General features: G+C 38.5%; 2 protein-coding genes across 2 annotated transcripts; both read right to left on the bottom strand.

The window, feature by feature from the left end:
* Positions 1 to 18,531: 18,531 nt before the first annotated feature.
* On the bottom strand, positions 18,532 to 20,747 carry LOC124605685 (protein FAM102A-like). The gene has a single exon (XM_047137541.1). It carries the CDS (start codon positions 20,186 to 20,188, stop codon positions 19,037 to 19,039), a length of 1,152 nt encoding a protein of 383 aa, XP_046993497.1. The 5' UTR covers positions 20,189 to 20,747; the 3' UTR covers positions 18,532 to 19,036.
* A 37,935-nt stretch (positions 20,748 to 58,682) lies between these two features.
* Positions 58,683 to 131,912, bottom strand: LOC124605684 (RNA-binding protein cabeza). Its single transcript, XM_047137540.1, has 11 exons — positions 131,834 to 131,912; positions 110,912 to 111,127; positions 101,082 to 101,381; positions 94,241 to 94,325; positions 83,840 to 83,868; positions 81,022 to 81,140; positions 80,820 to 80,949; positions 80,505 to 80,705; positions 68,548 to 68,676; positions 66,606 to 66,807; positions 58,683 to 58,960 (listed from the first exon to the last, which is right to left on the bottom strand). The coding sequence occupies exons 1-11, from the start codon at positions 131,844 to 131,846 to the stop codon at positions 58,927 to 58,929; spliced, it is 1,458 nt and encodes a 485-aa protein (XP_046993496.1). The 5' UTR covers positions 131,847 to 131,912; the 3' UTR covers positions 58,683 to 58,926.
* Between the last annotated feature and the right edge of the window lie 12,267 nt (positions 131,913 to 144,179).

Genomic DNA, 144,179 nt, shown 5'->3' with positions numbered 1-144,179 from the left:
CCTCAAAGTCTTCAAGAACTGAAGCAGAACATTTTGGATGAGACTGCGGCAATTCCAGCAGTCCAGCTTCGATCTGCCTTTCGCAGCTTGCTGGCCAGGACCCCACAAGTGCCAAGAGGTAACTTGTGGCCACTTTCAACATCTGCTATAGTCAGGTTAGTACTGTGTTTCCCTGTTGTGTTTCTTTGAACCATGGAATTCTGTTCTCTGGGCTACTTTTATTTGCCCCACCCTGTATGCCAGCTGCCCAAGCTGAGTGGGTAAACACAGAACAAGAAATGACAGCTCAAACCTCACCACCTCAGTAGGCCTATTGAAATATGCTGAATTTTAAACTTTTGGAATACTGTTTTATGACTAAGGTGATACCTACAATATTTTTCATTCTGAGTCTAAAATGATTTTGGATTTTCTGCATCATGTCAGATTTTTATACAAATCACACCTCAAGTTTTAGCTGAAATCACTTTTTTTCCTAATGGTGATTTTATGTAACTGCATTAAAAATAAATTATTTGTTTTTTAAAGTCTTATAGAATCACTACGCACTGCATTAGAATAGACAATGGTAGATGTTCACTTAAAATTGCTAATCCACACAAATCACAAAAATACATGTAAGTTTGTTCCACATCTTCTCTAAAGCCACTGGACCAATTTCAACCAAACTTCGTACACATATCATTTACTGGCTGGAAAAAAAATCACTATTGGGCTGAGAACCACTCACCTATCAAAGAGAGAGAGTTGGGGATGAAAAATCATTGTAGCCCATGATGTGAAAATACCCATAATTTAGTTATCCAGTATTTCAGAATAAGAACACTTAAGACCTTTATTCTCCACAAAATGATGAAAGGAAAAAATTTTATCACTCACTACAGTTTCGCCATTCATGCAATAAAACTGCCACATGAAGCACGCCGTTTTAATTTATTACTTCTTTACTACTGGCTGCATTCTTGACACATTTTGCAAACAGTACTGACATATACCACTGAACTTACGAGAAAAATTACATCATTGCAAGACACTTAGTTCAGGAGATTTGACGTGATAAATACTGAGATGTGTGAAAAACTGTTGTATTGTACAAGGTGTTTAAATTTAATACTTGGTTGCTACTAACTCTATTTGCAACATATTTCACGGGCAGTATACAAATGTGCCGCTGAATGTACCAAGAAAAACAGACCATTATACAACACAGAATTCAGGAGGTATGATATCATAAACATTGTGATGCATGAGACATTGTCGCATTGTGTTTTAATTTATTACTTCTTCAAGTCTATTAACAACAAATTTCATGAACAATAGGCTCATATACCACTAGATGTACCTGGAAAATTATATCATTGTACAGCATGTAGTTCAGGAGAAATGACATTATAAACATTGAGATGCGTGAAAATGATACTGCTGGGCAAAATTAGCTATGCATACAGGTGAAATATGTGTACAAATAAGCGTGAAATTTGTTAAAGATGTGTGAAATATATTTGACATGTTTGTAAGTGGACAAAGTACTAGGTAAAAATCCCATCCTAAACCCCCAAATGACTTCAATGAAATTTGGTACACATGTTAGTTACAATCTGGAAAGTAATTTCTCCTATTGGTGTGAGTTTGATAATATGAAGGGAGAAGGGAGGATGAGCAGATGGACAGACAGCAAGGGGGAAGGAGGAAATAGGCACAGATAGGAAGAGGAGGTTGTCAGAGATAGGGGAGAAGGATGGTTAGAGATAGGGGAGGAGGAGATGGTCAGAGAAAGGAAAGAGGAAGAGCTGGACAGAGAAAAGAAAGATGAGGGTACAGACAGAGATAGGGGAGGGGGAGATGAGCAGACAGAAGGGGAGGAGTAGATTAACAAAAAAAAGGGAAGAGGATGAGATGCTCATATATTTCAACATAGCTTTGATGTTATCACATGTCCTTACAGTATTTTTAATAGTCGAAAAGGTACTGAGACAAACAAATTTCCATCATTTAAAACCACATCTTTCTGGCTATGTTTTGATAAGTCTGTAAATAACCTCCACTGACTTGCCTCATGAGTAACATTAAAGAAATTAATAAACCCTCAATATCACAACAAAAAACCATATGGTCATCATCTTTCAAGAATTTTATTAATACGTTTTCTCTGTTCCTGTACCAAGAGAATGATACTCCAAGTAGTAGAAACCTTACTTTCAGTCTTGAACCAAGCAATTCAGTGACATCTTTTGTAAGATCCAAGTCACAAGTTAAATAATTTAATTCCTTTTGCTTAAATAAGACTGGTGCAGAATCTCTGTCCAGCTTCTAATCATCACCACCATTTCATTGATTTTCTGAGCTGCTCTCCTTTTACAAATGCAGAATGGTAGGTGGGACTGTATAGGATGAGATGCACTGTGTGTAACTGGTCATAGGTCCAAAGAAATGTCAGGATATAAAATATCCTTTTTAGGTTCTGTGTTATACCTTCAACATTAACTCTGCAAAAATAGTTATATACATAATTTTGCAGTTCCCTCCAATCACAGGTAACAAACTTCACAGAATACGTTTGGATTATTCAAACACTTGGGGAAACTCATTTCTAAGAGACTGCAAATCTACATTTAACAGCACATATATAAATTCACAACACTATAGCACGTCAACATTCAACTAAGTTTCTGGCCTACTAGCCATATGGTGTGAAAAGTTTGGTCAACTAGGCCACCTTATATTCCTTTCCATTCTAGTGTGGCAGATACGATGACAGTAGATTAATGATTCAAAAGTGAACAGTCTCTGTTGATATTATGCAAGTGTTTTATTAATTCCAATTACATGTTTCACATTGTTAGTGCATCATCTGATGGCTGAACACTGAAAGCATTAAGTACGGTGCCTCCTTGTCACGTAAAATGGTGGTGGAAAGCACCTTTGTCATAAACTACGTTAACTTTCAGTTTATGATATGGGTGTTTTCCACCACCATTTTTATACAACAACTGGGACCTATACTTAATGCTTCCAGCATTCAACCAAGCTGATGATGCCCTAACAATTATATAATTGCAATCAAGGCTGTTCACTCCTATGAATCAGTACTCCATCCCACTAAAATAAATTTTCCCTTACTTGCAATGAAATTTAAATGAAAAATGATTTACTTGTCACGCAAAAAACTGTATATGAGAGGAAAAAACTAATAACAGATGTGAAATCAGTCCAAAAAAAATAATTCAGGAACACTAAAAAATTGTGTTGCATAGTGTTGTCAGTAGAAAATATGGGACTTACATTTTGTAAAGTGTTTTTGTTCATATGTCCAGTGATCAACATAAGTCCTGTGATCAGAACACTTAGGTCTCTAAACACATTTTATTTGCTATTTTACATGTTTTTACATTGCAGATACTTTCTGTGGCATACTACATCATAGTTATCATACTGAAGATTTATCTATACTTATTGTATTAACAGTAGGAAACAGCATATTACTGAATATACTTTTAACCATAGTTATACACATAATTTTGCTAGCATGCATATTAAGAAATAGGACACACTTTATTATTTAAAATTTTTAACAATTACTGTTGTTATTTTAGTTGCTTATTTGGATTATCTTATTTCTAAATTTGATTTTTCCCATAATTTATTTTCTTTGCTTACATTATCTTTTGTTACATTTGCTGGTTCTATATTGATCTCTACCTTTTATTTCAACTAAATTCGTCAGTTATATACCCTTAAAGTTAGGTTATTATTCATCAAAGTCTTTTTATTGTGGTTCCAAGGGTTATATAGCTTATTTGTTTGTTTGATTAATTATATCCAAGGATGATTCTTTTAACCAAATGGTGCCATAAATTTGATTTTTTCCCTATTAAATTTAGTGCCTCGTAAGTTGTTTGATCAACAAATCTTCAGCATTCATTTATAGCACCACATTTTAAAAGTTTCTATTTTCTTCTTCCTTGAACAGCTTGTTGTCCTTGTTTCACTTCCATATGAAGGTACACTCAATACCTTTTGAAAAAGACTTCTTAACACTTAAATTGATTTTACATATTAACAAATTCATCCTTTTTAAGGAACCATTTTCTTGCTATAGCCACCCTGCATTTCATATTCTTTCTGCTTCAGCTGCTGTAAAGTTATTTTTCTGTACAAATAGTAAAACTCGTACAATAATTTTAGTGTCTCATTTCCTTGTCTCATTCCCTCAGTATCCCCTGATTTTAACTTGATTAGATTCCACAGCCCTTGTTTTACTTTTGTTGATGTTCATCTTGTGACTTCTTTTCAAGACACTGTCTACTCCATTCAACTGCTCTTCCAAATTCTCTGCTGTTTGACAGTTACAGTGTCAATGATAAACTTCAAAGTCTTTATTTCTTCTCCCCAGACCTTAATTCTCTTTCCAAATTTGTCCTTGGTTTCCTTTGGTGCTTGCTAAGTATAGAGGCCTATTAACACTATGGATAGGCTACAACCCTGTCTCACTCCTTTCTCAATTACTGCTTCACTTTTAAGTCTTCAACTCTTAACTGCAGGATGGTTTCTAAATATATTGTGAATGAGCTTTCACTCCCATATTTTATCCCTGCTACCCTCAAAATTTCAAATAGTGTACTCCACACAACACTATCAAAATATTTTTCTAAATGTACAAATGCTATAAATGCAGAGTCACATTTCTTCAACCTTCTTCTAAGATTAGACACTGAGTCAGTATTGCTTTCCATTTCTCATATGTCTCTGTTACACAAACTGACCTTCCCAGAGGCTGGTTTCTGCCAGTTTTTCCATTCTTCTGCAAATAATTTGCATCCATGACTAATTAAACTGATGTTTCAGTAGTTTCCACACCTGTTATCATCTCCCTTCTTCCAATCCAGGGATATTATTCCTGTCTTGTATATCTTGCCTGCTCCATTTGCTGCAGGATATTATTCCTGTCTTGTATATCTTGCCTGCTTCATTTTTATATTTTCTTCTCCTGTCAATTAAATTCAGTAAATCCTGTATTATCCAAGTATTTATACTAGGCCTTGTCTTTCTACCTATGTGATCCTCTCTTGCCTTCACTGTTTCATCTCTCAAAGATACCTGTTTGTCTTCTGTGCTCCCTGCCGCCGTTGGATAAGCAGCTGCAGCAGCAAGTCGTATACTCCTAGCTCACTCATTTGGTACTTGCATTGTGTAATTCATAAATTTCGGGCGTGTTATAGTATTTGAGAGTTGTAGCATCGCGTTTTAGTACCTGAATAGTGTAAATTCGCGCAGTCGTTTGTCTACTGTTTTGTTTTGAACGGCCAGTGTCGGTTGGTCGCAGTCAGTGTGCTCCCTGCCGCCGTTGGATAAGCAGCTGCAGCAGCAAGTCGTATACTCCTAGCTCACTCATTTGTTACATAGTTTAATTCTTAATTTCTTTGCGTGTTTTTGGTTCTTGCATTGTTTAATTCGTAAATTTCGGGCGTATTATAGTATTTGAGAGTGTAGCATCGTGTTTTAGTACCTGAATAGTGTAATTTCGCTTAGTCTCCTTCCGCCGCCGAGCAGTGTCAGCAGTGCGCAAGTAGCAGCATTACTGCATTTACTAGGCAATCTTGTATTTTAATAACCGTTTAAATTTTGTCGATTTGTTTGCGCTCTCTGTAGATTAGTTCAGACGTTCTTAGCAAAACAGTTTTTAGCATGGATAGGGACTGCAACTGCTGTGTTCGAATGCAGGCTGAGTTGGCATCCCTTCGCTCCCAGCTTCAGGCAGTGTTGGCTTCGGTCACACAGCTTGAGGCTGTTGCCAATGGGCATCACTGTGGGGGTCGGGATGGGGGTTTGTCGGGGACGGCCAGCTCGTCCCACGCATCCCCTGATCGGACTACGACTGTGGTTGCCCGGGATACTGCCCGCATTGAGGCTGATCCCTCACCTGTGGTAGAGTGGGAGGTCGTTTCAAGGTGTGGCAGGGGGCGAAAGACATTCCGGAGGGCTGAACGGAAAGCCTCTCCAGTTTGTCTGACGAACCGGTTTCAGGCTCTGTCTCAGGCTGATACTGATCTTCGGCCTGACATGGCTGCTTGTCCTGTTCCAGAGGTTGCCCCTCAGTCTGCAAGATCCGGGCAGTCGCAGAGGGTGGGCTTGCTGGTAGTTGGGAGCTCCAACGTCAGGCGCGTAATGGGGCCCCTTAGGGAAATGGCAGCAAGAGAGGGGAAGAAAACCAATGTGCACTCCGTGTGCATACCGGGGGGAGTCATTCCAGATGTGGAAAGGGTCCTTCCGGATGCCATGAAGGGTACAGGGTGCACCCATCTGCAGGTGGTCGCTCATGTCGGCACCAATGATGTGTGTCGCTATGGATCGGAGGAAATCCTCTCTGGCTTCCGGCGGCTATCTGATTTGGTGAAGACTGCCAGTCTCGCTAGCGGGATGAAAGCAGAGCTCACCATCTGCAGCATCGTCGACAGGACTGACTGCGGACCTTTGGTACAGAGCCGAGTGGAGGGTCTGAATCAGAGGCTGAGACGGTTCTGCGACCGTGTGGGCTGCAGATTCCTCGACTTGCGCCATAGGGTGGTGGGGTTTCGGGTTCCGCTGGATAGGTCAGGAGTCCACTACACGCAACAAGCGGCTACACGGGTAGCAGGGGTTGTGTGGCGTGGGCTGGGCGGTTTTTTAGGTTAGATGGACTTGGGCAAGTACAGAAAGGGCAACAGCCTCAACGGGTGCGGGGCAAAGGCAGGACATGCGGGGACCAAGCAGCAATCGGTATTGTAATTGTCAACTGTCGAAGCTGCGTTGGTAAAGTACCGGAACTTCAAGCGCTGATAGAAAGCACCGAAGCTGAAATCGTTATAGGTACAGAAAGCTGGCTTAAGCCAGAGATAAATTCTGCCGAAATTTTTACAAAGGTACAGACGGTGTTTAGAAAGGATAGATTGCATGCAACCGGTGGTGGAGTGTTCATCGCTGTTAGTAGTAGTTTATCCTGTAGTGAAGTAGAAGTGGATAGTTCCTGTGAATTATTATGGGTGGAGGTTACACTAAACAACCGAACTAGGTTAATAATTGGCTCCTTTTACCGACCTCCCGACTCAGCAGCATTAGTGGCAGAACAACTGAGAGAAAATTTGGAATACATTTCACATAAATTTTCTCAGCACGTTATAGTCTTAGGTGGAGATTTCAATTTACCAGATATAGACTGGGACACTCAGATGTTTAGGACGGGTGGTAGGGACAGAGCATCGAGTGACATTATACTGAGTACACTATCCGAAAATTACCTCGAGCAATTAAACAGAGAACCGACTCGTGGAGATAACATATTGGACCTACTGATAACAAACAGACCCGAACTTTTCGAATCTGTATGTACAGAACAGGGAATCAGTGATCATAAGGCCGTTGCAGCATCCCTGAATATGGAAGTTAATAGGAATATAAAAAAAGGGAGGAAGGTTTATCTGTTTAGCAAGAGTAATAGGAGGCAGATTTCAGACTACCTAACAGATCAAAACGAAAATTTCTGTTCCGACACTGACAATGTTGAGTGTTTATGGAAAAAGTGCAAGGCAATCGTAAAATGCGTTTTAGACAGGTACATGCCGAGTAAAACTGTGAGGGACGGGAAAAACCCACCGTGGTACAACAACAAAGTTAGGAAACTACTGCGAAAGCAAAGAGAGCTCCACTCCAAGTTTAAACGCAGCCAAAACCTCTCAGACAAACAGAAGCTAAACGATGTCAAAGTTAGCGTAAGGAGGGCTATGCGTGAAGCGTTCATTGAATTCGAAAGTAAAATTCTATGTACCGACTTGACAGAAAATCCTAGGAAGTTCTGGTCTTACGTTAAATCAGTAAGTGGCTCGAAACAGCATATCCAGACACTACGGGATGATGATGGCATTGAAACAGAGGATGACACGCGTAAAGCTGAAATACTAAACACCTTTTTCCAAAGCTGTTTCACAGAGGAAGACCGCACTGCAGTTCCTTCTCTAAATCCTCGCACAAACGAAAAAATGGCTGACATCGAAATAAGTGTCCAAGGAATAGAAAAGCAACTGGAATCACTCAATAGAGGAAAGTCCACTGGACCTGACGGGATACCAATTCGATTCTACACAGAGTACGCGAAAGAACTTGCCCCCCTTCTAACAGCCGTGTACCGCAAGTCTCTAGAGGAACGGAGGGTTCCAAATGATTGGAAAAGAGCACAGATAGTCCCAGTCTTCAAGAAGGGTCGTCGAGCAGATGCGCAAAACTATAGACCTATATCTCTTACGTCGATCTCTTGTAGAATTTTAGAACATGTTTTTTGCTCGCGTATCATGTCATTTCTGGAAACCCAGAATCTACTATGTAGGAATCAACATGGATTCCGGAAACAGCGATCGTGTGAGACCCTACTCGCCTTATTTGTTCATGAGACCCAGAAAATATTAGATACAGGCTCCCAGGTAGATGCTATTTTTCTTGACTTCCGGAAGGCGTTCGATACAGTTCCGCACTGTCGCCTGATAAACAAAGTAAGAGCCTACGGAATATCAGACCAGCTGTGTGGCTGGATTGAAGAGTTTTTAGCAAACAGAACACAGCATGTTGTTATCAATGGAGAGACGTCTACAGACGTTAAAGTAACCTCTGGCGTGCCACAGGGGAGTGTTATGGGACCATTGCTTTTCACAATATATATAAATGACTTAGTAGATAGTGTCGGAAGTTCCATGCGGCTTTTCGCGGATGATGCTGTAGTATACAGAGAAGTTGCTGCATTAGAAAATTGTAGCGAAATACAGGAAGATCTGCAGCGGATAGGCACTTGGTGCAGGGAGTGGCAACTGACCCTTAACATAGACAAATGTAATGTATTGCGAATACATAGAAAGAAGGATCCTTTATTGTATGATTATATGATAGCGGAACAAACACTGGTAGCAGTTACTTCTGTAAAATATCTGGGAGTATGCGTACGGAACGATTTGAAGTGGAACGATCATATAAAACTAATTGTTGGTAAGGAGGGTACCAGGTTGAGATTCATTGGGAGAGTGCTTAGAAAATGTAGTCCATCAACAAAGGAGGTGGCTTACAAAACACTCGTTCGACCTATACTTGAGTATTGCTCATCAGTGTGGGATCCGTACCAGGTCGGGCTGACGGAGGAGATAGAGAAGATCCAAAGAAGAGCGGCGCGTTTCGTCACTGGGTTATTTGGTAACCGTGATAGCGTTACGGAGATGTTTAATAAACTCAAGTGGCAGACTCTGCAAGAGAGGCGCTCTGCATCGCGGTGTAGCTTGCTCGCCAGGTTTCGAGAGGGTGCGTTTCTGGATGAGGTATCGAATATATTGCTTCCCCCTACTTATACTTCCCGAGGAGATCACGAATGTAAAATTAGAGAGATTAGAGCGCGCACGGAGGCTTTCAGACAGTCGTTCTTCCCGCGAACCATACGCGACTGGAACAGGAAAGGGAGGTAATGACAGTGGCACGTAAAGTGCCCTCCGCCACACACCGTTGGGTGGCTTGCGGAGTATCAATGTAGATGTAGATGTAGATGTAGATTTTATTTCTTTCAAGTCCAAAATTGGCTAATGCTCCTTCTGAAAATCTGAACTACCTGAGCTGCTTTTTTTCAATTTATCCAGGTCCCATCTCATTAATTTCCTATTTTTTTGCAATTTCTTCAGCTTTAATATGCAGTTCACAATCAATAATTTACGGCCGAGTCCATATCTGCACCTAAAAATGTCTTACAACTTTATATTTGCTTTCTAAATCTCTGTCTTACCAATATAACCTATCTGAAACCTTCCAGTGTTCTCGTGTCCCCTCCTAATATACAACATTCTTTCACAGTATTTGAACCAAGTATTAGTGATGTTTAAATTACGTTTGTACAAAATTCTACCAGATGCCTTCCTCTTTCATTCCTTTCCTCCAGTCTATGTACTCCTACTATTTTCCATCTTTTCCTAATATCAAGTTTCAATAACCTATCACAGTTATACTTTCCATCTCCCTTGACTAACAATAATTTAATTTACGTCATCATGCATTAGTTCAATCTCTTCATAATCAGCATAACCACTTAGCATATAAACTTTTAGTACTGTGGTGGATGTTCACTTCATGTATTTTTGCTATGATAATGCTTTCACTATGCTGTTTGTTGTAATTTACTCATATTCCTATTTTCTTTTCATTAGTAGGCCTACTCCTGGACTGTCCCTATTTGATTGTGTGTTGATAACACTATACTGACCTCACCATAAGTCATGTTCTTGCTACCACCACATTTCACTAATTACCGCTATTCTCTAACTTAACTATCAGATTAATGGATCTAATATTCCACACACTGACCCATGAAACATATTGTGTGTTTCCTGATGAAGACATCCTCCTGAGTAGTCTCCACCTAGAGATCCAAATGGAGAACTATTTTACCTCTAGAACATTTCAACCAAGAGGATGGAGTCAACATTAAGCCATGCAGTAGAGCTGCACGACATCAGGGGGAAAAAACAATGGCTTTAGTTTCCCTCTGTTTTCAGCCATTCACAGTACCAGCATAGCCAGACATTTGGTAATGTTACAAGACCAGATTAGTCATCCACTGCACCTACTAAAAGGCTGTTGCCTCTATTCAGGATCCATGGGTTGATGTGGTTTCTTGAGAGATACCTCTTCATTTTGGTTGCACTTAGGTACAGTTATCTGTGTCACTGAGGCATACACGTCACCCCACCTCAAAAGCTACATGGCTAATACAGGCAGTTCCTATCTTAGAGACAAAATTTCACAAAGTTTATCTTATGCAAATTCTTTGACCGCTCTGTAATGTTTACATGTATTATACAAAAAAAATATGTTCTTAACAACACTTTCACTAAAGGAGTTAACATTTCTCAAGTAAATATTCAGAAAGGCTTTTTTTTCCATGTTCTAGAGGATTCAATTATTCAAGTTAAACGGTTTTTGGCTTACAAACAAAAAACCAGTAAGTAATCCTGTAAAACATACAAAATATAGTGATTTTCACCTACTAATATGTTGTTCTACTAAGAAGTGGCGGAAGAGTCAGGTAACATTTTTTATTTGCTTATTTTTCTCCTGTTCCTTCCAAACAATACCAATTAATATGAAGAAAATCACTTCCAATAATCTGAGTTTACAAATACCTTCTAAGCTAAGGAAGTGAAAATCTGGAATTTCATGTTACATCTCATTTGTCACATTCTCAAGGTATGAACAAGTTATTGCTCTAACCAAAACTTCCTTAGTTTCATGTGCTAAATGTGATGCATTCATCTTATTAAAATAAGCTTTCACTCTGTGCAGCACGCAACCAAGTATGAAAGTTCTTTTTTCCCCCCATCAACCTCCATAAATCATCAATTATCACACCAAATGGTCTAAATCATTCCACTTGACTGAAATGGAACATGTTATAGTTTCATCAAACCTTTTAACCCTCTGCTTCTTTTGACCATTAAATTAACTTTGCTTTCACAATTTGCATATCTTCCCAAAAAAACTTTGTTTTCTAATACCTTGTACCAACAGTAGTAATCAGCTTGTATAGATCATACGCCAAGGGTTAAGTTCCTAGTTTTCGAATAAATATTATTTGACCAATTTATTTATACACGGGTAATACAAAACCATGTACTTACATTTTATCACAAGAGGAAGACCCTGTGGTCTCAAATAACTAAAATAAAATAATAAATCAATCTTAATATGGTTTAATATAATGGAAGGAAACATTCCACGTGGGAAAAATTATATATAAAAACAAAGATGAGGTGACTTACCGAACAAAAGCGCTGGCAGGTCGATAGATACACAAACAAACACAAACATACACACAAAATTCAAGCTTTCGCAACAAACTGTTGCCTCATCAGAAAAGAGGGAAGGAGAGGGGAAGACGAAAGGAAGTGGGTTTTAAGGGAGAGGGTAAGGAGTCATTCCAATCCCGGGAGCGGAAAGACTTACCTTTGGGGGAAAAAAGGACAGGTATACACTAGCACACACGCACATATCCATATATGTCTGCTTGTGTCTGTATGTGTGGATGGATATGTGCGTGTGTGCTAGTGTATACCTGTCCTTTTTTCCCCCAAAGGTAAGTCTTTCCGCTCCCGGGATTGGAATGACTCCTTACCCTCTCCCTTAAAACCCACTTCCTTTCGTCTTCCCCTCTCCTTCCCTCTTTTCTGATGAGGCAACAGTTTGTTGCGAAAGCTTGAATTTTGTGTGTATGTTTGTGTTTGTTAATATGGTTTAAGGTAGAAAAGGACTATCTACTTACCTTTTTTTTAGAATATTAACAGCCAGTACCAGTGAAACTTGTTTGCTTCACATACTTTTCTTTCTTGATGTCACATAGGATTATATTTAAGGGCAACTTAGTTCAGATAAAGACTCATTTTAACCTGTAAGCAAACCATCAGGCCCATCTGCACCATCAAATCATGAAGCTCATTACGTGATTTTTGCATTGACATTCCAATACATTCACTTGTTAATGAGATTTGAAGCTGACCAAATTAACTTGTTTAAAAGGGCCAGAAGCATAATTCAGTTAATACAATTCAGAGGAACATTCTTGATATTGCAAGCACTTATAATACTGTCCAAAATAAGATGTTTAACACTCAATAACACTCACTTTCAGTGAGTTTCCACACGAGTTGAAGGCTGTTCAACAAAAACCACACATTTCCAACAACACTCCTATTCCCAATAATTGTACTATGGAAGGGTAATTGATTAAAATAAATGTAAAAAATGTTTGTCTTCTAAGTCTACTTGAATTATGGTAGTTGTAACTTGCTAACATGCTTTGAAAAGTATGAAAATATGTTCACCTATAGAGGACTTAGTCGTAGTATCTAATCCAGCACTAGCCATCCTAAATTAGGTGTCTCATGTAATTCCAGGCAAATGCCATGCTCAAGGGGCTAGATAGTATTAGAAATGAAACAATTATCACTAACACCTTTCCAGCATTCCACAGATCTGTTAATACAAGACTCTGAATAAGCTTCTCTTCCCTCCAGCACCTGAACATGTCTCCTCCTCCTCATGAGCAGCCTTGACAGAAAGGCTATAAATGTTAGATACGAAAACACGTTTTTGCAGGTTACATGTATGTCTTATTTGATACAGTTTCCGTTGTTTCAAAAACTCATAAGCAAATGCTCACGTCCTGTAGTGTGGTTCAGCAATGAAGTGCCAAGCTACAAATCTAAGGGTATGGGGTTTGATACTAGTCAGTCATATGATTTTGTCACATATCAATGTATGCTAATGTGAAAGCTATCAAGTTACACCATAGTTTGGAGTCCATGTTAAGTTCATTCACAGACCTGTTGAGAGCAAGGGCTTACCACTCTAACAGCACCATACCTAATAAAGCTCTGTGGTGTTCACACCAACATTCAAGGTGCTAACAGCTTTACCTTATCATACCATTTACTATATATATATCATTAAATAATGAAATTTCTTCTAATTTTTTGACAAAATACTTAAGAGCTTTTCTAGCCAAAGACTGTTACATTTTAGGAATGGTTCATTGTTATACCACAGAGACTTAAACAAGTAAACTGTAATTCTGATGAAATTTCATTGCATACTGTGCTGTTCATAATACAGCCTTTGGCAGCAGGTGAAAGACTGTTGCCAAATTTTGTGCCACAATGGAACAACAATGACATAAGTGAGCATACAGCTCACCAAAGCATTTTTATACAATGTCTTAATGATCTAGTTTATAAGCAGAGAACAGACCATATAAACGGTAAAAGCTTAAAAGAGAAATGTATTAACTGATCATAGGCTTGTTAGCATTTCTTCCTCTCCAATTATTTCCTCTCTTTTGCAAAGAGGAGCACGTGCTTCTGAAAGTTATCAATTTCACATATTTAAAACGATTTTCATCTTTTTGAAATACCATTCTAATAAGGTAAATAAAGACATAAAAAGCAGAGAAGCTGGTGTAAGTGAAAAGGTAGCAGCTTTGTTTTTAATTCGCATGATTTCATTGAAATAATACTTATGAATAGCATTAAGTAGTATCCTAATGAGTTATTGTCAGTTCACTATACAGATTAGGTTTCTATAATTTTACTGTCTTGTTAATGCATAACTTGGTCATTCCACACCCCTGAAGGTTCTCCACCTTGGTTGGGTCTACAGAAGATGATAGCACTTGTGATTGGTACTCTCTGTACATATTATTAATATTATACTCGGCAGATGATAAACAGCAATTCCTACAGCTGTAGTGATCATCTACATGTACATTTACACTCCACAAGCCATCATATCATGTATGGAATAGTGTACTTAGTGCAACAGCAATTTTCCTTCTTTTTTTGCATGGGAAGAAAGGTTTTCAATTCCATTGTGTATAACTCCAGATTCTTCTAATTTCACAGTCTTGCAAGATTTATGTTGCAAAAGTACTACATTTCTTTATACTGGAATTTGGGTTCTCATAATTTTGAAAGCAAGGTTCTCAATCTGCAGAAACCTATTTGTTGTCTCTTCCACTGGAGGGTGGTGAGCATTTCTGTGATGCTCTATTGTAAATTTTACTATGCCTATGATTGATATTATAAACCGAGAAAAGAGGACCACATCTCATAAAAAGAAACAAGCTATTGATATAATTAACAATATTATAGTAATTGCAGAGTAGTGTGGTTACATTCTTAATAACAGTAATGCAAGTATGAAGCTGTTACATGGCACTCAGACCAGACAACATCTGTAATTGGACCAACATCTTCTATTTTTAAGTATCACGTATATTCGTTAATGATGTATGGCAGTGCCCAGTTGCCATTGCAAGGTAGGTCTACACAATAACTTTATAGAGAATAACTCACTAATTAACTATTAATCATGATCAAAAGCCATATTGATAACGATCTTAAAAATTGAACACACTGTATGCAACTGAACACTCACTGGCTATTGGTAAGGGCATTACATCAGATGCACAGAACCAGAATAAACTGGTCCTCCTTTGAAACTTCCTGCCAGACAAACTGTGTGCCAGACCGAGACTTGAACTCAGGACTTTGCCTTTCACAGGCAAGTGCTCTCCCATCTGAGCTACCCAAGCACGACACCTTGCAGAACTAGCACTTCTGGAGGACAGGATATGATGGAGACATGGCTTAGCCATACCCTGAGGAATGTTTCCAAAATGAAATATTCACTCTGCAATGGAGTGTGTACTGATATCAAACTTCCTAGCAGAGTAAAACTGTGTGCCGGACAGAGACTCGAACTCAAGACCTTTGCCTTTCTGCTAGGTTTGCAAGAGAGATTCTGTGAAATTTGGAAGGTAGGAGACGAGATACTGGCAGAATGAAAGCTGTGAGGACGGGTCATGAGTCATGCTTGGGTAGCTCAGATGGTAGGGCACTTGCCTGCAAAAGGCAAAGGTCCCGAGTTCGAGTCTCGGACTGGCACACAGTTTTAATCTGCCAGGAAGTTTCATATCAGTGCACACTCTGCTGCACAGTGAAATTTTCATTCTAGTCTTCCTTTGATTGTGGATCCTTGTATAATAACACTAAGGGAGACAGTTTTAGACAAACTGAATCTAACTACCCTAAGTATACAACACGCAGAGAAACTAAGGTGGAGAGACATGCCTAGATAGATCAGTCAGAAATAACATTGTGCAGAAAAGCCCAGCTGAAAAGTCTGTGAGAAGGAATTACACAAAGGGGCTCTCTGAAGTAATTAAACTGGCATTCACACTTGGTGGCTTGAGGATATAACACAAACCATCAACATGTATTTCAACAAGAAGTTCTTCATCCACCTTCTATACTTTTCTCAAATCTACTACATTAACTTAGATCCCCTCTCTGCTCCATTAATAGTCTCTAGCCAACAGAATCTTCCATTGCTAACTTTCTCATTCCTTTCCATGCCAAAGAAAATATTTTTATCATATTTTCACTGTTAGTAAGAAAGAACTGTGATATACAGCAACACAAGTTACTGAAGACGATAATACAAGGGTATAAAATACTCTGGTAAACTTGTGCTTATAAAACAGCAAAATGCAGCTCCAATTGGGGCTGAGGAATATGTTCACGCATTTGTTTCACATGCTGTAACCACCAGTGTTTGGAAAAATTTAAGTATTGTTAATACATGTAATTAGTGTTAAATCTTTGGAAGACTGAACCCTTTTGTTTTTACTCTTTGGAAAATTTTTGTTTACCCCTTAGGGGGTATTTAATCCCAGGTTAGTAACTATTTCTCTAGGCTGTAATATCACTGCTGGGTACAATTTATAAGGTGTACAGAATTTACAGGGTAACTATTATTGAATCATATGAAAGAAAACGTAAATTAGTTACTAACTACAGCATGCACACACTTCATTCAACATGTCAATGTCACTACAGATATTCAGATTTAGGTTATGACATGTTTGATATGCCTGCCATAATTGGCGATGATGTGGTGCAGACAAATAGTGAAATTCTGCATGACCCACTGAAGAGTTGGAACATTGATGCTGTCGATGACCTTCTGAATGGTTGTTTTGAGCTCAGCAATGGGTTTGGGGTTATTGCTGTACACCTTCCCCACAAAAAGGAGCCACATGTGTTCATATCTGGAGAGTACAGCAGGCAAACGAGGCCCTTGCCAGTGACCTCTGGGTACCCTAGAGACAGAATGCCGTTCCCAAAGTGCTCCTCCAGGACAAAAACACTCTCCTGCTTTGATGGAGTCAAGCCCAATCTTGCATGAACCACATCTTGTCACTTCGGATAATGGGGATGAAATAATCCAACAAAACTTTCACGTACTATTCGGTAGTCACCGTGCCATCAAGGAATATTGCACCGATTATTCTGTGACAGGAAATCACACACCACACAGCCACGTGTTGAGGGTGAAGAGCCTTCTTGATCATGAGATGCGGATTCTCAGTCCTCCAATTTTTTATTACTGACGAACTCATCCGAATGAAAGTGGGCTTCATTGCTAACCGACCCATACATGCACATACTAATTCCCATCATGCTCCACGGCCAACCGTGCAGTTTGAACATCCTAACGCTAACCATCCATAAGTTATGATTTTATTTCATGTACTTCAATAAGTGTCACCCTATAGATAATTGAAAGCGATATGTCTCATTAGTATTCACCTGTAACAAAGAGAACTTAAGGCTAATGGATTACAACATGAACTACATGGAACTGGAGAGGGAAAAAAATTATGCTGAATTTTATATAAAACTTTACATATACTAGGGTACTTATCAAAGCTGGCAACAGCTACTGTTGGGTACCAAAGGAGAAGCAGTAAAGGATGTTGTCAGAGATAACTGAAGGAAGCACAAAGACAAACACCTCTCGGATCTAACACTATCTGAGAAGCCACACGAAAAATATAAGTGGAAGAAAACGCATTTTTCATTGTTTCCTCACATTCTCTACCATGTATTTTGATTTTATGTGACTTCTCCAAGTTATGTTTTCAGTTTTCCTATATTTACTTTAACTTCTACCAAAAGCTTGAGTTTCAACTGCATGTAGTATTTGTTTCTTCTTTAACTATCATTTAGTTTCTGAAGCTCAAAAGTACGTATGTGTTAAACAATATATAGTGAAAAAAACACAGCTTAAAGGCAATAGCCATTGGAAAATAATTCCTAAAAATGTAATTGTCTGACGATCTAATATGAAACATAACTGTGTACATGAGAGTGACTGACAACTCACCAAACAGGAGTGCTGACCATCAACACAGCAGCATAGGCCATAGAGAAGATCTTCACTCCTTTCATAAATAAGATATTATCACCTTCAAACAGCAGTGCAACCTTCTGTAAGCTTCACAATGACTCACAGCTGAAAAGCGCACTGTCAGTAAATCACAGGCACCAGACACTCCCAAATTCACAAAACAGACATTCAGAAGTTTTGTGGAAATCTTAAAGATTTCCATACATTAACAGGTCTTAAATTCTGGAACTGTAATTAAAGTAATCAATGCAACTGATTACCTGCCCGTGATTTCTTAGGTATGACATGAGTCATTGCACAGTTAGGAAAAACTGAGATGGGGTAGGGTACGGAGCCAAAAATGACAAGTCGCTCATGTGGAAAAATATCCTTCAACTGTCTCTGCTTACCTAGTCATTGTTATAACAACCAAATAGGCTACTGAATATAAAAATAATGAGGGCATAGGTTGGTTCCTACTCCAGACCAGATGATTTTCACAGTTCTACTTAGGTAGCAGTATCACACAAGTATTTAAATCACCGTTGTTTTGTGATCAAATAAGCTTTGTATATGTGCAACCTAGGGCATGTTCACACTTACTGATTTGAGAAATTCACTGACCCAGAAACTCAATTTTTCTCACTTTAAACAAAACAAATATGATGATCCTCTAGATACAAAAACTATAGCTGCAATCTATAAAAAGGTATCTACAAAATACGCCAAAACAAAGTCAAACCAAACTCCTAGTGTATGAAATAGGAACATTTTAATATTTTTCAGCTAAATGAATATTCTGTAACAAAAGTTACTTAATAAAAACAGACCATAAATAATTGATAATACTGCACAGAATTTTGACAATAAATATTTGTTAAAACAGAGTCTGACATTTTAACAGTAAAGTCTAAATGTCTTCATTCCGCTTCAAAACATATCTCCCAGAACATTCTTCATGCTGGGAAAGTACAGGACAGGAATATTTTCTGTTACTGAGACTTACTTAGAACCACAAAATGTAATTTGGTACATTTTCTGGAAGGAAGTACTAACTGTACAAAAAACATTCAACAAAATAACAGCAAAGGCAGAAAACAGCGAAATCACTTTTCATTAAGGAACTATATGACAATATCTACAAGCTGAAATATGGTTCACATTTCCAAAAATACACTTCACATTTGCGAAAATGTGTTGCACACATTATAAGGCACTTAATGAAACACTGTTCAAATACATTTATCAGTTTTTAAGACTAATTTTGATTAGACTTCACTACAACTTCTTTCAAACTTCCTGAAAGTACCTGACTTCTGGTTTTAGGAGTTCCCAGGGTAGTTGAACCATCTTTAGCTATAAAAAGTTGCAACCCCAAATTTTCATCATTTTCATTTGGCTGATCATGTATGGTTGACCTAATAAGTTCATCAATCAAACTATCAGCATCAATTCCACTACCTGAATTACTGTCACGAATAATTCCATGCTCCGCCTTCTTCCGCCTATCTAAAGATGATGTCTCGTCAAGTCCTGAAGTTTCATTGAAACAAAAACCGGTGCTGGAATTTCTTGCATGTCTATATATCTTGGGGCTGCTGTGCCATCGATGATGGCTGTAGCCATTGACAGTATGCAAGTTAGTATTATTGTTCACACTGCTTGATGTTGGACCACTTTCAAGACGAGCTGTAGAGTATTCACCATTTTCAGTGCTCGATACAATCTCTATCTGCCTGTCTCCTTCCTTAACTACAGGCTCAACATTTGGAGCAATTTCACATGAAGTTAATCCCAGTCTTTTTCTGGATAAGCTGCCACTAGCTGGTGTTACACCTGTTACTGACTTAGCTGTGGGGCCACTTGAAAGAGTAGCTCCTCTTTCACAGCTGTCAGCTTCATTGTTGTCTTGTTTTGTAACAGGACTGGGTTTTGCTGATGCAGATGGTACCTTGAACAGAATATCACCTGAAAGCAAATTCATTTTTATGGAAACACCAAGCACTGAATTATCTTGTCTCTGGTGTGTACCATATCCTTCCAGTAGATACCGCCTTGCAATTTCACCACAGCCTGCAAATTCTGCAAGATTTACATTACAAAAACCAAGCTTTTGAAATGAGCGACCACCTTTCACTTCTCTGCGAACAGATATTCGAAGGATACACGGGTTAAGTACGCCAGTAGACGCGTTAGCTGTCATTTTACAGTCAAACTGAAATTTTGCAGCCCACTGCACAGTATGTTCACGTACTTCCTCCCTGCTAGAAGTTTCGGTGAAGCCTCCCCCATTTAGTAGTCTCACTTTAGCAAACAGTACTGCGTTGATGAAAGGTACCGCAGTCAGTTCTTCTACACAGATTTCTACCTGAAACTTGTAATATTTTTTCCTTTGCAGCATAAATGCCATTTCATTGATGTCACCTGGAGTACTATCAGTGCACTGTGATCAGTCAAACTCGAAAAACAGTGGACAACAGCGTACAAAAACACACGTAATACGACGTAACAGGTATAAGAAGCTAACAAAACCGATGACAGGAAACTCCAAACAGCTGATCATATACCTCAAATAACGCAATGACACACGACTAACACATCCGACAGCAGCTCCGCAGAGACTGCCGATCACGCGTATCACGCTTAACGTAATAATTAACACCTTGGCAGCGACGTCACTCAATCTCGAGCTACGTACACACCAGTTTTAACACATTTTATCACAGGCGCTTCTGTAACTTGTGTTTGACATACACCTGTGGCTTCGTAACTTTTTTATGTCTGAGATAACTTCCATTTTAAAGGCCGAAGATATCCTCACTTCAGGTACACGTCACAGAATGTGCTAATTTACGTGAAACACAAAATGTGTATTCAAGAGAATGTATTGTATGTCAATTATTGAATGAAATCTGCACACTAAATTACGAAGTCTCTAATTTTATGAGACATACATTTTTTATCTGCGGCCAAAGATACAACTGTTCACGAAAGGTCTCGAGGAGTTTGCTTGCAACTGCAACAATACATGACAAAAATGCGAAGTACAATGAAAATGTTTATACTTAATATTTTTGCATTCTCTCAGAAGGAGACGTCAGCAACGGCGGCTCGTTTGCGAACAAGTTCATTAAACCGACAGTTCTGTTACCCCATATCTAATAACTTGTGCTCCTTCCACACACACACATACAACATAATCAGGTTACAGATTGCATTAAGCCGCTTAAGCTTGTAGTTCCACCACAAAAAAGAAGGGTTCTCAAAATCTCGTACGCAACGGAAAACATCCATGCAGATTTTTCGTTATCGTAACAATTGCTGTTCCAATTGTCGGGTAGCATATTCTGAAATTACCTGAGATAAATACCACATGTCGCAGAGTCCAACAATAAGGTGCCCACGGTTTGATTATAAGGTTGTATAACACAGCGTCATGATCCAATAAAGGAACTTGCTCGCTTAACACTTGGCGCATCCATTCCATCATGTCTGTAACGTAGCATAAATATCCATTTGCGAAGTTTATATTTACTTATTAATCCATGAAATCATGCGTCATTTACATTACAGTAGTCAACTTGAGAGTTGTTATTATTTAACCACCTTCACAATCGTGGTTAATAGTTGTGGGCAGAATTAATGTTACAAGTGACATAAGTTAGCTTCCATAAATTCATCAAAAGAATAAAAACAGCGCTGCAGCATTGCACGTGTAACATTCTTTCTGAGTTTTTATTATGTTTGACTTAGCAAGGTAATTAGTTATCGAGTATGCAGCATATGTGCCTCATACTGTCACGGTGTTTACTTAGTCTCATATTTGTCAGATGAGTGCTTCAATCACCATTGGTGTTTGGTTTGAAGAGATGTAGAATCTTATTTATAAATAAGAATAACACATTTTATCAGAGGTGGTACATGAATCATGGTCTTGACAATTTGTTTTTGCATAACTAAATTTGCTAGTGTATTGGTCCCCAGAAAACTATGCCATATGAGATGACTGAGTAAACTAGTGCAAAGTACATACTTTTAATGATAGTCAAGTCACACCTTTGACTGAGAACTCTACAGACACAGCAGAGGCCATTGAGTTTACTCAGTAGTTTACCTCTGAGGGTATTCCAGTGTAGTGTGTAGGCTATCCAGAGCCCCAGGAATTTAGTCTCATTGACCTGTTCAATAACTTCCTTGTCAATGACTAACAATTTATTCAATATTAAGGATAAATTTCTGTGAAAGCCAACTGCTCAATGTGGAGGAGATGAGCCTTCCACTGGAACACAGATACAATCTCATTATCTCTACAATACCATAAAGTAAAGTGTAGACTGTCACCAGTGTGACATGATTCACAGGTGTTCACTGCCAGATGACAGTGTAGCACTGTCATCCAGACACTAATACAGTATAATGCAGTATTTTGATACCAAGCTGTCGCTGTTTCTTCTTCATTAATGAAGGCATATGCCGTACCCATTCAATAATGGTTCATGTAGAGGATACTTTGCTAGAAAGTTACGAGTTTTAAGCTAGTTTCTTGGCAGGCAGCAAGAGATATATAAATTTGCTAATTGTATTCATCATAAATAATCCATCACAATTTGAGAATAGTTACATTGACAGAAACAAAACAAGAAAAAAAAATGACCTTTATTACTGAAGCTAACCAATATGATATCACTGAAGATATCCAATATGCAGCTACAAAATCTTTAATTATTTACCAAACAATATAACAAATTTAATTTCAACTTGTTTGTTCTGGACAGCTTCTATCTTACAAACAATTTGTTTTTATAAAAGCAGTCTTTCATGAAAACCATTGGAGTTGGATCCACTATTACACTCAAGCCTGTAAATATCTTGTAAACTGATTGATTCTATACAATTTCAGTAGAAAGTTGAATAAATGATCTATGAAACATGGCGCTGACTAACCCATACCTGCCTCCTCAGAATTTCACTCCCGTGGTGAAATCCACCCAGAATACATATTGGGGAGACCACACAAGTATCTGTCATACAAATCATTCTTGAATAGGCTTTCTGCTCTCCTTTGTAGAATACACGCTGTATAATTCGGCCTTGGTTAATACAATTGGTGATACTAGGCCCATATAAGACAGGTATATTCTTGGAAAAGGCTGAAACAGGTATCATCTGAAGAAATGAAAAATCGAGGATGCAGGTATCCTGATACCTATTCATTCAGAAATCACTGGCAGGACTGAATTCACACATGTTGGTCTGGAAAGCTGTAATTTAAGCACCGTATAAAATTTGTAAAGATAAAGATCCACATGCTCTATAATAATATTCTGACACAACAATCATCTAAGTTCCATTTCCACAGCTAACTGGCACTGTGATTCTTCTTCTTTTTTTTTTTTTATTTTTTTTTTAAAAAAAGCTGTCTTCACTTTAGAAATGTTTCCTGGTGTTTGGACTTACTTTGGATAATTTTATAGTGATCTCTTTGCTGCTTATATTGTGTTGTCATGAATGCCAACAACACTGTGTGGACTGCTTTTGGTTATGCACAACACAAAAGCAGCATCTTCTTACTAGTTACGAATACAAACAACTGCTCCAGAACACAAATTTAAAACATGCACAAATTTCCAGGTTTCATTATTTAAAACTCTTTCATTGATAGAAAGATAGGAAACTTAGAAAATTAAAGGATGAGACATTCTATATACTTTAATAACAAACTTCAAACACTATATGTGTGAAAGACCTATATCTCTATGGAACAGGAAGTAGCCTATCTTACCTTTTCCATGGAACAGGTACTGATGCATAGAAATCAATACATGAAAGTTTCTCTCAATTAAGTTTTTCTGATTATTCCTTCATATAAAGTAAGATATGGTGTTTGCTATTATACAGCCACATAAAGAAAAATCAAAAGAATATGCATTGTGTAAGATTTACAGTGAAGGTATTCCAGTTGCATACATTGCAAAATGACACAATAGGAAACCACCTCTAGTAGTTATGACATTGTTTCTTCGGCCTGGAGATGGCTAATTTGCACAGAAAAAAATAGCTTGTTTTCGAGGTAGTTCAGTAAATTGCCAAGAATTTAAGGGAGTTGTGAAGCTTTATTTACTCTGCTGACCATTAAAACTGCAACGCAATGAAACTGACATGTAATACACATCAAGTCAGAATGATTTGTACTACATGCTTTGATATGTAAATGATTAGATTTCGGCGCAATTCCACCATTTAACATATATGATGTTAGCCTGATTTGTACTACAGGTTTGGATACGTAAAGCGCGCGCGAGCGCACACCCGTGTGTGTGTGTGTGTGTGTGTGTGTGTGTGTGTGTGTGTGTGTGTTTGAGTGTTTTACCATTCCACAGTCCTGCTGTCTGCCTCCTGTGAGAATAGCATCCAAGAGGACAGCCATGTTGTTTGCTCAGCCATACAAGATTGTACAGCCATGTACCTTGAAAAAGAAAATTTGCTATTTGCAGTAAGACAAATATCCACACCAATAGTGTGATGATGTATGAAAAACTGTGGACTCCCAGCATGACAGTGAGTGTTGTAACTCCATTTGACATGACAGCAGAGAGGCTCGCCAACAACAAAACTGGGCACTGGAGTGACATTATGTCATCTTTTTCAATGAGTCCCAGTTTTGCATACAGCATCACGGTGGATATATCCAAGAAAAATGAACATTGTCAGACTGAATTTGTCACCATCATATGGACCCAGCACATGGTGTGATGTGTACTGGGATGCCACTGAGTACACAACACCATCACCTCTGATTCACATAGCTGGACCACAAGCAATACATACAAGGCCAATGGTTGTGGCCCATCTTTGAGGTCTCTGTAGTCTTATTTTTCAACAAGATAATGCGAGACTGCATATTGCCCATGCTATCTGATGTGGCTGTCATGTTTTGTGGTTCCTGGCTGGATGAGGAGAGGCTGGTATGATAGGTGGGTGACTGGTTTCCTCTCACTACAACACAAAATGCACCCATGGTTATAATACATTTTATCACAGAAACCAGTTGAGTACTTAACTTCAAGGATGTTCAATCTGAAGTTCGGTGGTTAACAGCAATCAACTAACGTACTAATTCTTGAATCTTGTCCATGACAATATCACAACTATATACAATCACTAATGTTCCCTCACAGCTAACTAAGGTGTGAGGTGACAACTATCACTAGGTGCAATGCGAACTGAGTCCCAATGTTACGTACTGAGGTACTGAGATTGAGAGACTGACCGAGACAGCTCGGCCGGCAGCAGCAGTCTAAATGCACGCTGCCCAGGGGGTGTTAACAGCGCATAGCCTGGGAGTGTGTCTTGGTCTTGTCTTGTCATAGGTCAGCACATCTTCCGGATCTCTCGTCCATTGAAAATATCTGGCTATGCACTGCCAAGAGCCTGGACATGGTCACTCACCAGCCACTTTGATTGATGAATTGTGACATTGAGCTGAAGCATTGTGTAACGATGTCTCCAAATCCAATATGTGTCATCCAAGTTGGGTTAGAGCCATTGTTTCTACCAGAGCTGGCATCTCTATGTACCAAGTTTCACACTTTATGTTGTGACTTGGCAAGACAGCCAAGTCACAATGAGAGGAAGCCGAAAGGCACGCGTTAAGCTCACGCAGATTAGCGTGAGGTCTGGAACAGTTAAAGGAATTAGTAGTAGCAAATAAAGTACGTAGTTGATGTAATACTTAACTTTAATCCACAATTGTAGAACATCTCTCTTGACGGTACATGTTATAACCACAATATAAAATAATATCAAATGATATGGCACCTTGCTAGGTTGTAGCAAATGACGTAGCTGAAGGCTATGCAAATGAGAGCGTATTTGTCAGTGAACCATTGCTATGAACATCGGCTGTACAACTGGGGCGAGTGCTAGTAAGTCTCTCTAGACCTGCCATGTGGTGACGCTCGGTCTGCAATCACTGACAGTGGCGACACGCGGGTCCGGCGTATACTAATGGACCGCGCCCGATTTAAAGGCTACCACCTAGCAAGTGTGGTGTCTGGCTGTGACACCACACTTTATATACCCAAAAATCATCTACAAATTTCCTCATGTATTTTTCCTACTATATTGTACACACACTGTGTGTAAAATTTTGTTATTTGCTATCCTTGCTGCTGTTGCAATTTTATTGGCCAGCAGCACATAAAGAAATTCAGTTCCATAATTGATAGTTTAAGCTGGTACCTGAGTATAATGAAATTTCTTTGGCATTTTGCAACCACTGAATGTAGAAACTGCAAAAACCAGAAAACTGAAAACAGCAAATGTCTTCTGATGCAGCTACTACAGTCTGTAATTTGTGCCGGATTGTCATGTGTGTAATTGGTTGGGAAAATAGTCTGTTGATAATTTCTTCTTCCTTTCCAACACTCTTATCCTCATAAACAATATGGAACATAAATGCATAACATAACAATAACAGAATGGATACAATAAACAAAAATGAGGAAATCAACCACTCACTTACAGTTGGTCAATGTGTGTTGTAAGAACTCAGACTTAACTAACTTTTGAGCTCTTTTTCCAGTGCAAGTACACACACACACACACACACACACACACAAAAGAACCCATTTGCAATGGCACTAACTGCTTATGAGTGAGGCAATGAAAGGGGGGGGGGGGAGGGCGGAGGGAGGAAAGATGCATGCTAACTGGGAAGAGGGCAAATGTAAAGGACAAGAGAAGAGTCAGTAGGTAATGTGAGCCATTGAGGAGAAGGAGATTTGTGGCTCTCAACAGAAGCAGGAAGCAGCAAAATGAGAACTCAAAAAGTGGCATTCACAAAACAGAGAGAGAGAGAGAGAGAGAGAGTAGAGTGGGGTTTGAGGAGGAAGTGAAGTTTGGGGTTTGGATAGGGAAGGAGTAGTGTGAAAACTGACAGGAGAGCAAAAATGAGAACACAGGTAAGAGACTAACAGAAGTTTACACCAGGGGCACTGTGAGATTGAAAGATATCTGGAGAAACATTCCCTTCTGCATAGTTCAGAGGAGCTGGTACAGGGTAGAGGACGTAGGAGTCAACAGAAATGGCATGGGTGCAGAAGTAGCTACTAATGTCATCAGTGTTGCTGTGTGCATCACGTTCATAACATGGCTGCTTTTATTGTGGTCCTACCTTTTATGGTGTAGGAAATAACTGACTGGGGTAGGAAATGGTAGGAGGGTGCACAGAAGTCTTCCAACTGGGTTGGCCACAGGGTAATTATCTTTGTGGAGCAGAATAGGAATAGTGTTGGCATAGGCTTCAACTAGGACACGGCATAGCTTGTCTCTGTATGTCCATCTTCTCAGAGAAGGTTGTGGGATTTGGCTGTTCGCTACAGGATGTCAAATCAAATACCTTTCAGCCTTTTAATTTCCAAACTTATCTTATTTGCCGACCAGTTTCGGTAATTTACTACCCCATCTTCAGGCCCCTGACTGATGTATAGGAAGACTCCACCTCGGTTATTGTCAAAACAGGGGCCAGCATTCGAATATTGGTATCTGCAGTTTTCTGCTTGGTATAGCGATCACTTCTACCATCATGATGGCTGAAGTAGATTTCTGCTTGCTGTGATGGTTGAAATGATTGCTATAACGAGCAGAAATCTACAAATGCCAGTATTCGAATGCTGGATCCTGTTTTGACAAGAACCGAGGTGGAATCTTCCTGTACATTGGTATGGGGTCTGAAGATGGCTTAGTAAATTGCCGAAACTGATAGCCAAATAAAATAAATTTGGAAATTTGATGGCTGAAAGGTGTTTCCTTTGACATCCTTGCGTAACTCTGCTGGATGACTGAATACTACTCCACCTTGGGTGATTAAGGAAGGGTTTTAGACAGGGCCCCTTTCATTTCATGTCACAATTAGAAGTCATGGCATGGCTGGGACTGTGGTGGAGATTTTCAAGGCCTAAACGATATCAGGTATGAATACTGGTCAGTGACTTGTTCACAGTGGCTACCAATGTGGCGGTGATACAAGGAGAGATAGCAAGGGAAATCTGCACTAACTGGGCAATATATTGTTTGCTTGTGAGAACTCTGGCATGACTATCAAAATTTTTTGTTAATATTTTAGTTGCAGTGTGGTCCATTCCTTGACTGATATCAAATTGTTGTTACTGCCAGGATTTAACATTCCTTTCTTTTTATTTTGTTCACTATTATGTAGTTTCAGCTGTGTAGCTATTCTAAAGTGTAAAACATCCTGTTAAATGCACATACTTGGGTTACAACACACGTACTTTATGTCACACAGTTTTAAAAGCAATGTGTGGTTGGCATGACACAAGCTGTTATGAAACCAGTAGTTACACAACATAGTTATTTACATGTATAAGGGAGTATTGAACTGTGGTAGAAATTGATGGGTCAAAGACTAATTTTTTCAACACAGGTAGGAATATCTGTGCTCATTAGATTATCTTAGCAACAAATTTCAAAAAATTGTGCTCAGAAGAAAGTTACCTGAAATTTAACCTGCGTGAATTAATTTAGCATCTTCTCCCTTTCAGATACCCAGCAAACGGAAGTACATTCATTGATCTGCATTACACTTTTTGACTTGAAGTAGCAACAATCAAGACAACTTTTTAGAAGTGTTTGTTCATGAATCTGGATCAAGGCTGTATTTGGGATCTACAGACCAACTGGCTGAAGCTATTTTGTGGGTCTTAGCAGTGGAAATTTTATGATAAATCGTAAAATATTGCATTTCAGCTATATACCATTTTAGAACATTTCTCAAATTAAAAGCCTAAAACACAAATTTAATATTTAATTGCATTAAATTTTGCTCTATAATTTATGATTAATGAACTGACATGATTTCAAAATGAAGATAATTGAAATCATTGAAATCTTTAATATGATTTATTAATGTCACTGCAGCAAAAAGAAAAGAATATCGGGCCAGGAATTTGAGATTCATGTCAACACAAAACTCAGTCTTCATTATACAGTAATAGGCATACTGACAATTATGTTACCATTAGTACCTCATTAACAAATAAAGTTACCTGAAAATGGTTTACACCAACATCAAGGTCTCAAGAACCCATGTCTGGCAACAGGAACTAAAAAGTGTAATGGACCTGTTTGGGTAAAATGAGGCACATAGGAAATCAGTTTTCCACTAAACAAACTCAAACTGCCAAAATTGTTATTTTGTACAGAATATTATGTTTGTACAGAATATTATGTTTGTACAGAATATTCTGTTTGCTTGCTATGTTTATTCAGAGTAAATACTCAAGCCTTTGTTGATCATCTCCATTTGACTTTCTCAGGAGCAAACACAGAATGTTTCACATGAGAATGTCTATGTTAGAAATTTTGTTCTCATCTTTGTTGTTTTGCCAACTGAAATGCTGTACATTTGGCTAGATGCCACTGGGAATTTGACACAAGGTAGCTGGGAATCTGAGGGGTGAATGTTGTCTTAACTCACATCAGACAGTCACTGAAAAAGTCAGCTAGATAAGCCCTCACAAAATAATGAAGTCTATGTCTTTTACAATTATATGAAAGCCCTCACACCATAGTATGAAACAAATACTTCCTATTTTTACTTTTTGTAGTGTAGGCCTTTTTTCTGGTGTGTACCCTCACATTACAACATCGATGGTTGACATACAAATGCAACCATTATCAGTATCACCCTCAATGAGAACTGTTTGTACACCCAACCAATAACAACTGACTATCCCAAACTGTTTTGATGCAATTGATGGAAAGAATGTGCAGTTCATTAAATTAGTAAACAGTGCACCAGCATTCTTTAACTGTAATAAATGCTTCTCTATCCTTGTAATGGCTGCAGTGCAAACTATAAATTTGTCACTGAAACTGCGGGAACATTTGGTTAATGTGCTGACTCAGTATTTTAATAATCAGTGTTCTGTAACGAAAATCTGTCAAATAACATGGACATTCCTAGAGCCAATCATATTTTAGACATAAACAAAATACCAGTGCCTTATGTATTGTTGTTGATGAAGTATTTTCACAATTTCACAGAATAATTTGTCCATACATTGGTCTATGATTTAGTACAGGGTTGGGGGAACTAATTGTCATTGTTCAGCCAGATGTTTCATAGGTACATATTTGGGATAACTCCAAGTAACTGGAGGATTTTGCAAAGGCCTTTGCATGTAGGCAGATTTTGCTATAACCTTTACAAACCATCCTTTAGCAGCTGCTTGTTCACGACGTATCTGCTAGAAGAAACAGTGCAGCTGCTCTTTCCATTTAAATTTCTGACTTAAATTGACTCCCAAGACTATACACTACATCACTGTTGGCAATGTGTTCTTATACATGGGTTCATATCCTATAAAGCCGAAATTTTCCCCATATCTTCTCAATGCAGGATGAGTCAAATCTGAATTGGTAAGTCATGTGATGTGTCTGAGATAATCTTGAGGTTCTTCAATGGCTCGTTAAATGGTTAACTTTCTCAGTTTTGTAATCTATAATTACAGAAGGAAAAAAATAACAATTGTTCTTAATTGTGTTTGGCAACAGATCGTGATTTTATATGCTCGTCATGTATGACTCTCACTGTGTAAAAGAAAAATCATTTCCGTACACGATTCGTGCACTCCTTGAAGACATTTGACAACTAGTACTGGCAAACATCTGTGTACAAAACCTAGATTGTATACAATTTCTAGATACACTGTATGAATATCCTTCAGTTCATGAGGATATACTACAATTAATATGGATGCCTAGGTTATGTTCACAATACAGAAATGTATTTGAAGATTGGTTTGTAGATGACGGTACTGAATTCTATACACATCTTGTGTTAATTAATTAGAAATAAAGATAAAAAACTTACACAGTGTGTTTTAATTCTACAGTGGTGCAAAAAACATTTGCTGTCAACTGAACATCATAGTCCTTTCCTACTTATTTTCTGTCACACAGAAGGGCTCTCCCTAATTTTTATAATAAATTTCTACATATATAAGTCAATGATAACAGAAAAATACTTCACAGAAACACAAAAACTCACAAATAACAATATGCAACATGATTTGTTGTGTTTGTGTAATTTTCACTCTCCTTGAAGTATTTTTTTGTGCGGGTTTAAGATCTGTTGTTAGTTTTTTTCTATCATGTACAGTTTTCTCACAAGTAAAGTAAACTCAGTTTTCATTTAAACCTTAGTTCCAGAGAGAGAAATTTTACTGCAAGTAAAGGAAATTTTATTTCAGTATGATGGAATACTTGTCCACCCTTGTCACACCATCTGGCTGTTAGGTTGGAAACTTTAGTTCACTGTTGACATGCTACAGATCTGTGAGTTTACATTTGTCCAGTTAAATATAGTTTTGCAATTTCTTAGAAATGATTTCCTGAAGTGTCTGAATAACCCAAATATATTTTGTGATGTTTGTGGTAGCTACATAATTATTAACCAAATACAGAAATTAATAATTCTGTGAAATATCTGCTACACATTCTTTAGTGAAAGACTTGGTGGTCAAGACAAAAGCTGGGCTCTGCATGAAGTATGCCGTACATGTGTTGAGAGACCAAGACCATGGAAAAATGAGAAGAGGAAATCAATGCTACAAGCAATGCTGATTGTTTGGAGGGAGCTGCAAAATCATGTATATGATTGCTGTTTTTGTACAGTTAACATTGCATGTATGATATCCTTGGTCACCCCCGTCGATTCCTTCCCTCAATAGCTCCTTCTGCTATTGTTACAATGATGTTGTTGTGTCGTAGGATGTGCCCTACAAGTTTGTCTCTTCTTGTTTGGATGTGCCTCCACAGAGATCTGGTTTTCTGTACTCTTCTAAGCACCTGTTCGTTTGTTACTTTGTCTCTCCAGTTGATCTTCATCATCCTTCTATAGCAACACATCTCCAGGGCCTCTAGCCGTCTTCTCTCTTCTCTTCCAATCGTCCAAGTTTCACATCCATATAGGGCCACACTCCAAATGAAACATTTCATGATATGTTTCCTTATTTCCAGACTGATGTTGTTGCTGATGAGTAAGTTCCTTCTCTGATTAAATGCAATTTTGGCCTTTTGCATTCTGGTCACAATTTATTTCTGGCTTCTACCATCTCTTGTGATTTTGCTTCCCAGGTAAGTAAATTCCTCTATCACTTCCAGCTCCTCTCTTCCAATTCTCATTCTCAAAGGTTCATATTCTGCTCCTGTACTACATGCCATCACTTTAGTCTTTTTCTTGTTTATTCTCATTCCATACTGATTGCATAGAATTTTTCCCATTGTTCTGAGGACTTCTTCTAGATCTTCTTTTATCTCCGTGACTATAGCAATATCATCTGCATAATGTAGCATATCTATCTTCTGCCCATTAATTTTGATCCCCACCTCAGTAGTTTTTCGAACTTGGTCTATAGCTTCCTGGATGTAACCATTGAATATAAGAGGAGAGAGAGCACATCCTTGCCTTACCCCTTTTCTAATATTTGCTTCTTGTTCATGGTGACAGTTCCTAATCACCGCCACATCATTCTTATAGAAGCTGAGTATCACACGGATGTCTTTGTACTTTATTCCACTTTTTCTCAGCAACATGAACATCTCTTGCCAGATAACGTTATCAAATGCCTTTTCCATGTGTACAACGGAAATATAAGTTGATTTATTTTTCTGTAATTGCTTTTCGACAACGAGTCTCAGTGCCAGAATCGCCTCTCTTGTTCCCAATCCCCTTCTGAAGCCAAACTGATCTTCACTCAGCATATCCTCCACCTTCTCTTCAATTCTCTTCAGAACTATTTTTATGAGAATTTTTGATGCATGTGATATTAGGCTTAGAGTTCGGTACTGTTCGCATTTTGTAGCTGCTGCCTTCTTTGGTATAGGAACAATGATACATTTCTGGAAGTCTGTCGGTATCTCTCCTGTGTTATAGATGGACCTAACAAGTTTAAGCAGCATCATTTTCATGCCGTTGCCAGCATTCTTTATTAGTTCTGCAGAGATGTCATCAATACCCGTTGCTTTGTTGTCCTGTAGTTCTTTTAGAGCTCTGTCAAATTCTTCTTGCACAGTGTTATCTCCCTTGTCATCTTCGTCTACTTGCTCTTCTCTTCCTATTACTTCCTCCGAAAGAGGTGCTCCGGCATACAACTCCTCTATGTATTCTTTCCATCTTTTCTTCATGTCTTCGCCAAACAGCATTTTCCCCTCTTTATTTTCTATTGTGCCTGAGAATGTTGTTTTACGTTTGTTAAAAAATTGATTTGCTGTTCTGTAGACTAAATCGGTTCTTCCATTTTGAATATTTTCTTCCACTTCTCTACACATTTCTTCAAGAAAATTTTCTTTTGCTTTCCTAGCTTCTCTGTTAAATAAATTCCTTAGTCTTCTGCATTCAGCTTTTCCTTGTTCAACAGTTGAATTTTTGTATAATCTCCTGTTTTCTATATCCTCAATAATATCTGCTGTAATCCATTTCCTCTTGTTTTTGGGTTCAGTTCTTCCAACTATCTTTTGTGCTACTTTGTATATACCAGATTTAATTTGATCCCAGTCTTCATTTACTCCACCACGTTGAAAAATCGTGGCTATGTTATCTGTTTCATGAGCATAGCGCTTTGCGAGTACCTCAGTTTTCAGTTTTTCTAGTTCCCATTTAAGTTTTACTGGCTTCTTCTTCACACGTTTGAATCTCAGGGAACTTTTCATCAGGACCAGGTTATGATCACTGCATAAGTCTGCAGATGGATAGCTCCTGCAATCTTTTATCTGGTTCCTAAAATGTGCTTTCACTAGAATGTAATCAATCTGTTGTCTCCTCAAGTCTCCAGGGGCCTTCCATGTGCATCTTCTTCATTTGTGATGTTGGAAAAGTGTGTTTGCAACAACTAATTGGTTCCTCGAGCAGAACTAAATAAGCCAATCTCCTCTTTCATTTCTCCTTCCAAGTCCATATTTGCCAACAATTCCTTCCTCCGGTTCTTCACCCACAATCGCGTTCCACTCCCCCATGGCAATCAGGTTTTCACCTCCCTTAACATTTCTCATCACATTACTTATTTCTTTGTATATTTCGTCAATGACTGCATCTTCTTCTTTGGATGTTGGCATGTATATTTGTACGAGGGCAGTTCAATAAGTAATGCAATACATTTTTTTTCTCGGCCAATTTTGGTTGAAAAAACCGGAAATTTCTTGTGGAATATTTTCAAACATTCCCGCTTCATCTCGTATAGTTTCATTGACTTCCGACAGGTGGCAGCGCTGTACGGAGCTGTTAAAATGGCGTCTGTAATGGATGTGCGTTGCAAACAACGGGCAGTGATCGAGTTTCTTTTGTCGGAAAACCAGGGCATCTCAGATATTCATAGGCGCTTGCAGAATGTCTACGGTGATCTGGCAGTTGACAAAAGCATGGTGAGTCGTTGGGCAAAGCGTGTGTCATCATCGCCGCAAGGTCAAGCAAGACTGTCTGATCTCCCGCATGCGGGCCGTCCGTGCACAGCTGTGACTCCTGCAATGGCGGAGCGTGCGAACACACTCGTTCGAGATGATCGACGGATCACCATCAAACAACTCAGTGCTCAACTTGACATCTCTGTTGGTAGTGCTGTCACAATTGTTCACCAGTTGGGATATTCAAAGGTTTGTTCCCGCTGGGTCCCTCGTTGTCTAACCGAACACCATAAAGAGAAAAGGAGAACCATCTGTGCGGAATTGCTTGCTCGTCATGTGGCTGAGGGTGACAATTTCTTGTCAAAGATTGTTACAGGCAATGAAACATGGGTTCATCACTTCGAACCTGAAACAAAACGGCAATCAATGGAGTGGTGCCACACCCACTCCCCTACCAAGAAAAAGTTTAAAGCCATACCCTCAGCTGGTAAAGTTATGGTTACAGTCTTCTGGGACGCTGAAGGGGTTATTCTGTTCGATGTCCTTCCCCATGGTCAAACAATCAACTCTGAATTGTATTGTGCTACTCTTCAGAAATTGAAGAAACGACGTCAGCGTGTTCGTAGGCACAAAAATCTGAACGAACTTCTCCTTCTTCATGACAACGCAAGACCTCACACAAGTCTTCGCACCTGAGAGGAGCTCACAAAACTTCAGTGGACTGTTCTTCCTCATGCACCCTACAGTCCCAATCTCGCACCGTCGGATTTCCATATGTTTGGCCCAATGAAGGACGCAATCCGTGGGAGGCACTACGCGGATGATGAAGAAGTTATTGATGCAGTACGACGTTGGCTCCGACATCGACCAGTGGAATGGTACCGTGCAGGCATACAGGCCCTCATTTCAAGGTGGCATAAGGCCGTAGCATTGAATGGAGATTACGTTGAAAAATAGTGTTGTGTAGCTAAAAGATTGGGAAATAACCTGGTGTATTTCAATGCTGAATATAACAACCCCTGTTTCAGAAAAAAAATGTGTTGCATTACTTATTGAACTGCCCTCGTATGATAACAGTGTCCTTTGGTTTAGTTTCAAGTTTGACTACTATTATTCGAGAGCTATATTGTACATATCCCTTGACACATGAGCCACAGTTTTTCCTCAAAATTATTGCAATTCCTCCCATTCCTGGTCTATCTTGGTCAGTTCTGGTGTGAATGACTGTATTCTCCAGACCAGAAATCACCCGGCTGGGGCCATCTCATCTCCGATATGCCTAGGATATCGATTTCCAGTCGTTCCATATCAAGTTTTACATTTTCTAGCTTGCTACACTGAAGCAGTGTTCTCACATTCCAAGTGGCTATGTTAAAATTGGGATTGTTTTCCTTCACATTGTCTGTATCCTTTGCAGTCCCCACCTGGAGATCCAATTGGGGGACTATTTTATCTCCGGAAAATTTTACAGAAGATACTGACATGGTTTTTACTGCTGATGCTTGGGATAACCATAGTTCTATATGTTACAAAAGAAATACTTTATTTTTAATGCAATTACAAAACTTCCTGAATGAGATTTTCACTCTACAGTGGAGTGTGTGCTGATATGAAACTGGTGGAATTAGAGCTGTGAGGAAGGGGCGTGAGTCGTGCTTGGGTAGCTCAGTTGGTAGAGCACTTGTCCGCGAAAGGCAGAGGTCCTGAGTTTGAGTCTCGGCCCGGCATACAGTTTTAATCTGCCAGGAAGTTTCACAAAAATTCCTGTTAGAAAAAAAGATTTCAGCTACAACTTCTGACATGATTTGTATGAAAATCTGATGTGATACAGAAGAACCAAACTCAGGTTTCAAGTCAGAATAAAAAATATTGGGTACCAATAAAAGAATGTCCCAGTTATAAATGTTACTAGTATCAACTGTAAGCATTGCAGTGTTGGCTCATCCTCACAATGAAAAAGTAACTGAAACAGTTTTAGATAAATGCATGCACAAGTACTGCTTTGTTGTTTCCCCACTTGCAGTACCACATATGTAAAATGGCGACTCCTGAGCATAAAGAGTTGTGTGTTCTGCAGTCTGCTAAGAGGGAATCTGTAATTTCAGTTTAACATGCATTTTGTTTAAAGTTTGTGCCAATGGTATAGGCAATTTGAAATGACTGGATGTGTGCAAAGCGAAAAGAACAGAACAACCAAAAGGCTCCAAAAAGGATGTTGACCATGTCAGTGCATTTTACCTTCATAGCTCTAAAAAGTCTGTTCGGAAAACAAGTCCTGAATTTTGGCTGCTAAAGACGTCAGTGTGGAAGGTTTTAAGAAAATGTTTACGCATGCATCAACACAGTTTTCAATTGTTACATGCTGTAAAGCCAGATGATTATGATGTATGTTATAACTTTGCAAGCGAATTGTTGCAGTGGGAAAATTACTTTCTTGATCATGTGGTATTCCATAATGAGGCAATTTTTTTATGTAATTGGGAAGGTAAATACTCTTAATGTTTGTCATCTGGTGGTCATATCATCCCCATGAACCTGTACACTATCAAAGAGACTCCCCAAAATTAAATGTTTTCTGCACTGTGTCCCGATGTCAAGTGTATGGAGCATATTTTTCACTGAAGCTACTGTAATAGGAGTGGCTTATCTGGATGTGTTGCAAGAATTGCTCCTTCCCCAATTAGAAGGTGAACCTGAAAAAGATGGTAGCAAGATGGTGCCCCTATGCATTGGCAAACTCTTTGTACGAGAGTGGTTGAATATCAAAGTGACTGTCTATTGGATTGGTCATAATGGTCAATGCGACAGAGCTCTTTTCTGCTGGTCTCCTATGTTCATCTGACCTCATGCTACGTGGTTTTTACCCTTTGGGGTTTTATAAAAGATTGTGTCTATGTTCCGCCATTACTTAATGATTTGTCAGAGCTGAGACACAGAATTAAAGAGGCTATTGCTTCCATTACCCTGGACTTGTTAACCAAAGCATGGGAAGAATTTTAAAATCCAGTATAGTGTGAAAAAAAACAAATCATGTAGCTACAATCACATTGAGAGCTGGCCACACACTACTAGTAGAGCAGCATGCCGTCCTGTCCAGCTGCAAACAACTTTGGCCAGACTGATTTGCTGGGTTGTTAGATCACTGACAGCAGTAACATAGTTGCAGATAAAACTTTGACAGTTTAACAAGAACTTCAAAGAACAAACTGCACAAGCTCACAGATGTTCAACAGAAACAGCAACCCATTATAAAATGTTGGCAGTTTAAAAAGAAATTCATACATATTTCCTTGGTTAGGCTCTAATATAAGAAGTACACTCATTGTGATGGCTGCCAGGAATAGCAAAATAAAAAGAAGTCATAAGACTGTATTAGCCCTGCATACAATGCAGTGAAAACTGCCAACGTTGTCACTTCGCACACAAATGAACACAATATGCTAAAATTCCTTAGTTTAGCTAACAAAGAAAGGCTAGGTTGGCTGTGAGGAAGTTTGTCAGTGCCAGTCCACTATCTACAGTTTTTATTATTTCCCCTAGTCCCTACCAGTCACTGCATCAAGTGTCTTCTAAGAGAACACAAATCATATATGGAAATGTGTGTGCGTTTTCTTTACTTATATAGTACAAGTTGTAGATGAGGAATAATATTCAAGCACCAACTGTTGCTAAGAACAAGTCAAGAAACAGTTATATTTTTTTCCTCCTGTACTTACTGATTACCAAACTAAAAAGATTTTTTCCTCCTGTACTTACTGATTACCAAACTAAAAAGAAACATTTAATGAGACACTGAAGAAACCACATGACACTATTCTCCCAATTTGAATCAGCCTGCAATGAGAAGGTATGGAGAAAAACATTGTATAATATGTGTTGGGAATATAGGGAGACTGCATAGATTATCTTCAATCAGAAAGATTCCCAACAACTAGTAATAAAATAATATTAATTAAATATGAAGAAATACTCAATTGACACTTATTCTTGTGAAATGTCCAGCACTATTAGATGTTTGAAATTATTACAAGTCCTCTAAAATATTAAAGTTCTGCTACTGTGCCTCTGTGTATGCCTATGTAGGAGTTCAGAGCTGGCCTACAATGCCTCTGGAACCTAAGACTTGGAGACAACAGACGAACACTGCACTTGTGGACTTGGCAGTAACTGGAGACCATGCGACTTGGCGCAGCAAAGAGAACTGTCCGCTGTAGCTCAGTGCTCCGGTATTTAACGAGGCATCGACCAATTGCTATCCACACATGTGATGTCCATTGGTTGGCAGCTGCAGCCCCTGGCGGACCTCAGTCTAGTCCGTACTGCCACCCCATACAGCTGCTGCGCTACAGGTGTTACGAGCTGTGGTGCGGTACTCTCTAGAGTTGCGAGTACCATCACCACAACAAGAACACCAACAGAGTGTATAGGCTCATGTCAACTGAAGTCAGAACTGTAAACAGAAAGAGTATATGTGTAGTTCACTTCAGTGTACACACACTGCACCAACAGTTACTTCCATAGCAAATTTCACAAATGAATAGGTCAACATGCACTCCTCTATGTGCTTACATATGGAAGACTGGCAGTTGCAAGACAACCATATCAAGGTACCAAACAGAAGTTATTGCAAACTATTGTGGGGAATTGAAGAATAAGTATGGTACTACATTAAAAGCAACACAAAGCTCTACTATGCAAATAAAACATTTCCATAAATTTCACATGCAGATTGCACAAAGGTTGTTCCCATGAGACTACCAAGAGAGACTGAACTTCATTATGAGTCATCAGACAAACCAGTAACTTTGAAAGAACAGTCCTTTTCATAGACAAAGCCTATTTGAAGAGGAAGGTTATCGAATTTTAATAGTACGTATGAGTAGGCAGTAGAAAATTCCCACAGCACCCAAGTATAAAGGTACCAACAAAAGTATGACTCCAATACCTGATGTCGCACTATCAATTGTTATCTCACCTGTGTAATCACCAAAACTAAAGGGCGAGTGATATTTGCATTTCCAGCATACTTAATGACTGAAATTAATAGACTATCATATAAAATTGTAGTCAACATGTAGTGTCATTTCCATTCACTTGTGCATCACACTGGATACCTACTGAACATTCAAAATACAGTTGATCATGGGGCCCTGTAACACACTGCCAGGCAATTTGCTGTTTTATTTTTAAGGAAGCCATCTAAAATTTCCAGTTTATGGAGGAGAGATTTCTGACATCGACCTTCAACAGATACTACAACATTCCTGTGGAGACTTTATGGGTAATGTTCTAACATGTTGTACCACTACCCTGATGTAAATACACATTGCCTGACAAAAAAGGTGAAGCACTCACAAGACTCAGTTGTACATGTGCACACCATTGACAGGGGTGTAAAGGATAGGTAGTGTGTGCATCAGAGTACATTCGTGTTTTTACTAGGCCTGGTAGGGTAAGTAAGCGACATTTGGTTGTGACAGTGGCCCAATGTTGGACTGCATGGGAATGTGACTGCAAGCATACTTGTTGTCAAGGTTCCAAGCACAAGAGAGGATCAAATAATGTGTACCAAGCATATCATGGCCCCTTCACATCTGCACCTGTCATCCGAGAAAAAGTAATGGACTGCCTGCAATACTGACATGCCGCACCATTGGTCAGAGACTGGCAGCAGCAGAACTGTTTACTGTCCTATGTGGAGGCTGCCATTAACACAACACAAACAACTGTTTTTGGATGGTGCTGTAGCCAAAAACTACAGACTGCTGATGAATGGCATCACATGGTGTTCAGCAATGAATCTCAGTTCTGCGCTACCCCAGATAATCATTATTGGCTAGTAATATGGTGATCTGGGGAGAGCTCCCAGTCTATCAATATTTTGGACACACAGCAGTGTTGCTCATGGCATCACTGTATGGGCACCATCATTTATGATTTCAGATCACAGTTGGCAGTGATCGAGGGAACTCTGACAGTGCAACAGTGTCCCACAGATTGTTTCTGCATCAGGTAGTGTTGTTTTTCAACAGGACAACACTTATCCACACACTGGACGTGTGTCTTTGAAATGTCTGAGCTATTAATTTCTCCTGGTTAGAGTCCACAGTCATCCAAATTTTTTTAAAGATTATCATGTTCAATTCTGACTGCAGAGATTATTCATCACGTGTCATAAATAATCTTTACAGTCAATGGCGAATACAATCTCTAAAAAATGCCAGAGTGATGATGAGGTATTCCCAAGGGCAACATCCCCAGATCTCTCCCAATAGAACATAAACCATAGAATTTAGGATGTTAACTCCGTCCCAGTGGCAGTATATCAATGACCAGTTACAACAGTTGTGGGAGAGCATGCCACAGCAGGGGATACAATGCCTTTATGACACCATTCCTAAACCAATCAGTGGATGCACCCAGACCAGAGGGGGTGCAACATAAACTGGTAAGTGGGCTCATATGGCTAAGTTGTTTGCAAATTTGACTCAACTCTGTAATTAAATGACATCTCATACCCTCCAACACTGTAAAGTTTCATTTCATATCCTCTTCCCCTTCTGGATGCTTCATTTTGTCAGGTTGTGTATATCCAAAAATTAGTAATTTTCAAAATAATTTATTCATCAAGGTGAGTTTTGGCACAAATGAAGGTGATGGGGCAGAAACATAGCAGGTAATTCTGAAATACTTACCTTATGTATCAGAATGTGTTGGTACACAGAATAGCTGTGTAATTTAACCCACTTACTGCTCTGGATGTCACTGCTGCTACTGTCCAGGGGTGTTTTGGTTCCTTTTTTGAGCACCTTTCATTTTTCTGTTAGGTGCTCTAGATGTTTAAACTTATGCTCCATTTCTTGTACCCTTGTGCTCTCTGTGTGTTAATACAAACGGCCACTCGGGTACATGTGTGCTCCGTATGCATTAACATGCAAGCCACTTAGCAGCCAGGTAGCCATGTTTCCATCCTGAGTGCTCAGGAGCTTTCCACCGTTCAGTCTGTGAGCTGTTGCTACTGTAATCTTATTCGTGTTGCCATTTTCAACTTTGTTTTTTACTGAGAAAATGGTTGTGCAGCAGAAGAAATCGTGGAGATGGTGACAGGCAATTAATAATACCTTGTACTTGGTATCACAGGATGAAAGAAGCTGAAGAGTGTCAGACACCTCCATGTAAAGACCACTACAACAGCGTTGTTGGAGAGATTAGTTGGCAAGCTTTTTATCAATACATGTAGGTATAAAGCATTTTAAATGTTGTAAAAATACAAAAGGCTTTGATGGAAACTGAAATAATTAAAACATTTAGTTGCTTAGTGATTGCATATTGTAACATCACAAACACAGGTTTTGATTAAAGTTGAGTATCCCACATAGAATATCATAAATATTAATGTGTGCAATGCCACAGTATTCTTTTTTGACCAGATACTAAATGCTATTACCAAAAGTATATCATTCCATTGAAAAAAATTGGATCCATCTATATTTCAATAGATAAAAGTTTTGAGTATTAGTTATATAGCAATCTACACATCTCTTTGCATGCTTTCATCTGTGAAAAAGCTCGTTTCAATATCTTGAACTGTTTACAGAATGTGAATGTGGTTATGACCACACAATTCATGTTGCGCATGGACAGAACAATGGACGCAGCCCTACCATAGATATAAAACCAGTAGCTGGAGAATAGTAATATATATCACTCTGCTCTCAACTTTAAATACAATTTCAATGTTACCTACATTTCATACGCAGCAATCAAGTGTCCTAAAGCAAACATACACAATGTCTACGCAATGTTTTTTTACCTCTGCAAAAATTTTAAGTCTTGTGCAATGCTTTGTTTAATTGGATGCAGCACAGCAACTAAGACAAAAACAAAGGAGTCCTTTTTCGGGTGTAGATAACAGTGTAAGATGTGAAACAAATTTTATCATCAAACAGTTTTCTTAAAATCTGATGTTGAGTACTTCGTTAGCAGTATCCATTCAACCACTTATGAAAATCTGCGAATGGAATCAATGAACATGGAGCAAAAAAGTATTACTGCGGTTACCAATGACCCTCAATATATCTGAGTGGTATCACTGATAAATTCATTCTTTACTTGAGTTATTATAGTTATGAGTAGGTGTAGGACAGCAGATTTATGGTAGAGTAATTCTGAAGGAACACCAAGTTACCAAGATTAATCTGAAATGACACGTCGATTTTGACATAAGCTTCGAACATCGTAAGTAAAACTCCCAGAATGATGTAATTCTTAATATGTCACAATATCGACATACCTGTGTGTTTGGCTATATAGTGGGTCACTTCTAGAGGAGTTTTAAAGAGAAGAATTTAAGTTGTTAGGGTAAGTGTATTTATAATGTATCATGGGTGGTGAAAACCAGTAGCACACAAAATTGTCACACCCAATGCTCCACGAATATGCAGCACAGTTAAGTCGGATCCTGCAGCAAAACAGTACAAAGGTAGTGGCTGAAGCAAAGGTATATGGTGATGGCAAAGCTGCATTCAACATGAAATGCAGCGGGTATGTCTGTGGCAGTCAAACTTAATCTGCAACGCAACAAATTATAAATTTCCACCACATTAGCCCAAAGTCACAATAGAGTCAATGACATGACAAGAACGATGATGATGACGACGACCAAAAAGACCACATGGCAATGCGACTCTCATATTTACAGTTTCTCAGACGAAGTTCACAGTCTTAAGTTACTATGCACTTTGTTACGATTTGCAGAGGATAGAAGACAAAAATACGGGAACACCACATACACAACATATTACCATCCTTAATACGGTGTAAGAAACTCACTGGCATTCAAAACAGTTCCCAGTTGTCCCTGGATGGATAAATACAGGTCCTATACAGTGTTCAAGGTAATGTCATACCATTCTTCTTGCAAAATAGTGGCACAATGGTGGAGGTGGATAGTCAGCATGCATCCTTCTCTCCAAAGTAGATCACCAAGTTTCAATAATATCGAGTTCTGGCTGCTGTCTTGACCATGGGAGATCCAACAATTCATATTCATGCTGACAAAACTGGTCTTGAATGATGCAAGTTGTGTGAAGAGAGGCTCTGTCGCCTTGAAACATGGCATCAACATTGGTGCAAAACCATTATACTATAGGATGGATCTGATCAGTCAAAATAGTTACATAATCCTCGGTAGTAATGCGACCTTGCAGAGTGACCATGGGGCCCATGGAATATCACGATATTATGGCTGCCTGAATTATCTCCGACTCCCCTCCCCTCCTCCATTTCACCCTTGGGACATAAATTTGGCTAGTAATTGGAAACAGTGTGGAACATGAATGATCAAATGACTCCCATTACCATGCAGCTCAGGTCTTATGGCTTCGGCATCATGTTATCTTGTAATGGGCATTTGCATCATTGATGAGTGGTTTTGGAATTCCTGCCTGCCCTACAGTTGCCTGTTAACACAGTTCTCTTTTTGTTGTTTTTGTGTTGACAGGGTTCGTAACTGCAACATTCAGTTCTGCAGTGATTTGTGCAGCTGTTGTTCTCTTTATGTCTCATCACAATCCTTTTCCATGATTGTGTCATGATCACTCTACAGTCATGATCACTCTACACACTTTTGTCCATGTTGTTACTTAGACTTTCCCTGTATGTAGTATAAATCTTCAATATGGTGCCTCTTTAAACACCTAGCACTTCAGTTCCCTTGGTTATGGAAGCACCCACTATATGAGTACCCAATCTTCCCATGTTTGAATTCACTATCTTTGACATAATGCACTAAGCTACACAGATCACTTTTCTGACCACAGCTAACACTTGCTGTATATTGAGAATATTCCATAGGTGCCACTTGTGGTGAAATACAATGGCACAATCTTTGGGCTTGGCTAGCATTTGCATTAAGTTCCAGCACGCATTTCATGTGGTGTTACCAAATTTTTGTCCAACCTCTGTGTTATTTTACAATATTTTCTGCATAATATATTGCATTAAGCTGTCTTAGATTGGTTATTTTACCTTAGAACACATTTTCCCTAACAAAACAGTCTTAATATGCCAAAATTCAAATTTATTGATTTGTTTTAATAACTAATTTTATGTTTGGTTAGCATTTTTTCAGAGTGAAAACCACCATTTTTATCTTATGTCAGCTGAAAATACCACTAAAATAAGACATCTAATGATGCTACTGCATCTTACTCCTCCTTTCACCCCCCCCCCCCCCCCACCCCCCCTGCCCAGTTTTGCTAATTCCCACATTACAAATACTTTGATAACCAATTATCCACAGCTCCTACATTCAAAGGCTGCTCATACTATGTGATCATGCCCAAAGGCCCTACAGCACACTGCTCTTACAGCCAATCAGCCTTCCAAACCTTGGAACTACTACTTTTCATTCAAATAGCTCCTCAAATGGCACTGTATTCACCTTGTACCACTCCTTCCACTATGAACTCCCATGTTGTTGTTGTGTTGTTGTGGTCTTCAGTCCTGAGACTGGTTTGATGCAGCTCTCCATGCTACTCTATCCTGTGCAAGCTTTTTCATCTCCCAGTACCTACTGCAACCTACATCCTTCTGAATCTGCTTAGTGTATTCATCTCTTGGTCTCCCCCTACGATTTTTACCCTCCACGCTGCCCTCCAGTACTAAATTGGTGATCCCTTGATGCCTCAGAACATGTCCTACCAACCGATCCCTTCTTCTGGTCAAGTTGTGCCACAAACTTCTCTTCTCCCCAATCCTATTCAATACTTCCTCATTAGTTATGTGATCTACCCATCTAATCTTCAGCATTCTTCTGTAGCACCACATTTCGAAAGCTTCTATTCTCTTCTTGTCCAAACTATTTATCGTCCATGTTTCACTTCCATACATGGCTACACTCCATACGAATACTTTCAGAAATGACTTCCTGACACTTAAATCAATACTGGATGTTAACAAATTTCTCTTCTTCAGAAACGCTTTCCTTGCCATTGCCAGCCTACATTTTATATCCTCTCTACTTCGACCATCATCAGTTATTTTGCTCCCCAAATAGCAAAACTCCTTTACTACTTTAAGTGCCTCATTTCCTAATCTAATTCCCTCAGCATCACCCGACTTAATTAGACTACATTCCATTATCCTTGTTTTGCTTTTGTTGATGTTCATCTTATATCCTCCTTTCAAGACACTGTTCATTCCATTCAACTGCTCTTCCAAGTCCTTTGCTGTCTCTGACAGAATTACAATGTCATCGGCGAACCTCAAAGTTTTTATTTCTTCTCCATGAATTTTAATACCTACTCCGAATTTTTCTTTTGTTTCCTTTACTGCTTGCTCAATATACAGATTGAATAACATCGGGGAGAGGCTACAACCCTGTCTCACTCCCTTCCCAACTACTGCTTCCCTTTCGTGCCCTTCGACTCTTACAACTGCCATCTGGTTTCTGTACAAATTGTAAATAGCCTTTCGCTCCCTGTATTTTACCCCTGCCACCTTTAGAATTTGAAAGAGAGTATTCCAGTCAACGTTGTCAAAAGCTTTCTCTAAGTCTACAAAAGCTAGAAACGTAGGTTTGCCTTTCCTTAATCTTTCTTCTAAGAAAAGTCGTAAGGTCAGTATTGCCTCACGTGTTCCAGTGTTTCTACGGAATCCAAACTGATCTTCCCCGAGGTTGGCTTCTACTAGTTTTTCCATTCGTGAAGTCGTTCTCTTATCTCCAAAGTTCTCTTTAATTTTCCTGTAGGCGGTATCTATCTTACCCCTAGTGAGATAGGCCTCTACATCCTTACATTTGTCCTCTAGCCATCCCTGCTTAGCCATTTTGCACTTACTGTCGATCTCATTTTTGAGACGTTTGTATTCCTTTTTGCCTGTTTCACTTACTGCATTTTTATATTTTCTCCTTTCATCAATTAAATTCAATATTTCTTCTGTTACCCAAGGATTTCTACTAGCCCTCGTCTTTTTACCTACTTGATCCTCTGCTGCCTTCACTACTTCATCCCTCAAAGCTACCCATTCTTCTTCTACTGTATTTATTTCCCCCATTCCTGTCAATTGCTCCCTTATGCTCTCCCTGAATCTCTGTACAACCTCTGGTTCTTTTAGTTTATCCAGGTCCCATCTCCTTAAATTCCCACCTTTTTGCAGTTTCTTCAGTTTTAATCTACAGGTCATAACCAATAGATTGTGGTCAGAGTCCACATCTGCCCCTGGAAATGTCTTACAATTTAAAACCTGGTTCCTAAATCTCTGTCTTACCATTATATAATCTATCTAATACCTTTTAGTATCTCCAGGGTTCTTCCATGTATACAACCTTCTTTCATGATTCTTAAACCAAGTGTTAAGTTATGATTATGTTGTGCTCTGTGCAAAATTCTACCAGGCGGCTTCCTCTTTCATTTCTGTCCCCCAATCCATATTCACCTACTATGTTTCCTTCTCTCCCTTTTCCTACACTCGAATTCCAGTCACCCATGACTATTAAATTTTCGTCTCCCTTCACAATCTGAATAATTTCTTTTATTTCATCATACATTTCTTCAATTTCTTCGTCATCTGCAGAGCTAGTTGGCATATAAACTTGTACTACTGTAGTAGGTGTGGGCTTCGTATCTATCTTGGCCACAATAATGTGTTCACTATGCTGTTTGTAGTAGCTTACCCGCATTCCTATTTTCCTATTCATTATTAAACCTAATCCTGCATTACCCCTATTTGATTTTGTGTTTATAACCCTGTAGTCACCTGACCAGAAGTCTTGTTCCTCCTGCCACCGAACTTCACTAATTCCCACTATATCTAACTTCAACCTATCCATTTCCCATACTGGGAATTTAACCTGGGCCTTGTGCATGACAGGCAACAGTGCTGACTGCTTATCTACTGAGGTGGACCACAGTACCGCCAATGACCCAAATAAACATGAATGTATTTAATTCCATTTCTTTGGATCAGCACGTCAGTGTTGCTCTTTCAGTTAACTTCCATTTTATGTGTGTTTAAGAATTACGTTCAGATTAGTGGCAAACATTTCAGCATGTCACAAGAAATAAATATTTAGTATTAACACTAAGAAGCACTAAAACTGGGACTTTCAGATAAAACTAGTTTTACGGAAAGCAGATTGAAGAGTTAAAATGTTAGAAGGGTTTCAAGAAAATGCAATGCACCTGTAATGGAAATCACGTACAAGACACTAGAGTGACCAATTCCGAGTATTGTTCCAATGCGTGGAGTCCTTAACAAGTACGCATAACAAATTCACAACTCGCTGCTAGGATCATAAGAAATCAGTATAGCCTCTACTTATCTCAACAGAAATGCTTGGAGAGCTTCTCACAAAACTGGTTAAGTTTTGAGAACCTCTATTCAAAGGAACTTGTGACTAATATGCTGCCAATTTCATATATGTTGAGTAGGGGGTTCGGGTTGGGTTGTTCTGGGGGAGGAGACCAGACAGCGAGGTCATCGGTCTCATCGGATTAGGGAAAGATGGGGAAGGAAGTTGGCTGTGCTCTTTGAAAAGAAACATCCCGGCATTTGCCTGGAGCAATTTAGGGAAATCACGGAAAACCTAAATCAGGATGGCCGGACGCGGGATTGAACCGTCGTCCTCCCAAATGCGAGTCCAGTGTGCTAACCACTGCACCACCACGCTCGGTGTGTTGAGTAGGGATTACAAGATAAGGGCACATGCAGAGGCATAAGTACCGTCACTTGCATACTTGCTCGAAATATGAACTGAATAGTCAAGAACGTATATAATATGGTATGCAGCACGCTCTGCTGTGTTCTGTACAGTGGCTTGCGGAGTATGTCAATGTTTCTCACAGAACAGTTTTCTGAATCCCATTAACAGTATCTGAAAAACTAATTCTATTTTGACACATCTTGTCTAAAATTACTTCACCTTTGACACAGGTTGATTTCACATCACATCAGATCAGAGATCTCTGCAAGATCTAGTCCACAGAAATTTTTTTTAAAGATTATATTCAAAATCAATGAGCTAATAATACATCAGACATTTAGAACCTGTCTATGCCCACTTTTTCACAATTTGAAATTTTGCAAGTGCTGATGACTGGAACACTTAATACTATACACATAAATATACTCCAATTAACATCAAGCATAAATGTAAGACTATTATCACGAACTTTATACACATTTTTTTCTAATGAACTATACAGAAAGTGTTTAATGGTGTACAACTTAAAGCTTCACTTCATAGGTATTGCTGCAGATACTCGTGTAATGTGAGAGAGCCATTCAAGCTAAAACCACATTCCACAGCTAAACAATCACAGAAACATTTGTCATAAATGAGTTTGACAAATCTAGTCCATTATAAATGCTCTTGATAGATTATTAAGATGATGTTATTCAGGTAATTACAGTTATTTTTGCTGAACAATCAAGATATACAGAAAAAAACTACACTTGTGTCTATGAGCTGCTTCACACATTATTGGCATATATTCTGTTGAGCAATTGTGCGTTAAGACTGCATAGAATATTGTAAGGCCTACTTGTGCAGGAAATGCATTTATCCAGTATCGCATACCATATATACTACTGATATCTAAACCTCTGTATCATTAAGTGTTAAAACAATTGTGTGATTACTCAATAGACATATCTTCTGGGTACTGGTGTGCTGTCAAACTACTTGAGGTCTGACTGATGTAAAAAACGCCTCTCGATATCGCCTTGCAAATCATGAGTGAGCTGTGCGGTGAAGCAACAAGTCGCGTCACGGTGTCAATAGTATTCATCTTTGACCAGAGGGCATGACTGGCAGCCTGACAGGCCACGCCAGCAGCAGCATCACTCTCCAACTTCAGTTGTGGCACTATGAGATTGGTTGAGGTGCAGAGCTGGGCAGTGGGGCTGCAATTTCACCCCATGTTAGTATGAGTGGCCTCATATTCTGGATCATCGCCGAAATTCTTCCTGGTGCCATCCCTGTGTTACTGACTGGTGTAGAGCTAATTTTCTGGGACTGGACACGCAAGCTTTAGATAGTGGAACTAGTAATACAACTCAGCCTCCCTTAGTATTTCTGTCATTTTTTAACCCTTTAATGCCAAAGATGGCCGCAAGGCATGGTCTCGTGGTACGGAGCGCAAAATGAGTAGACGGGAAGAAACAAATAATATGTTTCCCAGCCTCCTTTTGGCCTGGGCTTTGAATCGTCACTGGCTAAGTTAGAAATACACATTGTTTAATTGCAAATTATTACACATCACGGTTTAGGTGAAATATAGAATTAATAATTTCTGAAAACAAACATCCAGCTATGCTCCTCAATAAAAATACTTTTGATTTGACTAATCGCTTTATGTTTTTCCATATTATGTGATGGGTGGTTATTGTGCTTTGTCACCTATATGGGATTACCCTATTGGTCTATCTAAAATAGCTATGATTTCATCATCAATCAACCGTGTAGAAGCAGAAGAGAAAGTTAACAGAAGATGAGCTAAACTGTGCTTTTCAATAGATGAAATAAAAGACTGAAGAAAATGAGGTAGACTGGCAGTGTTGATTGTACTGCATAGTTTAAAAATTTTGTTCCCTGTGGTTTATTTCGAAGCAGGGCTCAATATGCAATCCCACATCACACATTTTACACATGCAACTAGTATCTTTCCTAATTTTTTTTTGCTTCACGCACACAACACATCTGCATTGTTGTTTTCGCCCCCTAAAAGTTTGAACTAGGAAAATGGCATTGCGTTAATCAAAAGGGCGACGCACTTACCGACAGTTTGCTGATGACAGCTTTAGTCTTTTCTTTGCAATACATTTCCAAAACTTCTCTTACGAGGCAACGGTGGAACTGAGCCACTGAACAATTTATTGCAGTTTTAAGTTTGTATATTATGTTAGCATTTAAGACAGACATGTCTAAAATATGAAAAAAGAACTTCTTGTACCATTTAATGGTTTTTCGAATAGATTCTATCGAACTTAGTATCACACCACTATGTCTACAGCTCCCATTGACTCATTGTAGTCAAGAACACACTTCGGTTTCTGGATTTCCTTCCCAGTTTTGTTATCCGTTTTTTTTTGCTATCAACTCCGCTGTGTTGCAGGTTGTTAGGATCCACACTTCTCTCTTATCAAACCATTTCATTGCCAATAAAATGTGAGATGACCTGCACTGCACCTCTCCTTTCTTCAAGTGTGTGTCCATTTTTGGCATGTCATGCCTGTTTTTGCAGACAGTGCCATGAGCTCTTGTACTTCTGTCATGCAACCACGTAAATAATGCAGGGCTTGAGTACCAATTACTCACATACATGGTATGTCCTTTTTGAAGATACGGTTGTAGAAGCGTGGCCACTATATCCCCTGATTTCCCCAGACCATATTCTTTAATGTCACTGGTGGCCCCTTGCACAAACAATGAAATCCAGAACGTAGCATTTGTAATCACATAATACAAACAACTTTATTCCAAATCTAATTTTCTCGGAAGGAATGTATTGCTTGAAGACTAATCTTCCTTTGAACAGAAGCAAACTTTTGTCTATACGTAATTTTTCGTGTGGGGAAAACACACTTCCAAAGGCCTGATGTATTTTATCAACAACGGGTCTTACTTTTCAAAGTCGATCACCAGTATCCATTGTGTTGTCGGCAAAATGAAGTACAATAAGAATCAAACGAAATCGGTCTCTCGACATCACTTCTCTGAAAATAGGTGTTGTTAGCAATGAATCTCTTGACCAATACTCACGTACTGAAAAGCTCTTTACGCGAGGCATAAGGAGGCACAATGCGAGGAAACTATAAAATTCATGCCATGTTATATCTTCCCATATAGTCATATGAGAAAGAACAGGACGTTTTTCCATAGAGTAGTTCTAAACTTATTGGTTTCTTGTACAATAAATTCCACAAACGACAGTGACATAAATAACTGAAAAGAATTCAGGGTTGAACATCCCGCATCTAAATCACAAGTAACTCCTGTATTCGCACCATTGAAAGGATGCACTACTGGATGGAATTTGTTGTGATCAACATGCAGTATGTGGACACTTCGCCGTATTCGTTGAAAGTTTACATTCACTATCACTTTCATCATCATCGGAAGATGACTCCGAAATGTCACGCCTTGGGGTTTCATGTGTAATAACTGTTGAGGTTGACAGTTGAGGCGACATGGGTCTTCGTTCAAAGAAAGCCTCTTCGTCTGACAAATCCTCAGTATCACTTCTGTTAAACATATTCAGTAACTCCTGCTCAGACATGTGAGGTCGTTTCGCAATCCTAAACAGTTGCACATTGTTAATCATGTGTAACATGCAGCGTATCACACATATCGCTAAATGCTCAGTTATTGTCTATACGTCATCCACAGGACGGGCAGCTAGCACGGACAGCAAGAAGTGATGGAGACAACACTATACTGTCTGTTTACGAACTGCTATCAGTGGCCATCACAAGACGGGCCTTGTAGTGGGACCACGCTCACATTCATCCGTCTCATGACGGGCCTCGTAGTCAACACACACTGATGTTGGCCCATCATATGATGGGCCTCGTAGCGAGGGCACATTCTCATTGATCTATCATATGACGGGCCCTGTGCTTAAAGGGCAAAAGAACTATTTTCTTTTAAATTTCTTGGTTCATAAAACAATTCCACAATGCACTCCCCATTTGTGCTTCATCTGAATGGGCTGTCTGATCTAGGCTATTTGTAAGAGAAATTTGTGAATTCATTGTACTCTCTTTTGGTGTGTTGTTGAGAGCTGCCTTTTGCTTGGCACAATAACTTGGGGGTGCAGGAAGTCCAACTATTGTTTATATGGAGGACTGGATTCGCTGCCTGTGACGAGTGTTGGCATTTATCTCACTTGTTAAATGACTATTTTTTACTAAGCTATTAATTTTGATGTTGCTCGAACATGTTTGCTAATTACAGAGATCAAAATTAAGTTTCTTCAGTTCTTGTTTAACTGTGTGGATGTTGTTGAATATGGTCACACCTTGCTGTCAAATTCTGGTGAATGTCCATTTGTACCATCTGATTTTGTTGGTAATTACCTTCATGTGCACACTTTGCTTGCCGTTTCGAACATGCATGTCATGAAAGTTACCAAGAACTGACTATATTCAATTCAAATTTTTTTTTTTTTTTTTTTTTTTTTTTTTTTTTTTTTTTTTTTTTTTAAAAAGAGAGAGAGAGAGAGACAGAGAGAGAGAGAGAGAGAGAGAGAGAGAGAGAGAGAGAGAGAGAGAGAGAGAGAGATATCAGGATGACACAGGACTTTAACGTTATTTTACATCTGTTTTAGAATGAGATGGTGTCTCAGTTCCTTGACCAGTCTAGCATGTCAAGCATCCAAATAGCTGGTAGCATCTGAATCGAAACTTATTCCATTTGCTGTCAGTTGACTTTTGTGCTGTATATGTTTGTCACAAAACTTGGTCATTGTAATAAAGTGTGTTTAAAACTTGTGACACGAACAATGTTAAAGCCCTTTTTGCCTAGTCCTTCCATCCCTAAGGCATCCAAGTAACAAGCCATGTTTCAACAAATAGTGGAGTTTACTTGCAAACATGTGCACCATCTTATGTTTTAGATGAAGTCTGATTAATCTCTTACGTGCAATTCTGGGAACTAATCTACAACTCAAGAAGATTATCTATGCCACATCAGACAACTGCTTCTGTTGTTAGAACAGTTTCTCACATCTGGTGTGGTTACATCTCACCAGAATGCTCACACACTGCAATAAGATTACGCAGCATTAGAATATGCAAAAGAATGATACCTTCAATATCTGACAGTAGTATGTTCTTGAAACTGTTGAAATGCCTGTCCTTAACATGCTTAAGTTTGACAGATAAATTTATCTTGCGGACAATTCATTTCCCCAACCACTCAAAAATTAGCAGCCCTACATGAACTACATAGTACAAGATAATTTTTTTTATTGAGTTTGAAGTAACTGAGTCATTTGTAGCTTGTTCCTTGCTTTTGTCCTTATCCTCAAGTATAAGAACAGTATTTCCTGTTCCTCAGAATAGATATGAAAGTGGAGATGGGGGCCATCAAAAAACTTACAAGTTCATTGTGAACAAGCCTATCCAAATCATTAAGAGAACTGATAGTTCTCATCACTCCAGTAATTCAAACATTTGCTTTAGAAAGATAATGCATGAAGTGTTTGAGCTATGGAGACGTGATACTTTATTTTCCTTGAATCAAATGAAAATTCAATCAAGAAAAATTACAAGACAATGTTTCTGGACAGTATTTTACCATCATGATGCAAAATGTATAGTACTGCACTTAAAACTATACACCGTAGCATGTCACGAAGGATAAAACGTACAGATTGCTTAGACCTCAGGACAAGACCCCCTGCAGTTGAGGGCAAGGGCAGGCTCCCTAGCCTTTTAACACCACAGGCAGATCTCTCATCCTGGGTTCAGAGTCACTTGCCCTTACTTTCTCCTCTACATTCCATCAAACAAAGGCCTCAATTGATGATGATTATTATTATTATTTCAACAATGGCAAGATAGAAATGCTACTTGTGTATGTATTTTCTTGGACTAATTGATATGAATCAGGAATGAGATACAGTAGAATGCCACTTGGACTTGAAAAAATTGGTGTAAATAGCAGGAAATTAAGTTTTACATGTTAAGTATAGTTTCATAGTTTTGCACAATATATATAGGTAACAACTTACTCATCAGGGATTGTTTATTATTTAATAAAGTTATCTGAATTTTATGCTATGTTTAGCAGATGATGTGAGATTTACTGACACATTAGCATAACAAATTGCATTAAAAATAACGCAAGCTAAGCAGTTTTACCATTTATACTTGAAGCCTATGAAAACTGCAGGCCAAGTGTACACAGCATTAAAAATCTCTCCAAACCACATCATTTTTAGTGTAACTTTCCTGCAAAAGTGACATCAGATGATGAGTCTCTGTTGTGCTTATCTGCAACTCGGCATCTCCGCTAAATGGCATGTAGCAACTTTCCTTTTCATAGTATTTTTGTATTTTATTTGGTAAATATAGGTGCGTGAAATACTGTAAAGTGCATTAAATATAGCACTACACTACAGACCAATCTGTCACGCAGCCTTTATTTCACTCACTGGCTTCGTCAGCTTGCAGCCCAACTGTCACCTTCAAATCAACATTGACAACAGTTACGATAGAAATCGGCCAAATTACAGGGAAGGGTACCATACTACACAATCATTTTAACACACATTTACAAAACATTAATAAGCAATTTTTATTTAATATACTGACCTTTAGTTTGGATGGTATATAAATGCGATGTGAACAAATTGGTAGAGTAGATACTACTACTTAGCAAAAAGTCCAAAATTGTTGGTTGTTTCAATTTTCTCTGATGACTTCTTCCAATGTGGTTTTCGAGTTCATAAATAAAATGGAAAACTTCGTCATCAACATCTGCAGCTGAAATATATTTTTTAATTGGCAGTAGTCCATGTAAATTCAGGCAGACTAGGAAAAACCCTCACCTTGATAGTCTCTGATGTTACTGAATTTAGTAATGCTAAAATGAAGGACTAAGTAAGTCCTCCAAAAAAATTTCTGCTCTGAGATACAGCCCTCAAAAGATGACACTGCGCATATCATAATGAAGATGCGAATTTTGGAAAAAATTTTAAAATGCTGTATCTCTTGAACAGTTCTAGATATTTTGTTAGGGTTTTTTATTAGAAAGATAATTGCTTTATGATTACAAAGAAATCCTCCATTCGGACTTATCTGTCAAAGTTCTTTTCTTGTAGCGTTCTGAACTTTATCTAATTTATGGAACTTTTTTTTCCAAAAATGGCAATCCATAAAATTTTGATTTTTTCGTTGATTAGTACCATACAGTTCTACATTCCCTTAAAAGGAGCACTTCCCACTTTTAGGTTGAACAGGTATTATAAACTATTGAAATTTTTGCCATACATAAAAACCTGTTGTATTACCACATTATCACATAACAGGCTCATAAAAATCAAAACCTTGCCTTATTCAACGTAATTTCAGTTTTGAAAGATGAATAAGAGACTCATTTTTCAAGCATTTTAAATACTTCCAAAATGTGTGTGAAAGGTCCAAAGACTTAAAGGTTTCAATTTATACTTCTGTGCACTCTGTTTTGTACTGAAATTAGCCAGTCAATGAACTAAAAATGTTTTCCACTGCTTCAGTATCTTCCTTTGATATAGAGTGATGCCTTCTTGTAGAACCAATAGGAACTGGAGCTCTTACAATCTTCAAAACATTGTGACCAGAAAGTGAGCACTGATAGCACTGTTGCTGTCCTTCAGATGGAAACCTATATCCAGCAGCTGGTCCATGTGGTAGCATGAAGTTCACTACAATTTCATTTAACTCTTAACTGGTGTGTCTAATCTCTGCAATCCACCAGTCACAGTCGTACACACACGCCACAAACATCCCCTTCTCAGGTTGCGAAACTGAATATCATCCTGCTGTTTCTCAGGTGTTGGCCAAACGAACTAAATTTCTTCTTCCTTGCTCTTCAAGTGCATGCAATATGAGTCTGCCCATCACTCCGAGTCCAAAATTGTGTCTTCTGAATTCCTTTCACAGGAGTATTTGTTTGGACCATTCTTTTTTCTGCTCGCAGAATTCTTGGATTTCCTTTTTGGACAAAAGAATAAGGGCTGTGGATGTGTACAATTTCACGACTTGTAAAATCCTCAGCATTCTGAATCACAGCTGTATTTGGTCTGGAAAGATTACGTTTTGTATCATGGTGCTTATGCAGGCCTCTTACACCATCACAAGGCCCCTTCCTGTTACCAGTAGCACTTAATACCTAGTCAGTTGGCACACAATTCAAACTGCTGGTAACGATTTTTGAAATGACTAGGAGCACCATCAGAAATAATAATGATCTTCTCTGCCCCTGTTTGCAGTTGAATTTTGAGCATTGTTAGCAAAGCACGTGCCGAGTAATGTTCTGTGTCATCACTTATAACTGCAACACATGTGGTCTTGTTTTGAAAATATGTCACTCCCGCAAAAATTTAACCTTGTCACTACTCCAATGATCCCCTTGTACTTCTTGTGGGAGAATTACAGACCAGATCTCGGCAAAATCACAGTGAAGCACTAAATGTAGTTCTTCAGCCTGTACACACAGTTTCACTTCTGCGATGTGGTGTTGCGATTTCTTCAGATGCTGGTGTGTTACTGCTTTCACTGACCATCTACCAAGTTTATCAATGAAACTGTCAAAGGTAACAGTTTTCTAATTTATTTTCTTCCCATGTCACATATACAGGGTTATTACAAATGATTGAAGCAATTTCACAGCTCTACAATAACTTTACTATTTGAAATATTTTCACAATGCTTTGCACACACATACAAAAACTCAAAGTTTTTTTAGGCATTCACAAATGTTGGATATGTGCCCCTTTAGTGATTTGGCAGACATCAAGCCGATAATCAAGTTCCTCCCATACTCGGCGCAGCATGACCCCATCAATGAGTTCGAAAGCATCGTTGATGCGACCTCGCAGTTCTGGCACGTTTCTTGGTAGAGGTGGTTTAAACACTGAATCTTTCACATAACCCCACAGAAAGAAATCGCATGGGGTTAAGTCGGGAGAGCGTGGAGGCCATGACACGAATTGCTGATCATGATCTCCACCACAACCGATCCATCGGTTCTCCAATCTCCTGTTTAAGAAATGCCGAAAATCATGATGGAAGTGCGGTGGAGCACCATCCTGTTGAAAGATTAAGCCGGCGCTGTAGGTCTCCAGTTGTGGCATGAGCCAATTTTCCAGCATGTCCAGATACACGTGTCCTATAACGTTTTTTTCGCAGAAGAAAAAGGGGCCGTAAACTTTGAACAGAAAGTGATAAGAAATAACTGCAACAAAGACAATAGAAATAAACACTTTAGCAAGGAAATTAGTAAGAAACAACTTCAGTGAAGACATAAATCACCTTGAAAGTTTAAAAAATATTTTTAAAAATAAAACCTGTCTACCTTAAAAAGTGGAAGCTCTCCTTCACAGATAATATAGTACTACATGATACTAATCAACAGAAAAATCTAACTTTTCTGGATTTGCATTTTATAAAAAAATTTCTGGAAATTATAAAAAATTCAAAAGGCGACAGTAAAAGAACTGATATGTCCAAACAGAGGATACCACTGTAATCATAAAGCAACTATCTTTCAAATTAAAAAAAAAAAAAAAAAAAAAGAAAACAAAACAACAAAAACTATTATAGAGATCCAGAATTTAAAAAAAATTCTGAACTTTGCATCTTCAAAATGGTGTTTGCAGTGTCATCTTTCGAGGCCTGTGTCTCAGGGCAAGAATTTTTTAGGAGAACACAAAAAAATACATATTTCTTATTTACTCCTGAATTTTACCATATGCTAAATTCAATTACATCCGAGACTATGAAGGTAACACCCCTGCCTGAAGTGATATAGATTATGCCAATTGTTTTCACTGGTGCATTTACAACTGTAATTGAGGGAACCTCACTGTCATCACTACAACTTTCAGTGTTTTCTTGTGTGTGAAAGTTGATCATATCATCAACAGAAACACTTTCCACAGTGACATTGTCGTCAATGTGCACGAAATCGTAAACCTGTTGCTGCAGCTGCAGATTTTCCCACAATGATCCAAGCAGTTTTTCACAATCGTCATTAACCCTCAGGCCTGGTGTGTCAGATCTATTCCCTTCGTCGGATTCAATCAGTCTCGCTTTTCAGAAGCGATTGGTGATGGTGGCCACTGTAGCTTCTGTCCATGCCTTCACAATATAACGCAAAAGGAGGCTGGGTCTTTCCCAGCCTCCATCAAAGTTAATGCCTTCTGCACAATAGTCTTCCTGTAGTATGGCCTGGAGGCATAGATAATACCCAAATCCAAAGGCTATAATTTGCTTGTGCAGTTTCGTGGCAGAAAACTAATTGAACGTTATGTAAACTTATGTTTCTGGGATGTGCAGGGCAACAATCCATTAACAAGAGAATTTTCTGACACTATATTCACACGGTTTTCTTTGCCACAGACAGTTTTATACACTACATCGTACCGCTTCTTCAGAGTCATTTTGGGTCAATCAAACCAGTATTTTTCCCATGAACATTGTTCCATACAATCTTAATTGCAGAAAAATTACTGTTATGTTGACGTAAGTGTGGGTACAAAAGTAACATTGTGAACATAAGAAATTTGACAGGAGCAATAAAAAAATGTCGAACTGCAGGAAAACTACTTCCGGGAACGTAAAAGTGGGGGGTTGGGTTATACTGTAATCCTGCAAATCCTTTATGATTTTTGTTATGCTGTATCAGTCAAGTCTCACGAGTAAGGATATACATAAGTGCATAATTTTACTTATAGGAAGATAGGGGAGGGAGGAGAGTAATGAGACAGAAATAAAGACATATCACACATTTATTTCATCCACAGACATCCTTTCTCAGGGGATACAGAAACAGGTTCCCTACATCAATACAAATGTCAAAAAATTAAGAGTCGACAACTTAATTTTCTCTGAAAGACAGTAAAAGAGTTGAATAGCAACTCAGTGATATTTAATAAAAAATGAACATTGTTACACAGACACACACAATTGAAGTAACTTATATGAACTGTATTATCTGTAGTTTCATGCAGCACCTCAGTATGGCTTTGGGCGGTCACGTCCTCTGTCCCTGAAAGCATAATTTGACCTTTTCATAAGACAATTTTCACATTTTCCCCTCTGGGTTCTCTCTCTCTTTCATTACCGTCAACTAAATTCAACATCAAAAAGTCTGAAAAGCATTAAATAGAGGACTACCTGACTAACTATAATCACACACACACACACACACACACACACACACACACACACACACACACACACACACAGAGAGAGAGAGAGAGAGAGAGAGAGAGAGAGAGAGAGATTGTTTCTAAAGGAAACATTTATACATAGTGTAATTGGTAGGTTACAATTAGCCTGAAGGGCCACAAGTGTGAGAATAAAACGGATGATACATATAACACAAAATGGAAAGAAAGGAAAAACCACAAGTACGAAGGAAAGGCAACAAACACTAAAAGGAACAAAAGAGGACAAGAATACAACAGAGACATGCTAGAAACAGAAGAGAGTAACAAGAAAGCAGATTACAGTGGCTGGCCAACATGAGAATAAAAAGGAAAAGACAGTCACTCTGCAACACATTAAAACATCCACCCAAAAAGCACTAGGGTGGAGGACACGGAGGGACAAAGAACATGTGCTAAAACCTACATAGAAGTATAAAACCCACACTCGCATATGAAATGACACACTAAACCTGCTGCTGAGGCATCACCCAACACCGAATGTAGGAAGCTGGTAAAGTTAAAAGTCCACCGAAGAGCGGCTAAAGGTGGGCAGTCTAGCAAGAGGTAGACAACTGACATTTGGGAGCCACAGCAACACAGAGGAGGGTCCTCACGATGGAGTAGGTAACCATGTGATAGCCATGTATGGCCTATGCGGAGCCGGCAGAGGACAACTGATTCCCTGCAAGAGGGCGGCATGCAATAATTCCACTGATTTGTAATCACCTTAATGACACAGCTTGTTGTGCATTCTTTTATGCCATTCCGTCTCCCAACGCCTGAAAACCCTACAGCGAAGACAGAACATAGGTCAGCTTCGGAGATGCCCATCTGCAGAAGCGGTTTCTGCATCACCTGTTTGGCCAACCTGTCGGCAAGTTCGTGATTCTGACGTGTCCTGGGGTCCACACAAACACCACTGAAAGACGGGACCGTTCCAGGGCATACATGGACTCCTGGATGTTAGCTACCAGAGGATGGCGAGGGTAGCACTGGTCGATAGCTTGTAGACTGCTCAACGAATTAGTACACAGGAGAAATGATGCACCAGCGCATGAGTGGATGTGCTCAAGAGCACGAGATATGGCCGCCAGCTCTGCAGTGGAAACACTGCAGCCATCTGGCGAGAAGTGCTGTTCAATACGTCCTCCACGAAAAAACTCAAAGCCTATGTGACCATCAGCCATTGGTGTAAACCATGTCAAGAATCGAGAGGAAGTGACAGCGGAGAGTGGCGGGGTTAACCAAGTCCTTAGGGCCATGCAAAAGGTCCAGACGAAGCTGCGGCCGAATGCATACACCATGGAGGTGTTCGTGAACGGACCGCATGTACAGGTGGTAAAGGGACGGACTCCAGTTCTGACAGAAGGGACTGCACGGGAATGGCAATCGTTAGCCCCAGACCTGGGCCTCTGATGCGGGAGATGGACCGCCACAGGCAGGAAAAGGAGACAGTAATTCCGATGCTCAGGAGAACTACAAATGTGTGCAGCATCACTGGTGAGCAGTTGCGTACGTCTGATCTGCAGTGGAGTTACCCCAGCCTCCACCAGTAGGCTGGTCACCGGACTCGTCCTTAACTCCTGTCGCAAGTCCAACCCTGCAGTGGAGCACAGAGCCGAGTAAATACAACGCTGAGGGTGCTGCCGAACCATAAACCACACTCCCACAGTCAATTTCTGATTGGACAAGGGCTTTGTACAGCTGCAGCAGCGTAGAGCGATCTGCACCCCAACTGGTGTTGCTAGGGTAACAAGAGCATTGAGGTGCTGCCAGCACTACCGCTTAAGCTGACGAAGATGAGGAAGCCACATCAATCGAGCGTCGAAAACCAGACCTAAGAATCGATATGTCTCCACTACAGTGAGTGGATGATCTTGAAGGTAAAGTTCTGGGTCCGAATGAATGGTACGACACCGACAGAAGTGCATGATACATGACTTTTCGGCTGAAAACTGGAAGCCGTGGGCTAGAGCCCATGACTGTGCCTTGTTGATGGCTCCCTGTAGGTGCCGCTCAGCAACACCAGTACTGGAGCAGCAGTACGAAACGCAGAAGTCGTCTGCATACAGAGAAGGTGAGACCGAGGGCATTACAGCTGCTGCTAGACTTAATGGCCACTGAAAATAGACACACACACAATACAGAGCCCCGTGGGACTCCATTCTCCTGGATATGGATGGAACTATGGGAGGCACCAACTTGGACATGGAAAGTATGGAGCGACAGGAAGTTTTGGATAAAAATCGGGAGCGGGCCCCCGGAGACCCCACTCATACAATGTGGCAAGGATATGATGTCGCCAGGTCATGTAGTATGCTTTACGTAAGTAAAAAAAAAAGACTGCAACCAGATGTTGGCATCAGGAGAAGGCTGTTCGGATGGCAGACTCTAGGGACACAAGATCTTATCAGTGGTAGAGTGACCCTGGCAGAAGCCGCCCAGACATGGAGCCAGTAAGCCACGTGACTCCAGGACACAACCCAACCACCGAAACACCATTCGCTCCAGAAGCTTACAAAGAACATTGGTGAGGCTGATGGGCCGATAGCTGTCCACATCAAGTGGGTTTTTACTGGGTTTGAGCACCAGAATGGTGGTGCTCTCCCACCATTGCGATGGAAGGACACTATTGCACCGGGTTCTATTGAAAATGAGATGTCGCTTTTAGTCAGGTGATAGATGTTTCATCACACGTGGCTGTGGATCTGATTAGTCCCAGGAGCTGTGTCGGGACAATGTGCAAGGGCGCTGAGGAGCTCCCACTCTGTAAATGAGAGGCTCGAGCAAACTGCTCGGCAATCACGTTTACGTAGGTAGATAACATGCCATTTATGGTAACATCGGGAACACCTGTTGGGGTCTGGTACCTGAGAAGATGTTTGATCTTTGCCCAGACTTGGGAAGGTGACATATGGCAGCCAATGGTCAAGACATATATCACTTCCAACACTCCTGCTTCCGTTGTTTGGTAAGAGTTGGCAAATGCGGGCACGGAGCCGTTCAAGGGCGAGCCATTCAAAGGCTATGAGGTGCTCCAGGGACGTGTGCCGCTTATGCCGCTGTAGAGCTCGCTGATGCTCCTTAATTGCTTCAGCGACTTCCGGCAACCACCAAGGGACTGTTTTACGCTGGGGGCACCCTGAAGAGCGAGGGATCACGTTTCCTGCTGAAGAAACAATTGCTCTGAGCACCTGCTCAACCATGACATTGATGTTACCGTGTTGGGGAGATTCAACGGTGACAGCAGAGGTGAAAGTTTCCCAGTCCGTATTGTTTAAAGGCCACCTGGGCACACATTCGTGGGCCTGATGCCAGGGCAGTGACAGGAAGATGGTGAAATGGTCACTACCACACAGGTTATCATGTGCTCTTCAGTAGATAGACGGGAGAAGTCCTGGGCTGCAAATTGATAAATCAATGGCCGCGGAACTACCATGAGCCATACTGAAATGTGTGGTGGCTCCAGTGTTTAAGAGGCAGAGGTCGAACTAAGACAGTAAAGTTTCGACATCTCTGTCTCAGCCAGTAAGCATGTTACCAACCCACAAGGGGTTATGGATGTTAAAATCTCCAAGAAGTAAGAAAGGTTTAGGGAGTTGATCAATCAGTGCAGCCAATATGTTCAGGGGTACTGCACTATCTGGAGGGAGATTTAAGTTGCAGACAGTTATTTCCAGCATCGTCCGTATCCTGACAGCCACAGCTTCGAGAAGAGTTTGATGGGGTACAGTTTCACTACAGACAGAGTTAAGACAAACACGAACTCCGCCTGACATGATTATAGTCACTATGCTTCCTGTAATATCCCTTATAGGGCAGGGGTCCGCATTGCTGGGAACCAGGTTTCCTGGAGGGCAATGCAGATAGCACGTGTAAAGCTTAACAGTTGCCGTAGTTCAGCAAGAAAAAACCATCACAATTCCATTGGAGGATGACGTCATCGTGAGACTGGGAAAGCATGGAACATTCAATGAGGTAGTTTATGACTCAGTCACCTGCTGCCATCGAATTATTGCCTGTAACCATTGTGTCTGAGGGTCTGGCGAGATCTAGGTCCACAGTGGATGCCAGAATCTGCACCCCATCCTCAGACGCAGAGCTTGTAAGAAGTGGTGGTGTGGATGACACCTCAAGTTTCCTTTGTCTTAGGGGTGGTCTTTTTGGATTTCTCTTGCTGCTCCTTGGGTTTCCCTTGCTGGGAGGGCTTCACTGGCTCAGTCTCCGGGACTGAGGATGAGCATGAAGCCCTCCGACCAGCTGCTTTTGAGCTCTTCAGCCACTGGTGGGTGTCATCTTTCCCATAAGCAGAAACCTGGGAAGGGATTGACCCAAGGAACACCTTCCGAGCGAGAGAAGCCGAAGTAGACTTATTCTTCTCAGGCTTAGAAGTGGGGATGGTTGTCCCCGACGGTTGGGAGGTGTTGCTCCTAAAGTAGGTGGTGCAGGAGCAACAGGGAGGGAAATGCCCACAACCATCAAGGGGGCAGGTGTAGTCTTCCGGCTCTGAAAGGTGATTGGGGTTGGCAGAGCTGATGGTACCAGAACTGTTGTTGCAGCGGCGTAAGATGATGTCATACATACAGGATGCAGGAGTTCAAATTTTCTCTTGGCCCCAGTGTAGGTCAGTCAGTTCAGGGTCTTTTACTCCAGGATTTTCCATTCTTTCAGGAGAATCCTACACTCTGGCAAGCAAGGCGAATGGTGCTCTCCGTGGTTGACACACATGAGAGGCGGGGCACAAAGAATATTGGGATGTAATGGATGTCCACAATCATGTCAAGTGATGCTGGAAGTACAGCAGGAATACATATGGCCGAACTTCCAGCACTTAAAGCACCGCATCAGGGGAGGGATATAGGGCTTTACATCAAAGCAGTAGACATTCACCTTGACCACCTTGGGCAATGTATCACCCTCGAAGGCCAAGGTGAAGGCACCAGTGGCAACCTGACTATCCCTCGGACCCTGGTGGACACGCCGGACAAAATGTACACCTTGCCGATCTAAATTTGTGCGCAGCTCATCATCAGACTGCAAAAGAAGGTCCCTGTGAAATATGATACCCTGCACCATATTTAAGCTCTTGTGGGGCGTGATAGTTATAGAAACATTGCCCCGGTTTCACAAGCGAGTAATATCCGTGACTGGGCAGAGGATGCCGTTTTGATGAAGACTGACCCAGATCTCATTTTGGACAAACCATCCATCTCCCCAAACTTGTCCCCTAAATGTTCAACAAGAAACTGAGGCTTCATCATGATGAAAGATTCCCCATCAGCTCTCTAACATACAAGGTACTGGGGAGAGTAAGATCCGCTGCCATCCTTAGCCTGATGTTCCTACCATGGTGTGGCCACGGAGGGTAACGATTTGGGGTTGTACTTCTGTGCGTTGAATTGACCCCATGAACACTTAAGATGCTGCTAATGTTTCACCACAAGCAAGAGATGATGGACTACGCTTAATCGCATGTCATCCACCCTGGTGCCACCCACTCCAACAAGGGGCCCTCCCCACAGGCACCACCCAGCCGCAGCAAAGGCCACCTGGCAGGATGGCCATTGCCGGGCGGCCCGACGCTCCAGGGGGATGGCATCTACCCCTTGGCATATGTGGAAGTTAATGGTGCAGGCATCAGAAGAGTGATCCCTGTGTGGTCAGGGGGCTACAACTAACAGGGTACCTGGCAGCCTCACCACGACAGACTGGCTGGCTATCAGGTGCAAAGAAGTCCATGGCCATCATCGATGCACATAGCGACACCGCATAGTGCATGGTGGAAAACATACCCAGGAAGGTGCCCTTGCACAAGAAATGGAGAATGAGAGGGACTGAAATGGGACGACGAGAAAGTGGGCTAAAGATCTCAATACACGATGACACAATGCACCATGTAAGGCACCCTTCCCCAAAATTTTAAAAAATGGATGTCAAACCCTACAGGAGACCATCACACAAAAGCCGAAATGTGTGGGACTCCTTTCAGTTGCTTCTTATGACAATATCTCTCTCACCTCTATCAATGATTTGTTAATGTGAAAACTGCTAAGTTGCATAATGGTTTGGGATCCCTATTTAGCTATTAGTCTTCGTGTAGTTGGCTGGGTAAGTTAGTTCAAATGTCAACAGAAGGCAACTGTATACCACCTCTAACAAAAAATGTGACTAGTACATTAATAAGGCGTCCAAACCAACATTCAGGTTAAGGATAGCTTTACTAACTGTGCTTTAAGAAACAATACTCAGCTCTATAGAATTTAGACTTTTTTGAATTCCCAATAGTAATTGACACTGTAACAGCATATTAAACAAAAATGGGAATATATACAAGCACAGACGTGGGAAAAACCTAGAGGAGATACTTGGACAGAGAAACTGTATGTATATACACCAGAGATAAAAGGATAGCACAGCACGAAGACAGGTGGAGAACCATGTAATGGAAGGAAATATTAACAGGAATATTCCACATGGACCAGAGGTATCATAGGTGCAGGTTTGTACAAGGAAATCAACTGATTACAAAGGAACACAGAGTGAAGTGGAGAAAAAACTGTCGACCAATCTTCAGATTTAGAATACATAAGAGATTTCTGACGATGTATTAATAAATTTTGTAACTGTAGGATCAACAATTACTTGTGACAAATACTGATTTTTTGATGTTCAGTTCTTACTCTTGCATTTCTCAGCAATAATAAACTTAACAGCAGGACAAGCACAGCAAAATGAACAATCAATTAAATTGGAGGTTCTATTGAAGCAGTTGCAAAAATGTGACAATCTTAAGATCAGAGAAGTAACTTTATCCCTGTCCTACACACTGTATCTACCCAAAAGATCTAAGTAAATGGTGTAAATGAATGATAGTTGAAACCAGGAACTTGTTAACTAACACAGCTTACATGTTCATGTCGTGAAAGAACTAAAGACAGCATAAAAAAGGTCCCGATTAGCAGAATCAATGTTTATGGAAAAATCAAGGACATGGGTTACACAATAAGCAATACCATACATTCACATTCTTCACTGTGCCTGTTATAGAAAAGCAAAAGCTACATAACTGGGGGAGGGGGGGGGGGGGGGGGGTTTAAAGGGGGGTAGGGACAGGCTGGACATAATCTAGAGGAATGCCACAAAGAAAATTCTGGAATCCATTCATTTCTTATCACTTGCTTCATAAGAAGCAAATTACAGAAATAAAGTGTCCATAGTTCACAAGAAAAGCTAGGCAACAAAAAGCCAAAGAACTAGTTCAGAGATACTAAAGGTTAATCAGAGAATCCTTTATATGGCAGTAAAACACTTTGACCCAGGTTTCATTTATTAAAAAGGAAGGGATATAATAAAACATTTCATTTCACATACCTCTAACTGACAAGACACTATTTAACTGGATACACAGAAAAACGTCACTTCACTGACAATAAAAGAAATAAAACTGAATTACATAATATTAGCATTTTGACGAATACTCACCCACCACCTCTCATTGGTCCACCTCTTCCACGTCCTCCACGATCCATACCTCCACCTCTACCACCACTGTAACTTCCACGGCTACCGCCACCACCACGGTAGTCGCCACCACCCCTGCTTCCTCTGAAACCACCACCACCGCCACCACGGTAGTCGCCACCACCTCTTCCACCACCTCCACCTCTAGGACCACCTCGGCCTCCTGAAAAGCGCACCAAATTCAGAGAAATGTGAAGTTTTCACCTGGACTCCAATAATTTGTGTGTTCAGCATTAACAGATTTACCAAATTAATGGTAACTTAAATAAGGGACAAAATAATCTGACTGATTTAAACCAATCACTTACAATAATAATAAAAGCTGTCAGCAAATTTACCAATTACTACACTTTGCAGCTGTACTGCGATTTAGTAACTGCAAAGCCTGCGATAAAATTACCTTATGAGTAAGGGATGGAATAGTTAACGTTCTGCGATAAATTTGACCGATCGGTATTCTGCTTTAAATTTTTAAAAAAAAGAAGGGGGGAGGGCAATATTACTTAATAGATGCTATTTCACAATGAATTGTATCAAAATGAACTACATATAAAAAATGTGTCCAATTTTCAGTTATTGGTATAGGACATTGTCTGCCAAAATGTCATTTGGAAAACAATGTGCATAAGGACCTGTTTACAAAATAAAAAGTGTACGAACATAATGATGCAGTCAATGATCTGGCACCATGCCAAATGGGGGCGGCTGAATGGTCTATTTAAGATACATGCTGCATAATGCAATGTACTACTCAGCTGTCGGACCTAGAATTTATAACGAAGCGAAGTGTACATTTGTTTGTTAGCTAAAGCTCAAAAGATGGTTTAATGTGGACGCTTTCAAGATGGCAAATTAGGTCTCAAGTCCTGAACCGTGCTTGCAGTGAATACCATTAGAGGCCGAGCTTGAACTATGTCATTAACAATAACCCCCTAACATCAATAGAAAATTGTGCAGTAGCCATTCCCGACTGCATTCTGTTGTGCATTGCTCGTTGCTTTCATTTCTTATTTTGAAGTAATTGAAGCGACCAATCCTGGTCCACCATGAACTTCAATTATGACACTCACTGTACCAAAAGAGATTGACGATCTCTAACGAAGTGTCAGTTCTCCTGTAGGCTGCTGCCCTGTGAAAGCGAGGCAGGGCTGTTTTGTTGCACAGCTCCTGTCACCTCTGGCAATTAAAATTCTAGTTTGTTTATGCTTGTGGCCATCCACAACAATATCCCGTAGTGCCTGGCCTATGGTAATAGTGCCCTGGCTATGCTACAGCAATTGGGAAACAAAATAACTTTTTCAACTGGACTGAAGTTCTTTCCCTAACACTAAACCGGAGTTGCTGTATGTCAGTCCTATCTGTAGTGTTCTCAGGCATGGGTTGCAGAACTATGGATTCCCAAGAAATGTCTAAATTAACCGTGTGCAGTATTCTTAACCACTGGGCAGGAAAGACAAATACCGTCCAAAATCACCTTAAATCTGACACATTCAGAACCATTTTTGGAAGCTTAAATACAGCCAAACAAAGTTGATTTCGAAAGAAAACATTTTGCAAAAACAAACCTTACAGTCAAAAAGTTTCAGTTTATAATCAGCACTTTTTTTAACAATCAGTTTGAAAGCAATAAGGTTTTGTCTAAACATGTAGCGTAACAACATTTTAAATTAGTGCATCTAAAAAAATAATAAAATAGAAAAGAAAATTACAATAAAAATAGATAAATTTTTCTAAAAATTAGACATGAATTTTGCCGAAAATAGTTGCTACATTTTCTGGTCTCTACTATGAATAACCTTGTATTACGAGTGGTCTCACTTTTCTTTAATTTTGCATGCAGAAACTAATCAATGAATATAAACATGTGAAATCACAATGCTGAATGAAAATTTCCAATATTTACCTGGTGGCTCACCCCCACCAACCCCTTCGGGTCTTGGCTGATGGCAACGATTGCATCCTGTGCGCCATGAGAAGTTGGTGTTCCCACAATCAGGGTTGGGGCATTTCCAGTCACCATCACGGCCGAAGCCTTGAACATAAGAACAAATTTCAAAACTAAAGCTTGACAAAGATGTCTTTACACCTGCACTCATTCCATTCAATTGATTTCTCAGGCTGTGTTTGAACAATGTTCTGAATTAACAAGCAAAATTCCAGATACATTCTCTTTTAATTATCAGTCTATTCAGAGAAAAATTTTAAATATTTATTTATAGAATGTGTTGTTCTCCAATTTCATTCCATTAAAAATGTGTGTTTAAGGCATATTAAAGGTTTATATTCTTTTGCACATAAGCCACTGAACTTTATGAGTACCATTTTATTTTCGTTAGTGCAGAAAAGCCGCCTTTCTCACTTTCCATTGCTTTACTATAATAAGTATAAAATGCTGATATGAAGTGAACTGTGAACCTTTAACACTAAGAGGAACTGAGTATTTAGCAACCTGAAATCTTCAAGCAACTATATAATGACAGTCATTGAACAAAAAAAAAAAAAAAAATATTTAAGAAAGTAAGTTTCATTGACTTCAAATCTGGAGTGCAACACTTCATACTGCCTGAATACAATAGCGTAAAATACTAATACTCAAAGAGGGTGACCTGAACTTTTAATCTTAAATTTGTTATCTCCTCATTTCCTGACAATTCTTAATCTGTGCAGAAATCAAAACATGGCTAATTCTTCTATACCAGTGACATGTATTAAAAAAGACTTGTCAATCTTTCAGTATATACCTGGACACCCAAGAGAGGTAGCCTTTTATTTAACCTTGTGTATAAAAAGGAATCAGGGATAGGCAACCAGGAACATCGTAATCTACTATTTCATACCAACTTACCTAAGTAATCTACTCGTTTTAAATATGCAATAATTTTTCATCTTCAAATACTGTAAAACAACTGTTTAATAATAAAAGCTTAACATCTTCAGTATTTGTTCAAAACAATTTTAGAAATATATTCATAACCCAAGAATTGTCTCACATCTGATGTGAAACTTGAGTTGATGTTCTGTTGAAGAACTTGGTATCTGATGTATTATTTGTCACACATAGACAGGTGTCCAACTGTTCACCAGTCAGCCTTGTGCTGTGGTTGTTATCAATAAAATTCATATTTGAAAACAGTGACTAACAGAGGCAAGGGGGCAGCAAACATGGTCTTTAGTGCAAGTAAAACATTAAGTACAGTAAAACCCCAAATTAATGAACCCTCATTTAACAGGAAATGGAATGAAAATGTTTTGTTCCTTCCTCTGAACTGCACTAAATCAGCTGCAGCTCCAGAACGTAGGCATAATACACTCCGATGAAGCCAAACACAAAGAAGTAATTGTGGAAAACTCAATTTCATTCCCTGAGAGGAAGGAAGTGACGAGACTCAGTATTGTACAGACTACGCATGTTTGCTGCCATCTGAAATTCTGTAATATGACAGACTGTGTTAAACTGTTGCTGTTGAAAATAGCATAGTTCCAGAAGAAGAAGAAAGGAGTAGGATCACTGATAATTCTGAAAAAGTGACATCCTTTTACTTTGTTGTGAGGCTGAAAACCTGCCTTCCACACATTAAACCAATGCACGTGAAATGTGTAAAATGCTTGTGTAGGAAGACTGCTGCAAAAGGGGGGTGGGGAGAGGAGCAGCAGCTGCAGGACAGCATATTGGAAATTTTGTAAATAAATAGTACCTGTGTCACCTACACACGCTTGATTATGATTCTGCATCACTCCTACTCTGGCAAAACACCTATTTAAGGAAATCCCCTTAATAAGGGAAGAAATATTTAGGTCCCCCAGAGATTTGCTGAAAAGAGATTTCACTGTAATATAGGGTATTTCTCCTGAAACATCAGAGGTCAACAGTTTTTGCATTCTGCAACACTAAAGCCACAAACCATTTTTTCTGTAAAGGATATGATTTCAAGTTCAACAACAGCTCCATCCAGCAAAAACAGTTTCAATGGAACAATTTTATTTTATTATAAATCCAGCTGTGGCGAACCAAAGATTATTAATCACTTAACTAATTTTAGTCAATGATCATCGTCAGTCTTAAAAATAATAAACATACAGAGAGAGTCTGATTTACTGTATTGCTATGTTTCCAAATTACATAAAATACACAATCCAAAATTTGCAGTTTTCTACTGAAGTAAAGCAAAGATTTTATAGCGGACTGGTTCTGCCTGCACAATCTCTCTCTCCCCCCCCCCCCCCCCCCACACACACTCTTACTGTAATATACAACAAAATAGAAAAATAAATGTCACTGGACTAGTCAGCACTAATATCATCTTATCATCCAACTGTATGAGCCACAGATGCAAGAGTAAGTATAAATGGTGGCTTTATTCACTGGTGGACTTCAGACCGGGTGTTTTTATTATCAACTGCAGTGCATAACTATACCATCAATTACTTAATGTAGTAGGTGTTTCAATACTCTCCTTCCTTATAACAATTCATTCATTCATCTGTAGCTCATATGAAAAAATGTTAGGTGTAACAAATACACTGATTATGTCCAATGACAATTCTTTTACATTTTGTTGCATGTAATTAATTGTGAGCCGGCATATGTGCTCCCACTGGTGGGTGGATTCTCCAGACAGTTTCAATCTTTCAAAATATTTGTTCTGTTTTATTGGTGAGCTGCATACATGTTGTTTAATGACGACTGCACTGTGAACAGTACTGCATACTTTTGTGACAGTATTACATTATTAATAAATTCTCTTTTATCATCACTCTTAACTATAACAGGTGAGTAAAGGCTGTGGGACAATAGTGCTGATTATGTCCAGTGATGTTTTGTTGGTTTCTTTGCATGTGTTAGAGACTGTGGGAACTATTAACTTTTCCCTTACTGAACTTACATACTTCAGAGTGGAGATGTGAATCCCCACATTGCAGTTCCAGTTCATCAGTCACATCTTTGGAAGTCTTTCAAGACATTCTAATTCTGTTGACATCTTCAGAAAATTTTTGATATTTGCATTCAAATTTAAAAACTTTCTAGACAGACAGCTGACATAAAACAATGTAATATGTTAAAAACTGTGGAAACTCAACTCTTCAGCCCTGAGCAAGACAACCATTTTCAGAATGACTTAAGCCTGGAGCTTCATTTGTGCTGAAGCTTAGTTTATGGAAAAGTACTTTCTCCTATAGGAGGTGCTGCTTCACAGCAATAAATTTATCTTCTCCTCTTGCATGGCCTTTCAAAGAAATTACTTTCAAAAGTTCTTCATATTATTAATAGACTTCCTTACAAAATCTGGCAACTGAACAGTGCCTGTTGCATCACTGGACTCATAATTGAATTGAAAACTCAGTTGTGCAGCAATTGACTGAACTAATGAAAGAAACATGAACAGGTACAACAAACACAGTTTTAGATGTTCAAGACATGTTGGTACCACTTCTACATGCTAGATGACAAATAGAAGAAACTTTTGACTAACTGAGAAAACATTTTCAGTGCTACAAAAAATATTTTGTCATTTTTTGCAACAATTTTTTTACACTCTGAGTACTCACACAAACTACCAAATAATCACTCACAACCTACCAAAAGATCACGATCAAAGTGTTGCTGGCACCTGACTTGAAATAAATGGGTAGAAGGGATGAAACCACTGAATATGGAGTGACACTTTTGTAGTTCTACCATACAGGTACTCAAACTCTTTATTTCTTGCTTACTGTGGGCAGTAGTTTTACACATTTAGCTATATGAGCATGCCTTCTAGCCTGATACAAACTTTCAATGTGATGTTTCATAATAATTACTTTCCAGTTTCAGCACATCTAAACAGTTCGTAGTTCATTTCATTGATTCACTCCCACTGACCCATTAATTTCATTTACTGCATAGAAGATAATCAGGTTACTGGGGAGGGGCTCAATGGCCAATTTCCATATTTCTTGAGACAGCTCTTTAATTAGGTTATGCTCCAGTTGATTTGCTGTTTGTATGTGACATAGGATTCACTTCCAGTGGCAGGTCCAAAAAGCTGACTACTATACCCAGGGTAGCAACTTCTGCTATCAGCCCACCTCAATGTGATGGCTCTGATGTGGACTTTGGTTAGGTGACGATGGCTGTTCTTGTCTTCAGTTCCAAGACCAGTTTGATGCAACTCTCCACATTAGTTTATTCTCTGCAAGTCTTTGTAACTACTGCAATTTACATCTATCTGAAAGTGTTTACAGCACTCACATAAAATTTTCACTGCCCCCCCCCCCCCCAAATATCCCACCATAACCAAATCAACTACTCCTTGATGACTGACTCAGATTATCCTGTCAACCTATCACTAATTGTGCCATAAAGTTTTTATCTCCATCTGATTCAGTGCTTATTTAAATATACAATCTACCTACAGTATACTTTTGTAACAACAATGCAAAAGCTTCCATCTGTTTCTGTATATACTGTTAAGCATCTACATATGTTACACTCCAGACAAACTGTCTCAGAAAGGACTTCCCAGCACAAATTTATATTTAATGTCAACAAATTTAACTTTTTCAAATGTGGTTAATACTGCTACTTTCAGCCAACGTTTTGTATCCTCTGTACTTTAGCCACTATCAGTTGCTTTGCTGGCCAAACACCAAAGTTTCTACATTAGCACCATTTCCAAAGAATTCTCTCAGAATCACATTAGGCTACACTTTATTAGACTTCTTTCTGTTCATCTTATAACCCCTTTCAGGACCCAAACCACCTTAATGGTATGGATAAACAAGAATGCCGATGTGAGTGAAATGGCCAACTCAATACCAAGAATCTGTGATTCAAAGGCACCAATAAATGCCATTTCAACTACAGCACTTAGTATAAAGAATCCTTAAGGTAATGTTGGGAAAGGGTAAGAGCCCCAGTTAGGCAAAATTTTCAACTGCCAAATATTTTTAAAACATTCAAATCAAATCTGAATTTTTCTGAAACTGTCTCTAAAGGAAATCACATATTAAAATACTGTATTTACCAAACTGTGAGATAAGATTTTCTCCAAATCCGTCACTTGAAAAATACAGGGTCCTCTTACATTTGCAGATTAAACAATTGTTCCTCTAGCTAATATTTTTACATTGCGTTTCTGAGGAGTGGGATGGCTACAGTGTTAATCAGAAGTGTTACAATTTCTATTGGTTCAGCTGTTAAGTAGCCAAGAGGATAAGTTACTGCCATGGTCAGTTTGTGTGCGCTGTAAGCAACGTAAATGAAAGCAATCAATAATGGGTTCAATTTACAACCATGACTTAAGAAATTTGGAGCTAAGAGTTCATAGTCTGCAATTAGTTCACACAGACAATATGACACTAATTTTAAGTTAGCAATGATGCGAGAAGCAGAGGCCACAAACAACTATGCCGCAGGAAGAAATTTTGGTGTAATAGAAGTGAATGTTCAAAGGCGACATTATATACATATATATATATATATATATATATATATATATATATATATATACACACACTTCTGGAAATTGAAATAAGAACACCGTGAATTCATTGTCCCAGGAAGGGGAAACTTTATTGACACATTCCTGGGGTCAGATACATCACATGATCACACTGACAGAACCACAGGCACATAGACACAGGCAACAGAGCATGCACAATGTCGGCACTAGTACAGTGTATATCCACCTTTCGCAGCAATGCAGGCTGCTATTCTCCCATGGAGACGATCGTAGAGATGCTGGATGTAGTCCTGTGGAACAGCTTGTCATGCCATTTCCACCTGGCGCCTCAGTTGGACCAGCGTTCGTGCTGGACGTGCAGACCGCGTGAGACGACGCTTCATCCAGTCCCAAACATGCTCAATGGGGGACAGATCCGGAGATCTTGCTGGCCAGGGTAGTTGACTTACACCTTCTAGAGCACGTTGGGTGGCACGGGATACATGCAGACGTGCATTGTCCTGTTGGAACAGCAAGTTCCCTTGCCGGTCTAGGAATGGTAGAACGATGGGTTCGATGACGGTTTGGATGTACCGTGCACTATTCAGTGTCCCCTCGACGATCACCAGTGGTGTACGGCCAGTGTAGGAGATCGCTCCCCACACCATGATGCCGGGTGTTGGCCCTGTGTGCCTCGGTCGTATGCAGTCCTGATTGTGGCGCTCACCTGCACGGCGCCAAACACGCATACGACCATCATTGGCACCAAGGCAGAAGCGACTCTCATCGCTGAAGACGACACGTCTCCATTCGTCCCTCCATCCACGCCTGTCGCGACACCACTGGAGGCGGGCTGCACGATGTTGGGGCGTGAGCGGAAGACGGCCTAACGGTGTGCGGGACCGTAGCCCAGCTTCATGGAGACGGTTGCGAATGGTCCTCGCCGATACCCCAGGAGCAACAGTGTCCCTAATTTGCTGGGAAGTGGCGGTGCGGTCCCCTACGGCACTGCGTAGGATCCTACGGTCTTGGCGTGCATCCGTGCGTCGCTGCGGTCCGGTTCCAGGTCGACGGGCACGTGCACCTTCCGCCGACCAGTGGCGACAACATCGATGTACTGTGGAGACCTCACGCCCCACGTGTTGAGCAATTCGGCGGTACGTCCACCCAGCCTCCTGCATGCCCACTATACGCCCTCGCTCAAAGTCTGTCAACTGCACATACAGTTCACGTCCACGCTGTCGCGGCATGCTACCAGTGTTAAAGACTGCGATGGAGCTCCGTATGCCACGGCAAACTGGCTGACACTGACGGCGGCGGTGCACAAATGCTGCGCAGCTAGCGCCATTCGACGGCCAACACCGCGGTTCCTGGTGTGTCCGCTGTGCCGTGCGTGTGATCATTGCTTGTACAGCCCTCTCGCAGTGTCCGGAGCAAGTATGGTGGGTCTGACACACCGGTTTCAATGTGTTCTTTTTTCCATTTCCAGGAGTGTATATATATATATATATATATGTGTCTGTATGTGTGGATGGATATGTGCGTGTGTGCGAGTGTATACCTGTCCTTTTTTCCCCCTAAGGTAAGTCTTTCCGCTCCCGGGATTGGAATGACTCCTTACCCTCTCCCTTAAAACCCACTTCCTTTCGTCTTCCCCTCTCGTTCCCTCTTTCCTGATGAGGCAACAGTTTGTTGCGAAAGCTTGAATTTTGTGTGTGTGTTTGTGTTTGTTTGTGTGTCTATCGACCTGCCAGGGCTTTTGTTCGGTAAGTCACCTCATCTTTGTTTTATATATATATATATATATATATATATATATATATATATATATATATATATATATATATATATATATATATATATATATATATATAATGGAAGGAAACATTCCACGTGGGAAAAATTATATGTTTGTGTGTCTATCGACCTGCCAGCGCCTTTGTTCGGTAAGTCACCTCATCTTTTTATATATATATATATATATATATATATATATATATATATATAGAGGGAAACATTCCACGTGGGAAAAATATATCTAAAAAGAAAGATGATGAAACTTACTAAACAAAAGCGCTGGCAGGTCGATAGACACACAAACAAACACAAACATACACACAAAATTCAAGCTTTCGCAACAAACTGTTGCCTCATCAGGAAAGAGGGAAGGAGAGGGGAAGACGAAAGGAAGTGGGTTTTAAGGGAGAGGGTAAGGAGTCATTCCAATCCCGGGAGCGGAAAGACTTACCTTAGGGGGAAAAAAGGACAGGTATACACTTGCACACACGCACATATCCATATATGTCTGCTTGTGTCTGTATGTGTGGATGGATATGTGCGTGTGTGTGAGTGTATACCTGTCCTTTTTTCCCCCTAAGGTAAGTCTTTCCGCTCCCGGGATTGGAATGACTCCTTACCCTCTCCCTTAAAACCCACTTCCTTTCGTCTTCCCCTCTCCTTCCCTCTTTCCTGATGAGGCAACAGTTTGTTGCGAAAGCTTGAATTTTGTGTGTATGTTTGTGTGTCTATCGACCTGCCAGCGCTTTTGTTCGGTAAGTCACCTCCTCTTTGTTTTTATATATAATTTTTCCCACGTGGAATGTTTCCTTCCATTATATTGATATATATATAAAATGTCGCCTATATACAGAATGCCAGTTCTATACACCTAATATTCAGGGGAACCAGGCAGGGAAAATTGCTCACTACACACAACTGAAACACAATGACAGCTTCTCGATTACTCAAGAAATTATCCGAATAAAGATGCTGAAGTTAAAGAGGAATTTTCCAACTTCATGTACTCTGGAAATCTTACACAGAACACTGTTAGCTAAGAGACTTCCTGTGGCATTTGACAAAAAACTACTTGCATATCAATGTAATATAATGAACCCAAGAAAATGGCACAATTTGCTACACCACACGGGCAACACTGATCATATGCCTCCAATCTGATATGCAATCAAATGTTAACCGTTGACAAGACAGGTGTTAAAAGTGTTCATGTAAGAAACTCTGGCTATGAGAAGGCCAGAGAAGAGTAATGCTGCCTGCTGTAGTACATGAAAGGAAGCTCCTCAAACGAAATTCTTCGCAAGTAAGACCATACCAAAATAAAAACTGCCTGCATGGGTTTTCTTTGGACATCAAGAAAAAAGGGTGGATGACAAACAATGGTTGATGGCTGTTTGGAACATAATGCCAGGCTCTTTCCATAAGGGGACTTTTACATGAATAACTGCCAAAAAATTTATTTTTTAATTTTTTTCTTAAATTCCCTGTAGTTTCCTGAGCAAAAAATTTTACTTCCCGGAAAATGAGCCACAGACAGTACCAAAATTAGAGGAATTCAAAAGTGGCTGCACGCACCACGACATCCTCATGGCACGCAGACAGCTCTGTTAAAAAAAGTTTTGCTCTCATTTGTTTCGTTTTTATGGCTTTGTAGTCCCGTAAGTTGGCTAACCTGCGAAAGCTTTACAGTCGCTTATCTATTGTTTATACAGAGAATTTAGTCATTGTTTGCTGTTGTTTTGGCGCAAATATTGTGTTTACAGTGAAATAATTGTGTGTGCGAGTTTCTTATTCCACTTGAAAGCAATGGGAAGAATTAAGAAGTTCGGTATTAAACTATGTAAATTTTATGATTGAAATCTGTTCATCAAACGGATGAACTCCGCTAATACTGAAATATTTGAACAACAGGCTTGACATTATTAATGCTGATAACACAGATGCCAACTATTGATTCAAGTTGTGTTAGTGTTGAACTCTCTGCTCTATCTGAACTAATAAAGCTTTGCAGTGTAAGGAATGTGGCAATAGTGGCGTTAACATAGTTGAGGAGATACATCCTAGAAGAGGTTGTGCATCAAAATTAAGAATTTTTTACAATTTCTGTGAATTAATTGAATGTGGTTATACTTGTTGCGTAACTAAACAGAGAGAGTTTAGCAAATATGAAACTTGCTTACGCTATGAGGTGATAGGCCAAAGGTACAGAACTGCTTGCATTTTCGGTGCTATTATGGACTTACCTCCCTCCACAAGGTTTGACAGGTACAATAAAATTATTATGCTGATTTAGAAGAAGCAGCAAATGATAGTACAAAAAACGCTGTTCAGGAAAGTGTAGACATGAATGACAGGAATACACGTTTGTCTGCAGGCCTGGATGCATCATGGCAATGAAGAGGCCATAGTTCCCTTAACGGTGTAGTGACAACTACCTCCTTGGACAATGGTCAAGTCACTGTGTATGTATTACCAAGTACTGTCATGGCTGCACTAGTGGAGCTGAAAATCATAAATTAATCGAACCTTTTAGTGTTTGTAGTGGAGGAAGAATCTGAAGGTGGTGTGAAGATATTTCACAGGTCAGTGGAGATATCTGGTGTGATTTATAAATCTCACCTAAGAGATGGAGACTCAATAGGGTATCAAATCTTTGCAACTCCAAACCTTACACTGACAGAAAAATTGAAAAAATGGTACGTGTTGGACACATGCAGAAAAGGTTACGTACAAGACTGAACTTTAAGAGGAATTTAAAGGGAAAGAAATTAACTGGTGGTAAGTGCATTAGTGGACGTGTTCGGCTTGCAGACGAAGAAAGACAGGTTGAAGTATTATTACGGACAAACCATAAGACAGAAATGACCTTGAGGGAATGAAAAAGGCTGTATGGGCTATCTTCTTTCATAAATCTTCCACAGATGACCCTATGTCACACTCCGCAATGATTCACTGTGTGGCTACCAGAGGGCTGTTACTCAAGGTGAGACCTACAACCATGAACATTCTTTGCCACTTACTATAATTGAAGTTGTAAAACTTGCACAAAAAACTGTTCTAGTAGGACTAAATACTTTGACAATTTGTGTGCTAGATGCTGTTCTACGTTTCAATGACAGTTCGATGTCAGGGCTTATTGTTATGAGACTGATGGGAGTGCCTACGGGACCAAATACGAATAGAGCTCTAATAGTCACTGACCGAAGGACACTCTGAAGCAGAAAAATCAACATTGGAAGCCACCAAAGAAGCAAGAATAAGAAGCAGTAGTGTGAAAAAGAAGGAAAACCAACACAGGAAACAAAATGAATATGGACTTGGGATGCATTCGTGCCATGCAAGTTTAATAGAAGAAGCAAGTTTTAATTTCCTGAAAGTTAAATTATTTCATGTTCTGGTGCACTTTGGCTAAAAACTATTAAAGATAGAGAGCTGAAATTTTGTACAGTATCTTAAAATGTGCTTAACTAAAAGTAGACTACACTTTTAACTTTGAAAATAAAATGCTTTTTGAAGAAAAGCCCTGAATTCATTTCCAAAATTTTTGAAAATTATATTTAAAATTTTTTTATACCACAATTTGTGACAGCATTTTTTCAATAGTCTGCTTTAAAGATATTAGTGTAAAGAACTTACAGGATAAAAATAAACCACCTTCTTTGTTTGTATTTTGAGTAATGTATACCTATCATGTACATAATCAGCATGGTTTATTTCACTTGCAACAAAAAAATACAATTTAAAGAAAGTGTGGTTGATTCACAAAAATGTTCTTAGAATATGGTAAGCATAATACGGGCTTACAAATCTTATTCCTTATTCTCAAGTTGCACTGTTTAGAAAACTGACAGTTTTTTTCTTTTCTTTTTTTTTTTTCTTCTTCAAGGTTTCCCGTGGTATTCATAGACTAGTCCCCTTAACAGAAAGAAAATGTTGAGGCTGGATTCTTTCAGGGACAGCTCACGCAGAAAGTGAAGGATACAATATCAAACAATACATCCCTGGAAATAATTCCTTCTGGGATGACCTAAGCTTCAAGTAATGGATGTTGTGAATATAATTCTTGCGATACATCTATGACAGTGAATTCTTCAAGAAGACAAAGCTCCTATTCCAGAGGTAACTTAACGAAACCCTTAAAGTATCTGCACTGGGCCACTGAAGGCTTATTGCCTGGGGCAAAATCTCAACTGAATCTCTAATGACAGGATTGAAAAACTGCTGCATATCCAATGCTACAGTTGGCTCAGAAGATGACATCATTACATCATCTTCACAGTTGGGAGGTGCTCCAGGAAGAAGGATAAGGCTTAAGAATGAAGATACATATAACAATTAAAAATAGTAGTGCTGCTGACTGCTCACTTAGATAAGCAGCAAAATATGAACTGATGAAAAAAAAATTGAAGTAAACCATTTCTTTTTTATTTCTGCTTTAGTCACCAAAATTCATATTTTTTGAGTAAGTATGGCTATTTCTTTAAGCAGGTACTTTGTATCAATAAAATAGTTTGTAATTTGGATTATTCATAATACATTAAAAACATCTCAAATAACCTCTTAAGAAAGGGGGAAACTGTCTTTTAGTTAGGTAATACATTAATTGCAAAGCAAGAATATCTAGATCTGACAATAACAGTACCTCCTCCACCTCCACCTCGCGGTGGTCCATCACGAGAACCGCCACCACCGCCACCACCACCGCCATCACCACCACGTGGTCCACGGTCCATGCCACCTCCACGACTTGAACCACCACCGCCACCGCGCCCACGCCCACCAGCATAGTTGTTTTTGTGCTGTGCCATCTGCACCTTAATGGTGGTTCCTTTCATGTCCTTTCCTGTGATTAAGAAAAATATTTACGTCACGGTGCAAAATGTAAAATATATGTATTTACAATATAAATTTAAACTGTCAGAGATTATGAAAACCAGTTGCAATGAAGAACACACACCGTCAAACCAGCTTATGGCTGATCTAGCAGCATTTGAATCATCATAGGTTACAGTTGCTTCTCCTTTCGACTTTCCAGTGAGTTTGTCCTTGTACATCCATATTTTTGGCTTCCCAGTTTTCCTGTCAATCTGTAATAATCAGAACATTACCACATGGAATGCTATATGGCATATACAAATTAACATCTTGTAGATAGTTACCTTTATGACTCCAATTGAACCAAAATGCTCCTCTATATCAATCTCTGTCAATGCAGGGCTCATTCCAGACACAAATATTGTGTCCTCTTGTACAATCATATCACCACGGTCACCGTAGCCTGTAATTCAAAATTTATTAGGACTTTTCTCTCATTAAGATACTATAAAATTTTGTAACATCACTATTCTACAGATGATTAACTACACATGAACACTTATAAACAGGGATAGCTGAAGTTTCTGTGAGCCTAGAGATGGGACGAACCTGGGATGTTTCAGTGGTTCCTACAAGCATCACCTGCAATAGTCGTTATCCAGACTTTCAAAATGCAAGCCGATGACACCATTGATACAGTCGTGCCATACCACTGGCAAGATGATGATGCATATGTTGTTCTTCCGTAGATACTTTGTAGTCAATGAAACCGATTTCTTAATGTAAATACAGCTATATTACAGTACTCTTTACCAGTCCCATGAACCATGTGGCAATTACAGTCGAATGGCATATTACACACTTTTTGTAAACTATACACCAAACTCCTTGAGAATGTACCATGCATGTGATACTACTCATTTAATCACATTTCACCATACACAAGACGATGAATAAAAGACCTGGTAGTCTACAGACACTAAGTTCAGCTGCTTCTGCTTCCACTGTATCATAACCAATACCAAAGTAGTTTACTTCCAATGCCAGTACTTAGGCTTCTTTCAAGGTTTTATTTTACCACCACTGGTATTCAATGCAACCAACCGACAGTCGATAACCAGAAATCTATGTCATCACATCTCTTGGTAATTTTCTTTCACACACAGTTTACTCATAAATGCCAATAATACTATAAACTAAATTTTTCAGAAGTTCAATAACAATACCTCAGTGTGGGAGTGCACTTCAACCAATATCTGTAAAGAACCACACCATAAGAAATTAAATTCTCAAACCATGATAGGACATCCTATAATGTTGCGAAAATCTGTCACCACTATCACCACCTCGTGCAAACCACGTATTACACATAATTTTGTCAGCATTAATTTTGCTGGTTTTGTCATGTTTGACACCCAACACAGAAAAGCTAGAAACATCTGCATTGTGCCACTGACCTACATCAGTACAGACTACAGCACTGAAGAAGACAAGAAAACATGCTATCAAAGCGTTTCAGAATCATCGTCCCATCCCTAACATAGGGTAGCAAATATCAATTTATACACATGTTGCATCAATAAAAATTTCAGAAGCTTAACTATTTCAGTTAATTACTGTCTTACTGTAAACACATCTTACACAGATAAATTATTAGAGAAACTCATTTCAGCACTGCACTCTGAACAATGTAATAAACATTACCACATATGAAAGACTGTCACCCAAGCCCCTTAGTGGAAGTTTAATTTATACATCATACACCACATTCACTGTTTCTTTATCTCTTTCTTTTTAGAATAAAAGAACATCCAAATCATACCAAGATTTATTTCACGCCCAATCAATAATGACCAAAACACATCGCAGAACACACTTATGCGATGTTTGTAGGCACTTTCAAAAGAAGAATATAATAATTAATTATGATGACCTTCAGGCATTCTGTACGCTTCCCTCAACAGTGTGTGCCCAGTTTGACAGTTTAAGATACTACCTGCAGCACCAATAGAATCCAATACAGTAAAAATCCTGCCAGATTTGCATACGACACATCGTTTCATTACTGAAATGAGTTTCCTCTGTTGATTTGCTAAAAATCTACTATCATGCAAATACTATGCTATAAACAAATCCACCAAAAGGCCAGACAACCTAGCACTTTGAAACGTCTTTTAAACACTGACCATGTCACCAAAGATGTAAAATAACCCTTGACAATGCAGTAAAGAGAACAATTCACTTTCTTCAGTTCTTCGCAGGCAGCTTTTCTTGTATAACAAAGTTTACCATGGCAACAAAACAAATAGTCCATTCCATCTGAACCACATAGCCGCTGGTAACACAAGTTTTAAATGCCACATGTCATTTGACATACCAATGAGCATTTTAAGACCAACCTCTGCGCTATACAACAAATAGCACATCTACTCATAATACATTATCAGGCCAAAAACCTTTAACTATTTGTCATATGTGCAATACAACCACGCCTACGAACTTAAACGTAAAGAGTATTTGGAAGAAGGGCTACCAGTCTCTAGAGCTTCATCCATAGGCAATATAAAATACCAGATGTATGAGCATGTGCAAGTTTAAAGCCTTTGAACCATAATTTTAAGACCCACATACACTTTACATGTTGTAAAACTTTAAGATAACCATATACATAGCATTATAATGTGAAATGCATCACCATTTTAATACAGTATTTTGAACGGAACCAGTGCCTGATGGCTGATTAGAGGCAATGTACGAAGTATCATGGTACCACAATGCAACATCCCTCACAGTGAAAGAAATACTGTGTACGGGTCTGGTTAGCTGCTGTGAGAATGGGCTAATGGTGGTTTGACAAACACACAAATTAAGTAAGAAAATATGAAATGGCTGCAAAAACCAATATCAGTGCAACTGTAGCACTATCAATATTACTTAAGCAGCCTTTCCATATTAAGTTATACCTTACTGGTGCTTGGTTCTACTTTTTAAGAAAGAAAATACGTGTCTGACAATGCAGGACGGAGATTCGCTCTTTATGCCAAAACACACTTATAACCATTTTAAATATCAAGTAACCAAACACCAGCAACCAATTAATACGTACTCAATAACAAAATAAAACAAATGAATAGCACCAGGTTGATGTCCTGGTGCTTTTACCTTTGATAAAACCACCCCTGCCGCCACTGCTATAACAGAAGCATAAAGACTGTATCAGTACGAGTTGCGATCACTTGCTTCAAGCGTAGAGGAGGGCCAACATCCAATTGCTTGCACTCCAAGGTAATACCTGTTTTACTATGTCCAGCTTGTATATTCATAATATAAATGTCTGTTAGGTACTGAGCCATCACAAAACAATTAACTTTACTCATCACACAAAACCATGTAAAAGGATCATTTCCAGATATACATTTTAATAACAAGCATCAGTACAGTTTTGTTTTTAATACCTGTGTAATATTATAATCAGTATTACCAGGAACCAAAAACAATGAAAGCCATTTTAATAAAGCTGCCTGCTTGTTTGTGTGGCTCAGCTCCTGTAAGTCAGTGAGTCTGTCAGTCAGTTATGTACATCATATCTGGTAAACACCCAACAAAAAATTTACAGTTGTCACCATTATATGAATTACAATTCCTTTCAAAAAATACCAGAGATATTACAACCATCACATTTTTACCTTCTAATTTAGTACATAATGTAAGTTATTGAAACATTCAACCTCATTTTAGAACTTTACTTGCTTTATATGTAAACTGAGCTCAACAATCATAGTTATTCCATTATTTAGAATTTTATTTGCTTTCAGTTGAAAGAAATTATACTCATAAATACACATCCTGAAATTACCCTGCATGTGCATCAACACCAAATACACTATGGTATGGATTCTCAAACTCTGGTCTTTCGTCTTTAGATTGAAAGATTACGTAGACAACCTGTAGACTCAGGAAACACCATTTAGTATTAATAACTACAACAACAAGAAAAGGCAATTTTAAATACCACTTACAATTTAAGACAGATTTAGTTGGGTTGCAGTATAATAAGTATTATATTTAACACTTAAAAGTACTATCGGAATTGCAAATAATCGGTCTTACTTCAAAACCGATCAATCTAATGCTCAAATGAGTTACCTTATGTAAACTTAAAGTTATAAAAAGCACACAGAACAGACGTGTGTAAGTCGCAATGAAGAAATTTCCATGGTGCATATCTGACAATTTTCAGACAAACTGGGACAAAATTCCTTATGTAGCACAACTCTCCACAACCATTCTTACTATACAACACAAAGGAATGAAAGAACAGAAGCAATATACACTGAACTCAGCAGAATGCAGTTTAGTATTTGTCTTCAGAACATATACACCTATTTTATTTCTCAGGGGTTCAAATAGAATAAATGCTAACAGCAGAGTACATTCCAAAAACTTACAGCTGAGAATCACACCAAACAACTGTCACAAACATTCCGCACACAGCTAAATGAAGTTAGCTAACACAACAGACATGTGGATTACTCAGTCATATAACTATATAGCTGTGTGTAATTAGAATCACACCTATCACAAGCCCAGGTCAACAATAAATTCATTATATATTTTCCTCTTAAAAGAGTGGAGAACAAAAAACAGCTTGAGTAATTGGATGGTATGATCCACAGTAACAAAAGGAAATTTACAACATGAAGCCAATATAATCAATATGCTGATTCTATGCCATAAAAGTTTAAATGTGTGAAATTTACAGTTAATGCCTATGTGTGCATAAATGCATGCATGCACACACATGTCCACATGTATCGTGTGGTACCACCTATTATGCCCCAAATACTTAATCACACAATTTATCTTCACCCCTCTGTTATCTGTGGAAGTCTGCTGACAGCATCCATGTCATTCCATAACATTTATGCACTTTGCCAACCTCAGCTATGTAACATTGTTGTGCACCATAACATTAGGTTGCCATTGTCAATACAGTGTTGATCCATGTGCAGTGTCATGCACAGTGAGTGCAGCGAATGTACTATGAACCGATCGTGAGCTTCTGCTCCCAGCTTGTTCTGCTCAGGGGCCAAGTGAAAGTGTAGGATCAGTATTAGTTAAAGTGAAAAAGATAACTATAGAGTCAACACATCTACAGAGTGATACCAATTCATGTACTAAATTTTTCAAGAATCAAAGTGTCCTTTATGGATAATGCTCAGAACTGTCAGTTACCTAACAAAATAAAGCATGCACATATGGCGTGAGCAGAGAAACAAAATACACTAGTTACAAATGATTGCATCTCACGCAATGCAATTGTTTTGTGTAAGTATTTTCAGATTTACAAAAAATACAGTTACTTATTAACTTAATGCTAATGAGAACTTCACTTAAAGGTGGTCAGGCTCATTGGCAGATAAACTGACAAAATTTGTCATTTCACTTTTACAGTTTTCCATGTCAAGGACGTTATTTAAAATTTCAATCTACACACAAACTGTTTAGGTTTATCAGACAGTTTCTCTGTGTTATATCTTCATCCCATTTTACAAGGTTGCCCCAGTGAACTGAACCTCTGAAAAAGATTTTACTCCTCGAGTAATTCCAGCATTTTCTTAACAATTGACATACATCGCAGATGTAAAAACAACCACTATGGATCGCACAGATACTTTTTAAACAGGTTGATCACACAACAGACTCCTCTCACACAATAAAGGAGACTACGGCAGAAAGCTACATACTTCCATCACATTTTAAATTTTTAAGCAAACATATGTGCATAAAACCTGTATTCCTTTAGTTATTAACAGTACAGGTGTATGCACAAAGCTGCATACTAACCCCCCCTCACACACACACACACACTGTACAGACACATTCAACAAAAGCTGAGTACACTCAGCAGGTCAATCAAGACCGCAGATGAGAGGGAGCCACATGTTATGACCACAAAGTGGCAAAATATGAAGAGTGAGTGAGGTATCAGAGCAGATACAGTAACACAATGGCAAGCGCTATGACAGTGTCATGTTATGATAGGATAGTACGAGAATGTGTGTGTGTGTGTGTGTGTGTGTGTGTGTGTGTGTGTGTGTGTGTGTGTGTGTGTGTGTGTAGGTGGGGGGGGGGGGGGGGTAAAATATTATTCACTCACTCTTGCCTTACAGCACTGCCAAGTCAATATAGGGCAGAAAAATTTGAAATGCATCAAAACACGCTGACTAGGCTGATAATTTTTCACACATATCTACTTCACAATTGTGGAATTCCCACAGTGTGTTCAGCAATATTAACTTAGTGCATAACAATTTTTTTTATCTGCAAGACAGATGAAAATGTTTGACACATAATATAATCCATATGATGATCCGAAGAACATTACACACAATCTATGTGACTAAACATGTCTATCCTAGTTCAGCTTCCGCTTCAGCTTTACACCTTGTTCCAAGATTGTGGTATGAACAGAAATGAGTGAAGCAACTTAACAAGCTACTTTGTACTCTATACTCTCAGTGCAGCTTCCCCATAAAGTGCTTTTAGCAATTACGTGTTTGCAAAGCCCCAACATCCTTTACAACATTGCACCAGAAACTTGAGCAAAGCACGTAAGTATACATAGGTAGTAATTCACGCAATTTCCCACAGAAAGGGATTTCCTCAGTGACTGATAACTTTCAAGAGTGTTCTCCCCATTCTTTGATGCTTGTATGCCTGATTTTTTTTTCTTCACAAGATGTGAGAAATGTAATAACACCCATTGACTTCAGTAATAATATTCCATACAACAGAAACTGACACCTGTAAAAACTGAAGTTTTATTCAACTGAAAGCCACTTACAAACATTATTTTACTCTGATTTTTGTGGTTGTTCATCAGAATTCTTGCATAGCATTACTAGATGCTATCTGACAATATTTAATATAGCTTGCTTTGTGTCCATGTTGCATGGCAAACTAGCAAAGTGTTTTATTATCCATGCTCTATTCAACAACACATTTAAATGAAGACAGATTTTGCTACCACACTGGATCACCTATATTTAGACATATAAGAACCATTTCAATCTCCACTACACCACCTTAAAACTTATTTTCTCTGTTCTCTACATCTTGCATGTGGCACCACCCTTCCCATGACTGCATTAACACTAAATTGGGACTAATTTATACTAAAAACAGGCAGGCCAAGGGCAAGATATTTCAATTACAGGTGAGAACCATTATGGTCATTCATTTATGACCAAACAACTGTATGGAAGCAAGCCACTGAAGTCAAACAAACAACTCCAACTTTCATGATACATAGAAATGTCAATGTATATGATTGGCCTTGCAGCAGTTTCCTGCTAAACAACATATCACTGCAAGCAAAATTTACACAAATGTTTGAAAGGAGTTATACACCATCATGCCATCCCACTAAAAAATATTTCATATCTTGCCAATTTGGTATATTTCATTCCAGTATATTACTTACACATAGGAAAAATTTATTTGCCTCTTTCAGGGATAGCATCCACGTTAAAAAGTTAACAAATATTATTTAATAATTTAAGTAAATAGTATCTACAGAAAAATCCTTATACCTATTTTAAATACTGGCACTGTAAGTGTTTCATTCAACCAAACAAGAACATACTTCTGTGAACATTCCTTGTTTTAGTCAGTTGTTATCAAACACTGGCGAACGTCTGAGGAGTAAACAGTTCAGGAAAGGGTTAATGCAGTCAATGACACTGTGTTCCTCTGTCCTCATACATGTGTTGAATGTGCCGAAACTGCCAACGGGTGAGAAGATCGAAGGACACGGAATTGAACTGGACAATTGTCAAACAATTAGCCAATGACATTATCAGGAAATGGGTTACAGTACACCTTACATGAAAAATAAAGCTAGAGAAATTATACGCAACAGGTACACCACATTTGCTGAATGCTGACCAGCATAACTTTAATTCCAATATTAATGCTTGGACCGTCTAAAATATACCATCGATTTTGTGTGCCATCTGTTACTTTTAATGAGTGACAACGGTCCATGTTGTCATACAAAACAATACACAATGTGAGAACAAGTGCAGTCCTGAATCAAAAATATTACAGTGACAGGAAAGGTTATGACCAGAATTTACTGGAATGCAGAAGGGATTATTCACATAGATAATTTTGCAAAGCGTAACTCACAAGGTACAGCAGCATATCTGGGCCCTTTTGGATGAAAGGTATACGACAAGAGACACGTGTGCAGCCAGGAAAAAACCTCATGGCGTAAAATAATACATCTACAAACAAAACTGTGGGTGAAGAAAGGGATTTTAAATGTTAATTGTTGGAAAGTTACATTATTCATTGGAAGTGTTTCCTGTTGACTGCCACCTATACTCAAATCTAAAGAAATTTACAACTTAGAACTGCAGAGTCCAATGAATATGTTGTGGCCTTTGTTAGGGTAATTTTGCAGACCTTTCAGAATTATTCCTATACCCATTTGAAAAACAGACCAACTGTTTACAAAATTAAACACATTTCCCTGCCAAGCTTAAGAATTCTCTCTCTACTTTCAACACAGTCAAAACTTTTGCACTTATTCTATCGTTTAGAACCTGTAGCAGAATGTGTGTCATTTAAACCAATATAAAAGCCCCTAACAAAACATCATGGATAAAGCAGCAGTAAAATATTTAACATTCTTTTCAAAGCAGTACAAGCAGTTCAAATGTTACTGCACTTGTAAACACAAAATTCAGTAACTTGCATCTCAAAAACATCTTTGGAGTACCCAACAAGTAAGATTTCTCATAGTGACAATTTTGAATGTGCTAGGGACTGCTACACTCAGCTACCAAAAGTGAAACTCTTATCAATGACCTAAAACTATTATGACCAACCAACACTTTAGCTATGCCATTCACAATAAGTGAAATCACCGAGACACGTAGCACTTTTAGACATACTCTATGTAATCATTTGTCATATGGCAAAAAAAGTACGCTTTCATGTGGAAAAATGAACAGAATCAATGAAACAAAATGATCTGAAAGCAAATATAAAGAAACACACACCTCAAATTTATGAAGAGGCAGAGTAATTGTTTACAAACTTAAATGAGAACTATATTCTACTATAGTTTAACTAAAGAACCTTAATTCTGTCCAGCACCAAAAAGCTTTTAATGCAAATTACTTTTTTATAAAATATAGGTTGATTCCATAAAGAATGGCCACACTCATTAAATTTAAATGCATGAACCAATTTTTAATTTATTTCTATGCCTTTGGCATTTCAATGCACCAGTAATTAAAACAATCACAGAAAAATTTACAGAAGCATTGACAATAATTTATGTGAATGACCTTATCTCACTGTTTAAATTTCAAATTAAAAAAGATATTGCTCCTCAGCATAGTAAATCATGAACACAGGCCGCAATAATTGGAACCTCTTAATTAAACTGGTATATTAACGTAAATATTTAAAAATATGTAAATAAAATTTCTCAGCAGGAAGAAAATTTACAAACTTGGGTCCAGTTTATCATCAGTGCCCTGGCCAAGACTTCCATAACAAGTTAAAATTATCACTGTTAAACCCTAGGACGCAGGGTTTTTTTTTTTTTTTTTGCATTAACAGCACGTATAACATAATGGCCAAGTACTATCCTCTTCCCAAGAGTACAAAATACTCTGTACACTCAAAATATGTGATGCGTATCATTAGGGAGCACTGGGAACCACATAGTGCATTAAGGGGGGTAGGACACCAAATGGGCCAACCTGCAGCAGAAGAGGCACCACAGGACATGGTAATTTCCACCGTCTATACTTTTACAAATAAATTCATAAAACTTTAGTCAGCATGACCAGGAAGGATTCAGAATTCACACTCATTGCAGTGGAAGTTCGAAAACATAACGAAGTAATGTTTTTTACATGTGAAAATTCATCATTTTTTTTCACTTACTAATGGCAGCATTTGTTGTTATAGGTACACTTTTCTTCATAAGTAAGATAGATTCTTCGATGAATTTTGCACAGCACACAAACCATACTTAAAAGTGTATGAAACTCTAGAATTTTCCAAATCTATTAAAAACTGTGGTAAAAATTGAGGTAATTAACTATAAAATTTGTGTTTTTCTACAACATGAAGTTTAAAATATAACAGTTCATTCATTTTTTCGTAAATTAAATAAATTCTAGAGTTTCATACACCTGTGAGTATGGTATGTATGCTGTGCAAAATTCATCGAAGAATCTCTCTAACTTGTAAAGGAAAGTGTACCTATAGCAACAAATGCTGCCATTAGTAAGTGAAAAAACGATGAAATTTTGCACGTAAAAAAATTTATTTTGTTATGTTTTCGAGCTTCCACTCCATGGGTGTGAATCCTGAATCCTTCCTGGTGATGCTGACAAAGTTTTATGAATTTATTTGTAAAAGTATAGACACTGGAAATTAAAATGTCCTGTGATGCCTTCCTTTCCCACTCAGTCTGTCCATTTGACATCCTAACTCCCCCCCCCCCCCCCCCCCCCAACACACGAATAGAAGATTCTTTTATTTTGTTTTGCTTTAGAGTGCATTGCACAACTAAGGTCATACGTACCCACGTCAGAACCCGAGAACACTGATATGAAAAAGGAGTCAAAAGCAAGTACAAGTTTGAACCCAATCAATGGGAGGAAAGACAGCTAAGAACAAGGACTTCCTCTTGGAGGAAGGGCCACCGAAAACACAGTAGAGACAATTGAGGGCACGAAGTAAAGACTAAATGTCCTTTGCCATATTACTACGACAGACAAAAAGTAGAACCCAGACAACACTACGCGCTCCGTTCGCTAAAACGGCCGATAACTCAAGATGGCAAACATATATTACAAAGTAAGAGGTTAAAAACAGGTGTTTGAACAGGAAATGGTGAACTATCAACAGCTGATGGCAATGAGCACTGACAACAATAAGCACAATGTGGTGGGAGATCACCACTTTAATGGCTATGGCTAAAGCAACAGTACCTAACATGCAACATTGCTAAAATGATTTTCTTGCGGCGAGATGACGATAGGTCGCGCCAAGTCACTGGGAGACATTTAATACTGCAGAGCGTACTCCCACAGAGGGAAGACCAGTGGTGATGCCACAATGACACAGAGATTACCTGATGGTATGGAAGAACTAGCAGGCGGAGGTAGCAGCACCGCCAGTAGCCTGATTTCCCATCAGACCAATGTGACCAGGGACCCACAAACATCACAGTGGCTCCCTCAAGAGTGAGCAAGTGGGAGCTTTCTTGGACCCGTTGAACTATGGGATGGCCTACGTACAGCACAAACAAGCTTTGAAGGGCACAGAGAATCGGAGCTGTGTTCCGGAAACCAATAACAAAAATCGTCTGAGCCAATGATGAAGGCACACCCTACACCACCATCAGGACCTACTGCCATCAGTGTACAAAAAGCTATTATTCCTAAGATCCGTGCAAATGTCAAGAATTTTACAGCAATATATCGCATCTAGAGTAGTTTTCTAAGGAAGCAAATGAGGTCCAAAGTGAACGGCCACCGCACAAAGCCAAAGTTGTGAGAGGTTCACACCCATTGGGAAAGTGGCAGCTAACATGACATTAAGCTGCCAGAGAAATACTCTGAAATTAACTCCAGGAGGTAACTGAGATGAGGAGAACATGTCAGTATGGCTGTGGTAGTTCGGCAACTTCTGCACAGACTCTCAACCAGGCCAGCATAAAAGGCACCAGTGGCCAAACGGATTCCACAATGGTGAATTGTATTTAGACGGCATAAGATGGACGGACATGTACATGAATAAACAAAGCACTTAGTCTAATTTCCAACAGACAAGGGATCAGTAAAAATAGAGGAGGGTGGTCCGATCCGCTCCCCATGAAATACCACTTAGGGCATGTAGGACACTGAGGGAGGACCAAGGAAGTTTTTTATCGGGCATGACCCCCGGAATTTCATAGTTTCAGCAAATGGAAGAGCAATGGGTCCAACATGGAAAGACAGTGGAAAAAACCCATTGCACCACCGGGAATTCATACTAACTGCTTTGTCAGTGGAAAAACGAAAGCCACTGTTGATGCTCCACGAGTAATGATTGAGACATCACTGAAGACACTGCTCAAGGACACAAGTCTGAAGAAGTGCAATAGATTGCAAAATCATTGATGAAATGGGAGCCAGAGATGCTGGCGGGAGACAGACAATAATAGGGTTAATGGCTATGGCAAAGAGGATGATGATCAGGACAGAGCCCTGATGGAAGAGAGGTTTAGTTGCTACTGCCCATACTTTGCTTTTAAATCATGTCTAAAAAGTCTTTATAGCTGTTAAAAATTAATGATCTTTTGTCCACTATTTCTATTTTGCAAGCTGCTTCCAACAACAGCTCTTAACCAGCAGTATAAGGTGTACAGCACAAACAATACGGACTTTTCATGTATTCAGCTCTTTCCATTACTCTTCTCATAATGCAGTAGCTACCTAATCCATAAAACCAATCTTAGAGTTTCCTACTTTTTGTCACTACCAAAACATTATGAGCAGTGCCTGCATCACAATAATTTCTCTGGCACAGTAATGAAAAACTTGTTTATAACAACACCAACAAACTGAATTTCTTATTTATTTTGAAGCTTATGCTTCTAAGGGGGTGGTCATTTTTTATAGAATCAACCAGTAAATCCAAAACAAGATGCTACTACAAAATCACGAATTATTGAGCCAAAACAGATGTTTAACTTAGGAAGTCTTATTAGTTTCAGTGGAAAATGGGCCCACACAAAAAATAAGCACTTCAAATGGGCCCACACAAAACAAAATAAGCAGCACGTCAAAGAACTCATTTTTTCCAGGAGGAAGTATGTTAGAATACAATGGTGAGAAGTTATATTTTGCATCAATATCTGGTTTTTCGATACATGCCAGACAGTTATATTCACTGATAAATTATTCAAAATCTGAAGCCAATAGGCTAGAAGTACTTTAGAATTTCTCTTTCTTTTATCCCTACTGCCACTATTTTTGGACATTTAACTAAAATTATTCTGGAAATGTACCCGCTTGGCTGTACATTGCTGGCATTGTTTGGTCCTATGGATGTGCATTCTGTCTGAAGGAGCAATGTTTCAAACTTTTGAGACACTGTCAAATACATATACTGCACTATTGGTAAAATTATTCTCTTGCAAATTACAGAAGAATGGCACTGTGTTAATAAAAACTGATGCTAGGCGAGTGGAGAAAAACTGAAATGGAGTAACACGGTTATGTGGCATCTGCCCTTTTTCCACTGAGGATTTCTTTTTAAAAAGCAAGGAAGATTCTAAACGTTTTCTATTTCTTACGCTATAATGGAAGCTGCAAATGAGACCAATAGTATACAGACGGGGGACTCATAGACAAAGGGAGCAACAGGAAACTGATTAAATTTCTTTACAGGTGTGATGGACTCCCAAATGATGTGTATAACAAATTGTTCCGTAAGAACCCAACTAAATCTGTAAAACTAAAATGCAAAATTTTTTGAACTTACCCATAGCTTCCACGGCCGCCACCACCACCGCCACCACCACCATAACCTCCACCACCACTGCCACCACCACCACCAGATGAACGGCCTGAAAGAAAGCAGTGTGTTTAGTTATACAAGTTTTCACAACTCAGTTTTATCAACCAAATTACTGAATTTATTTTGGTTATGAGCTACTGGCTTTATGAACTGACCAGAATGGTGGAAGTAGGCTTACAGCCTGATCAGTCTTCACTGACGTCAAACACTTCTTAGTCAACCTGTATAACTTTTCTATTAATTTATAACAACTCCCTGACAAAACTATGTTCCCAAGTTAGGAATTGAACCCAAGATCTTGCCTTTCTGTGAAAATGAAGGAAGATTAGGGTTTAATGCACTGTCAACACTGAGATGATCTAAAATAGACCCTTTTTATGAAGTTCAGGAAGTAGGAACCCTGTACTGATATAATTGTGGTTATAAGGGTGGGTTATGAGTAACACCAGACTGGCTCAGTCTGCAAGAGTATTATCTGCAGAAGACAAGGTTGCAGGTTCAGTCCTCAGTAAGGCACATAAATTTTACATACTACATTGCCAAATGATCAGATCTATTTACATGTTTAACCATTATGTCATCTGCTATTCAGTTGAAATGCTTCCATTTTATACCTACTTATTTTTTTTCTTTTCACAATAAAATTCATTCAGATGCAAATATGTCACTATGATTTACTGGTTTCATCAAATTAATCTGTGATCTTCAGAAGCTTAGTATAGGTTTAGCAGATGCCAATAGCTTCTTCATAGAAGCATAACGCCATGGCACGGCCAGGAGAGTAAATATTGCTCTTGTTTATCGTAAGCACCAATGGACTTTACCAACGTTCAGTCAAATAATTTTCCTGTGTTAACAAATATCTTAGTAATTACACAAAACTTCACATTAACACACCTAACCAAATTTTTTACTGCTTAAGAAAGACTAGTTAAACTTTGAAGCAAAGCCAACAGAGAATATTTAAAATGTTTATAATAAACAGTTTTCACTGCGAAAACATAGTAGAGAGGCAAACAGATGACACTGGAAACAATCATGTATATGTAAATCCCATTTTTTCATCTAGAATCCATTTCCACAGAAGATGGAAAGTTATTCATGCAGCACTAAGTTCTCAATGAAGCAATTTTTAAGGGACTTTGTGGACAGTTACAGATTCCATATGTCTTACAAGGCAGGAAAAACACAAACTTTTGTAACTCAATACCACTGTTATCAAAAAGTATTATCTCAAAAGGAAGTGCAGGTTACTCAGACCGTAGCAGGATAGATGCCCACTTCTTACGAGGATAAGAGGAGGTAAATACAATGCTTGCAAAACTATTGCTGAAAAGGATTCAAGGGAAGTGTCCTAAACTGCCAGAGAAAGAGGCACATTTCACTGTTTGTTGTAGCATATATGTTACTGGAACTGCAATACCTTTCCTTGCGTATCCAAGAGTAGGTGTGCTGGCATAACCAAAAGTGCATCTCCAAGATCTAGATTCATAGCATATCCCACATGCTAAATGACTGGCATTCAGAATCTAGAACCTTACTGTATCCCAGTCTGAATGACTGGTGATAATTTTGGACCTTTCAGGGACTTTTTGGAATGTGGTAAATGTTTCAAAGAAAACTGTTTTAGTTATATTAAATAATTACAATTCACATGACACTCATTTGTGCAATCAAATAGTACATTACAGAGTTTCAAAGATCTGGAATGTAGCACCGGTAAATCTAGTTCTGGTTCATCTGTCAGCAGAGTGGAAGCCTATCTGGTTCCACATTGTACTATGTCAGTAATTGTGGCTACACCAACCTACTTTCTTAGGCGTCTCCAGTTGTAAACCACTCGGTTAGGATACCTTACTGGGATGAAAATAACTCCCAAATTATTCACTAAGATTGCTACACTCCCCTAAACTAATGGAATTTTGTGCCACATCACAATTTGGCATGATAGGTTCACTCTTCTTTGAGAAAGGAAGCATGACCAATTCCAGACATTATGTTTGAAAGGGTGTTTTAACATCACCTCCACATCGACGGAAGGAAAGACAGCTATTGTTAAGCTATGGGAGCTGATTATTAAATACATAAAGGCCATATCCTGCAATACAAATGAGCTGTTCAGAACTTGACAGTTTGTCTCCAAAAGTTTATGCTGCTACAAGCTGCCATCTTGACATTTTAAACACTGAAAGGATAGGAAAACTATGAACTACTAAGATCAAAAATATTAAAATTTTTTCTCTATGTATCCCAAATTATTTTTTATAACTCCTCAAAACTGCTGAATTTATTCTGCCACACCCTCCCCTCTATTAGGGTATTTACCTCACAGGGGTCAAGTACTGGCCAAATGTTCTGTCTCTGTGTGAAGATCAGTTGCGTTGTATTCTGTAAGTAAATATGCAGCGACAAGTGTGCTCAACTACTTTCCATCATATTTGTTTGAGGCCTGTTGCACACAGTTACATACTGAAAACATTACACTACAGATTATACCATTTTCTTCAAATCAAGTGACGAGTGAATCGAAGATGTTTAAGTTTCACTACAATGTAAGTTCATGAGGATCTCTCTTTCCAAACAAACAAGAACTGAATGGCAAATACAGGTTCTACAGCTAATAAACATCAAAAACCCAAGACTGGAACTTCCTGGATGAGAATTCCAATTTCTTTACACAGAACTAAGCCAAAGGTCCCTATTTCATGCTTAGATGTGCCACTACTGTTATTATTGAAAGCTTATGCAAAGAAATAGGTTTTCCCTACAATCTTAACACAATTATGCTCCAATAGCTCTCTTGACAGATTAAACACTGTTCTCTTACATAATGGCAACAAATACATCAATATTCCGACTTGGGATTGGCAATTAATTGAGCAATCAACTATCCTTGTAATCTATTACGAGTGAGCAAATATTTATTTCAAAAGGAATTTATGCAATCTATTACCCTCACAATTAATTATTTCAGTTTTTTTTCTTTTTTTGGTTTGTTGATTTGGAAAAGGGGACCAAACAGCAAGGTCATTGGTCCCATTGGATTAGATTACACCACCTTTCTGTTTTCTTTTTTTGTTTTAAAGCCTTGTTGTCTATAGTCTGGTTATGGGAAGACATCCCAACTATCCCTAGTAATCACTGTGTAACGACACAAATCTGAAAACACTGTGATGATGGCTGCCAACATCAGTGATCTAACAGTAGTGGCAAAGTCTTTATGTTGATTCAGAAATACATAATGTAACAAAGTGTGTGTGAACATGAACGTCCCTATGACATGCTTTTACCAGGCCTTGTTTCCTCTGTCATAAATTATGCCACTGCTGTTAATATCAGCTACTTTGACCCATGTGCTGCAAACACAGGACAAAAGTTAGTAAACATTCCCTCTTTCCATGTTCCCTCACCACATGGAGGCCATGTCATTCTTCCTCTACCCCCCACCTGTCTACAATCCAGTATGACTTCCATCTGCAATCAAGCCTTATCACTGTGTTCACTTTTCAATTTATTGTGTGTGGATATGTGCTAAACTAAAATCGTGGCAACCAAGAAATCAAGTACAGCATGGATATATTTTGTGAGATGACAAAGGTCTATGTAAATACGTAGATGTCACAACATCACTATTCTTTGTAGGACAAATCTTTTTATCACAAAAAATAATTTTAAGGGAATGCTTAATAGAACTAAAAATAAAAACATATAACAAGTACTCAAATAATCTAATATTAGGGAACAATCAACATGATTAGTCGATTTGTTTAAATAATCACAAAAGTCAACTGATTAAGTTGATCATAATCGTCCATCCCCAATTATAAACACACAAGATGGTTACAGAATGATCATTTGCAACTGCTAAACCACATGGAATACCTGTGGGAAAATTTTAGTTGAAGCCAAACTGGTCACGTGATTTAGGAGCTTACAAGGTGGCTAAAATAATATATGCACTTTCACAATTTATAGGATAGCAAGCATAGTGGTGGCACAACAACTTTAATTAGCCAGCAAATGGGTTCATCAGCTGAAAGTAAAAATGAAATACTGACTGTTTCTGATTCATCAAGGCACCAGATTCTGCTTCTACAAGCGAGGAGAGCCTGAGAAAGTTTTTTCAAGAATTCCAAAGACAAAAATTTACAGTTTCAATATCAGTTAAGTCCCTAAACGAATTGGCTAATCCATGACAATGCATTCATGAGGAGTATGCTACCTATTATAGAAATAAGTTTAAAGTTTAGTAACGGCAGATAGAGTAACAGCGTAAATACTTTCTGAAGACATTGCAGAATTCTGAAAGATACCAAGGGCAGTAAGATGGTCACGTGATTTAGGAGCTTACAAGGTGGCTAAAATAATATATGCACTTTCACAACTTATAGGATAGCAAGCATAGTTGTGGCACAACAACTTTAATATCTCAGGACTGATAAGGGAATGTGGCCCACACCGAGAAGCAGAAGAGAAAAACCATACATTATTACACTGAATATTGAAACTGTTTGTAACTTTCCACAATCAAGACTGATTCATTACTTACCTGTATGTAATTTTTGCATGTATTACTATATTAATTTGGTTAGTTGAAGGCATTTTGAAAAGTTTTAACGTACTATGTTATTTAAGAACATGTACGTTTTGAGGTCAATAAAATTATAAACTTTCGAAGATCCAATGAAACAAAAACCTTAATTACAATGTGTCATTTGTGAATCTGTTAGAAGTTTAAAGAACCTGCAATGACTGCATCAACTATGCAACATTAGAAATGGTCATCCACAAAATTCAAATAGGTTTCTTGATAAACTATTTCTGTATCAAATCAGGATTAGTCCCAATCAGGCTGGATGCAGACTGTGTTCTGCATTTGAAAGCCACGTCAAAGGGCAATGTCCCATTAAGTTTTGTAAAGAGTACTTCAACAGCTCTTCATGGTCAGAAGGAGGTAAGCCATGGTCACACTGAATATTTCACTACCATGCCTTATCCTCTAAATGTCTTTCAAGCACCAAAATAACCAAACTTTCAAGGAGTAAAAGTACAATAATTCTGAAAGCTAAGCATTATTGACTCAGCATTTTTAAAATTTCAAGCTCCATAATTGGTTCCAGTAAATTTTTCAAAATCAAGGTAAGCATGTTGTATAGAAACAGAGCTAAAGGAGTACCAGACAAATAACTGTAATACTTCTGCACAATACGCCAACAGAATAAAAGAGAGCTTTTCAAACAGATGTTCACTAGCTAGCTGACTACTATTCTTCTCTTGAAACTGGGTTCAAGCCCATCTCCATCTTCTTTGAACTTCTTGATATGCGAAGTAATTAAAATTGCTCTTTGGATAACATATGAATCCTCCAACCTCCCGATAGAACTACACTTGGGAATAATATCAGGACCACAATACTCAAACTGATGGGAGCTCAAGTACAAACTTGCAACATGCAGTTAACATTGCTAGATTTTTATGAGAAATTTATTTCACAGTAACAATTTTCTGTCTTTCAGACTAGCAGAACAAAGTATCTGTAAGACACTTCTTTGGAGGTACAAATTTATCCACAGTTTTATCAACAATTATGTCTGTGGTAAGCTTTTTCACTCTGTCACATTTAAGAGATCCAATCCTGCTGCCATGATTTGGACCAACCTGCCAGTGTGTTAATGACCTTAACTGAATGACAAATCCCTGCAGAAACATGTCACAAACTGCCATTTCACAGTGCTAGATCTTGCTCCAAACATCATTGTTCTCTGGAAATATGACATTACAATGAGGTTGGTGAAGTCCTCGTTTGAAGTGGAATTAGCAAATTAAAAAACACAAATCTAGATTTCTCAATGTTGATCTACACAACATATATAGATAGCTATATGTACAATGGAATAAAAGCTTAAATGACTCAACGACCCCAGATGTTTCTACATAGATGATGCGAGATATATTGCAACTTATGTACTGCTCTCTCAATCATGAATGGAACAACAAAAGTACATGGTTTATCATTTGAGATCGGGTACAAGCTTGGGGTTGGATAGACAGAGGAAGAACACTTGCTCAGCCCTTTCAGAGGAATCACAAACTTACTCTCTCATGGGAGACATGCACGGCAGCACAATAACCCATCAACTATAACAAAATGTTCGAGGTTGGCAAGCAAGTCAAAGGCAAATACTAACAGTAGGACAACTGCATTATCTCCTCTCTACAAACTGTTATAAAATGGAGACTTTCTCAGTAATTTGAAACAATGACATTATTATTTCATTAAAGAAGCAGCTGAAATTTTCAACCTTTCCACGTAAAAATGTTTTTTTCTTGAGATTTTCCAGGCAACTACCACTGTCAAATGCAATACTATGTTTTATAATGTACCTCTTCCTACCATACATCAAAAACCTATTTCACTATATGGTAAAGTAGAACTGAGATGGTCCATGTACACCAATTAAAATTTCCTTCAACTGTTGTGCAATTATGCTCTGTAGTAAGATTTCCTGTGCTGCTGCCAAGGCTGAAAGCCTGTGGACTGCAATACAATAACTTCATCGACCCTCACACAGAGAAAAACGCCAGTAGCAGGAGTATGCAAAACATTGCCCGAAGTTCTGAGTTTTGTAGGTATTCACTACTATCACATAGATTCATGGGATTTAACAGTGGCAGTTTCAGAGTTAATTATTATCTAGTATTTGCATATAGAAAGCACAGCATTACTGCAGACTTGACAGCGAAATCCACCTGAAGAGGAGTTTACAGGTGATTAAATGTACTTAAGTTCAGAGATTAGCCCTACCTCCTCCATAACTTCCACCTCCACCTCCGTAACTGCTGCCACCGCCCCCACTTCCACCATAACCACCACTTCCACCACCAGATGGCTGGTTGTAACCACTGGACTGCTGGCTGTAATTGGGATACTGCACACCCCCACCACTTCCTCCTCCACTTCCACTTCCTGCACTTTCATAAGGGGGCGGCTGTGAACCATAGCCACCTTGCTGGTAACCACCTCCACCACTGCCTCCACCGCCTGGTTGGGAAGCCGGTCCTGAACCATATCCCCCTGATTGGTCATAAGACGGATAGCTGCCACCTGTAACATCATCAGATGCAGAAGCTACAAACTGTTCTCACCATCTGGCTGTATGAAAATTGTGCTAAGCTTTTATCTAAGTGGAATCAAATTACAAAGTGAATCAACTTCCAGGAAGAAACATGCAACTGAATTACTGCTCCTAATTAACAGAAGAACCCACATAACAGCCACAACTTTAAAAATGTTTTCATTCAATCCAATATGTCAGCAACAGGAAGTAAATTGAAAAGCTGGTGAGAAACCTGAAACACACCTCTGTAGAGGAGTTAATTGTTCAAAGACTAATGATTTCACTGCCAAGGAACTAAGGCAGTTACCAAGAAGTAAAATTTTTGCAACAGAGGAAGGGGTCACTGGAGCGATCTGTTTCTTAACACATGCAGAAAACCAGGAATGTGTCTGGTTCAAACAGTTTAACTCAATACTAACTGCACAACACAAATCTCTAACACACACCTCCTCCCACCAAAAAAGTGCACACACAATGCACTGAAGACACACAAATCAACTAGTGGAAACAATTAAAGGGACAAAATAAAAATGTGCTAATGCAAAAGCAACTGCAGAAATGATGGATTACCTGAAGCTTCTGACAGTGTTTCACCAACTCACAATCATAGCCATCTTTCAACCTAACAGATCTCTACAGACATCTATACTACAGTTCAAAGTTGCCACACCAAATTCATTGGTTCTGCCAACTTCCAAGCAAATAGCCATTTCGCAACCTAACCTAGACTTCGGGATATGCTATATAGTCTGTCACCACAAACTATATTTCAAAAAGTAATACAAACACAAAAGAATTATCCACATTTTATTGTCTTTCTGTATTCACACGTATGACTTCACATGACATCATTACATTACGGGACATCTGGGTATTGGTTAAGTTCAGCTGATCTGACATAACCAAACGTTTGGAACATTAATCACCTCATATTATTTACTGTGGAACCAATAATATCAGTTTCAAAACGTATTGTTATGAATTCTGTCACTTCATATATGTTGTATGCTACAAGTAAAGTGAAGGCAATACAGATGTTTACATTAATATCATCATAAGATAAAAATTTTAGCATCTGAAAGTGGAAGTGAAGGCTATGTAATACAGTGGGCAAATAAAAAATGTTCAGAGGTAGCAGGTTTGTAAAGTTTTCTCACACAGCAATGTCCTTACAAAGATTTAAGATCTGAGAACAGCAAATATTTATTTTCAGCAACTGGTTTCATGTCTAGCAGTGTTTTGCAGCACCAACTCTGACTCCATGTGAAACCCTTTGTCCACCGTGTCTGTATATTATTCTAAAAGACAGGTATACAGCAATAAGTTGCAATCCCATTGGTTTTTCATTATTCTCGCATATCCAGATTTTATGCTACATATAGCCACCTTCAGAGCATTTGAATGAGTTATAATCTAATGAACTCCATGCACTACATGTCACCATATGACTTTATTGGTGTACAGGCAACAGAAAACTTTTACATTTCATCTGCAGCAATTAATAGAAACACGAGATTCTATCCATGAATGTTTACCCTAATTAAATTATTGTCTTATTCTGCAAACAGGTAAGAGACAACACCTCCATACCAGTACAGAGTAGCAACCACTTTTGTTAAATATTAAACCCATTCAGCAAACAACAAGTCTAAAGATTTCATGTGGTAAGTATAAGTAATATAAGTAAGTAATATAACGCACTAGTTCATGGAGGCAGCTATTTCCATATCTTGTATGCCAATGTGATGACAAAATTGGGTCTGCTGACTGTACAGCATCATATTTGCCACATCAACCATGTATCGTACCAGGTGGTTATAATTAATGTGCAGCTACTCACGGAGCTCCTATGTGGGTTGTAAGTATTGTATGACAGCAAGACTGTAGATATGGTAACACATTCATGGGGAACCCGTATCCAGTGGAAAAAATTAGTTCAAATTTTGACCACCAGATGCATCTCAGGCATTGTTCATCACATTTGTTTTGTGGATGCAGTATGTCATCAATGTCTCCAGTGATCATACTGAACAAATTGTGTAGGTGCCAGTTAATTTTATTATTAACATTATGCCTTCCTCACTTGTTTGACCTATTCTGCCCTCATCACATTCCTAATCAACTAGGTATGGAAACTTTTCTATACACCTCTCTCACATGCACAGTGCCAGATTTGCACCTGGAGGCCAAAACTGGAACTAATTATTTTCCAACATGAATCAGTTCCACCTTACCCAAACAGTATATCTGCAAGTTTTGCTGCCATTCAATAATTATAGCCCACACTGGACCTCTGTGAGTAGCTGCTCTTTAATTATAACCACCCTGAATTTTGAATCATTAGAAACCTACCTGCCAGTTGTTTCTGTAAGAATAAGAGATACAACTAGCAGCACTTAATGGTCTTATTCGGAGAGTATGTAACCGCAAATATTGTTAATCGAGGTCCAAGAATATCAATCCTGTTCCCAGATACGTGAGTGGCTCGAAGTCTTCTTAAGTGATAGAACCCTGTACGTTGTCCTTGACAGTGAGTTCATTAGATACAAAGGTATTGCCACGTTGCCCCATGAAAATGTGATTGGGGTATTCTTACTCTCTGTGTACATAAATGATATGGACATGGTAAGTGGCAATTTGCAACTGTTCACTGACAACACTGTGGTGCATGGGAAGATGTTGTCGTTAAGGGACTGTAGGATGATTGACAGAATTTCTAATTTGTGTGACAAATGGCAGCTTGCTCTAAATGCAGCAACATGTAAGTTATTGTTGGTGAGTAGGAAAAACACTCTTGCAATGTTAGAATACAACATTGCTACTGTGCCACTTGACAGTCACATTAATTATCTAGGTGTAACGTATCAAAGTGTTATGAAATGAATGAAGCACATAAGAAAGGTAGTAGGTAATGCAAATAGCAGACTTTGGTTTATTGGATGAATTTTAGAAAAATTTAGCTTCTCTATAAAGGAGACAGTGTAAAAAACTCTAGTGTGACCCATTCTTGAGTATTGCTAGAGGTGTAGGAGATCCTATCAGGTCGACTAAAGGAAGAGATCAAAGAAATTCAGAGGTGGGATGCTGGATTTGTCACTGGTAGGTGTGACCAGCACACAAGTATTACAGAGAAGCTTTGTAAATTCAAATGGAAATCCCTGGAGGGAAGATGGCTTCTTTTTGCTAAGCACCATTGAGAAAATTTAAAGACCAGTATTTGTAGCCAGTTCAGAATGATTCTACATATTTCACACAAGGACCACAAAGATAAGAGAAATTAGAGCTCATAAAGAGGCATATGGATAGTCTTATTTACTTGCTCCGTTTGTTGGTGAAACAGAAAAGGAAATGAGAAATACAGTGATACAAGGTACCCTCAAACACACACTATACAGTGGCTGCAGCGTACATATGCAGATGTAGAATTTTTTACAATTTTCAACAGTCAGAAATTTTGCCGTATTTGTGTAAATTAGGAAAGAGCAGCAAACAATGCAAACCACATTTTTAAATTATCCTTTGCTCATAGCAAAGCACATGCAGATTGTCCAGGGATATAAAAATGACACAGACATCATGAATACTCTTAAAATCAGTTACACCCTGCCAAAAAAGTAACCAGGTGGGATAAAGATAACAGTTAACTGTAAATAGCTAGTAGGATGTCACGTTCATTTTAAAGAAATCTTAAGATTTGTGCAACCTTATTCCACACTAAGAAAAATCAAGGATTGAATTACAATATTATGAAAAGAATAGATTGCTACTCACCATATAGCGGAGATGTTGAGTGGCAGATAGGTACAAAAAAAAAAGACTGTGGAACAAACAAATAAGCTTTCGGTCAACAAGCCTTTCATCAGAAGCATAGCCCCCCCCCCTCCCACAACAACAGACACTGTGGCCTCAGCAACCAGGCTCTGTTGTATGAGTGAGTTGTATTTGTGTGAGTGTGTATGTTGTCCAATTCTGATTAAGGCCTCTTTGGGTGAAAGGCTATTATTTGACAGTCTTTCTGCTGTACCAATCTGCAACTCAACTTGTTCCACACTTTAATGATTACCACCAACATAATCACTTACCTGCTACCTAGTTACAGGAGTAAGCATGTGCAGATTGTCATTAGGCGAGAAACATTGGTTAAAATCCTACAGCACTGATTTCATACAATCCAATATGGCAAGGGTTTCTATGGAATTACTTTGCTAATGGAAGGAAGGTTTCTTAGAGCATGCTGTAACTGGAGTTGAAACACGGCCCAATCACTCCACTCCAATTTAGGACTGGAGATGTCGAGAATACAATGCAGGACATTGTCATCATAAATGGCTGGCAGTCATACTGACAATTATCCCCTTTTGTCTGAGTGGAATAAATGTCTTGCATTAGCTTCTAGCTCACTAAAATGCTGGCAAAAATGAACAACAAACAACTGTGTGTGGTGTGCTCTGGATTCTCCAATTTGTAGGTCCTTTATTTCCTACCTAATATATTGAGAGACTGTATGTAAGCAATTAATGAGAGTGCTCCATGTTCTTTGTGAAGCTCATAACCAAAAACGCACAACTGTCTTAAACATTCACAATCCCTGCCCTGTGACGTGCTTCTATGCTCGAGTTCATGTTAAGTTGACCAGACACCTGCAGCAGGCTGGGCACGGTAGCTTTGCATGGCTCCCTCAACCAATAATGCAACATGGTTTTGTAAACACCTCTATGGCAATACCTCTGTGTTTTCACGTATCTGCAGACAACTACTGTTTAAATCCCCAGATTTTCCGGTTAAAAATATGCTTTCTCCCGGATGAAAATAAACTTTTTCCTTGTTAAGTAACAGTATACTTTTCCTCTGAACTGTAAAATTTATCAATCCTTTCAATGGTTGTGATTTTACACACCAGTGTAAAATTTCCCAGTACTTTAGAAAACCAAACTCAGGGGAAAAACACGTTTTGTAAAGATGTCTGATGTGCAGCAGCATGCCCACTGGATATTTTCGTATTACTGAAGTATAAATTCAAATGCCACCAAACACCACATGTTACTTTCCAAAGGACTGAAATCGAGATAGCGATGCGCTTTTGTAAGCCAGTCGTAGCTCATGTCAAGCGATCTCACCAGCCAATGACAGCGGATATTCAGAACATAGGACACTTGATGTAGTCAGCCAATAGCAACATCACTTAAGTAGTGTGAACACACAAATAGGGAACGGTAATGGTTTAAATGAATATACATAGTGTTGCTACAAGAAAAAAGCTTTCACGTATAATATTGGTCTCTTAAGATTAATAACCTGCAAGAGAAGTTAAGCTTTCACACACAATGTTGATTTTTTTGTGAGTGTTACACAGGGTGTATACGTGGACAAGGAAAAAAATTCCCAGATTTCCCGGTTAAAAATACACTTTCTCCCAGGTGAAAATACACTTTTCAGTGTTAAGTTATTCCTTGGCACTGAAACTCGTCAATCCTTTGAATGTTTATGGTTTTATATACCGACGTAGAATTTCCCGGCACTTTAGAAAACGAAGCACGGGAGGGGGGACGAGACATGTTTTTTAAGACCCTTGATGTGCAGCAACATGTAAACTACATATGTTCGTATTACGAAGGTATAAACTTGAATTCCGCCAAACAATGCATGTCACTTTCCGAAGCATTGAAATCCAGATTATGATGCACTTTTGTAGACCAGTCATAGCTCATGTCACATGATCTCGCCAGTTGATGACAGCACAGGACACGTGATATGGTCAGCCAATATAAGATCACTCTTAAGTAGCGCGAACATACAAATACGAAAAGTTAATGGTTTAAATTAATATACATATATTAATATTCATATATAATACTGGTCTTGAAGGTTAATAAGCTGGAAGAGAAGTTAAGATTCCACATATAATGTTGATCTTTTTTGCACGTGATACACTTTAAAGATACATCACACAAATGTGCCAGTAAATTTTTATCAACGACATGAATTTTATCTTCTGGGCTCGAAAATATTCCAAATGGTCATCCTCAAACATATGATTTTTTGAATGAGAGTCAAACACACTGATTTATGAAATTCATTGGACATTCGCGCACAGAGTAGTTCATCTTGTGTAAAAGGAAATTTACTTTCAATTAAAGTAACACTTTTCAAACAATTCAGAATATTTTCCCGCGACCTGTTACAAATAGATTCGTTTCAGCAGTTGCGCCAAATGACAGGCGTCACCGCACTTGCGCAGCTACGATGACGCAGGAAGCCTATACGCTCATAGGTGTAAAACATTAATAGATCTTACATTATGTCATAAAAGAAACAAGACATTAGAGGATACCCCAAGAGCATGGGAATTTTATGAACCGTGCTAAAATGCATAATTCAGCTTAAAGTGCACATTCGTATGTCCAGATTCAGACATAAATTTTCTTGGGGTACCAGTACCGTATTATCTCATGTTTGGTTCTTTATTATGGCATGATAGCATACATGCTAGAAGATGAAAACGTGAACTTTAAATGCAGCGAACAGTTGAAACTAGCCAATAGTGTGTAATTAAGCACTTCTTTTCAAATAAATTGATTGCCTCAGCAGGAAAGATTAATGAAAGTCAAATTTATTAAACAAACTGACAAAAATAACTTCATTGTTCTGCAATGCAATTAACGCTTGTCTGCCAGAAAGGTAGAAACAAAATAAAATCTGAAACTAATAACATATTTTAGCCTTCCGTAATTATGTGAATGTATCTTAATTCACTTGATAGCTCCTGACCACAGAAATCCGTTTTGTTTCCATTTGACGAGAGAGCAATAAACAAGTGGAAACGGCAAAATCACTTAACGTCAACACGGGTCACATGGAGACTGCCACATCCCCACTACAACTCAGACTGCTCTGTGCATCAGGTCCGGATCAATGATATTTCCGAACCATGGCAGTATTAGGTAGTGGCGCTCCCCCTCCCTCGAACGTTTGAGGTAGGACGCCAAAAATTTAAAAAATCGACTTTTCAAAAATATCTTCATTTGTAGTGCACGTCTTTCTGAAGAGTCCGATACACAAAACATATGTTCGAGGGAATATAAGACATTTTCTTTGGTCTTAAGTGTGACGAAGTGCAGTGCCATGCCTCTTCACACAGAATTCTCCCATTGCACATCTCTGTCTTTCGCTCTCTGGAATTTAAACGTTTAATATTCTGTAATGGGTGCCACCAAACTATATTCAGGCCTGTGGAAATTGAAATGTCCTGTGGTGCCTCTCCTGCTCCCAGTTGGCTGGTTAGACATCCTGCCCCTCTTAAAAAAAATCTCGCAATTAGTACTGGATGCGATTATTTGTAACCGGCAGAACAAGAACTCTTCAGAGAATCTGCAGTCTTTACTGCCTATTAGCTAATAACTTGCTGTTGTGTGTGACATAAAATTAAATATAGGATACACAAAAAGATTAAAGACAACAGACAAACAAGACAGTATACATTTCTTTAATCCTTATAAGTCCTAGCTTTTTTTTCCTCTCTAATCTTGCCTCAGCTTTATATGACGTACATTCCTTTCTGGGAAAGAATCTATTACCTCAAAGTTAGTCAACATTTTGCTACATGAAAAAACGAAATGTTATTCTCTAATACTACAAAAGCTGTTAATACAAATAGTACCCAAGACTGGTGTGGTTTCTCGGTCTGCTTGCCTGCCTAACGTTGCACCAATTGTTAAACACACCAAATAAACGAGACTGTTTTGGTACAAATGGTCATTTTTATAGCACGACAGGACATAATTCACGAAGCGTCAATATCAAATGCCTATTGGGCCTCCTACAAGCAAAAAGTTTTATGTTAGGAAATAGTTTCACATTTCATTCATACTCTCCAGCTTCTGAAGCATGAAATCAAAAAGTAGTACAAAATTTTTATATAAATTTGGAACCATTGTATTCTTCCGTAATTTGTGGGAGTCCCCATTTCTTCTCCTTCCTCGTTCTAACAATCTTGTAGTCACTAATTCTGTAACTATTCCTGTCAGTGTCAAAACTTATTCTCTGGTTAACATAACAAACACTGCCACAATCACCAATTCAGTTATCCCGCATTTATTCTCCATTTAGGCGTTATTACCTGTTTGTACAACGCGTTTTCCGCACTACTCCCAGAATAGAACTTTAGCGACTGCTAGCAGGGAACTGTGTAACTGGCCCTTAGTAGTGTAGCGGACAGGCCAAAAATTTTCTATCGAAGTTTCATTTTCTTGAATACACGGAGAAGGCAATACGTAATCTTTGTTGCTGTTATTCCTGTTAGTCGTTTATTTCGACTCTGCTAGTCTGAAACTATGGAATTTACTAATAATTATAACACATATCATTTGCAAACCCAGTCAGCCACAAAAAACAGCGATTGTCATTCATCCTTTCGGCTTTATTTGCTCAGCTCTTATAGACCCGTCCCCTTCAGTCTGCACGAAAGTTTATTTCTAGATGCGACGGGGATTCCCCTGGCAGACACATCATGTACACTATGCGTGCATTCAAAAATCAACTTATGATTCATTCAGAAATCCACTTAGAATTTGATCAAAATTTTCAAAAACTAACAGGGATGCGATAAAAATCATATGAGTAATTGACAGACCAACGTGCGCTGGATGCTAGGCACTGTGAAACAATGTCTTTTTCCTCATATGAATTTGGCACCCCCCCCCCCCCCCCCATGAAACTGCCGCCCGGGACAGATACCCCAGTTTGCCCCCACCCCCTACTTCCAGGCCTGTTGCAGATACGTGAATCTAGCCAGAAGCGGGAGAAGGTACCACTCATATGCGACTCATCTGCATGCGCATAAGCTCGCTCACAACCGCTCGAACGAATGTAATGCAAACAGTTGCGACGTCACACTCATAAGACACAATTTGTTTTTATGAAACATTGCATAGTCTTCCTAAAGCCTTTGACACATTTTTCTGTTGGCAGACGCTTGTATGAGCCCTGTGTTTTATTCTTGTATATGGTGCATTTCCTCTGCAACTTAAGTTTTATTTTCCTTTTTTTCTCTTGTTCATGTTTTATTGCTGCAGTATTATTCAGCAGTAGTGAGATACAGTAATATTCTTTGTTAGAGTATTGATTCTTACCAGTCAGTCACAAAAATTTAACCAAAAACTAAAATGAAAAATTCCCGGAATTCTAAAATATTCCCGGGTTTTTCCCAGATCTCCCGGGTTGTGTACACCGTGTCTTGTAGCATCTCAACTATAGCCATATGCTGGCTTCATCACTGATTTCCTTTATCAGCAATAAATGATGTTTTGTATTATTTACTAGCTGTTCACCAGTCTATATGTTTTTGATGGCCAATGAAACTCCACTAAAAAGATTTCTACACAACCTTTTCAACCTATGCCTAACAATCCAAAGACAACTACAAAACGGTATAGTCTTAATTACAGTAACTACTGCCCTTAAGTACAGTACAAATAATATAACCAATATTGATACATAAATATTAGTAATCTTGGCTTACCTGATCCGTAATTTCCATAACCTTGCTGCTGACCACCTCCCCCACCACCACCACCCCCACCCCCACCACCCCAAGATCCTTGATTGCCGTATGCACCCTGGTCGTAACCTTGCCCAGGAGGTTGGTAGCCTGGAGCATTACCTCCACCTGCGGCAGGTGGAGGGGCAGCCTGTGTGTAGCCACCGTATGAGCCACCACCCCCATAGCCTCCGTATTCTGCACAAAGAAAGTGTTTTGTTTTAATAAGTACACATCCTTTTTCAAATATTCGTATAATGACTTCATAATGTTTAATAAAAGAAGCAATGGACTATAAACTTACAAAGAGTGGAAATGGAAAATGTTTTTAGTTCAAAATCTGACATGCCGGAAGGAAAAAAAAATGTATATTGTTTGCACATTAATGATTCGTAATCATTTGTATTCTTGATATCATTTAACTATGCCGCTCACCCCATAATCACAAAAAGTAAGATAAACTACAAAGTAAATACTTTATTAAAAACATTCTAAATGCCATACCAGGAAACTGACCAGTTCAAAGTGCCAATAAGAAAGTTTTACGAGTTGGTTCTTATAAAGTACTGACATTCGACAGCTGTGCATGGATGCTCATTTATTGTCTTGATTAGTTGTAGGTTTTATTCCAATAACTAACGTAAAAAAATATTGTAATATAAATGTAAACAGTTGTCAGAATATGAACCTGCCATTTCAATATGAGTAACAGCACTCTGTGTGAAAACAGTGGTCAGTTGCCATTTTCTTCTTTGCAAGAATCAATCTCGAAACACCAGTTTTCAACAAAACAGCGGAAAGTTTTAATCCAAGTGGTGTTAATACTAAAACATTATGTTTGACTATTTGTGATAATATAAAAATTATATAAGTACAGCAACACAGCACGCATTTGGTTTTTATTAGTACAACAGTAGTCAACAAAAACCACCCTCATGTCTCCGAGGCAAGCACGGTTTGGTGCACAAAGATCATGTGCCATCTGCTAATACAGGGTGGCACAGATAGAAGTAGTCTTTAAGTATACAGGAAATGCAGTGAAATTACAGAAATGAAGAGCTGGAATGGACTTATTTATTTACAATGAAAAATATATTTATGCAAGAGGTTGAAAGTGACCATGTTTTGTGAATTCACATGATCAGAAAGATAAAACTGTGCTTCATGATGTAATGAGAAGAAGCTAATAAACTACCATTAACATTATTCAAAAGCCATGTCCAGTACTCTACATGTTTGTCATCCTCTTGTAAAAAGACTTTTCAATATCCACTGGGAACTCCTCTTCCTTATACCCATCTGTTCGGCCAATTTACATGTAAACTTCCTTGGGCTCTGAATAAGTCTTTGGCAAATGTCTGCAAAAACTTCTGGTGTGCTAACTGAAGGAATTATTTGAGGTTGTACATTCTGCCGGAGCAAAAATTTCGCGAGTTTCCTTAACTGAACCCGTTTTCACATATGCTTTCACAATTTCAATTATTTCTTCCAACACGAGAGTCATTTTGCACACCACAAAGAGAAATGTCTAACTTAGAGAATGATGAAATAAACTGAACTGCTGACAGAAGAACACTAACAATTATTGTATAAAACTGCCCATTGTCATAGTTGTTTATTTTGTAAGTCTAAATATTGCATTCGCATTCAAAGGGAAGGCTACTTTTAACTGTGCCACCCTATACAATGTCTGATGGACTTCCTCCACGATTTGGCACCTACATCAAACTCCAGGGATGTACAACAGTGTACAAAAAACACAGTAGCACTGAAAATGCATTCTGTGGGGAAAAAGAGGCACTTAGAATGCTTTCCATTTCCACTCTTCATATGCTGTGCCAACCAAACCAAAATATATTTCTTTATCTTAAATCCATCACAATTCAGAAAACTATATTGATATCACATTTGACATAGGGTTGGGTTGCACAAGAACATTACAGTACACCTAATAGATGGTATGCCCTAATAAAATAATTCAGATAAAACTTAAATCTTACATATATGAGAATGTCGAATGTGTATTCATGAGTACTTCCCCCAATCATTCTTCCCAGTTTTGCTACACCAGTAGTCAGTTTTCTAATTACTGTGGTAAGTTGCTTCCTCCGGTAAGTGCGCCTGCTATAGGCTAGCTTTATCAATTACAATATAAATTGCCTCATACAATTTAAGACATTCTCCGCTGGATATCCAATTTAAAAAATCGACTTTTCAAAAATATCTTCATTTGTAGTGCACGTGCACGTGCACATAATTCCCTTTATTCATGACAAAATACACTCTGCATACCACTGTGAGGAGCATGGCAGAGGTACACCCCACTGTACCAGTTGTTAGGATTTCTTACTGTTTCATTCGAGTGTGGGAAGAACGACTGACCGAATGCCACTGTGTGTGCAGTAATTACTATAATCTTATCCTCACAATCCCTGTCAGTGATATGTAGGGAGCTGTAGTATACCCCTGGAGTGAACATTTAAAGCTACTTCTTGAAACTTTGGTAAGACTTTGTCGGAACAGTTTATGCCTGTCTTCAAAGTCTGCCAGTTCAGTTCCTGCAGTATCTTTGTGACTCTTTCCAATGGTTTAAACAAACTTGTGACCATTCATGCTGTCCTCTGTATGCAAGTCCCACACACTTGAGCTATATTGTAGAATCGATCAGACGAGTGATTAGTAAGCAATCTCTCTAGTATGCTGATTGCACTTTCCACTATCCTACCAATAAACCACACTTACTGTGCCCACGACTGAATCTATGTGCATTCCATGTCATATCCCTACAAAGTGTTGCACCCACACATCTGTACAAGTTGGCCAAATCCAACAGCAACTCACTGATATTGTAGATCTGACTGAATATTTATGCAACTTCTACCTGATGATACTTCATTACTAACGGTATCATCTGCAAAAAGCCTGATTTTAAATTAATATTGTCTGCACCGTCATGTATATGACATGAACAGCAAGGGTTCCAACACTTCCATGAGGCACACCCGAAGTTACTTCTGCATCTGACGATTACTCTTTAGTCAAGATAACATGCTGTGTCCTCCTTACCAAAGGATCCTCAATCCAGTCACAAATTTCACTTGATACCCCATATGATTGTACTTTGGGCAGTAAGTGTAGGTGCGGTACTGATAAAATGCTTTTCGGAAATCAAGATACACTGTATCTACCTGGTTGCCTGAGTTGGGTTTCACACAATGTTTTCAAAATCCAAGCTAGTTGGCATTGAGGAGATACCTCATGGTGTTTGAGCTCAGAATATGTTCTAAGATCCTCCAACAAATCAATGTTAAGGATATTGGACAGTTGTTTTGTGGGTCACTTCCACTACCCTTCTTGTAGACAGATGTGACCTGTGCTTTTTTCCAAGAACTGGGCACAGTTTTTGTTCAAGGGTTCTATAACAGATTATAGTTAGAAGAGGGGCTAACTCACTTGCAAATTCAGTATAGAATCTGACAGGGATTCCATCATGGCCTCAAGTTTTGTTCAATGTCAATGATTTCAGCGTTTCTCAACACCACTGACACTAATACCGATTTCATTCATCTTTTCAGTGGTATGAGAATTAAATTGGGGCAATTCTCTTGGGATTTCCTTTGTAAAGGAACATTTGAAAACTAAGTAAAGTATTTCAGTTTTTTCTTTGCTACCCTCAATTTCAGTTCCTGTCTCATTCCGTAAGGACTTTGGTGCCACTTTAACAGCCTTTACATATGACCAGAAGTTCTTTGGATTTTGTGAAATATCAATTGACAACATTCTGCTACAGTACGTCACTGAAGGCATGATATGGCAGTTTTGGATAAATCTTGTCATTCATTTAAGAAGCAAACAGACAAAAACAAACCAGCTATACAAACTATAACCAAAATAATTCGAAAAATAACATGGAACTAAAGGAAGGCCATGGGGGAATTAGTGGGTTTCAGTGGGTTTTGACTGGGACAAACAAAATGACATTCCTAACATAACTGAACAAAACTTGGTCAAAAATCCAATAAACTGTCATTACACGACATTGGTAATGGAAATTTCACTTTAACTAAATAGTTCAAATGAAGAGTACAGTACAGCAACTTGCTCCAAGTCGATATCCGTAACTTCACTTCACTTTTATGGCTAGAACAAACTCTGCAAGCTCAAAATCCTCTTTTCAACTCATCAAAAGCCTCACTAACCGCAACAGTTATGGGTCATTCTACGTCACATCACCCAGAAATTTTAGGAAATGACACATATTGTCATGCAAATCCTTGAAATTTTTGGGTAATGGAAGTTTACCTAGATATATTCACATTTCCAAAACAAATGTTGTAGGTCAATTACTTTTTCACCTATGTTAAAAAGAAGTTGTACAGTCAGGAATTCAGGGTTTCATAGACAAGATCATTTATAATTTAAGAATGCAATAGTTTGGAAGCTTGATTTTTTTTTAACTTAAAGATGAAGGTTTATATTTTTATAGTCATGCTTCTTGTAGTGAATATCAATCATCTACATCTCAGAAAAAATTGCAAATAATTTCTTTTAAACAAAATCCATGTAAGGACATTTTAATTTTTTGAGGTATTGCCCCCTCAGATACCTCTGAAAAATTTACATACTTATTATAAATATTCCATTATGTCACACAAAAAGAATCAATTTGTAGAAATGTTATTGTAAAAGAAATACTGAAGTTGCTAATACATGACTACCATGTCACCACTAAATTGCTGAAGTTGGCTACACTGGATTACGCAAGGAGCAAATCATATCTGAGAACACTATTTAATTGCCACTACATGTATTGCATCATCCAGTTCCTTTGTTTTGAGTTGTGTGTTCACTGAGCATGCAGTTCTGAGCTCTTGTACTGAGTTGTGTACACAGTCAATTATTGGTTAAAAATTCAATTATTGCAGTTTTAACTACTCATTCCAAAACAAAATTAAGTCCCCTGATGTTACAATAATAATGTGAAATACTTTTGTAATGAAACGATGGGACAATGATTTTTCATTATTTAATTAACCAATCATCTTTTGAATTATTTACAGAAAATTTTGGTTCTATGACTGAAGCAGTATGGAAAAAAGTACAAGTAGGTAGTGTTTTCTTGGACAGTATCGGCAAGATATATATGTTAATGCCCTGTGTCAATGAACTGACCAGTGAAGAACAAGGGCTTTTATTATGGTGAAGCAACAATCATTCATACTATGATTTAAGTGTTATGTTGTGTTGTGTTTTGGTGTGTGTGTGTGTGTGTGTGTGTGTGTGTGTGTAAAACAAAAAGACAGGCACCTTTCCAGATTCCCTCTGGATAAGAAAATTTGCTGTGATCCCTTCAAGCGCAATAAACAATCTGTTTCATCTGGAATTCGTGAAATTAGTTTAGAAAAGGCAAAGACCTTCAAAATGAGAGGCTTTAGCATTATACTTCGGGAGAAAATGAGCCCAACTTATTAGTGAAAAACAAGGAAGTGACGACTCAGCAACAGACTATATAAATGACAAATGTGAAGGCGCAGACTCCTGAAAAATCTGTGCTCAATACTAGCTTAGGAGTATCTCCTGCAAAGCTGCATTTAGTTGCTCGGCATAGTCGGTATGCAGCAGCCAAACAAAAATTGGAACCAGCAGCTGGGGCTCTGAAAACTAATATTTCACGAACATGAATTGAGCTGGCTGCTGATGCAAGCACTATCCCTGACAGTGATTTAACATAACTGGAAGAAAAGGCAGAACCTCATCATAAACTCACAGACAACATCAAACAGGAAACTTAATATACAAATAATCATGAAGAAATTCAATTACTTTTGTGCAGTCAACTTGGTCTCGACAATGTCAGTTCCAAATTTCAGGTTTCTGAATATTTGGTAGAACAAGCAAGAGCTCTTATAATGGAGAAGGGTATATTCTCACTGACTGAGCAGAAAAGAGGAAAGACACTGCCACATGATACAGTGCAAAAAAAGTGTTTACATGGATGACAAAAACACAAGAATAATCCGGGGGAAAAAAGACAAAGTGAGGCCAGCAAAATACCTATGAACAAAAGCATTTTGTTTGAAGCAATTTAAATGAACTGTATTCGCTCTATAAAAAAAGCATCCCGAATACAAAGTTGGATTCTCAACATTTGCTTCTCTTTGTCCAAAACAGTGTATACTTGCAGGATCAACAAGAACACATACTGTATGTGTGTACATTTACCACCAAAAAGTTGAAGTGCTTTTAAATTCCATTTCTACTAAAGAAACATAACAACAACATGTGACATGAATAACCAAGCCTGTATGCTTCGTCTGTGTGAAAAATACCCCACTAGTTCATTGTTTCAAACCCACTATGACTATGATCCCAATGAGATGGTTCACAGTCAATGGTTATCAACTGATAGAATGACTGTGTGTTCAAATCACTTCTTTCTCAGAATACTGACACACTAAGAAAATTGAAAAACTTACTCCACACTGCTATTCCTCAACCAATCTGATTATCTGAAAATCAAGACGGAAACACTCGAGGATCAGTGTTGATTTTAATGGATTAGTGAAAATCTCAATTTTGTTTTTCAAGATAAGTACAGGGGTACCATTGAAACAATGGCAGCTGCACTCTGCACACACTATATATATATATATATATATATATATATATATATATATATGCTTGTGCCTGTATATGTGTGGATGGATGTGTGTGTGCGCGCGCGCGAGTGCATACCCGTCCTTTTTCCCCCCTAAGGTAAGTGTCTTTCTGCTCCCAGGATTGGAATGACTCCTTACCCTCTCCCTTACAACCCACATCCTTTCGTCTTTCCCTCTCCTTCCGTCTTTCCTGATGAGGCAACAATTTGTTGTGAAAGCTTGAATTTTGTGTGTGTGTTTGTGTTTGTTTGTGTGTCTATCGACGTGCCAGTGCTTTCGTTTGGTAAGTCACACAAACAAACACAAACATACACACAAAATGATTTTTATACATTTATACAAAAGTATTTTTATTGTCTCTGATGATCTAGAACATGTTGCCGCCTTGGTGTACCAGACTCAAGACAGTACCGAATTTTTAAAGTGTGAATTTCCAGAAATTCATCTTGCGTACGTTGTGTTGCACAATATAAAAATTTTAAGAATTTCAGAAATATCTGCTACGATGAACGAGACTTCAATATAAAATGCAGCTGGTCCTTTTTTGCTACCCGCCATGGCAAATCCCCCTGTGATGGTATTGGTGGCACTGTTAAGACTTGTCACAAGAACAAGTTTGCAAAGAGTTTATAAAGATCAAATACTTCCAGCTTCACAGGTATTTGAATTCTGTCATGGGAACCAGCAAAGCATTTCAGTTTTCTTTGTTTCAAAAGCTGAAATGGTACAAGTCAGACATTATCTTTTTCGGCACTTCCCATGTGCAAAAACAATTCCTGGAACCGATCTTGGCATCACAATGTACCAGTATCACCAACCAAGATTGCAGCAAAAAGGCTGAGCTGTGGTATGGATTTTAGTATAATGCATGATTTCTCAGATGAACTTCCGCCACAAATGCTAGAATGCACTGTGCAGCCCAACTGCTTTGTTTAACATACATATGACTCTTCTTGGTATTTGGGAATTGTTGAGAAGGTGAACTGCAAAGGAGATGTTACAGTAAGGTTTATGCATCCTCGTGGACCATCCCCATCCTTCTATTAGCCTGATAATGATATTTCTTTCTCTCATAGTCTGTGAAGTTGATATCGCCACAGCAACAAGCCATACTTATTCTCTGAGCAATGAGTCCTCAAAAGATGATGGAAAAAAAGTGGTTCTCATACAAAAAAATATTTTGTGAAGTGTTGACAATATTGGCTTTTGACAAAAGGCTTAAATATTAGACAAAAATTTTCTTACACTGACAGTTTGGTTATGCTAGAGGTAAGAAAGTGTTCATATGCCATGTTATGTACAAATTGCCCTATATTCTATAATGTGTAATTTTGTTTCATATACTGCAATTTTTGTTCAATTTGGATATTGTTATGTGTACTTAAATTGTTAATGTCTCTTGGGTAGTACTTTCATTTCTCTCTAGGATATATAATTTTTTCACCCAGTGCCATTCATTTCTCAAAACTGATTTTTGTGTGATGAAACTATTATTCGTAGATCACTTTCCAATTTTTTCAGTTTTTTCTAGAGGGGCAATTGTCCAAAATATTTTTTTCTAATTTAACAATAAAATTAAATAAAATTAATTTACAAAAATTTAATTGGACAATTCTAACATTTTCAGAAACATATACGAAAGGATATTCAGGAAAAAACTGTCAGCATACCATTTTTTGTTTAAAAATTGCAGCCAATTTTCAAATTTTTACAGTTTGCTTTGAAGTAACACATTGCATCAAACTTTCAGTAATTGCTACCAACCGAATGTACACAAAGCAATAAAAACTGGCCGAAGTTCAAAATATTAGATACAAAAGCAGTACACAAAATCTCAGTTCACAACTAGATAATGGCCCAATCTAACTTCTCAGAAACCCAACTTAGTAATTGCAACTAATAACAAATAAACTAAAAGATCATTAAAATCAGTTCCTGAAACGAAACGAAAATTATACTTCTTAAAAAAAATAATAAAAACTCTCCAACCAAAATCAGCTGCCATGCACATTCACTAAGAAACAAAACAAAAACCATCGTAAGTAAATGTAACGAAATCATGAATAGCCAGCCTACACTTCTCAGCCCAGGTACCAATCCAAACAGATCGCCAAACACTGTAAAGGGTATGGCCACCTCCCCACCCCAACCCCCAATCTAAACATAGTAACTTGATTAAGCTCAATTTCTACGCAGCCATAACATACTACATACTCTGCCTCCATGCCATACAACTGGAGAACCTTTTGTCTTTGTTGCCAAATCTTCACCCATTGAGAAGCAATGGCATTCTAGTGAATTTTGTCAAAACAAATAAAAGCAAAAATTAAACCTCCAACCATTAACACTTTCACTGTTGTGGACATGTATACACATTGTTATTGCAACATTCCTCACGTGTTGTGAATGCCTATACGTCCGCCACTTGGGTTTACCTACAGTGCTGCTGACATCTGTACGCATCCTGACCTCTCACTGCTGCGGACAAGTTACTTCCATATTCTGGTGAAAAGTAAAGTTTCGAGCCTTTATCATACAACACATGTACCTCTTTGCATGGTATCAGTTGCAAAAAAAAAAAAAAAAAAAAAAAAACTGTTTTGATATCTTTAACAGCTTATAAAATGTGATGATTGTTCGGATCACACAATTTCTGATATTTACATTTCATATATTGCAACCACACAGTAACTGGACACAATTTGTTTTCACCTCTTCGAGGTCTCTAAGTTTGGTGCAATGTTCTGCTTCATTTGACGCAGCACAGTAACATACGTAATGAAAGGAAATTCAGCCCTTTACCATGCAAAGGTATCAGACCATAAGAAGTGCACAAATTAATTTTTCAGCAAATAATTTTCTTGAAATCGGGTAGTTAGTATCTCATAGTGGTTGGATCATCAGATTTTAGTGCAGTTTTCAGCATTTGGTGAGCAGTAGTCACAACAAAGCTGCAATCAGCACACAATGCACAGAGCATGTCTGTAGCAGCGAAAGGTTTAACAATACGCTGAACAAACCATTTCAAATCCAAGAATAAAATCTGTTACTGATAGCTACTGGCACTGAAATAACATTAACAAAGCTCCAAACATCAATTCCTATATGAAGCACATAAGTCATACACAACATGTAACAACACTCCACCAGACCAATCACACTAACACTATTCAAAAGCCAACCCGAAATATACACCAGAGAAAGCTACTACATAAATAAAGGCTACAAAACACCCTCTTCAAACACAGTAAATTTCAAGCACGCCCAATCAGGAAGTCACGTAAAACAATTACCAGGTTTGTCGCAAGTTTCCCCAAGTGAAATTCCCCAATTTTCAGACAAATTTTTTTCCACCCGCAGATTTTGAGATCTCAAGTGTAAGTAAAAACGTAAGGTGACAAAATGTAAGGCCTTGTGTATTTATCCCCATGTGAGCAAAAATCTTAAGTACTAACATCAACATCTTTTTGTAATGAACTGTTTTTAGATGGAGAAAGCAAGCCAAATGGTATATGCATTTCATTAAGACAACGGTTATTATTGTACGTCAATAAAACAACACACATTTGGTGACAAAAATACCCTTTTCCTTGGAGTTGCAAGATGTGTGTAAAATACATTCACTGATTTCAGAAATAACCTCAGAAAAAAAGTAGGCCTCTAGAAAGAAGTGTATATAAGGCAAGGAAGAGATGTTCAAGCGAACACTATAGATGACCCCAATAAAATGTTGGTTCCACTATGTTCGTTTTTGTCAGTTATTAGCTACTGTGTTATGTCTTATTGTTTTACAGGTATTGTGCAATTTTTCTTTTGAGAAGTATGAGTATGTAGCGTACAAACCACCAGTGACTGTCAAAATTTTCCTCTTATTTTCCATACTTTCTAAAATATTAAATTATTTTTGATGTGCCAAAATGTACTAGAACAAATAAAATGTCTATAAAACAACGCATTGTACAATGTACTTGGTGGTGAGACAGTCGCAATTCCTGAAATCCATCGCCTGTAGCCTCTGGCCTGCAGTCCTGGGTCCTCGGATACACCACTAAAATCCGCTGCATTATGCCACACACAAACCGACTTGGACGGAGGCAGATTGGTGAGACTAGATCCGATGGGCAGGGCTTCCACATTAGTGGGAAATGACAGGCTTCAGATCAGAAGGCCCAATCCATTAAAGATATCTGCAGAAATGGCCTGCAGTTTTAGCCAGTCATGGAAGTCCAATCACGTGGCCAGCTATTCACGTCACAGACACCACGTTGATGAAACAAGTCTGCAGTGATCAACCCATGCAACAGATAACTCGCGCAAACACTCTAATAAGCAATACTAATGAGAATAGGTAGCAACTTATCGAAAAGATGATCACTGAGCCAGCAATAGGCACACAGAAACGACAATCACACTCAACTAAATTTTCGGCCGCAGCCTTTGTCAGAAAACGAATGTGCGCACGCACGCGCGCGCGCGCGCGCACACACACACACACACACACACACACACACACACACACACACACACACACACACACACACACACACACACACACACACACACACACTCATCTGCGCCCAGCCAGCAACGATGCAATACATTTCAGTAAACAAACCATTTCATTTATATAGACAAAAACGAGATTTTACCAGTGTTTCTCAAATTTTCCAGATATTCCCAAATTTCCAGAACTTGTGCAGGGTGTATACGCGGACAAGGAAAAAAAAATTCCCTGATTTTTCCCTGATATCCCATTTCAAAAAATATACACTTTTTCCCGGGCGAAAATACACTTTTTCCGTACTAAGTGACAATAGGTTTTCCATAGATTACTCCTTGCAACTGTAAAACTTATCAATCCTTTGAATGGTTAAAAGTTTTGGAAATACTTAAGAAGAAGAAAAAGGAGAAGTTTTGGAAAGACTTTTGACGTGCAGCAACATATACGCTGCGTATTTTCGTATTACGAAAGTATAAATTCGAATTGCAGCAAACACATGATGTTAGTTTCCGGGGCGTTGAAATCGAGATTGCGATGTCCTTTTGTAAGCCAGTCGTAATCGAGATTGCGATGTCCTTTTGTAAGCCAGTCGTATCTCAAGCCACGTGATTTCGCCAGCCGATGACAGCAGATATTCAGAGCATAAGACATGTTATACTCAGTCAATAGCAAGATCACTGTTACGTAGTGCAAACACACAAAGAGGAAAATTTATGGTTCACATTAATATACAGGGTATAGCAACAAGAACTGCTAAGCTTTCACATGTAATATTGATGTTTTTTTTGCACACACAAGTGCCAGTAAATTTAAAATAGAGGCATACATGTCTGGTCTTCTGGGCTCGAAATTCTTGTAAGTGGCTGATCTTCAAAGCATTAAGTTTTAAACTCTCTGATTTAAGAAATCTATCCAACTGTCTCAAGCGTAACACGATTCATCTTGCATAAAAAGAAATTTACTTTGAAAGTGACGCTTTTCCAACCACCATTTCCAACACTATCCCGAGACTGTTAGAAATAGGTTCGATTTAACAGTTGCCAGAGTGCACCAGAAAACATGCGCTATTGTGCGTGAGCAGCTGCAGTGGTGTAGGAAGCCCGCTTGTTCGTATGTATAAAGCACTAAGAAAGTTTACATTACGCCATAAAAGAAACATGACATTAGAGGATACTCCAAGAGTATCAGAATTTCGTAACCATACTAAAATGCATAATTTGGCTTTAAGTGCACATTGGTTTTTCCAGATTCACAACGAAGTAGATCCCATATGATCTACATCTATATAAGCTTTTCAGTACGGTTTTTGGGACGTACATTTTCTGGGAGTACCAACAATGTACTAACTCATATTTGGTTCTTTATTATGGCACAATGCCATACACGGCAGAAGATGAAAACGTGCACTTGAAATTCAGCGAACAGTTGAACTAGCCAATACTGTGGAATGAAACACTTTGTTTCAAATAAATTTATTGCCTCAGCCAAAAAATTAATAAAGCCAAATTTCTTTAGCAAACTGACAAAAATGACTTCAGAGTTCTGCAAGGCGATTAATACATGACTGCTAATAACTTGGAAATAAAATCAGGAAACTGAAACCAATAATATATTTTTGCCTTCTGTAATTACGTGAATGTACTTTAATTCACTTGATAGCTACTGGCCACAGAAATCCGTTTTGTTCTCATTTGACGTGGGAGCTGTAAACAAAGAAGAAACAGCGAAATCACTTACCGCAGACACGGGTCACGTGGAGACTAATCGCCTCCCCACTACAACTCAACACAACCCTGTGCATGTGTGAATCTGGCAGCTACAGCGCATGAGAAAAATGTTTCTTGTTGGCATCTGGCTGCTACTGCTGATATAGCTAACAGCCACACTTCAACTAGCAGGACAATTGTCCATGCGCATGAGCCCGCTGGCAACTGGTTAAACAAACCTAATTTAAATAGTTGTAACATCACGCTCATAGAAAGCAGTTTATTGTTACGAAGTATTGCATAGTCTTCGCCCTAAGGCCTTTGACATGTTTTTGCTGTTTGCAGATGCTTATGCATGCACGGTGTTTTGTTATTGCAAATGGCACATTTCCTTTGCCACTAAAGTTTTATTATTTCTTCTCCTCTCGTTTATATTTTATTGCTGCAGTATCATTCTCCAGTAGCTTTGATAGAGACTCAATTTTTACCAGTTAATTTAACTGAAAACTGAAACAATGAAAAACTCCCGGGTTTTTCCCGGATCGTATACAGCCTGTTGTGGCAACCCTGGTTACATAAGGGTCAAAGCTGACGATTAATACTGCACATTCCATTTGACCCAGCTATACTGTAGCATATGATATGAAAGTACCTAAAAACCGTGTTTTCATTATTACTGAAATATCACTTCACAAAATTGATTTTCCAGAGTACTTCAAAGCATAACACAATCAAGGCACAATGCCGTATTCAGAAATACTGTTAAACAGCATCAAAAGAACGAAACTAACCGAACATTCGAACACAATCATATTGAAATTAGTATATGGATGTTCTGATCAGAATCTGTACCTTTCTTTCCGGAAGGTCAGATGTCATGCTTCAACTGAAATAACTTCGTGATTCTAATTTCTTCAGTGACTACGGTGAATCTTTCTCAAGGCTTGACCACTTTCTTATGTTGATATGTTGACCATGAAGGGGTGTAGAATTGTTTTATAACAAATGCACCTTCTTATCACTAAGATAAGATCAGTGATCATTTTATTTTGTTTTGACATTCTAATTGCTCATGTTAGCGTCAAAGGTTATGATCTGTGTTACTTACGTTTTTGTTAAGTGAAAATAATGATTAAAATTGACACACCCGACGCATTGTTTCCGTATGCAAAAATCCTAGTCCACAAATGAGCAATTAACTACTTTTGATTGCAAAAATTAAGATTTGCACACTTATGCTGTTTCTGATTTCACAGTCTCATACTTAACACAATTAGAAACAACTAACATGAATGGAAATTAAGATGAAATACAAAGCTTGGGGAGAGGTGGGACAAGTTCTAAGAGTTGGCAACATTTGTACTTTGTGTCTGAAGGTAACTGACCAGGAGTTGAACAATGCAAGAAAATTATATACGGAAGTGTGGCTGTATCAATGTGCTGCTAGACTCTCATGCACCATGTAACTTAAAAATATGAAGTTGCATAATTTGTCTTAACTCTTCAGGGAAAGCAGATAAACTGCTTAGGAGATTAAAGGTGGTACCACCTGTGATAGACTTAATGGCACTACAGCTCCCTGTCATATTTTTTCCTACAATGAAGCAGCTGTAAACTAGAAATGGAAGTTTTTCAATGTCTATAAAACTCAGTAACAGCCGTATACTTTAAGATATTTTATTTTGAAAGCAACCAGGTTTGGCATTTCATTTTACCATCTTCAGGCCCCATAGGCTTCTATCTAAATAAACAACTTGTCATATAGGACAAAAGATCACTGGATATCTTTAATTTTGTAAAATGTCAAAATTGATATTCTTAGCACACTTTTGCAGAAGAGTCTTCAGTAAAATCTTTTAAAACACTTCATCAGGTTCCAAACCATGAACTATTTGGTTTTGCAATGTGGGCATATACAGAAGTAAAACTGAATGACAAGGTAGAGTCATTGAAAATGTGCCAAGATTCTGCTTAAACTCTAATTCTGACATCTTTTATGTTCTACAATTGTTTAGAGCTTTCCAAGGAAGGTTAAATCAGAAGCTCTGATTAGGAAGTGAGTCAGAACTAAATTCAAAACAGGGGTGTCCTTTGCCACAACTTGTGATGACATTTCAGCCTACTTTTATGCTATACCTCAGGATAAAAGTGATTATGAACTTCAAAATTTAACTGTGTACTGCCAAGACACCAGAGATCACAATAGTAAAATTGCTGCATAACAGCAGTCACACATGTCATACATATGAACAACACAAGTTGAAGTTTTACACCACTATCATGTTATGCAAATTTTGGCGAAGTTCACAGCAGTTTGCCTGACTTATTTTTGGAATGGATTCATGTTAGAGAATTTTCGAGTAACTCTTTACTGTTCAAAGCTATCAATGTGCTAGTTTAATTCCAGTTCGAAGTACGGCACATTTTGGAGCTTGCATAGTTTGTGCGGAAGATTTGTGTACTGATGAAAAATCGTATAGATCTATTGCTATGTGCCCATGGTCCATGGTGGCTTTTGCACTGCAGATTTCTTTTAATGTGAGAAAACCAGCATCTCCATTGCCATTGGGACATTGCCCAATAGCAGTTCAGAAGTTGCTAAAGATAGGTTTCTTAACCCCAGATATTGATTAGGGCTTCTCTACACAGGATCCAAAGTTGAATGATACAATTCTTGAAGTGTCAGGCCAAAGGTAGAATAGGTTTCTTACAATCCCAAGCTTATGTTTACTTAAGGGTGGTTTAATTTTTTACAGTTTCATAAATCTGCTGTATACTCTATTCAATATTACTTTAGTACTAATAGCTGGAACGGAAAGGGAGAAGGTCACGCCGGAGGCACGGCTCGGATTCAGCCAATCCTGTGATGTCTGTAGCCGCAGACCAGCAGCCACGTACACCCTGAGTTGCCAAATCTCAGTCCCCAACACTATCGCTTGTGCCATGATTTAGTTGCAGTAAGTCTGTGATTGCTGCTGCTGTGTTTGTTTCATTGCAATTTAGGAGTTACCGTAATGCTTTTGTGAAAGCTATTTGTTGTGTCTTATTTAACATCTCAGAAGAAAGTACATCAAAAGTTAGAAGTGGAAAAGTTAAACACTGTTCTCGTGGACGGGGGGTTGCTTTACAAGGGCAGTATAGAGAAATGGTTTGTTCATTAAGAGCTTACTTGAGAGTGAAAAAATTAAATGGTGGCCCACTCTCCCTTAGCAAGGTGGTAGACAGAACAGCAGCAGCCCTGAATATCAACAAAAACACTGTCGTAAAAATTGGGAAGGAACTGTTTGAGACAGAAAAGGAGGTTGGAGACCCATCCAACTTCGTACTCCTGGGAAGAAACGTTCTATGGATAATTGTGTTATGAATTTAGATTCATTTGCAGAGGATGCAATTCGTCATGTTTACAATTATTAGTGCAGAAAGGAATATCCCACACCCCCAAAGTTATTGGTGACACTTAAAGAATCAGGACTTTTTCAGGGCAGTCGAACATCGTTATTCGCAGTTCTGCACAACATAGATTTCACTACGAACAATTTTGGGGTCGTAAGCTATTGATGGAAAGGGAGGATATTGCTGCACGGCGATGGCGATTTTTAAGACAAATATTTAGCATAAATGTTAATGAAGTCGTTTGGCTCAATGAAACGTGGGTTAATTCTGGTCACATAGTTAATCAGGGAACAAACGGAAAAAATAATAAAAAGAACAATGCAGATGCCATCTGGTAAGTGGGGCAGATTGATCCTACTGCACGCAGGCACCTCGCAAGGTTTCGTACAAAACTGTCTTCTCTTTAAAACAAAGAAGACAGATCATCATTTAGATATGAACCACATTACATTCACAAAGTGGTTTGTAGAAGCTCTAATACTCAATCTAGATAAACCGTCAACAATTGTTTTAGACAATGCTCCATATCATTCAGTTGTTGATGAAGCACCTACCATGGCAAAGCGAAAGGAGGAAATGATTCACTGGCTTGAGCGTCGTAACGTAAATGTATCTCATAACATTATAAAAGGTCGAGCTTATGGGAAAAGTAAATTTCCATAAACAGCAATTTCCAAAATATGAAGTCGACGAACTGGAAAAAAAAGGGGAGGGGGTTGCCTTACAATCTTCAGGCTTTCACCGTACCACTGCCACTTCAACCCTATAGAGTTGATATGGGCCCAAATTAAAATTTACGTTGCCGGGAACAACCAAATACTTACGCTCTCCGCAGTAGAAGCACGCACTAAAGAAGCTGTTACTCACATTACCTCTGAAGACTGGAAGAAAGCCGTCAGACACACACATAACATTATGGAAAGAGCATGGCAGGATGAAGGTGCTTTGGAGACTTCAGTGGAAGAGATGATTATCACTTTAAATGACAATAGTGCCAGCGGGAGACATCGACGGATCACCAATTTAGTATTGGAGGGCAGCGTGGAGGGTAAAAATCGTAGAGGGAGACCAAGAGATGAATACACTAAGCAGATTCAGAAGGATGTAGGCTGCAGTAGGTACTGGGAGATGAAGAAGCTTGCACAGGATAGAGTAGCATGGAGAGCTGCATCAAACCAGTCTCAGGACTGAAGACAACAAAAAACAACAACAACAGTTCCAGCGAAACTTCTAGTGCCTGTGATAGCGACGAGAGTGACGTCAGTGGAGCTTTACCATTATCCACATAGAGATGCAGTACAAACGGATTCAGCTACACGTTTGGAGTGCGCAGTTTGCACTTTTACATACTGGCATAACAAAATTAACCCACACTAAGTTTTGAAATTTTAATATGGCGGCATTATCAAATATTAATTTCAAAGAAAGTACATACCTAGAATTCAATCTGTGCATACATATTACAGTATACAAAATAATGTCTGCAATACACTGGCCATTTTTGTACTGTTTTTGTTTCTCAGAATGGATGTTGCCCAATTTAAGATACCAAACAAGCATTATTTTATTTTTTGTTGTGTTGGAAATAAGGATGCATATCAGAAATGTATCAGGTCTTTACAAATATAGTGATCTGTTGCCGATTGCTACTGTACACGAGCAGACGATTGCCTCTGATTTCGAATGATGCATCACCTTTCCTGGCCAAAATTAGTGAAGGGTGTATATTAATGCCTGACCTCAAACCAGCACAATACAATACAATATGTGTATTAAAAAATTAAATTTAGAAAAAAGGGGGGGGGTGGACTGGAAATATAGGAGACTTCTGTTGGACAGAAGGGTGCTTCAATAAGCTTGATGCAACCAAATAGCCCAGAAAATTCATTTTACTGGCCATCAAGGGATGAAAGGTGCTGGGTTCCTAAATAGCACATTATTACAGTTATTCCAGCACCATCAGTGACATGGTCTGGCAGGCTGTACAGTTTTCCTCAACATTCTACAGCACATTAATGAAACCTGTAAAAAATTCAAAGTACTTTAAGTAAATATAAACTTCAGATCAGAGGAAACCACTTCTTGCTTTGGCCTCTGATATCAAGCTTGGGATCCTGTGTAAAGAAACCCTGAACAGGCTTTGGAAACTGGCTTACAGAAAATGTGGCTGCTGCTGTACAGCTATGGGGCAAGGCCTCTATGGCAACGGACATGCTCGTTCTCACTTTGAAAGCCAACTCAAATTACGCAAACACAACACACACTATACTATAAACTGGAATTAAATAAGTGCATCAATAACATTGCACAATAAAGAATTGCTGAAAATTCTACACAACATGTATCATTTATCCTTTAAACTACAAAAAGGCAGGGGGTCAAGAGACTGCTATGAGCTTCACCAAAATTTACACGATACTTGACAATGAAGTAAAACCTGACACAAACCTTAGTAAAATGAGTGAAGTACCTATTTTTTTGGCTGAATTTGATGAAACTTATGCTTATGAAAGCTGCTCATGAAATATAGGTATGGAGCACTTCAAGTGTTTCTCAGCAAATAGAAAATGTGATAAGTGTACTAATAAAATGTTTCATTTCATTTGGGGCACTTAACTGTCCTTAAATTTTCATACCCCATTTCTTTGATTCCTGTCTGATGAGAGTTTGTATCAATTTTTAGTCTCTTGGATTTTATTTCTTGGCTTAGCTGACCAACTTCATCCATATTAGGAAACTGTAATATACTGGTTAGTGTACCTGATCATGTTTAAATATGTGACTGATTCATGACATTTTCTCAGGGCAGATTTCAAAGAACTGAGAATAAATAAAATGAAGGAAAGGCAACCACTCACCAATAGCTGACACACGTGGCACATTAAAGAACATGTAAACAGTATTCATACTAACTTTCTGTAGCAGAAGCACACATTCACACACACATTTCACCAACGAAGTATAGGCTTATATGGTTTCACCTGCAACAATATAAGCTGTGCCACTAGGTTCCACCCTAATCACAACCTCAAACCTCGATATATTACACAAAAACAACCAATATGATGTTATAGGCCTAGCTGTTTGTTTCACTCATATGGGTTACCGGATCCCAAATGAGCCATATTCACAGAGGGGGGGAAAAAAGGAGTATTAGATTGTTTCTCACTGGCTACCATATGCTATCACATATTTGGCTATGAGTGACAAATGATCAACAGCAGCACACAAAAAAAAAACTACAACACCAGAAGTGCACTTTGGCTCATTTCTGCTTTGGTTTTTTTTTTTTTTTTTTTTTTTTTTTTTTTTTTTTTTTTTTTTTTATTACAAAGATACTTAATTCTCCATGACTTACATAAATGCCCCATAACATCGTCTACTACTTGAGATTTTGCTAGCTTTGAAACAGGAAAAGCTTACTAGTCTTGAAAATGAATCTTCGATTAGGGCAGGAGAAAAAGGACACCTCTGGTTAACTAGAACTGCTTTTTACAGTGTCTTTTTACACCATTAGCATACCACATTTGCCAAAGTAAGTGATGATGACACCTTAGTAAAGTTACAGAAATCACAACATCAAATGCAGTTTTCTTATTGCTTAAACAGTCTAGAACTACCATGCGGCACCACACACAAATATATTACTATCCAACATAACATAGCACACAAAGTACAAGACTACGTTATATAATATGCACTTGAAATCACTTCAATGTGCCTCAATAATCAAAAGTACTTTAGACAGAAAGGACTTCAACTTGCCACTGAAGGTAATGTACATGACTCCCTATCTGTTGCAGCTAGAAATTTGCTGTCCCAAACCACATACACACAGTGAAACATTACAACCTTCCCTACATCTTTCTTACACGTTAGGTGACGAAAAGGGTGCATGAAAAGATAAAACGTATGATCAAGTCTGTAAGACTGTACCACTAATACATACAAAGCCATTACTTCAAAAACCTTTCGCCAAAACTTTTAATCATCTTGAGAACAATCACCCAGCAAACTACTCATGACACAGGCCTTACGTGTAACTTACTTACATCAATAACATACAAATAAATGGAAAATACGATTTACTTGCAAAATTATGAAAAATAAGTCGGCAGTTTTACTCAATGAAACTGCAAAAATTACCAAGTCATCAAAATAAGTGAACTGTTTTCAGACGGACATATATCAGGAATAAGCGTAGTTTTAAGAAAATACACATAACTTAAAAATTGGATAGATTCGTTTCTTTTCGGGCACTACACCATCAATTTTCTCTCCCATCAATACAAAAAGTCCAACAAGCACTTGTTCCACTTGAAGGTGAACGGACACCACACCTTAATACCGATATTGATCATAATACTTAAATTTGGACAAAACTTTCCAGCAACCAGAAAAATATACAAACATTCCAGCGCAACTTTTAATTTACATCCTAATGTTAAATATACACAAATCTGCGTCCACTTTGTTGTAAAAGTATTATTTCGGAATACGTCGTTAACACAAGAACTTTAATACACACATTGCTAGTTTACCACATTCCACGCTTAGCAAAATATTTTTGAATGACATACAGATATAGAAAACTCTTTTCAAAGTAAATTTATCTAAATTTTATTGATGATCACATTTTACTTACGATTATCACCCATCTTTACAGAATGGCGTCCTTCCACAGGCGGGAAGCGTCAGTGTAAGGGCTTCACTTCATTAGTCTCTGACCGGAAGAAGCAAAGGGAATCGAAACCTTGTATCGAAATACTCGTAGAGTACAAATTTTCTGCTCAGTGGAAATACTAGAAGACACGCGATTTCTTCCTTCTGACATAGGGAATGTACTTAAAGATAGAAAAAAATGGACGCACCATGAAGGAGTTACCAAATCGTTCACAAAATGATATTCATACAGGCATCGACGGAAAATGTAAAATTATGATCTTAGGGGGCCGATGGATCACTGGGTGATGCTGCAGCGTAATTTCACCATGTAGCTGGCAAGGATAGTAAACAGGAGACATGTCGATACGAGGGCTTTGAGCATTTCATTCCGTGTACTCAGCTGGACAGTAACTCGTAGATAGGCGCCTGAAAAATATTCGCAGATGAAAGCACTTGAGACAGGACATTTAGTTGGACTCAAAGAAACCGGTTGGAGTAATCGGAAAGTCGCTCGACATCTGAACAGGAGCGATGCTACTATTCGACGATATTGGCAGGAATAATGGTCCATGGCCGAACAGAGTGTTGAAAAGGACGCAGTCGACCTAGAGACAGGATAGAACGATAGGACTGTGCAATCGTTAGAGGGGGAGGAATTCAGAGCCCCAGATTCATCCATATCATTCACCCGGCATGCAACTGGTGGTCAGAGACTACAAGGACCGTTAATAGGCGGCTCGCAGAAAGCAGGATGAGCTCACAGTGCCCTTTATGCAAAGTAACCTTACCAGCTGTACACCAACTAGCTTTTTTGCATTTGTGTCTTGCACATTCGGTTTGAAATCTCATTAACTGGAATAAAATTGTCTTCAGTGATAAGTCACGCTTCGACTTGAGCTCCACACAGTGGTGGAATGCCAATCTGACTGTCATCTGCCACATGGCCCAACAACCAGGAGTAATGGTCTGTGGTGCTCTTTCTTTTCGTAGCAAGACCACATAGCTTGTAACCCACGCCACCCTAACAGCACAATGGTGCGTCGACAACATTCTATGCCCCGTTTTGTTACCATGCATGGTAAATCATCCTGAACTTATCTTTCACCAACACAATGCCTGCCTACTCACGAGTAGAGATGCTACAGCTTGTCTTCATGCTTGCCAACCCCTACCTTGGCCACCCAAGTCGCAGGATCTCTCCCCATCGAGAAAGTATAGAACATTATGGGCAGCTCCCGCTAACCAGCTCAGGATTTTACCCGTCTAACAGGTCAGTTGGACAGAGTATGGCACGAAATCACTCAACAGAACATTCAATAATTCTATCAATTAATGACAAGCCGAGTAACTACTTGCATAAGGATCCGAGATGGACCAATTCGTTATTGCCTCGTTAATTTTTAAAACCCTTTCTCTTCAATAAATCGTCAACTCCTCTGAAATTGCAATTATTTGTTTACCTGTACCATATATGTACATGATATCTACACATTCCCATCCCATTCAGATAACTCATTCGTGATTTGTCGTTTTTTTCCCTTAGAGAGCATTTCCCGATGGATGCAGCAGAGATCATTGGATGCAACACGAAACCAGTATGCGGACTCTAGCAATCATACCCTTGCAACACGACTGAGATGAGTAAGACATCTACGTTTGTAAAATTGTCACAGACCTGAAATTCTGGTTAATGCAGGATTAAGATTAGAAATAAGATGAACAAATATATATAGGAAAAAATAGAACTTTCAAGTACTTAAGGCCTGGCCACACTAAACGACCTGCCTGTTCAAATATCTGTAGAAATGTCTGTGCATGCAATAAATCGCTGAAAATCTGGTGTGTTTACACAATACAGTTTCAGTCTAAGGCTAGCACACAAACAGTTGGTCTACTAAACAATTTTCACTTGCATGCAGCTACTCTGTTGTGAGGGACAGTTCTTTTCAGGAAATTAACTGATAATGTAAAAATTTCTTCTGTGGTTTGTGTTCACAACTAACCTTAAAAATCTAAATAAATTGTTAGAGGCAGAAAAGACAACGTAAATAGTCAAGACAGTAGTTCCTTAAGTCATGGCAGTTTTCACATATTAATTACTTTGTGGGTTACAAAAAAAGACCAACGATTGGTTAAATTATTTGCAAATGAACATGGAGGCACATAAAGGTGGACTCATACTTGCTCTAACGTCACCGCCACGTATCCGTCACGTTTTTTAACGTCGATGGTCTGAGGAACTCCTGAGCATTCACATTACAAGGCATGTCAAAGTCGAGGAATGTCGTGACGCTGCAGCTGATTCATAACATAGTCGCCAGAGGCGCTATTTCGTAATCCACGGTAGATCGTCATAAAATGTCGAAATTTGGTTTAAAGCAGTTTGCAACGATTGCTATTGTACTTGATGATTAGGAGCAGAGAGCAAAAGGTGTCTGGGTTATAAAAATGTTAAAAAATCGAGACTGTGAATGAGAGTTCCACACTCTTTACAGGGTACTGCTAGAAGAGGAGTCATCGTTCTATAAATATTTCAGAATGTCTAAATAACAGTTTTTTTACCTGTCAAGCAAGATACAAATAAAAATGACGAAGAGAAATTCAAAATTTAGGCGTCCAGTATCACTTCGACAGAAGCCAATGCTTTGCCTACAGTATGTATAGATGGACAGTTTTGTGTACCTCAACAATGTTAACATATATTTCTACTACCTGATGTTCGTCATCAATTTATTACAGTTCTTATTTTAAACTTCCACATGCCACATCAGCTTCATTCCCAGTTTTTCTTTTCGATATTCCACAGGAAAAATCGTGAGTAAAGCACATTGAACAAGATGTATATCGTTTACTTTGCAGTGGATTCCTTCAGTGTATAAAACAAAATAATTTAGCTTAGTACTGTCTTCCAGTACAGATTAAGACCTTTTCGCCTTAACAGTCAGTGGGGACTACATCGTATTAGTTCACACAGCTGCTCGGCAAGTGGGCTACACTATGACCTGTCACAATATTTTTCCTGAGAAATCTTGATGTGACGCTCACATGATGTGACGTGTCGATGACGTTCCATTGATGGTGTGTGTGAATGCCACCATTTGAACTACAGAGGAGAATCTTTTGACGCAACAGACGTGATGGCAACGTTTTGTCAAGTGTGAATCCACCTTAATTATCTAATGATGCTCTGAACTCCTCATGTAATGTGGAAAAACACGTGTCTGAGTAGGGTAATTTCGCCACTTCAAAGGTTCGTAGCGACATTGCGATTGCTATCAACAAAAACAAGTCACTTGGAATTTTTGACAGCGATGTCCAGACAAGCACTAGCAAACAATACCTGATGCATGAGAAGCTATATAACTGTGCTGAATAAGTGTTTCACGAAGACAAATAAAGCATTTGAATTACATAATACATCAGTTGTTACAAGTTACAGATAACGTTTTTATATTTTAAACATATTTTGAACTACATATATTCTAACAAATTATATGAGAGTGCTACATTTCATTTTATTTCTGAAAATATGGGAATTGGCAATTTTTTGACTCAATGCTATTAGCATGCATAATAAGTCTTGGCTTCAGAATATAAAACTCTATTCGCAGCTCTAGATAAGGATTCAGAGTCCATACGAAATGGTTTACTTTTAATATTGTGATAGTGATTTATATCTCGCAGTGCAAATGTGTTGTGGGCAGGTGTTTAGCCAGAGAGACTGTTGCTTGTGAATTCTGAGAGAACGAGAAAAAAATTTAAAACAAAAGATAAGGGACTGACTCAAAATGCATGAAACAGATGAGAGGTGACTGTGAAGTAAAACAGTAAATGTTGTGTGGGTGAGAGCTGCTTAAAAACAATGGTTGACAGTGAAACATCACAGTAAATACAGAAGCAACATGAGACCAAACTGAAAAAATTTGCATTTTAGCCCACTTATTCTTTTAACAAGCTAATTCACTATCAAACACTACAATTGTTACTGTTTTACTCAGACACATAACATTATCATACATACACCGATAAGCGAAAGCATTATGACCACTGCCCACTGTGCTGTTGGATGTCACCTGGTGGCGTTATGGGCATGTGATGCAGTAACAAAAGCATGTAAGCAGAGCGGACATTGGAAGGGGATCACCCTAATGAGGATATTTGCTGCAAATGGGAAATCCATTGAGATAATCGACTTTGACAAAGGCAGGTTATTATTACGCAGAGCTTATGAACGAGTATCTCTAAAACGGCGAAATTGGTCGAATATTCACGTGCTGTTGTCCTGCGCATCTTCTACAAGAGGTAGAAGGATAATGAAGCTATCACTAGGCGCCAAATGGTTCGACTCTTCACCGAACATACGGTTCAGAGGCTTGTCTGCTCTGTAAAGCAGGGTAGATAGCGATCTGTGGCATATCTGCCAAAAGGGCAAAATGCTGGTACATGCACAAGTGTTTTGGAGCACACCATTCACCATACATTGTCGAACATGGAGCTCTACAGCAGACCACCCAACGACAGAGTCAATTACGATTGCAGTGGGCACAGGACTATCAGGATTTGACCGTCAATCAATGGAAACGTTTAGGCTTTTTGGGTGAATCATATTTTTTCTACACTAGGTCAATGACAGTCTAGACAAATGCCATCACTGAAGTGAAAGATGACTCAAAACGTACAGTGTGCCACGAATGCAGGGTGGTGGAAATAATATCATGCAGTGGGAGACATTCTCCTCCACTTGCGTAAGATCTGTGGTAGCAATCGAAGACACACTGACAACTGCAACCACTCGCATCCCGTCATGCTTGATGTCTTCCCCTATGGCGATATCATCTTTCAGCAGTATAATTGTCTTTGGCTAGATGCCAGAACCATGCTTAATTGATCTGAGAAGCAACATTTAAACTCACGTTGATGTCTCGGCGACAAAATTCGCCTGATGTAAATCCTATGGAACACATCCGTATCGCTATCGAACGCCATCATCGGGTACGCAAATCAGTGGTCCATTGTCCATGTGAATCATATGACCTGAGTATAGACATTCAATGCCACATACCTCCACAAACCTACCACCAAACTATCAGATCCCCGATACGCAGTTTCAATGATGATGTATTTCGTTCCAGAGAAAGACAAACAAGCTGTTAAGCAAGTGGTGATAATGTTCTGACTCATCAGTACTCACTCCGTCTTCAGGCCACGAGTGGACTACCGGGACCATCCGACCGCCGTTTCATCCCCAGAGGAGGATGCAGATGGGAGGGGCGTAGGGTCAGCACACCGCTCTCCCGGTCGCTATTATGGTATTATTGACTGAAGCCGCTACTATTCGGTCGAGTAGCTCCTCAATTGGCATAATGAGGCTTAGTGCACCTCGAAATATGGCAATCGCGCATGGTGGCTGGATGGTTACCCATCCAAGTGCCGACCACGCCCAACAGCGCTTAACTTCGGTGAACTCCCGGGAAATGGTGTATCCACTGCGGCAAGGCCGTTGCCTTTCGGGTCATTAGTGAATGTTTCAAATATTAGACTGCAGCATCTGTTGAAAATAGTAAAGCTATGAACTGTCAGGACTGATCAAAGATACAATATGGCTAGATAAATTTCGCACAAAATATAGTAAATACTCAAGGCATCAGTGAAACATATTATAAAATACTGTCATGTCGAAGGCGATTGAGAGAGGGTAATGGTTTTTTCATATGTGAAATTCATTTAAACTGACAAATGGATATTAAATTTTCAATCGTTTTTCATGTGTAGTACAAATGTAGTGTTAAGTTAGTGTTTGGAGTATGGACACAGGATGCAATACTCATATTTAAGATCTGACTTTTTCACCACAGTACATATAGCTCTGGCTGCTTTTGATGATATTACTATTGTTGTTTTACAAAACTTGGACTATATGTCAGTGGAATGGGAAAGGGAAATTGATAAGATTGGCACTCTCAGTAATAGTAATCAGTTTGCAAAATGCAGGACCTTTTTAGGGAAACTCAGATTCAGGCTAATAATATTAAAAGTGGTAAACATAATAGAAAATTTTACTCCTTATATCTGTGAAGATAAAAAGGTGGTTACAGTAAAATTAATGCATGAAAACATCGTGTGATTAAAAAACAATGTCAATGAACTCGTGATATGTTTAAATGAACTGCAGCTTGCAGGTCATGCTGATGTAAAATGTGTTTCTGAGCAGTTTTTGACCACTGACATAGGAATATTGAACATGGATTGATATATTATCGAGGAATCTGGTCACTGTATCTTAAACTTGGGAAAAATAGCAGCTTTCACTTGCATTAAGCACGATTACGAAAAAACTGACAGATTTCACAGAAACCAGCATTTTGGAGCTTGCGCAGCAGACAGAGATGTGCACAGAAAATAATAAGGATCACACAACAATTTTTAATTATTTATTAAGCAGCCTGATCCATTACAAAGCTTGTTAACTTTCAAGGAAAGTGTGGTGGCACTAAACTGAGATTGTAATTTCAAATTTTTAGTGTATGCCTATTCTAGCGTTATACTTCAACCTTTTGTCATTTCATTTCATCTAACTCTGCACACATAATTTTCAACAAGAGTTGTAAGAACTACAAATGTTTAAAATCAGTGTGTGTGACATAAATAAGAGGAATTAAACTGATGGGGTTGTAAATGAAAAACGAATTGCGAATTGAGGTATTACAGAAGTATTTGGTAAATACAAGCTGGAAAGAAGTACACAACAATCTCGGTATTAATGAAAAATACAATGAATTCAGTAAAACAGTCATATGTTAATTTGAACCAGTTGCACAAACTGTTGGTTAACCTTTATTCTCGAAACAGTGTGGGATCTACATTGTACCAGCATGGAATAGTATCTAACTAAAATATAAACTCTAAATACGCTGTTTGACGACTTTGGGCTGGGTTAGACAGGTGATCAGAAGAATAAGTTTGTTGAGCATAAAAGAATAACTGTAGAATCAGACAGTGGTGATGAGATTTTATGCCTCTTAATGGCAGACTGGAAAAGGAAATGAAAATCAAAAATAGACACATTATTTCAAATAACATATTGAACCTGAATTTATAAATGGGTCTCACCTGCCATAGGTTGCTGTATCCAGTCACTTTAATCTTACAAGTAAGAAATTTTAGCATGTGATTGACTGGTGAGCTGCACCTGTGTCTCAGTATAATTCCATTCTTTACTACATTTGTAACACATGACATTAACTGGGATTAATTTTTTTTCTTACTTCAAACATTCATGTCACTTCTCTGTAAGAGTAGTTCTACTTTGTAAATAAAAAGGGAGCTGGAAGAACTTCAAATTTATCTCCAGTTCACAATTTTTATATTCCTGTATTACTACTGCTACAGAATTAGAGAGCAATTTTTATTTATGTGTCAAAAGCAGAACCATAACAGGTTAAGCCATACTGCAAAAAATACTCATCACTCAAGAATAATTAGACAGGACACCCAAAATTAATTTTATTCTCCCTGAAATTGGAGGCGCTTTCCATATCCTGTTCTTTTAGCAGACAGTATATTATTCCAACCTTTCTCCTTATGGGTTCTGTTTAGTTTAAACAGCCCAATAGCTCAGGAGTATGTTTTCTTGTTTAGTGGAATTATTATGATTCCATGTTAATCAATGCTGAAAAGCATCAAAATTTTCTCTTTCCTACAACAGATTTCTGCCCTTATATGATAATAAAAGTCTCTATATGGGGTCAGTATGAGAGAATACAAAGAGAAGATAACTGTACCCAGAATGTGAAGACAGTTTCCAGGAGGAGATGTGTTTAACATACTTCCACTTTCTTCTGAAGCATGTTATACAGAACTTCTTAAAATTTTCAAAGACCTTCTGGAATGAGACACATCTTATTTAAAAACATAGTACTTTAGGAAACATGAGGAAACTAAAAAAATGGAATTATAATCTGCAGGCACCCGATAAACATTTGCATTGCAATCAATCTCCAGTAAATATAACAATACACTTTTTGCTACATATTGCACTCACTGTAGAGTGCAACTCAATGAATTTCTCACAGTTTAATTTTAAGTTGATATTATCACACAAACATAAAACCTAATACATGATAAAATAATTTCGCAATTTATTCCCATAAGCACAAAGCACTACATACAACAACGTAATTCCATTTTTCAGGAGCTATGTTTATGGCGAATCAAATTTTTGTGACTAAGAATGTAATGGAATTAATATCATTCCTTCTTTACACACTTGTAAACTGAAAGATTGTTAATGATACTTTTCCAGAATGTCTAAAACAGAGAGTAATCATTCTAGTACACAAAAATGAGTGATAAATCCTAATAATTATCGTCCAGTTTCTCTGGTACACATTTTATGCACAATATTTGAATATTGTTTATAAAAGAAAATTTGCCTGTATTTTTCTAAAACAAAAAAATGTATTGACTAAGTATCAATATAGTTTTAGGTCCCAGCTACCAACAGTTAAAGCTGTTGAGAATATTATTTATTTTGTGCAGTGCTCTTCTGAATCAAAAGTATCTGCTGAAAGCACAATAGTGGACATGAGGAAGGCATTTGGTTCTCTAAATCACCAAATATTACTGGAGAAACTATGGTATTGTGGCTTTAGGAACCCGGAACTCTGCCTCATTAAATTAATTCAGTAACAGCAAAAAAAGTGTAAGCTAATATGATCAAAAGTCACAGCTTCTAAATTTTACTGGAAGTGTCCCACGAGAATCAGCGCTTGCACCAATAATGTTTATAATATTTGTAAATGACCTGACCAGAATCATGCCTTGTAAATCTGTACATTACGAAGCTAATAGAACTTCCATCAGTTCTGGAAAGGACATAAGCGAACTGAAGGAGCAGAATGAAGATTTACCTAATGTATTCTCATATGTGGCTTGAAGGCAGTGAGTTACCTATTAACTATGAACATTTCTTTCAGCTTTTCTAATGTTGATGTTGAGGCCACTGCAATCAGACTCCTTGGCATATATCTAAAGACCAAAATAACTAGAGAGAGTCACACAGACTACATATCCCAAAAGCTTTCACAAGTTATCTATCTACCAATAAAAGTATGTAAATTTGTTGCTGAAAAGCTACTATCTAAAAGTTTTTCATTATCACCTAAGATATGGCATTCTCTCATATGATTATTTCCGAGGGGCCAGGAAAATTTTTATGTGACAAAATAAAGTGAGTGGGAGCATCTCTGGTGTTACCAATAGTAATATATCATATAGTCCCTCTTTCAAAGAATTATAAATAATGGCAGTCCTACCTCTTCTTATATATAAGTGCCTTTTCTAAATAAAAGTAGTCTGTTCATAATCATAATAATTGTGGAAAATTAAAAGTGATACACCTGCAATTCAGTTTTAAGAAAGTTAAAAATATGTGTGTATAAAATACCTCAACACATTACCTGTCTAGGCAAATGCTACCTCTCTCTGTTTCCCTAAAGATAAGACCAAAAATGGCTGAAAAATAAAGCGTTAAACACTTTTAAATGATTTCATAACTTTTTAAAAGTTCACTTGATTTACCAAATAACTCATAATACTGTTTGGTTGTACCTTGTATCTATGCATTTTTGTTTCTTCTAGTATCTTGTCTTATGCACATAATAAATATGCATGACACCAAATAATGTTTGGCTAGTATTTTACTGTGAACCATATTTTTGTATGCCTTCTTTTTTATTGTCTGTACTTTAGTAATCATCTTAACAACGTTTTGTTCCATATATATCTGTTAATCACATATGGAAATCTTTGTGTATCATCTATATTGTTACATTATGTATATTCTGTTATTTAACATACTTTAATTACGTGTACTACGTCTGCCTCCATAGCTGAGTGGTCAGTGTAGCTGAGTGCATGCAGAGGTCTTGGGCTTGAATCCCAGCTAGGTTGAAGATTTTATCCGTTTTCAGGCTGGATGTTGCATTGTCCTGATGTCATTTCATTATAACTGATGCACAACTCACTGAAGTGGCGTCAAATAAAAAGACTTGCTCTAGATGACTGGACAACCCTAGCTGCTGTCTCCCAGCTGCTAATGGCATATGATCATTTCATTTCATGTGTAGTATCATAGTGTACATAAGTAGGTTTTATAATATGTCAGTCATATTTTACGAAAGCCATTGTACATTACTCATAATGATACCAATTGTATGCAAATGCTATGCTTAAAGATGGATGAAAAAAGTAAACAAATATAAATAAAGTATTAGAAAACGTTCTGTGCTGTCCTACAGCTTAAGAGAAATAAGTACCAGACTGTCTATAACTTTGAAATTACAATATTTTTTCAATGGATAATAAATTTATAATGTCCTACAGTTGAATGAATCCAAATATTTGTGAACTAGCTTCTCTTATTCTTGCTTATAGAGAGTATGGCAACAATGATGGGAACCCAGATCTGTTATGGTTATTAGAACATACATTCATGGGGAGCATGCACAATTGCAAGCTGTTAGTTGACGGCACAGCTCATCCTGTCACCATTCAATAGCTTACCACTTCCACTACGCAATGTGTTGTTTTAATCCTTTTCAGTGAAAAACAATTTTGTTGTGTGATGGCCAGTTGTACTAACCACTGTATACAACAGTAAAATTTAGGAATCAAGTTTCATATATTTCTTAAGAACAAAGCAACAACACAAAAATTGATAAATACTGTAAAAATGCTGATTTGTATTCAGTTGATGGTGCTTACATGTGTTCAGTATATTTTGCTGGTTCGTATTATGAAAGAAACTTGAAAATGGAACTGTGGAATCCTTCTGTAAAATTATGAGAGAGGCTTGAAAAAGGAACTGTTGAATCCTTCTGAAAAATGAAAGTTGAAAGATGATGCTGTTAAACCTCTATATTTCCCATTTTCCAGACTTGATTTAGGGAGTAGTAACCGCCAGGGAAGTTGAGAGCACTAATGTGCTGCTTCCTGGCCTCTGTATGCGCACTGGACCCGCTTTGAATCTGCCTGGAGGATTAACGATGAGAGCCGGTATGCCAGCCAGCGGTTTTCCACATCCCACACATTCCACCTCAGTTACACGACTCGCAGACATTTAAAAAACGTTTGCACTATTTCATGGCTTACACTAGACAGTTGGGGTACTCTAACTCCATACCAGGGGGTTTGGGGTGGCGACAGAAAGGGCATCTTTCCACCCTCTGTGATTAACACCGCCAAATCCATAGTAACAAGGTCGACCCCACATTGAGGTGGGACAAAGGCCCAAGGGAAATGAATGATTTAGGGAGTAGTGATGAGCTTAATAATGACAGAAAAACCAGGTACAAAATCGAAGTTACCATAAAGAAGTAGAAGAGATTTTAGCAGTAGATATATTATCAACAACTTCAGAAATTACTAGTAAGAAAAACATTCACTATTAGAAAAGCTACGACGTATCTTTCTAGAATAAAGAAAGGAAAGCCCATTAATATAATTAATGTTTTTAATGTGTAATTAGAAAACACCATTTGTATCATTGTTATAAATATTACTGATAATCTGTCCCCCAAGATGGTCAAAGATATATAAGTTTACGAGCTTTCATGGATATTGTGATTGAAGGTCAAAATCTAGATTTCTTCCACACCATTGACACTTCTACTCCTCTGCTGGGATCCCTAAAGAGGGCTCGAAATGTGGATTATTGAGAAGAAACAGAACATAGCATTACCTAACATCCCAAAAGATTTTACCTTCAGTGGTGAAATTGGTTGACATTCTTCAGAGGCTTTTATACTAGCATTTCACCAATCACAGAAAAAATAACATAGATGAATGTTAGAAAATAAACTACCTTAAACAAAGTATTACACAGAGAAAAATATTTAAAAGGCATTTTTGTTTGTTTATTTAACTAATAAATAATTTAATCATTGTAATACACTATAGCATGAAATATCCTGAACATAATCATAGTTTTGTATGAATTAATCAAGTGTTACATCACTGCTTACAGGAAATTTGCATGTGATATGTACCACATATTCTAGTAACTGGGGCTTCTAGAGATGATTGTACTACTAATAGTAGCGATTTCTTTTCTTCCTGGATGTCTTTTATAAAGATATTGAACATTTCATAGTATTACAATTTAAGAACAAGAAAAATGGCCTAATTTACATTTACAGACATTTCAAATTAATTTACTGTTCCATATATTAATGTACCACAATGATATAGAAATAAACATTTTATTTTCATATATAAAGTCAGATGTTTACATGGCTACATGTTGAACATTTACAAGCTTCCTTTTA

Source organism: Schistocerca americana, chromosome 3 (assembly GCF_021461395.2).
Source record: "Schistocerca americana isolate TAMUIC-IGC-003095 chromosome 3, iqSchAmer2.1, whole genome shotgun sequence".
NCBI lineage: Eukaryota > Metazoa > Arthropoda > Insecta > Orthoptera > Acrididae > Schistocerca > Schistocerca americana.
Note: the sequence above shows the minus strand (reverse complement) of the source record. Positions and strands in the feature narration are given on the sequence as shown.

Bases quoted from the DNA above. Each gene is read 5' to 3' on its own strand.
- LOC124605685 (XM_047137541.1), bottom strand. From the start codon at position 20,188: ATGGCATTTATGCTGCAAAGGAAAAAATATTACAAGTTTCAGGTAGAA.
- LOC124605684 (XM_047137540.1), bottom strand. The intron at 66,808-68,547 runs GTAAATATTGGA...TGCGCTTTTCAG, and splicing joins TGGTGGGGGTGAGCCACCAG to GAGGCCGAGGTGGTCCTAGA. The intron at 58,961-66,605 runs GTGAGTATTCGT...TTATGCTTTCAG, and splicing joins GGACCAATGAGAGGTGGTGG to GGACAGAGGACGTGACCGCC.